This window comes from Musca domestica, unplaced genomic scaffold (genome assembly GCF_030504385.1).
Source record: "Musca domestica strain aabys unplaced genomic scaffold, Musca_domestica.polishedcontigs.V.1.1 14, whole genome shotgun sequence".
Classification (NCBI taxonomy): domain Eukaryota; kingdom Metazoa; phylum Arthropoda; class Insecta; order Diptera; family Muscidae; genus Musca; species Musca domestica.
In genome coordinates this window covers 11,333,274-11,439,969 of record NW_026712192.1, presented here as the reverse complement: position 1 = coordinate 11,439,969, position 106,696 = coordinate 11,333,274, and the positions used below count along the sequence as shown (strand labels likewise).

The following is a 106,696-nucleotide window of genomic DNA, read 5'->3' as shown; positions in this document are numbered from 1 at the left end:
AATAATTCTAAATAAACGAATCATATGGGTTAGAGGAATGAAAGATCAGACTACAAATGCTAAAAATGCAGGTTTTTTAGATTGACAAACTCTGGCCAGATATTAGCCATCATTTTCACAATAAACCTTAAATCGGATTAAGGATATACAGGGTGAGATAAAAAGAAATACAACAAAGTCAAAAGTCATAATTTTTACCTTTTTTCAAATTTTATTTAATGAAAGCAAAAAATGTCGGAAATAGCATCAAATTTTAGAATAAGTTCAGATTTGTTAGAATTGGTCACCTTTGACACGAATTATGGCCTTCAAACGGCCAAAGAAACCGGCACACGCTGCCTGAATGTTCCTCTGCGGTATTTTGGCCCATTCCCGCCGAAGCGCTTGCTTGAGGTGATCAACACTTTGGTATTTTTTAGTGCCAACCTTGCTTTTCAAAATACTACAGACATAATAGTCCAACAGGTTGGTATCCGGAGATTTTGGTGGCCATTGTGCGCTGGAAATGAAGCGAGGAACCTCATTTTGTAACCATTCATGGGTGGCGCGTGGTGAGTACGATGGTGCTGAGTCCTGTTGGAATGTCTTAGGTCTGCGGCCAAAATGTTTGCATGCCCAAGGCTTTAATACACCCTCCAGAATATTTTCGCGATAATATTCGGCATTAATTCTGATGCCACGGTCGATTAATACGAGTGGAGAGCGACCATCGGCTGATATGGCGGCCCACACCATCACCATGGCCCGCCCGAAGGTGCAAATTTTCAGCTGACTTCTTTGACAAGTAAACACGATCACTTTGTTTGTTTACAAACTGCTGGACAACAAATGTTTTCTCTTTGGAGAAAACCAAATTCTGCAGTTCACCACTTTCGGTCAAGCGAAGCAACTCTTTAGATCTTTTGAGTCTATTTTGTTTCTGTTGCGATATAAGTTCTTGCACTTTTTGGAATTTCAATGGCTTTACCCCGAGCTCATTTTTCAATATTTGCCGAATGGAATATTGCGATATGTTCCAAATATAAAGAAATCACATTATCCCGCTTGAATTCCATCACGAATAACTTTTTTCCCGGAAAATTCTCACCAAAATGTTTTTGTACGCTTGTAAACAATATAATGAGCTGTCAATGGATAATTTTAACAGCTGCCGAAGAGTGGCTTAGAAATGACAGCAGTCTGAATTTGGTTGCAGTTTTTTCATCTCACCCTGTATATATGAAACAATAGCTATATTTGAACCGATTTTGAGCTGGAAAAATTTTAACAGCTGTCGGACGAGTGGCTTAGAAATGACAGCAGTCTGAAGTTGGTTGCAGTATTTTCATCTCACACTGTATATGGGAGCTATATTCAAATCTGATCCGATTGCGATAAAACTTAATAGAGGTATTTCTGGGCTGTATCTGATATCTGGTAGCATATATTATTGCTGTGGAGTGGATATTACAAATGTGAGAGACTTAAACCCCCAAATCGAATAAAACATATGTATATGGGAGCTATATCTGAGCCGATTTGCACCAATTTTGTTTCCAATATGAATACACTTGGAAATGCAAAAAATCAGCCAGTTTAGGCTGATATTAGCCATTTAATGCACAATAAACCTGATATTGGATGAAGAGCTATATCCAAATCTGATCCGATCTCGATAAAATTTGACAGAGTTATTTCTGGGCTGCATGTAATATCTTGTAACATAGATTATTGATGTAGAGTGCATGTAACGCATGTGAGGGACTTCAAACTCCAAATCAGATGAGACATACATATGGTAGCTATAGCTATATCTGAACCAATTTTCCGATTTGATGTACATGTTTCTCGACTGAATTTGATGGTATGGGCCAAAATTCAGGTCATTTGGACTGATTTTGGCCATTTGGTGCATAATTAGCTCGAAATCGGTTGAAGCTATATATGGGAGCTATATCTTAATCTGATCCGATTATCAATAGGGTTCGTCCTTGGGCCAAAGAAACATTGTTGGGAAATTTTGATCTCAATCGGATCATAAATGCGACCTGCATTTTGTTCACAAGAATACATAAACGGACTGACATGCATAAATCGACTCAGAAAGTGATTCTATGAATATCCTCAAAAGTAGCTTCTTTCTCCATGTTACAAACAAATTCACAAGGACATAATTACCACGATGTGGTGTAGGGTATAAAAACATTAGGATGTGTGAAATTTGAACGGAATCGGTTTCTATTTCATGAGCGTTTTGTTATTCAACATTTTGACCCCTTTATGGGTGAGGTAACTAGAGGAGGGGGCCGTTTTATCCCATCTTCACACCAGATCTCGTGTTAATAAAAAAATTGGAATATGTGAAATCTAAGAGAATCGGTTGCTTTTTTACGAGCTTCAAAATGTTGACCCTTTATGGGGGAGGAACCAAAAGGGGTGAACCGATATATCCTATATTCATACAAAATCTTCTATTGGTGGAAATATTGGGATGTGACGTATTTGAAAGGAATCGAGAGATCATTTCGCGTTTTATGAGCTTCATGTTTATTCAAAATTTTGACCCGTTGTAGGGGTCAAATAGAAGTTGTGGTCCGATATATTCCATCTTCATCTTCTATTGGTAAAAATGTCGGGATGTGCTAAATTTTAAGGCAATGGGTATTTTGTTTCATATTTTATAATAGTTTTAATTATTTAAAATGTTGACCAATTGTGTGGGACGGGTACTTGATACTGGGGCACTTGATGGAGTTGGCCAATATAACTCAATTTCGCACCTGACCCAGGACTGATAAAAACATTAGGATTTTCAAAAATTCCCACAAAATTGACATTTTACAGACAACCTAAGTCCAGAAATTATTATTCCAACCAAGTTGGTGGTAATTAATAATTCTTTATTTTGTGAGGACATGACAAAGGAACATTTCAATACACTTTAATTGTTACCATGAAAACTAGTCCATATATCAAGCACACATTTAACAAGCATTTCAGAGTCCTTATAACAACATCCATATTTAAAATACGGGTTTCAATAATACAGAGAATAATAAAAATATATAAAATATCTTAAACAAATACAATTTATTAACGAAATCAATCACTTTGTTGATAGCAACAAAACAAGGTTTCTTATTAACAGGATACTTACCGAAAATTAAGCTACAGCCAGCCAGTCAGTCAGTTAGCCCGCAAAAAAACCATTCATTTCATTTTCATTTCAAAGCAAGGGCAAATTTTGAAAAAAAAAACGACAACGGGTATATGATCTTTTTTTAAAACAACCAAAAAAAATGGAACAAAATTTGGAATAGGGATATAAAATATTTAACAAACTGAATTATTCAACACACACACACACACTATTATACTGTGGTACTCTTAATAATAATATTTAGCTATAAAACTATAAATAACAATTAACGTTTTTTTATTTGTATTTAATATTATTAAAAGAAAGAAAAAACAACATACATATATTAACTACCAGGAAATGTAACACCAAAATCTAAAATGATAAAAACATGGAATTAAAAATTATGAAAACAGTGAACTGAAGTACATACATATGAAAACAAAAAATAAAAACAAAATAAATATTCGAAAAAATAATAAAAATTAAAATATTAATTAAAAACAAACATGACAAAATCAATGTTAGTTAAGTGTTTGATGTTAGAGAGTAATTAAGTGATTTTAATCTGGAATGGGCGTATGGCTACAATATCGGTGATTAATTAAATTACATTAACATATTATTAAAAAAAAATATATCATATATTTTTGTATTATTATAAAATATGCATTTTAATAAGTTTTTATTAAAAAATACTATTACTATAATTTTTATGGATTTACAAAGCTCAATATTGTAAACTGGAAACCGAACTAAAATTCGGTCTTATAAAGTATTCTTAAAGTAGCAAAGGATTTATCCCGCTGTTTTTAGTAAAGCTGTTGGGGCTATTCCCCAACTTTTCTAAGGCTGACCACCACGGATACACAATCCCTAATCAACGTTTCTGCCATCGACGAATTCCCTTTGTAACGATTTCAACTTCCATTCTCTGGCAGGAGTAGGCTGATATCTTTGTTTATAATATTTCGCGGCACAACAATACAAGACTTCATTCCCGTTAGGCATTAAATCCGCAGCATCCGTTTACTAATAGGGCAATGGATTTTCTTCAATTTTTTTTTAAAACACAAAGACGCCGTTTGTCGCAGCAACAGAATGATCTGAGTCCAATAATTATTCGCACCTTATCCACGAGTAATAATCCAATTATCAGTAATTATATTCAGCGAGTAAGTTTCAGATCTATTTTACTTATCCAATTAAATTAAAATTGCGGGATTTTTTTTATTAATATAAAAATGTATTTATTTAAATTCCAATGAACTTATCTCTTTTGTTGCAAAAAATGGAATAAAAAATTTACAATTTAGATCTATCAAGCAAACATTACCTATTTTCTTGCACTGATGTTTCTTCTCACTACAATACTGGTTTGCACTCTCAAATTCTATTTAAATTAAAAATTTGAGAGTGTAATTTAAAGTTCACGACTCTTTTTCCATCTGTTATAAGATTGTTGTTATTCTTGCACTATTGATATTTCTGATAATGACAACTGTATTGCTAACCAATAACGACTTTTCTACAATTAGCATAACAAGAGAAAGAGAGTAAAGAAGGGGAAAGAGTAACAAGGAACATTGCTTATGTGGAGTATGTTCAGTAAAAGCTTCAGTGATGCTGCTGTAGCATTTCTCACATAAACTTTAGGTAATTTGCATACGCCAATTTCCAGTGCTAAAACCAGCATTCTGAATCTTAACCAGCTTCAGGTTCACCCTCAACTCCATTACAGGAGGTGGAATTCTCATTGAAAACTCATTTCAAACCTTATTTTGCTTGGGATTTCTGAGAGCCAAAGGAATTCAACTGGAGAAATTAGGAAATCTACCGATTCCTCATTTTGAAGTAGATGATACCTCCAGCCAACCTTTGGCTTTTGAGCAGCTACAATTTGGTTCCAGGGAACGAATATATTTGGGGGCATATCAAATTCTGAATCAATTTTCACTAAATTAGAAAGAGGCATTTTAATCTTTTGTACCAAATAACATTACTATCACTTCGAGAAGGATTATATTAAAAATATTTAATAAATATGAATCGGAGCCGAGTTCCACCAAATGGAAATATACGTCCCGAAATTCACTTCATTTGGACTGATATTAGCCAATTAATGGCTAATAAATAAACCTGAAATCGGATTAAGCTATATCCAAATAAAATATCATTGTTGTCGAATGCATATTACGAGTGTGAGGGACTTAAACGCCAAATCGGATGAAACGATTTCAACAAATCATTCTTGTCGAATGCATATTAGCACTTAAACACCAATTCGGACGAAACATATATATGGGAGATATAGCTATACCTGAACCGATTATATCCGAATTCGATGGACTTAATTCTAGACTGAATTCAGTCGGATGTACCAAAATTCAGGACTTTTGGACTGATATTGGCCATTTGGTGCACAATTCACCCGAAATCGGTTGAAGATATATATGGGAGCTATATCCAAATCTGAGCTGATCTTGATAAATTTGGCAGAGATATTTCTAGCATGTATCTGGCATCTGATACCAAACATCATTCTTTTCGAATGCATATTAAAAGTGTGAGGGACTTAAACACCAAATCGGATGAAACATAAATATGGGAGCTTTAGCTATATCTGAACCGATGTTCGCTACATTTGATCTACTTGCTTCTAAACAGAATTCGCTTCGATATGCCAAAATTCAGGTCATATGGATTGATATTGGCCATTTGGTGCACAATTAACCCGAAATCGGTTGAAAATATATGGGAGCTATATCTAAATCTCCCAATCACCAATTTCAATAGGGTTCGTCCAAACAAATATTGTTTGGAAAATTTCATCTCATTCGGATAATAAATGCGACCTGCATTTTGTTCACGGATAGACGGACGGACGGGCACGCACGCATGAATGGACTCACAAAGTGATTCCATGAAAATCCTCAAAAGTAACTATGGATCCATCTCGCTTCCTTCTCCATGTTACAAACAAATGCACATATTATGTCCTACCTTGACCACTATGTGGTGTAGAGTATAAAAAGGCCGAGAAAAAATTTATTAACAAATTAGGAAATATTTTCGGATTTTTTTTATACCCTCCACCATAGTATGGTGGGTATATTAAGTTTGTCATTCCGTTTGTAACACCTCGAAATATCATTTTAGATCCCACAAAGCATATATATTCTTGATCAGCATAAAATTCTATGTCGATTTAGCGATGTCCTTCCGTCTGTGGAAATCACTCTAGCTTCCGAAAGAATTGAAGTAGACTGATAAAATTTTACTCAAATGTATATTATGTCTGCAGGACTTTTGGTAATAATGGGCCAACTAGGTCCACGTCTTCGTATATCCCCCATATAACGGTACCCCCCGATATTCGGTATTTTGATGATTTTAGAGATATTATTCACCGGAATTGATTCACATTTGGATTCACAATGGATACTACAGCCTATGACAGAAAATTGTCTGTGCAGGTCCACGTCTTCGTATGGCCCCCATATAACGGTACCTCCCGATATTCGGTACTTTGTTGATTTTAGCGACACTATTAACCGGACTTCTTTCAAATTTTGTATTTGAAGTTCAAAATGGATGCTACAGTCTAAGAATAATTTTGTAGAATATTTTGACTTGCTACGATGCCGTTTAAAGGGAGTTTTAACCATATTTTCAAAAGAGGACAAAAAAAACCTCTTTTTTGACTCGTTTGAGGATTAACATTTTCAACAAAAATAATCTTTGTGTTTTTATCTGTAATATTGTCGAAAGCACTGCATGCGGAAGTACGGAGTACGGATACCGGATTTCAAGGTACCTTAATCCTAACATTACAAAAAAATTGGAAGATGGAGGAACTTGCCCTCTAATAATAAAGTTACTTTACGATGTAAACTTTCAAAACACCGACACAAGATTTTTAGCCGTACTTATTTAATCTGCTGGATTTTCTACACTTTTTAAACTCTTTTCAGTGGAATTTCCTACTAAAAACTGTTTTTTTCAAGTCCCGTGAAGCTCTTTCCTTATTAGTCAATATATATTTCACTAAACTTTATTATGAAAAAAGAATTCATAAAAGAAAAATTTTAGTCGAACAAATTCAAATTATGCTTTGTAAATCTATAAAAAGCACAAATGTTCAAAATTGAAATATATATTTGAAAATGAAAAAATTGAATTATTTTTAACTGCGTAAAAGAAACTCCCTGATAACCTGAATATTTTTTTATATCCATGTAATTTTTGTACCTTCTTATAAAAGTGTTAAGTATAAAAATATTATTTCCAAAATAAAACTTAAATATTACTGCATTAAAATTTAATTAAAAAGACATAATTTAAAAAAAAAACCTGAAACAGTTATTCAATAAGTTAACTTTTTATTACTGTAGAATATTTCTATTGAAAACTTAAAATAAAAGAATGAAATTGACACATCACAAAAAAAACAAAAAATATATATTATCAATTAAGAAAAATACAAAAAAAATTGTTAGATTACAAACATAACATAAATGTATATTTCTTACTATAGAAAAAAAAACCAAAACAAAAAAAAACTACAAATTATTGTACAATTTATTTAAATTATATAAAATATATTTGTGTATTAGTGAAACTATAAATGAATCCGCATAAATACCAATAACAAATAATAAAAATTTTAAATTTTTTTTGAATTACAAACAACAAATCAATTATCAAATAAAAACTCAAAAAAAAAAGACAATTGTATCAAAATCTCTACAAAGTAATTTATTTAAAATCAACAGCAACAGCAACAACAATATACAAAATAATAATTGTTTAGCTTTTACGCCGTTACGTATATGAATACAACAAACAATAGCTATACATATTATATCGACTTATAAATTAAAAAATAACAAGAGATTATATTAATAAAAACTGCTATTCTATAAAGTAAACAAAATATGAAAATATCGTTGTTTTTATGGGTAGGGGAACGTAGACTAAAATTTTCAAAGCTCAAAATAGGTAAATAATTTTTTTTAACATAAAATTCATTTCGAATTTTAAAATAAAAATGCAAAAATAATTACAAACCAGTAAGGAATGGTCAATGGCCGGGTGGGACCGACTATATGATACCCTTTATTACCGATTTCAATTGTGTTCGTCCTTGAGTCTATAATTATGATAAATTTCATTTCAACCTGGCATGCATAAAACGATTGAAAATATGGTTCTATGGAGATCATACTCTTTTCCTTCTTTGTGTTACTAAAAATGCACAAAGACATAATACACTATCGGCAGCACCCATATAACACCACCGCCTGATTTTGGGTCTTTTTTTCCAATAGTTTGCACTGGGCTTTCCACTTCAGACTGAACGCGGGCTTCGGTGTGGCACCCCTACTGAAAGACGTAAAGATCATTAACTCTCAGGACGTGGAGGCGGACAACCTTCTTGTCATGATTATTATTGACATTACCACTCGCAAAACGGCGGCTGCCCCGACTACCGAAATCTCCTAAAAAGAGGCGAGACTGCAAATCCGAAATAGGAAGAGGTGATGAAAGTATTCGATAAGCACAATCGTGGCAAGCAGACAACTGGTTGGCAATAAGTGAAAGCGCTTCCACAGAGCGAGGGCAATTTATAAAGTTCCTTGTTGACAAACTTCATGCTGACTAAATCAGAACTGAGGGGGAGGGCTGTACTTTGGGCTGTAGTGACTTCGGTTCCGCATACTGCATGGACAAGACGAGTAGTAAACCTACTCGTCTATTATGATAAAACTTTCTCGTCTTCTATAGGTATTCTATGAGAAGACCGTCGAGTCTTCTAATGGGAGATTCTTCTGATCGTATATAAGCAAACCTTCTTATTGTCTGTGTGAAAATCTTCGTGACTTCTATGAAAAGACTTTGTTCACCTTTTTATACCCTCAGCCATATGGCTGCAGAGGGTATACAGGGTGAGATAAAAAAGTGCAACCAACATCAGACTGCTGTCATTTCTAAGCCACTCGTCCGACAGCTGTTAAAATTATTCCAGTGACAGCTCATTATATTGTTTACAAGCGTTCAAAATCATTTTGGTGAGAATTTTCCAGAAAAATAGTTATTCGTGATGGAATCCAAGCGTGATAGTGTGATTTGTTTATATTTGGCTGGGAAACCACAAGTGGCTATCGTTAGAGCAGGCCAGCATTTATATGTGAATAAATCTTTTGTGTCTCGTACCATCACTGGTAGCGTAGACCGACGTCAAGGAAGGGGACGGAAGAAAGCAGCAACATCAGTAGAAATGGTTTGAAAAGTAAAAAAGCGACTTGATCGAAATCCGAGTCGCTGTGGCCGAAAAATTGCTCGTGAGCTGAACATATCGCAATATTCGATTCGACAAATACTGCAAAATGAGCTCGTGGTAAAGCCATTGAAATTCCAAAAAGTGCAAGAACTTACACCGCAACAGAAAGAAAATAGACTCAAAAGAGCTAAAGAGTTGCTTCGCTTGACCGAAAGTGGTGAAAACAATGAGAAAACATTCATTGTCCAGCAGTTTGTAAACAAACAAAATGATCGTGTTTACTTGCCAAAGAGATCAGCTGAAAATGTGCACCTTCAGTTGGCCACCAGAACTCAAGCGCCAGTCATGACGATGGTGTGGGCAGCCATAACAGGCGATGGTCACTCTCCGCTCGTATTAATCGACCGTGGCATTAGAATAAATACCGAATATTATCGCGAAAATATTCTGCAGGGTGTATTAAAGCCTTGGGCACGCAAACATTTTGGCCGCAGACCTTGGACATTCCAACAGGACTCAACACCATCGCACTCAGACAATTCACAATTCACTCACTGGCCACCAAAATCTCCGAGTATTTTGATTTGTAGTATTTTGGAAAACAAGGTTGGCACTAAAAAATGCAAAGTGTCGATCACCTCAAGTAAGCGCTTTGCCGGGAATGGGCCAAAATACCGCAGAGCAACATTCGGGCAGCGTGTGACGGTTTCATTGGCCGTTTGAATGCCATAATTCGTACCAAAAGTTGACCAATTCGAACAAATCTAAACTTATTCTAAAATTTGATGCTATTTCCGACATTTTTTGCTTTAATTCAATAAAAATGCAGTTTTTCATTTTCAATTTGTTGCAGTTTTTTATCTCACCCTGTCAGCTATATCCGAATCTGAACAGATCTCAATAAAATTTCGCAGAGGTATTTACATATCTGGTATCAAATATCATTGTTACCATATAGCGAATTTTAGGGACCTAAACACCAAATCGGATGAAAAATATATATGGGAGCTATTGCTATATCTGAACCGAATTCTGAATTCTGTTAGTAGAGCCGAAATACATCCTATTTGGACAAATATTACACAATAAAATGGAAATCTGTTGTAGATATATTTGGGTGCTATATCTTAACTTGAACTGATTATCACCAATTTCAATCATTTTCATCCTTGGGCCAACAAATGATTTGTGGAAGATTTAATTGTAATCTGATATGGATATATCGACCCAGAATGTGATTCTATGGGGATCATCAAAATGAACTGTGGGCGTATTTCTTTTCCTTCTGTGTGTTACAGACAAATGTTCAAAGACATAATACCCTGTATCACAGCGTGGTGTCGGGTATAAAAATGGGCCACACAAATCCAGCACCGATATAACAAACCGCCTGGTTTAAGGTCTTTTTGAGGTTTTTGGACATATTTTTCAATCGATTTCATTGCGTTTGTTTATGTTCCCAGTGGACGAAAAGGTATTTTGCAAGGACTCCATATAACGGTCCTCTTTCGATATTCAGCATTTTGATTATTTTAGCCACACTTTTCGAAGCTATGTGTGGAGCTCTCAATAGTTTCCATCTTAACTCTAATAAACTTACATTTCTTATTACAAATAAGAAAGATGCGCGTTTACTCTCGAGACGGAGGAGAATTAGTGCCTATTGAGTACCCAGGATGTACACACGAATGCCTTTCGAAAAAATGCCGGAGGGCCAAACGGTAAAAAATGTAAATACAAAAAGGAGAAAACATTTCTGAATTGTATCCATTTTGGAGAACCGGCCACCAGGACCGCACCCAACACCAGGTCTTCCAACATCTCCAATACGAATTCCTCATCGTCTCGTATACATAGTCCTCCTCGTCTCCTATACGAAGACCTACTCGTCTCCTATACAAAGACCTCCTCGTCTCCTATACGAAGACCTCCTCGTCTCCTACACGAAGACCTCCTCGTCTCCTATACGATGACCTCCTGGTCTTCTATACAAAGACCAGAAGAAGACCTCCTCGTCTTCCATTCGAAGACATACTCCTCTTATTTATTTATTTATTAATTCATTTCATACCATAATACTAAAGCCTCCAACGCCAATGAATAGTATTAATAACGCAATTATGCTCCAAGTAGAAAATAATAACTTAAAACTAATTATAACTAAGTCAATATATTTGGCTCCCCAGCCATAAATACACAAAAATTGAAAAAAAGAGATTAATATTAATAATAAATAAAGGACCTGATAGCAACAAAGCAACAAGCCTTAAATAAGTGTACATACATATCTCAAAAGTAAAAGTACTAAAAACATGTACTGTTTTTAACAAACTAATAATATACATTAGATAATATGAAGATCAGAATTACGAAGTTTTAAGCGGAAAGCATTATTAGACGGTGAAAATATTCTCAGTTCAGTAGGCAAATAATTCCATAAACGGGCAACTCGTATTACAAAAGATCTCTCAAAAGTAGAATTGTATATTCTAGGTATAAATATCTGAGTATTTCTCGAGGACATAGCAAATCTGAACATATTCTTTAATAAAGCAGGTACACCTGTTTTCACAATTTTATAAAAAGAGCATAACATCCTACAATTAACAAACCGTTCAAAGTTAATTCCCAAGAAAATATCCACATAGTCAGATATATGTTGCCCAAGTCTAACTCCAAAGACAAAGCGGGTAATGGAATTAACCACACGTTTTAACTTCAAGGACACACGTTTTATTGTGCCAGACATAACCTCCAAGCCATAATAAATATGAGGCATCAGTAGAGCATAAGCAATTTTCCTTTTGACCCAGATCGGAAGAGAAAGATTCGTAGAATATAACCTGCGGATAATACTATAAACTTTCCTTTAAACAAAGTCAACATGTGTATCAAATAAAAGTTTATCATCAACAAATAAACCTAAAATTTTATGACAATTTAAAATAGCAACTCTATTAAGAAAAATATTGAGCTGAGATGAGAAATTGCCAAAGCATATGGCTCTAGTTTTCACAGGATTGGTTACCCTTCTTCTTCTATTCGAAGATCTTCTGACTTTTATACGAATGTATTCTTGTCTTCTAAACGAAGACCTCCTGGTCCTCTATAAGAAGACTTTCGAGTCTTCTATACGAAGACCCCCTCCTCTTCTATGAGAAAACCTCCTATTCTCTTGTGAGAAGACCTTCGTGTCTTCCATGAGAAGATCTTCTGTTCTTCTATTCGAAGACGCCCTGGGTATATTCCTAAGATCTTCCGGTCTTCAATGCTAAGACTTTCGGTTCGAGAAGACCTTCTGGTATCCTATGCTAAGACCTTCGGGTCTCCTATGAGAAAACTTTCTGGTCTTCTATGAGAAGACCTTCGGGTCTTCTGGGAGAAGACCTCCTGGTCCTCTATAAGAAGACTTTCGTGTCTTCTATACGAAGACCTCCTCCTCCTCAATGAGAAAACCTAATATTCTCCTATAAGAAAACACCCTTGTCTTCTGTGAGAAGATCTTCTTCCCTTCTATTCAAAGAGCATACGAACCCCTCCTGGGGTTTTTACGAAGACCTTCCTCCTTCCTCTCTCTATGAGAAAACCTTCTTCTGGTCTTTTATGAAAAAATCTTCTGATCTTCTATGAGAAGGCCTTCTGGTCTTCTATGAGAAAACCACTGGTCTTCTATGAGAAGACCTTCTGGTCATCTTCTAAAGAGACAAATTTTTAAATTGTTTTTTATCCGAGTGCGATAATTAGCCTCCTAATGCAGCATTGTTAGCTAATAATTATTGAGTGACAGAAAAGTCGGCAGACAATGGCTCGACCTTTAACCTAATTGGACCCATGCCTTGATTGGTTGCTTATTATACCAAAAATTAAATCATATTCACCAACCATTTTTCGCATTAAACTTCGAAATCAGAGATTATATAGGAATACTTTTGCCGTAAAGGTTTTAAAAATTCCGAAATATTTAAAAATTAATTTTCATCTTACATATCTTCAAATTCCTTGAACCAACTGGTAATCCCTTTCTCCGCAGTATTATTCCCCGTTTTGGTTCACCCCTTCATTTTGAAATTAAAGAAACAACTTGCTTTTTTAATTTTTCTAACATATACAGCATTTGCTGTTGTTTTTTATTTGTGAAATTTCTATATAATTAGTATTTAAACGATGCATTTTGTTTTTCACATAGTTCATTGTCGTGTGTTTTTATTTTTTGTTTTGTTTTTAATTTATAAATTTAGTGTATGGAGATAGCTTATAATCTAATTTGTATTTTTTTATTATTTATATTCTATTAGTTATAAATAATTGAATGTTTAAATATTTTTTGTTGTGACTACTTGCGTTGATTCGCCAACAGAATTGAAGAAGTTGTTATTAGTGTTCCAAACAAAAATCCATACTATATGGCAAATTTTGAAAGACGACCAACTTGAATTTGTTCTTTTGAATTAAAGACAAAGCATGATTGAAGAATTTAGTTGAATTGGGGGGAACCAATAATAAATCAAATCCTGAATTTTCAATTTTGATTCGGACTTCATTCGAAATGACCCCCAATAGGGGGTAATACAAAAAAAATTGAAGTAAAAATTCAAGTGTTGTTGTGTTAATGACTACATTATATAACTACATTGTATTAAAATTTATGGAAATTCAAAATGTATAGTAAATAAAATAAATATAAACATAGAAAAAAAACATACATTCTATGGATGTGGGTTAAGAAAGACGAAACATTTTCATGTTAAACATTCTTAAGCGAAAAGTAAAATATTATTTTTGTACAGTTAAACATTACACAAAGTTGAAGGGAAGAAGTGGCGTTTTAGTGTAAAACTTAACAAATAATAGTAAAACAAACAGATACACAAAAAAATAATAATTTTGTCAACATAAAACAACTATGGCAATTCATGTAAATAAATATAAAACGGTCAGAGGTAATTTACAAAAGAACAATACACTTGCATAAATTTTAAATGTATTTAATATCTAAATATTTTCACTTGCAATTGAAGTTTCAGTGGCTCGACAATGTTGTAACTCTGTTGTGCTGCCGGGCGACAACACAATTCTACATCTTAAATTAAAAGTATTTAATTTCTTTAATCAAAACGTTTCAGAGTATTTCTTTTATTGACGAAATTCAATTACATTTTTTTCCTGTTTCCAATTTTCATTTGGAATTTTCTGAAAATTCCATAGGAATTCATTTTGCAAATTTGTGGAATTTTATTTGACAGATGGAATTGGAATTCCCATTTCTTTCCATTTTCCATTTTGCTTTGTGGCACACATTAACAAGTTAATAATTCTAAATATATTCTAAATTTACTTAAATATGTTTGTTGTACGACGACTCGTATGCTCTATGATGAGGAGACGGCCAAAACATCACTACTACTGCTTCGACTCTTGTTCGAGGATGAGGATGATTTGGAGGTCTTAATGCCGGTCAATGTCACCGAACCGGGTCCATTGAGGAAATGCATTTTTACATGTTTCTGCAGTTCGAGCTGGGTGTCGAAATACACTTGGCAGAGATCACAGGAGAAGCGGGATTTAACAACGGCATTGGCCACAACATTGTTGGGTTTACGGTTTTCCGTTGATGAGGCATCATCGTCATCATCGAACTCATCGCTGTCGTTGTCATCGTCATCCTCATCGTCGTCGTCATCATCATCTTCATCAACCTCGGAATAGTTTGCATTGGGCCGTGATTGTGGTTTTGGCTGTTGTGATGACAGTTGGGCGGCTGGGGGAGGGGCAGACTTTTGTCTTAGCGCTGCATGGTCGTCCTCATCCACTTCTTCATCGTCCACATCATCATCATCCTCATCATCATCATCGTCGTCTTCTTCATCATCATCCTCGTCATCATCATCTTCCTCGTCTTCGCCCAAATCGACTTCTTCATCTTCTTCGCCACCCACAGTCTGCTGGGCTCCCACAGCTAAATCATCAAATTCTCCTTCCAATATTTCTTCTTCCAACTCTTCTTCCTCTTCCTCTTCGTCGTCATCGTCATCATCTCCATAGCCCTGGTGTTGTTGATTTTGTCGTGTATTATTGTTTGACTCATGTTGCTGCTCACTGTCACCATCACCATCTTCATCGTTTTCATATTGATCCTTGGCACTGTCCCGGGAGTCATCCTCCATTTGAGCCATTGGTTTTTGTTGCAGACCAGGCAGTTTAATTTTCTTAAATTCATGCATTTCTTGGGCGGATTCTTTATTCTGTTGTTCCTCGGAATTATCGTTGTTGTGTTGCTGTGGCTTCTGCTGTCCGGACTCATTATATTCGACTGGAACTATCACCTGTTCTTTCATGTGATTATGCAAATGATTGATAAGTTTCTCTTTGCGTGACACATAGGCACCACATAGATCACAACCCCATTGGAATGGTCCGAATGGCTTCATTACCCTCGCTTCTCCAACCTTGTGTTCAATCCATTCGGCCTTCGATTCAAATTTAACATTACATTTACGACACATGTTCGGTGGATCACATTCGATTCTCGGTGGTTCGGGTAAGTTGCCAATTTCGTTTTTGTGCAGTTCGAAGAGATGGCGACGTAGATTATTATTGCTTATGAAGGTGGACGGACAGTATTGGCATTTAAGTTCTCGTTTGCGTTTCTGGGATCGGTTCAGGGCATGCGGCGCCGAAGAATTGATCGAATGACGGGGCACCAAACCCACCGCTTGTAATCCCAGTAGATGTGGATGGTTGTTCGATTTCAGTTGGTTCTGTTGTTGGGATTTGCTGTGTGGCAGGCTGTTGTTGTTGTTGTTGTGGACTTGATTCGCTGATAGATGATCGGCATCGTTCTGTGGGTGTGTGTTCGAAATGAAAACAGAGATGGAAGAGAGAGAAAAAGAAAACTAATATATGAAAACAAATCCTTTTTGAAATGGGTGCAACCCTTTTTGTGTTGCATCGAAGATTTCATAATTTTTGTGACTGGTGTGGAGGCAAAACACTTATCCAGAAAAGTATACTTTGTTTTGTTTGTTAGAAAATGTCCATTTGTTGATGCGCAGAATTTTGCTTGCATTGATTGTTTCGGAAGCACAATTTAGACGAATGAAAGATAACAAAAACAATGGTTAAACTTATCATTTAAAAATTAATTTTGAAAAATTTTGACATTATTTTTGAAAAATTTTAGGAGACGGAAAAAAGTTGGATTTAATTTCAACACTTAGACAGAGATCTGAAAGTGAAAATCTTAACATGAAGGTAATTTTTATTGAGAACTTCATTGCACTGTTTTACGAGAAACATTAGAATCCTGCAATCCTCTTAACTTCCTAAATTTTTTTCGGTTTGGCTCCTAAACTAATGATTATCAAACCATGTAAAACCAGTATGGAAAACTCAAAAGGTCGGACGGGCTGACTATATGACAGCCTACACTACTATGCATATTTAGTAGAGCTCCCGTAACAAAAAAAAATAATTTGAAGTTGATCATACCACCTTTAGCTTTGGCTTTAAAGCAGTAACAGTTTAGTTTCAAAGGGAACTGATATCCAGGCATATCCAATTCTGAATCGATTTTCAATAAATTTGACGGAGACATTTTTATCTTTTATACCAAATAAAATTGCTATAGAGCTGAGTTCCACAAAACGGAAACGTACGTCCGAAAATGCACTCCATTTGGGCTTACATTAGCCATTATTTGCACAATAAAACTGAAATCGGATTAAGGATATATATGGGAGCTTTATCCAAATCTTAGCCAATCTCGATAAATTTGGCTATGAATTAGGTCGGATGTACCAAACCAAGGACTTTTGGACAGATATTGGCCATTTGGTGCACAATTAACCCGAAATCGGTTGAAGATATATATGGAAGCTATATCCAAATCTGAACCGATCTTGACAAAATTTGGCAGAGGTATTTCCGAGCTATATAAGATATCTGATACCAAATATCATTGTTGTCGAATGCATGTTACGAATGTGAGGGACCTAAACATCAAATCTATTTCATTAGATATATAATAATATATGGGAGCTATAGCTATATCTGAACCGATTTCCTTCGAATACGATGTACTTGCTTCTAGACTGAATTCGATCAGATGTGCCAAAGTTCAGGTCATTTGGACTGATATTGGCCATTTGGTGCACAATTAATCCGAAATCGGTTGAAGATATATATATGAGAGCTATATCCAAATCTGAGCCGATGTGGATGAAATTAGACAGAGGTATTTCCGAGCTCTATAAGATATCTGGTACCAAACATCATTGTTTTCTAAAGCATGTTACGAATGTGAGGGACTTAAACACCAAATCGGATGAAACGTATATATGGAAGCTATAGCTATATCTGAACCGATTTTCACTAAATTTCATGTACTTGCTTCTACACTGAATTCGGTTGGATGTGCCAAAATTCAGGTCATTTGGACTGATATTAAACATTTGGTGCATAATTAACTCGAAATCGGTGGAAGATATATATGGGAGCCATATCTAAATTTGTACCGATTCTCACCAATTTCAATAGGGTTCGTCCTTGGGCCAAACAAAGATTATTAAACGTGACAAACTAAATCCAACTTTAACCAATAACATTTGTGAGTTCTTTTTTTGAACTTCGCTTTATGCCAGCCTCAAAAAAAAGAGGCACGGCGGCAAATCGATAATTTTGAACAATTTTAATCCAAAACTGTTGCATTCCAAACATTTATTTGCATTTAAAGGACATTTCTCTTACGCGTTGCACTTTCACTATGGTTTTCGTTTTTGTTTCAAAGCCTTCAAAGCCTCACTGCACAAGTCCAAAAGCTCACCTGTTTGTTATCACCTCTGAAATGCCATTTCCTATGTACTTTAAATGCTGTCATTTGTGTAAAGGTCTTTGAACACAAATCACACGCATACTCGCCATTATCGTTAACACGATCCATATAGAATTGATTGGGATCGGCTGGACCTGTATCGAACATGGCCGCAAGCGGATTATCTGTATAGAGTTCTTGTTCATGCATCTGAATGTGCTTGACAAAGAGTTCTTGATCGGTGAAACGGGCACCACAGATTGTACATGCAACCTCTGGTAGTTTGATTTTCATACTGCCAGCGGTGGCTTGTAAATTTGTGGAAATCGCATCAGTGTCGTGAGCATCACGGGAATGGTCATCATCGTCTTCGTCATCGTCGCCAGTTTTGTGTTTGTATATGGCAGCAGCAGAAGATTGTGTTCCAGCGCCACCTGTTTCATTGTTGGCCGAAGTAATGGGCTTGCGATTACATGTCGGTATGTGATGATCCAACATTTGACTGTCGAAGAATACTTTTTTACACAAAACACATTCGGATGGTTCGGGAATTTGGGGATGTTTCTTGTAACGATGTACCTAAAAAATACGGACAGCAATTAAAGATCACATCCAAAAAAAAAACAAGGCACCTACCCAAAGACTTTTGCGTCCGCTATATACATTGCCACAATCCTTGCAGGAATAGTCATTGGAATCGAATTCATCGTGGGAATTAATATGTATGGCCAATTTCTTATTTGTATTGAAATTGGAGGGGCAATATTTACACTGATACCAGTACAGGGGACCAGAACTGCCATCACCTCCGCTGCCGCCCGCTCCTCCTGAAACACTAACAGGTGTAGATATACCCGACAAATCTGCGGCCGTAGCATCTGCACCACCACCACCACCAGTTCCACCAACCGATTCATCCATGTTATAATCATCACCATCATTTGACATTGTACGTTCCGCACCACCCTGTTTCTTGTGAACATTGGCCAAATGATGTTGCAACTCAACATCGGTACGATATACAATTGAGCATATTTCACATTCATATTGTTTGATAATCATGTCGTCTTTCAACAAGGTATTGTGGATCTTAAACATGTGCACCTTGAGACCCTTTTCATAGGCAAATTCAGCATCGCACAGCTTACACTTGATAAACTGAACATTACGTATCTGATGATCATTTAACATATGATAACGATAGGATTTCTTCGAGGAGAAACGACGCTGACAAATGCGACAACGCATTCTACGGAACCGACGATCGGCAGCCTGTTCCAGGGATTTCTTTAAAATGGCCTGGGTTCCTCCTGATGACAACGTTGTGTGCATTAAACTATTACCACCGCCCAATGATTTGGAGTTTGAGCTGAAGCTATTATTGGCTGCACTCTGATGCGAACGCATATGATTCGAGAGACCAATGTTGTTGGCAAATACCGCATTGCAAATGGGACATTCACGGGGACTGGCATTGGTTGGTGTTCCGCCATTTGAGCCGGGGCCATCGAAACGCATTTTCTTTGAGGAATTTTCAAATTCGCCATCGTCATCAGCTGCAAAATGAAAGAAACAAAAAATAAGTTTTAATATGAGATTTTTAATAATTGAAATTCAAACCTTATACCAAACAAAAATTGAAAATAAAAGAAAAAAAAATCAAGCCCACCCTTACCCAGTGTCCCACCATTTGTTATAGACATCAAATCCTTCATAACATAATCATAACGTCCGGTATATTGGCTATGGGAATTGCCTCCCGTCGATGATCCGCCGTCGGTTGCAGCTTTGACAGCATCCGCATTGACAATATACTCAAATCCTGTGTGACGTGCCTTGTCCGCACCATGAGCACTAACCATATGTTCACGAAGATTCGATAATCTTGGATAACCTTGACCACATTTAACACACTTATATGTTTGTGGCAATTGATCAGGATGTTTGGATTCCATGTGCCGTAGTACATTGTTATAGTTATTGTATTGTTGACCACATATCGGACATGCCTGGGGCATACGTGAAAAATATTGAGCTCTCGGTTGGCTTGTATTTACAAGATTTACATTAAAACTGTTGCGGGATTCATCGGTGGATGAGGCACCTGAAAGAAAATGGAATTAAAATTAGTGCGAATTATAAGTGCAATGCAAAAATCAAATGACACGCCACCATGATAACCTAAATGTGAACTATCAGACCTGTTGAAGCCTTACTAACATAATTTGTTTACCGATTTGTCATATATTTGAATAGACTTTAAATGATTTTGAGCAATTGCCAAATAAATCTATATTTAAAGTAGTAAGAAAAAATCGAAAGTCGGGCGGGCCGACTCTATGATACCTTGCACCAATATGCATATTTAGTAGAGCTCTCTTAAAAAAAGAATATATTTGAAGTAGATCATACCACCTATCAACATTTGGCTTTAGAGCAGTTTTAGTTTGGTTTCAAAGGGAGCTAATATATGGGAGGCATATCCAGTTTTGAATCGATTTTCACTAAATTTGACGGAGACATTTCTAATGTCATCTTTTATTCCAAACAATATTGCTATAGAGTGCCTGATATCACTTCATGAAGGAAATATATCGGAGTTACACAAAATGGAAACGTACGTCCGAAATTCACTCCATTTAGGCTGATATTAGCCATTATTTGCACAATAAACTTGAAATCGGATTAAGGATATATATGGGAGCCATATCCAAATCTTAGCCGATCTCTAAAAAATTTGGCAAAAGTATTTCCGAGCTCTATAAGATGTCTGGTACCAAATATTATTGTTGTCGAATGCATATTACGAATGTGAGGGACTTAAACACCAAATCGGATGAAACATATATATGGAAGCTATAGCTATATCTGACCCGATTTACACCATATTTGAAGTACTTGAAGTCGGTTGAAGCTATATCTAAATCTGCTCCGATTATAACCTATTTCAATACGGTTCGTTCTTGGGCCAAACAAATTTTGTTTGCATTTTGTTCACAGAAATACATAGACAGACGGAGAGACGGACTGACATGCATAAATCGATTTAAAAAGTGAATATCCTCAAAAGTGACTATGAGTCTATCTCGCTTCCTTCTTCATGTTACAAACAAATGCACAAAGACATAATACCCTTACCACTATGTGGTGTAGGGTATAAACATAACCTTCTATACTTAAAACCCAAACTTACCACCAACTCCTCCCACATTCGATGATTTCCCCGGTGAGTTGTCCGCATTGCCCAAACCAAATGGCGTTGATTCGCCAAAGTTTGTCATATGCTTATCCTGAACATGTTCCATGAATTTCTGTTGCGTTTCATGTTTAGTATCGCATGTAACGCAGCGTAACGTAACAATACAATCCATATTATTATAATGACGTTTACGTTCGGCCGGATCTTCAATATCAATGCCACAAAAACTACACTGTGTGGTGTTGATATCTTTACGCTGGGCATCGGCATGTTCATCATAGACATGAGTACGAAATTCCAACTTCAAACGGAATGTTTTCGGGCACAAACGGCACTCGTACATTTTGTTCACCAGCAATTCTTTGGCTCGCAATTTTTCCGGGGCCGCTGCAACTGTGGCACTAACGGCCGCTGCAAAATTGGCATTTTTCGACATGAGGCTGTGTAGTACCCTGTGCAGATTTATGCAATTGCGTTTCTTTAAATGCGATATAAACAATGCCTTGGAATCATTCAATTTCAGGCAGTTGAAGCAACAGTTCCGTGGCAATGTAAGGTACTTTTTACGCATGTGAGCCATAAAGTTTTTGTAGGTGGTGTAGAAACGATTGCAGCAACGACAAGTCATTGCATGATATTGGCGTATAAATTCATCATTTTGTTGCAGAAAAACAATCTTTTCATCTGTCAACAAATGCTGATATTTTTCTGGATTGTCATAATCATAGCCAACCTCGCAGGAATTATTGAAAGCGGTAACCACCTCGTGGCGGTATTTTTGTTGTGTTATAACACCACTACTTGTCAATTTACATGCATCAGCCGCGACAGCCGCAGCCACGGCCCTTTGCAGTTCCAATGAGGCATTTAATGCTGCCGTTTGCTTATTCAGTGTAGTGTCATTCTCTTCCAGTGTATCAAACAAATGTGGATGTAAATTCTTCTCGTGCCTCCTGGCATTAGCCCGGGTGGAGAATTTCAAATTGCAAGCACGACAGGCGGCTTCTTTGGTACTCATGCGAATAACAGTACCAGCTGGTAAAGGTGCAATATCAACAGGTGGTCTTATATTATCATAATCATAGGCCGATGAAGAATCCTGTTCAAAGAGAGGATATTATTAAATTGGAACTATGCAATCGGTTTTAGCTTTTGCTCTTTATTTTCATACCATAATGGGTTCTTCACCCTCGTCGGCTGTACGTTCTAAAAACATGGTTGGATCAACCATCTCATCGGATTCATCGTTATGTTTTGCATTATTGTAATCATCTTCTGCATCCATTGGTTCATCCTTGATTTGTACCGCAGGTAGAGGCTGAAACGATAGACAAGAAAAACATATTTCAATATTAAAGCAAATTTTTGAGTAAAAATCATTGATTTTGTTTAAAATATTTATAAAATAGTATTCGGTTCATTTACGCGAGGATTTCTATAATTCAGCGCCAAAAAGTATGCAAAGTTTTTGATTTCAAAGCACATTTCACAAAAGGAGAATAATTTGAAAAATATGATTTTCAGAGTTCAGCAACCAATAATCAAGAAGAATCGTGGAAATAGTAGTTAATGAGGTCGGACTTTTGTAATAAAGGCGATCATTTAGCACATACTACTTCCAAGCCACTAAAAATCTATAATTATTGAGGCCTGGTGATAAAACCGTATGAAAAAAATATGATCCAATAGTGCATATGTACGTGGCTTTTGAAACGCAATCTGCAAACTAATGAACGTTTTCACTTCATTTGTTGATGTTGGGTCACTTTAGCGTTCCAAGAGTGACAACTTTATGAATGATTATACTTGCTTAGTTATTAGCTATTTTTGTACCACCAAATTTTTAGTGCCTCTTCTGAATCCCCATCGGCAGACTTTTGTTGCCTTGGAAAAGTGTTAGAATTGGAAAAGCACCATCCTAGACCAATGACTCTAAAAATAATGGTTGTTCCTGATTGTGTCAAAAAGAAGGCGTTGTGAACCCTTCTGTTGAAATTACAAATCACGAATCGTTGAGATCATGGAATTGGAAAACCCCGTTAATGGTACGGCAAGCTGTACAAATCTTTTGTGAATATGAACTCTAATCTCCCTAACGAAAACTGACTTAAAACATTTAGTAAACGGTCCACTATTACGCGAAGGTCAAGTTGACAAAATGAGGAAAGTCTCTCCAAGAAGGAACGCTTATGGAAGAATACAGGATCCAATATTTTTCCTCCTTCTTTGAGGTGAAATCCACACTTATACTTCAAATAGCAAAATGCTTCTTTGTGATAAACACTCCCCGTCCGTAAGATCATTGGACCCACTCTTATCAATTCTTTCAGCGAACAAGCAATATTGGAAGAAAGTTTACTTTTGCCTTAGGCATGTCAAAAATTTGATAGAGAAGTTTCCACAGAAGAAGTTTGAAGGATCCTCATAGAATCTATTTCTGAGTCGATTTATGCATGTCAGTCCGTCTGTCCATGTATTCTTGTGAACATGCCTCCCATATATTAGCTCCCTCTGAATCCAAACTATAACTGCTCTAAAGTCAAATGTTGATAGGTGGTATGTTCTACTTCAAATAAATTCTTTTGTTACGAGAGCTTTACTAAAAATGCATAGGGGTGTGGGTATCATATAGTCGGCCCCGCCCGACTTTTGACTTTTCCTTACTGGTTAGGTTTGCTAAAAGCACCTCCTGGCAAACCACCCCATTAAAAAACCTCAGAGAAAATTTATTTTTTTTAAATATTTAGTCCCTCTTATCTATCTTTAATTCTTCTTTCTAAGATCAACACAAGGGACCAATGGCCTCTAAATGTAGCAGGTACGATATAACTTGCAAAGAGGGCCGTGAATGTCTCTATTCACCGAGCCCTTCTGTCAAAAACTTTATATAGAATCCTCTGAACTGCCGGTCTAGAACATCACAGAAACGTGTTAAGAAGTCTATAAATGTCAGGGGACATACAAGATCTCTGAACCATAATGGTGCGTCTATTTTCTCATTGTATTTTTACATTTTCAGATTGTGGGAATCTGTACACTATTTTTTGTGGTTACAGAAAGGTCTCCACACCCAAAACCACTAATACATTGCAAAGCCTGCAAAGTAAGACTTCCATAATAAATGTGACTTGTTTTCACAAAAAACTGTGGTCATACTCTAAAAAACTTGGAATTAATTCTTGTATACTGTGTAAAAAACTGACAATGAAATTTCGGATGCGAATACCTTGTATTTCATTTACTATGCAAAGAGATCAGGTGTGATGAAGATTTCCTTCAAAGACAACAAATGGTCTAAGAACAAATTCAATAACAAGGGTCACATAGTCATTATATATTAACTATTTAGATTTACTTTCATATTTTAACAATGGCCGAAAATGAAGAAAAGAGTGGCCTTTTACATCTTGGAGCAGGGAATTACATTTTAAACCAATTGCATTGTGTAGACTTTAAAAGTCCAATGGCGCAAGTTTTCTCTAAGAACAAATTCAACAATAAATATGCAAGCGTATTGATATGGAATTCTAAGCTGGAATATGAATGTAAAAATTTTCCTTTGCCCTTAAGGACTATGTGACAAAGACAATTCTGTTTTCAATTGGGGATGGGTTGCAAATAAGGCCAGAAAATTCTTTATTAATGTTGAAAAACTAAATCTAGTTGCAGGACCTCAAGTCCTTAATCTCTGTTCACCATCACTACGTGGCATAACACTCAGCAATTTTAATTTAATTTTCAATTATATTTTAACTACTTAGATTGATTTTCAGCCTTTGACGAATGCACAAAATGAAGAAAGTATTGGGCGTTGACCTCTTGAAGCAGGGTATGGTACTGTAAAATCATTGCAAGGTGAATGATTTACACTTCAAAATTGAAGGCAGTTGTGTGAAAACATCACGATACAAAATATTATAACTGTTACACAACCTCGGAAAATCACATTTCAATAATGGATGTATAGAATTTTCTACACTCCACTCCCTGAGGATTTTTTTAAATGCAATTTCAAGATATCTCTCGAATGGAAAATGTGCTTTAAAGCAAAACTAAGCAAGGATATCTCAATTTTGGAAACACAATTAGTAATTTTGAATTTCTTCGTCTTTTGGTAAATTAATACCAAATGCTACATCCATCCAAACATATAGCCAAAGTTGATTTTTGACGTTTTTGTAAAATTTCAGTACATTGCATTGCTAGATTTCAGAAAATGGAAACATAATAAAATAATAATTAAATTTATGTTTTTTTGTTTTTGGTTTTTGTACGCCATGATACCCTATGTACGATACTTTTACATTATAGGAGTATCGTCTAAACAAACGTAATTGTTGGACAGCGCTTGAACAAGCAGCAGATGCCGATGCTGACGACGATGTTGCCGCCGATGTCCCCCCAGCAATCAAACAATCAACATCCAAACCAAGACCAACAGTGGACGTTATGGATGTAACGTCACTAGCGATAGAAGCGAGTGGGCTTGTACTGGAACAAGTAGCAGAAGTAGCCGATATATTGGATGCCGAGCATGAAGTGACGGTGGCAGTGACGGCCGTGGCAACAGCAGTAGGTATGGACAATGACGAAGAGGGTGGTGCTGCCGGCATTACAAAGGACTGTTGCTGCTGCTGCTGTTGTTGCCGTCCATGCTTTTTGCTGCCATATTTGGTTTGCTTCATTTTACTACTACCGCCGCTGCTACAATGCGACGAAGCCACTAAAGGACTAGTAGTAGTAGTAGTAGTGGAATGCATTTGTTTCTGCGCGAATTGGGAACGATGCAAATTTGTCGTATCAACTTTTCGCTGAGAAGAATGTTTGTGCCTAGTGTAACGACGTTTTGTTAGCAATGGCTTAACTGTAGCAGCGGCCGCTGTTGCTGCTGTAGCGGTAATAGTAGCAGCAGCAACCTCTGCTGGATGATCTGGATGTTTGATTTTTGGGGACGTAGTGGTTAATAGCGGTAATGGTGATTGAGCATGTAGCGAATGCTTAGCTTGAGAAGTTGGATCTTTTTGTGACACCATTTGTTGGTGTTTTTGACTCACATAGACTGTTAATGATTTGCGTTTTTTCAACGTTGATATTCCCTCCAATATGGAGGAGGCCAGTGATTGTTCATCTTTTTGCTGCTGATCTTCGCTGTGATTATCTGATATTGCTGTTGTTGTGTGTTGTGATTGTTGTTCAGCGTTGGATTTTGTTTTTTGCGGTGACGATGATCCATCTAGCCAGGAACGTTGTTTATTTTGTGCTGATAAACAACGATTTTTGAATGATTGCCAGGAATTTAAGTAACTGATGCAGGCATGACAGATGCGTAACGATAGATTATCCGTTGATGATATCTGGAAAGAAAAAGAGAAGGGGATAATTGATTAGTATTTTCGGAAAGGGTTAGATTTGGAAAAAAAAATCTTAATTGTAAAAAAAATATAAATTTTGGTAGTTGGTTTTTTATACCCTACACCACATAGTGGTAAGGGTGTTATATCTTTATTCATTTGTTTGTAACATGGAGAAGGAGGAAGAGAGATAGTTACTTTTGAGGATATTCATAGAATCACTTTCTCAGTCGATTTATACATGTCTGTCCGTCTATCCGTCCATGTGTTCTTGTGAACAAAATGCAGGTGGGATTTATTATCCGTTTGGGATGAAATTTTGCAAACAGTATTTGTTTGGCCCATGGAGGAACCCTATTGAAATTGGTGATGATCGGATCAGATTTGGATATGGATCTCACATATATTTTCAGCCGACTTCGGGTTAATTGTTCACCAAATGACCAATAACAGTTCAAATGACCTGAATTTTGGCACATCCAATCGTATTCAGTCTATGAGCAAGTACATTAAATTTGGTGAAAATCAGTTCAGATATAACTATAGCTCCCACATACATATATGTTTCATCCGATTTGGTGTTTAAGTCCCTCACATTCGTAATATACAGCAATGATATTTGGTGCCCGATATCTCATAGAGCTCGGAAATGCCTCTGCCAAATATTTTCAAGATCGGTTCAGATTTGGATTTAGCTCCCATATATATCTTCAAATGATTTCGGGTTAATTGTGCACCAAATGGCCAATATCCGTCTAAAAGTCCTGGGTTTTGGTACATCCGACCGGGTTCAGTTTAGAAGCAAGTACATCAAATTTGCAGTAAATTGGTCCAGATATAGCTTTAGCTCCGTTTCATCCGATTTGGAGTTTAAGTCCCTCACATTCGTAATATGCATTCGACAACAATAATATTTGGTATCAGATATCCTATAGAGCTCGGAAATACCTTTGTCAAATTTTATCTTGAACGGCTAAGATTTTTTATAGCTCCCATATATATCTTTAATCCGATTTCAGGTTTATTATGCAAATAATGGCTAATATCAGCCCAAATCGAGTGAATTTTCGGGACATACGTTTACAGTTTGTAGAACTCGGCTCCAATATATATATTTTTAATATCATCCTTCTCGAAAGATTAAAGTGTCTCCGTCAAATTTAGTGAAAAAACGTTTCAGAATTGGATATGCCTCCCATATATTAGTTCCCTCTGAAACCAAACTGTAACTGCTCTAAAGCCAACTGTTGATAGGTGGTATGATCTACTTCAAATAAATTCTTTTGATACGGGAGCTCTACTAAAAATGCATAGTGGTGTAGGGTATCATATAGTCGGCCCCGCCCGACTTTAGACTTTTCCTTACTGGTTGGTAGTTAAATTTCTTGATGAAACATAACTTTAAAAAAATTGTATGCCCCGACATTTAGTTTGTCTTGAATTGTCTTTAAAGACCTGCAATTGAAAATGTTTATGGAATATACTATTAAAGCATTAACAGCTATTCCAACGATATGTCGTGTTTGTATTTGACAATATTTATATGCAAAGCTAATAAGGAAAATATGTAATCTACATCATCAAACAATCAGTACCTCCCACCACACTTTTCTCAATAACAACAGGACTCCCTTTGATTTTATATTGTTTTCTTTGTATCACATTAAAATGCATCGCCTCCTCACACTCTACTCTCCTCTCTATTCCATTCTAGCTTGAGGTTCCCCTTTCCAATCGTAGAACCGTATACGTTTTGAAATGCTATAATGATGTACAAAATTATTCCAAGATAATTTTGCCAGTTACTACTTAAATGTCTTCCAATAATTAGTCAAGCACATACAACATCCAAGTCCTGTTTGTAATTACAAATGAATGCCATTGACCTCTTGCAATGCACAAGTGTGTCTGTATGTGTGTGGTTTCCTTTGATTATTGGTGTGCCTGTATGTGGCAGTGTGTGTGCGTCTGTGTGTGTGTATGGAGAATAATATTAAATAAAATTTGCACATGAGATGTATACACAAAACATGTACCTTTCTGATGTGTTCATATTGGTACATGTGTAGGAAAATCTATGCAACCAGCTGGGTACACAATACAACTTTTGGACAGCAATGCATAAAGGGATGAGTGGAGGCAATTCGAGTGATTTTGAATTGAATTAATAAAAACATATCTCATTCAAACCAAATGTCAAAATTTTGCGGAGAATTGTTCCTTCTTTTTTTAAAAAGGTAGATTGAGAATTTCCTTGCTATGAATAACTTCTTTCAAAGGATACTAAAAATTTCCTACAAGAAACTCGGTCTAATTTCTTGAGCTTTCGGTTATGCCATAGGCCATACTGTGGCACTGGTTTGTGATATGCATAAGGAAACGAGATGGGCTAAACTTTGTATATCTCATATATTTGGCCCAAGAACGAACTTTATTGAAAATGATAGTTTGTTCTGAATCGGATGTAGCTCCCATATATACCTCCGTCCGATTTTACGAAGCCAAAGATCTTCTGGTGTGAGGTAGGTAAATGTGGCAGGGTATTTAAAGAGAGGCAGCGTATTGTACTGGCCTGTATTACACGCCGGGCAGACGTTACGCACATCATCGTGTCCAATACGAGTCTAGACGACTGCACCCTCCTGAACATAATTGCGCTTAAGCTACCCTGTTTTGTCATTCTGTAAATACTGCTATCCGACTGCAGCGGTTACCTACATGATCTAGAGAGGGAGGACCAACGCTTTAAGAGAGAACCTCTAGATCAAGAAGCTTATCAAGCAGGTTTGAGTGGCATTCATACCGATGCCGTCGAAGATGCTATGAGCAATTACAGTATGAATGCCGTACTCGGAGTCCACCCTCCAACCATTGCAGCTGAAGAACGTCAGCTGCCTAGACAAGCCAGGATAGTTTTGGCTCAATTACGATCCGGATGGTGCAGCCGCCTAAATTCCTTATGGGCCGGATTAACAGCCAAGCCTACTCATCTAACTCCAGTCTCGTCATGGATACAACCCATACAGGTTGTATCCTTTTTGAGACTGGACTTAGAAGCAATACCAGATTGAATGGAGTCAGAAAATGGAAATAGAACGAACACAGCTGTATGAGCTGCTACAACAACAACCAGGGAAGTTTTGGCGCAATTACGTTCAGGACCGCCCGTTTGCACCGCCAAACCTACCCAGCTTACTCCAGCCACTTTTATCTCTGGATACAGCCTATTAAGGTAGCCGAATTTTTTAAACCTGGTGCTCGAACCAGATTAGCAGAAACCAAACATCTGCATGTCCTACTGCTACAACAACAACAACAACGACGACGGCGGATCAACCCGAAACAACAACATCCGAGTTTCGGACCGCGGGTAAGATATCTGATACTTTTCATCCATTTTCCCATTGCCATCACTTGCCAGAATCTTTGACACGAGCATCTTGAAATAGCTTACATAGAAGCTTATAGCTGTTTATAGCTGAATAATCCCAACAGTCGATAGGTCAGCCGACTGCCAAGCACTTCAAGCTAAATCTCCAGCTATCATTCCCCATTAGAATAATATGGCCTGGAACCCAACAGACCTTAATGAAGTAACGTAATTGCATTTTAGGATCTTCTGGCTAGTTACATATATGGTCACTGGTCATGTTCTGGTGCCTTCTTCCATCTTGGAGTCGTATGTGTAAATAGCTATTAGGTAGTATTACGTTTGCATAGTGGATGCTGGAAAAAGTGGACATGCAAACACAACCAAGCATTGTTTGGTGCTTTGACAGTTCACGTAAATCCCTTAAGTCTATTCGTAGAGGAACAGGCAGTCAGTAGTAGCACCCTGAGACAACTGCAGCGTATTCTTGGCACAAACAATTAAATATTGAGGTGTACCAAGTCTGAATAGAATCGGATGTTAATTTCGCGTTTTATGAGCTTCATGGGTACTCAACATTTTGACCCTTTGTGGGGGAGGTACCAAAAGGAGTGGACCGATCTCTACCATCTTTATAACCGATTTAGTGTTGATAGAAATATTGAGATTTGCCGAGTCGTAATGGAATCGAATTTTATTTTCGTATGTTCTGAGCCTCATGGATATTCAAAATTTGGACCCTTTGTGGGGGAGGTATCAGAAGGAGTTGACCGATATATTCCATCTTTACAGCAGACCTTGGGCTGGTAAAAGTATTGTGATTTTTGTAATTTGAAGACAATCGGACACTTACATCACATTTTATAAGAGTTATAATTATTCAACAATTTGACCCTTGGTGGGGGCGGTACTTGATGGCGTGGACCAATATTGTCCATTTTCACAACTGACCTAGCACCGATACAAATATTAGGAGCAAAACCGGAGTATGCTTTCTTTTTCTGTGCATATTAAATTGAAAATATTGATATGGAGGATATTGTGTGCGAGGTACCAGAAGGAGTCTACCAATATTGCCCATCTCCGAACTATATCTAAGTTTGATAATAATATTACGATGTGCCAAGTTTGGATCAAATCGGATATTCCCTTATAGAGTTATCGTGCGCACTAGCCAGGCAGACAGAGAGACAGACGGACGGGCATCGCTAGATCTACACCAAATGTTCTGAAACAGATGGTCTACAGAGACCTAGGGTCTAAAACAGTTATTTCGATGAGGCACGTTGTGGCCGTATAAAATGATATATATACCATCTGTAGCCATATTGCTGAGGGCATAAGCACACATATTTTTTGTTGTCGTTTGGCGCCACCTCTGTACAGTGCAATGGCCTCTAACTAAGTTGAGTTACAAAACATTCAGATTGTGTAGAAGGAATTACCTTATCCTTATTTTTAAAAAGAAAAACACGAATATTTTATTTTTTTTTTTCGTTGGGCGCCACCTCTGTGCAGTGCAATGGCCTCTCGATATTATTTGCCAATAATTCAATTCAAATTATTAATTTTTTCAACATGAGTATAGCTAAGCTTTCACTGATTTTTAAGCTAGCAACAGGAAGGGATTCCTTTGCCAATTGGAAATGTACTCCTCAAAATGAAAAATAAACACACAATGAACTTGTAAACAAACCTCTAAAATTGACTAACCATTTTTGTGTACTTAGAGTAAAGGCAGAGAGATTCGGCACATTTAAACAAACCTGCACCGATGGCAACAATACTATTTGGGAATGGCAAATTGCATTTTATTGGTAAAATGCAATTGGGTAATTATAGTTAAAGTTGGTACTTTAAAGTATCAATGTATGCAGCCGTGTGTGTGTGTGTGTCCGCCGCCGTAAGTGTTTACACATTTCTTACACTCACACACGCACATACACTACTTTGGCTGGCTACTGGCATCTCATTATCTTATGGCTGATTGTATTTGTACTTTATATGTGTGTATGTGAATGTGTGTTCTTTATTGTACATATAAAAGGGTTTAATTTATGGGGGCTTTTGCAGGATGGAGTAATATGTACACTACCCGGAACTACCTCCTCCCCACCCCACCTATTTGAATTATCCTTAATTATTATACTTCCTGAAAGAGACATATGTACATTTCGTGTGTGTTTGTGTGCGTATGTGACATTTGTAATATGAGTACACCTAAGGTGAGTTACTTAAAAGAATACATACATATGTGTTTAGACGCTGTATTGGTAAATAATTAATTTTTAAGTAAAATTATTGAAAATTCAGTAATTGTTTATTGTCTAGCAATCGCCAAGTCGATTTGTCTAGAGAAATTGTGGTTTATTTAGTTTATTCCCGCCTTTTTGCTTATTTCCCAGAACTTTTTAAATTTTACTTTCAGACAATGGATGATTAATTTTGAAACAAATTGTTCCATTTTTAATAAAGAAATAATGATGGAAGCAGCTCATTTTAAAATCTGGAAATTTTGTTAATCCCTTCGAGATAATCTAAATGGACAGAACTTGTAAATGCAAATAGAGGTTTGCATAAGTTCTACTCATAAAAATCATTCGTAGTTATCAGGCATTTCATTGTGAATAAAAATTAATAGCTCTGCCTTTTTTCTGATGTTCATAGTTTAAAGTCGTCTATGTTAATAACTTGTATTGAAAGTTTCCATACCTTAGCACTGTAGTGTCATTAAAAATTAATAGCTCTGCCTTTTTTGTACCCTCCACCATCCTATGGAGAGTATATTAGCATTGTCATTCCGTCTGTAACTCATCGAAATATTCATAATAGACCCTACAAGGTACATATATTTTGGATCAGCGTAAAATCCTAAGACTATCTAGGGATGTCCGTTTGTCCGTCTGTCTGGTTGTATATCTGCCGTCTGTCTGTATGTTGTAATCACGCTATCTTTCGAACGAATTCAGATAGAAGGCTAAAATAATAATAATTTAAATAGAAGGCTAAAATAAAATACGTGCATAGTTTACCAGTAGTCAGGTTATGTTCGTAAATGGGCCATGTCGGTCCACGTTTTCGTATAGCCCCCATATAACGGTACCTCCCGATATTCGGTATTTTGATGATTTTAGCGACATTATTCACCGGAATTCTTTTAAATTTGGTATTTGATGTTCGTAATGGATGCTACAGCCTATGACAGGAGATTGTCTGTGCAGGTCCACGTCTTCGTATAGCCCTCTTATAGCGGTACCTCCCGATATTTGATATTTTGATGATTTCGGCAGCATTATTCACCGGAATCGTTTCAAATGTTATATTGGAAGATCTTAATGGATACTACAATTCATGGCAAAAATGTTTGTATGAAGGTCCAGATCTTCGTATAGCCCCCATATAACGGTACCTCCCGATACTCGGTATCATGATTTTTTTCGACATTATTCTCCGGAATTGTAACAAATTTCGTATTTAAGATTCGTAATGGGTACTACAATCTATTGCAAAAATGTTTCTATCAAGGTCCAGATCTTCGTATATCCGCCATATGACGGTACCTCCCGATATTCGGTATTTTCATGATTTTGGCGACATTATCTACCGGAATTGTTTTAAATTTCGTATTTAAAGTTCGTAGTGGGTACTACAGACTATGACAAAAAATGCAGGTCCATGTCTTCGTATAGACCTCATATGACGGTACCTCCCGATACTCGGTATTTTCATGGTTTTTGCGACATTATTCACTGGAACTGTTTCAAATTTCGTATTTGAAGTTCGTAATGGGTACCACAGCCCAATGCAAAAAAATTCGTATGTAGGCCCATGTCTTCGTATAGCCCCCATATAACGGGTGTCATTTAAGTGGAGGTTTTCGGAATGTTTTTGAAAATTTTCTAATTCCTTCCAAATGGTGGAGGGTATTAAAAGTTCGTCCCGAACCAAGCTACTTTTTCCTTTTTTTCATTCACATAGTTCAGAGTTTTTCATGCCTTACAATTATATTCAAATTATTTGCCGTATACGATTATTTTGAAATGAGGTGAGGCAATGGTTGGGTGTCTTTTTCCTCCCCTATGTTGAAACGGCATATATCAGACAGATACCCACCTAAATCTTCACAAAATGTCTGATTTGATACTTTATGAAGGATATATGTGGATCTGGTCATCCTCCGAATCTAACGTTTATACTCGATCGTCCTTAAAAACTATCAAAACTACAACACCGTCAATTATCTTTGAGTGCAACCACAAAAAATGACTACCAAAACGGATACAGCTTTATAAAATCTTCAATAAAGATTCTGATTTGTTGCAAAAAGTGTTCTATTTAAGTGGACATTATGTGCAGCACATCTCTTCCTCTTCCTCTTGCTTTTTTACATTTTTAATTACCTTATGTATCTTAAAACAAATCAAATTCCTCAGTATTCAAAAACAATCAGTTAGCAAATTATCCCCCAAACTTTCAGTTAGTTTTTCTTTCTTCTTATAAGGATTCATACGAAGCCAAAATAGTACATACATAATTAAATCTTCTGAATTGAAAACCTGTAAAATTTTTAAATTGAAACTTAATATTTAATTTATTATATAAGTATTCCCTCCCCTCTGTCCCGTTCCAATGCAAAATTTCTAATTATTTCCTTTTGCTTCGAGAGTAAATGATTATATGCCACTTATGTACACGTTATCCACCATGTACATACATACAATACAATGGTCCTTTGTTGTGCATCTACATACATGAGTGCATATGTACATACAAACATATTCCTCAAAACACACACATGCATACAGTAAACATGGAGGTTGGTACACCTTGAGATGCCTACAAACTTGGGCATTTATTTGTCATTACTCCAAGTGATATAAACATTTCCAAAATAATCCAAGATATGTATATTTGTTTGTGTGTGTGTGTGGACACCAGTTTGCATTGGTTACATGAGATTAAATATGTACTTAGTGTCACCAAACTTTAAGTATTAATTTGGATTTTTTTTTTCTAATTATATGAAGATCTAACCATTTGATCTTCAGAATTGAGTTTTCTCAAAGTTTGAATTTAAATATGTAAAAACTTTGGCAAATTTGTTTGGCTTGGTTTAAGTATGCTCAGCCACACAGGAGTCGGAAAATGCTTCAGTCGGAGACCATTGATCCATTGTATTCATCATATGGAGAAGAATTAGAGGAAGAATAGAGGGAAGATAATGAATAAAAAAGAAACCTTCAGATGAGAATGTTAGAATTTTTAACTCTCAGCAACCGAAAAGCATTCGTGTCCTGTTCGATATTTCGGGACATTTGCATAATACCTTTTCATCTTCTTCATTCTCACATTTTGAGGTCAGGTATGTGCTACTATAGCGGCCAGTCAAAATACCTACCACGATTCTTATATTTGACCTACTAATCGATAGAATTGAACAGGCTGTTATTATCCGGTCAGCATCTGGTTTCCATCTACCATCTCCTGCCAGCCGTCAGGACTAGGAGACAAAATAGTTTATCTGTAGTTTATAAATCTCTTAGATCAGTCGACTGTCGACCTCTCGAGATAATTCATCAGCCATTTCATTTTCTACAATCATGAATGGCTATCGAAAAAAATATTGTGCGCAAGTCATGAGTCTGCTTCACTGAGTCGATAGTGCACGTGAATAACGCTGCGAGATTCCGCAAAATCCTTTCAAAGAATACAAAATCCTTTCAAAGGAAAGAAAGGAAGGAAATCCATAGGAAATATAAAGCTAAACGATGGCAAGTGGACTGATTCCGATCTAGAGACTCTTAATCACAGAAGCGATAATCGATCGCAGTTTGATCAAAGACCAGATGGTTTTCTCTTCATAGAAGAATAAAAGGCCTCCTTCTCATTGAAGAGGGTCTTTCTCTCATAGAGGACCCGTACGTCTTCTTCTCATAAAAGACAGCAAAGTCTTCTTCTCATTGATGACTTGAAGGACTTTTAATAGAATGCTGAAAAGTCGATCATCGAAGATCGGAAGGTCTTCCTAGAAAGTTTTCTCATAGAAGACTGAAAGGTCTTTTCATAGATGACTGAAAATTCTTCTCATAATAGACTGGAAAGTCTCCTCATAGAAAACTGGAAGGTCATCTCGTAAAAGATTGTAAAGGTCTTCTTCTGGCCATATAAGAGCAGAAGGTCTTCTTCTAGCCATAGAAGAGCAGAAGGTCTTCCTCTGGCCACAGAAGAGCAGAAGGTCTTCTTCGCGAAGAAGGTCCTTTTCTCGTTATAGAAGACTAGAGAGTATTCTCCTTTTAATGGAAGACTACAAAAGTATTCCCAAAATCAAATGGGCAATAAGAACTTTCAACCCCTTGAAATCACCTAGACCAATGCCCGCCATGCTACATGTTTCGACGACAATAGCTCCGATTCTGGGTATGATTTGTATGTCCTGTCTGCGTCTATCGCACATTCCGCTCTCCCAAAGCTGGTCATTAACTTCCAAAGGACTATAGATCTATTAGTCTCTCCTCTTTTCTATTTAAGCCCTAGAAGCTCAAATTCTGTTGGGTTCCAGGCAATTGCAATATTTCCGAAAATGAGGAAGCAGATGAATTGTCAAGACGGGGATCCGAATCAATTGAAACATTGAAGTCGAGAACTCGGCTAGATCACCTTTGTGCCACATTTTTCGTGCGATACGCTCGCACTACTCCGGAAGATTTCAACAAAAATGGTTAGATGATAGGGGATGTAAAGTGAATAAGAATATTTAACACACAATCTCCGAAAGGAGAACAAGGTCAAGCATCTCCATCACAGATCACTGTAGCGTGAGAGCCATGACTTCTAAATGAAGTAGCAATTATACCGATTACTCCGCCAAGGTAGTCGAACATGCACTCTGTCACTATCCAACTCTTATCAATGTGAGAAACAGATCTTCCTTCTTTCTCTAAAACAGAAACAGGAGTAATTCTTCAGTTAGCCAGAAGATTAAAGTGGCTTAGCAAATTGAGGATGAACAAATTGGACTAGCTATATCCAAGTGGAACGGTTGCCTTAAGGCGTCCTTAAAAATAACCTAACCTACACTCAGATATTACCACTTATTAGAATATACAGGATCCGGACATGTCCAAAACTTAAAAAATGTCATCTTCCCATTCCCGTAGCCTCAGCGCACTTCTTTCTACTTGAAGCTGAACCAGAATATCCAGCAAAATCGCACTACTGGATTCAATCGCATCGAACCAGATAAGTTGAGCCCCTCCTTTTCCCTATGGTCTAAGCCCAAGCTTTTCCCTATGGCATTCTTTAATGAATAGACCGCAATGCGACTTTTTAGTCACTCCCGATGTCCCTGATCCAGTTTAAACGCCGTTCCACGATCGTACCAAGATGTTTGGAGCTCAAAAACATATCCAGTGGCTCCAGTATTGGATTTATGTGTTTCTCACGAACAATACTCGATCAAGCTTAGTCGAGTTTACTTCCAGATCATTGCATGGGCCTAACTTGACAGCTGCACTTGTATATTTTACATCAGATTTGACATAGTTGGAAGGAATCTACCCTGGGACAGAGGTGAGAGAACTCCTAACTACAGTGTACCTCTGCTGACAATTATGAAACTCTATTTGTTGAGGTTCATGCTGTAGCCAGCAGCAATAATTCAGTCAGTTTTGTTCACAAGTTTTAACAAAAAATATTTCAAACAACCATTTGAGATTAAATTCACTAAACAGGCTGTATAGCAAAGGTCCTTGAAAATGCAAGAAGTATTTAGGTAAATTACTTTAATTCCCTGCACTGCAAAACAAAATGTTATAATTTCCCAAATTAACCATAAGATAATCAGGCAAATGGACTAGCCATGTTATGACCACCACCAACGACCAAATTTCCTCATAAAATGTTTAACTCCAACTCTTTAAGGATATGTAGTCTTTGAAAATAAAATAATAATTATAATGACAGGCTATGCAAGCGATAGAGGTGATGGGGCGGGGAGGGGAGATTGGCGATGGAGAGGCAAATATACAACACATTGAAATGCATTGAGGCATTCAGACAGAGAAGTGGTGTTGTTATTGTGGTACATGTTGGTCATGTATTAAACGAGGCATTATTGATGTATGTTTGATTGTACACAAGAGGCTATATGAGGATGGTGTACACACACTTACAGGATAAGACAGGATATACATAAACATGAACATATACTGTACACCTAAAACCAACAACAACAAGAGCAGCAGCAATACATGTTGTGTATATACGACGGGTTTGCCTAAATGTTTGTATGTACGCCTGTGTGTCCAAAAATATGCGTATATACTTTGGGTGTTGTTGTTCTTCTTGTTGTTGGAGTTCGTGTTGTTGTTGCTACTGTTCAATTTTGATGGCTACCGCCAACAACACAAATGGTTTATTCACCTTACCCCAAACCCCAATCCAGCATCTTCTCATCATTGGCCAAAAAGAGGAAGATATTTCATAATGATACCCTGTTGTCGTCGGCGGGTTGCCTTTGTCCACAGGGAAAATTATTCTTAAGAAAGTGCTGATTTTGCTTGCCTGCTTGCTGCCGCTGCTGCTGACATTAATGTGACTGCAGTTGATGCCATTTAAATTTTAGCTCAAAGATGCAACAAGAAACGGTGTGAGGAAATTTCACAAAAGATGTCTCTATTGTTTTTAAACTTTCAAAACCTATAATTGTTTTACAACGATTGTGCTTGCAGCATTCCTATGTGTGTGTGGCAGGCGGGTGGGTGGCTGGGTGATTGGTGTACTGGATTCAGAAGGAGTCAATAACTTAAGCGGTTTTATTATAATTGATTTTACTGCCTTTGATGCAAAAACACAAAAACAAAATTTAATTATTTGAAAATGTACACAAAACAATTATGGCTGTTTGGAAATGTGTGTTAGGCGCGACTTTATAATTGAGTTGTAATATTATTTTAATTAAATCATTATAGGCTGTTTCAGTTATCGTGGCTACTTTATAATTATTTAAGTGAAGGATCGCTGGATGTGGGTACTTAAGGTGAGAGAATTTGGTAGCATCGACAATTAAATATTTTATAAAAGCCCCATAGACGGCATCACTTTGTAAATACTTTTAAGTACGACTTGTTTGAACTTTGACATACTCAATGGCATTACCACAGTGTTAAATTTTCAATATCAGGGAGTTGTTCAGAGTCTTGTATGGATGCATGCCGATTTTCTAAAAGTCAAATTCTGGGGCGGGTTGAAGTTGAGTTTATTTCGGAAACATCATCATATGCCTTGTGAGTCATATGATTGGAGGGGAATTTCAAGAGTTTCGTTTTATGACGTAAATATCATTTGATAAATACACTGAGTCATGATTTGTGTCATAGCCAAGGTAAGATTTTGACCACATAGACACTCAAAAAATCTTTTTGATGATAATACTACCCAATCCTCAATACGAGAGGCTCTATGACCTTATCCTCTGCCTGTTAATCTATAAAAAATCAACCCCATCCACTAACCTTTTCTAACGGAAAAGTCTCCCTTAGAGGCCAACCAAAGACTTAGTTATCTTAAGTAAGGTAAGAAATCAAAGTACGGGTTGGGACGAGTATGGAACAGTCTTAAATAGATACAACAGTGAGTCAATTAAAGAGGCTTTCTATATTTCCTGATTTTGACGTGTTCTTTTAAAGGATCCATAGTTCATTGAAGTATCGAGCGTGAAGATAGTAGGAGAACTGATTTCGACTTCAAGGTTTAGTTTGCATAGATGTAGAACCTCGTCTTTTTACGGAAACAAGTGTTTTCAACAAAATTAGAGGAATCTTCAAAATTGCATCAAATTGTGCCTACCATACATACCACCAGGTTCGGATGATTTGGAGGTAAAACTAATCGACAATTTAATTTTGAAGGCTTGACGGTATCTATCTTACTTTCCGACTCCTTGGGGAGAAAGTACTTTTTCAGACATTCTCCTGACTGGGGAATCGAGTAACTTAGAAATTTTTTAGTACTAAATTCAAAAGTATGCATCACTACTTCTAATTGTACTGCACAACAGGCTCAACAAAACCAAAACGCGTTGAAATAATCTATACTCGGCATAGGCGGTGGGGGGAGGCTTTTAAAAAATGTTAATCTTCTTTAAAACCATGCTATTTTTTCTATCCTGATCAGCAGTATGAGCAAGGCCTCGAATGCTCTGGCATCTGCTAATAAACGAAACATTAAATTAATAAAGATTCTGACTATTAGTGGAAATTTTAGATCATTTGGGAAGTAATGCAATGCAGGCTCTTGTTAAACTATCAAAGGTAGACACAAAACCTTGTCCCGTTTTTTCCAAGAAATAACCACAACTTTAGTTGCCGGTACTATATTTTAATCCTACAGGAGGACATCTTAAGAAGCCATTTTATCGCGCTGTTAATCACTCGTTCATGCTGAGATCCTCAGGAATGTTTACTCTGTATTAGACCAGAACAAGTAAAAAACATTAAGTTTTTCCGGACCGTGCTTTTAATACTCTCCACCTTTTCGTTAAAAAAAAAACGTTTTTAATAAAATATATGAATTCAAACGTGTTCCACTTTAAACTACAAATACCAGCAAGACCGTTTGGATAATGCTGTTAATCTTTTAAGAAAATCATGAAGTGGGTGAGGATTTACATGGAGGCCATACCAAAACGGGATCCGCGATAGACAATTTTATACTTTAAGGCTTAGTAGATGGCAATTCTTCTTAAATACGAAATTTGAAACAATTTCGTGGGTAAATGTGACAAGCGTTATTAAAATACCGAATGACGCTGGGTTTCGTTACATGTGCGCATTAGGAAAACGTATACCCCAATGTTCTACAACCCGAGCTAGAACTCATTATGAACTACAAATACTAATGTCCTACCACCGGAACTAGAACTCATTATGAACTACAAATACCAATTTTTAAACAAATCCGTGGGAAAATGTGACAAAAATCACCAAAAAAATGAATATCCGAAGTTGGGGCCAATACGAAAATGTGGACCTATATATTATATGTTCGCCACCATTGCGAACTACAAATACTAATTTTTAGACAAATCCGTGGGAAAATGTGGCAAAAATCATCAAAGTACGGAATATCGGGAGGTACGTTATATGGGGGGCTATACAAAAACGTGGACCTATACACACAATGTGGCGCTACCGGAGCTAGTGGCCATTATGACCTACAAATACCATTTTTAAGGCAAATCCTGAAAAAATGTGGCAAAAATCGTCAAAATACCGAATATCGGGAGGTAACGTTATATGGTGGCTGTATCAAAACGGGGACGGATGTGGACCATTTTTAAGACCAAAGAAACAATACAAATTGTTCTGCCAAATTTTGAAGCTATATGTCAAATAATGTGAGCTGTATCGTGATATCAACAAAGAGACAGATGGACTTCGTTAAATCGACTTAGATTTTTATGCTGATTATGAATATATTTACTTTTTGGGGTCTATGACGAATATTTAGGGATGTAACAAACGGAATGACAAAGTTAATATACCCTCCTTTTCATGGTGGAAGGTATAAAAAAACCAGTGAATACACGTTGCAGACAGGAATGCCTAGACATCCAGAATTTAGACGGCTCAAGCCATCATAGCATGTCCTTCCTTTTGAACATATATCAAAATATGCGAAATTGGCGTATTCCCCTAGACAAACCATTCTACTAATTATACTTTTCTTTGACCGATTTCTTGTCTTTGTCGCTTAAACATATTTCCTTTCCTGGACCTTTGGTCCATGGTGTTCTAGAGTATTTTCCTCGAACACCATGGACCAAAGGTCGCTCCGTAAAGCAGCTGTCGATAAGCTCTCAGTGGAAAACTTCATTCAGTTGGGGTGTATATATGGTATATGTGTTCCTTTATAGAAGACAAAACCGATTAAATTTTTCAAAAATTTAAAATTTCTAGTCTAACAATTTCATCATGATAATGGGTATCTTGAAAATAAAATAATAACCAACCAATAACATGGCTATCTATAAATACTGCCGATCACCTGAAAATTGTTGCCCAATCCATCAAGTGATCCCGAAACCAAGCGAAGTTGATAAGTGGTAAACCAAACAATTTTTTTTTTGGAATCCAATAACCCAAAAACTTAACAGAGAACATCTGACAAATACAAAACATGACACGAGAAAGTATATGTAGGAAGAGACCAAATTACGGACAGAAACTGGTGAAAGAAAGTGGCAAGACAAAGGCAAAAATGCTCACCAACACATAGGCAGAGATTATGGCCTTACAATGAACATTGTAGAGCAATGTTCAGTGGCCAATAAGGGCGAAATGAAACATCTGTTATGCAAGGTGCAAAACATCGTTTAAAGCCGGTTAAAGTAGAATTTAAAATGGATTTAGTTGTTATATACAACATGGTTAGGTCTTTACTTGTTTTAGGGCACTGATGTGTTATCCCAATAAAAACATTGATGGAACATTTCCTAGGGATTGGTCATGTAAATTATTTATCATCATTAACCAAAAATCTCCTTCTATGCCCAATTCTTTTTCGGATATATATTTTGCCATGAAAATTTGTAGCCATGATTTCAGTACTTGTGGCGAAGTTATTTTCAAACTTCTCTTGGTTTTACTTCAACTCCAGGTGAAATCATGGTGTACGACTTTGGGAGAGCCATGATTCCAGTTCTTTTGGAGAAATTATTTTCAAACTTCTCTTGGCTTTACTTCAATTCCAGGTGAAATTATGGTATACGACTTTGGGAGACTTCTTCGAATTGTCACTAAAAACTAGCAAAAAGTGATTCCTGTAAAGAGCAACAAAAACTTTTTAATTAACTTAGATTTTGAAATATTCTACCTACTAAAACTCAGCATCAAGTTCATATGGTGGTAGGAACATAACCTCAAAAGGAATACGCTCCACATGGAAGACATAGCGCACAGCAATTAAATCTCTTCTTTCTGATTTATTATCCTCAATGCCTTGTCACACAAAAAAAGGTATCTGCCACTAAGCCAATCTTTTGGTCTCAAAACTCCCCAGGATTTGAGGTTATGATATGGAAAATTCCAAAAACCGAATTGGCGACTCTCTTATGGAATTGACACATTTTGGCCAGATTGGTTGAGTGTCACCACAATAGTTTTACAGTTGTTGTGTGGTAATATGTCATCAGCATCACATTGCCTCTTCAACGAATGAAAATACCAAAACAAAAAACGATAATTAAGAGCAAAAAATAAAATCGAAGATATACAAAACATCAGGCATGGCGGAGTACGAAAACAAACAAACGACGAACAACCAAGCAACCAGCTAGCTATATGGCAAGAATAGTAATATCTACATTGAGGTTCACCATGAGATAACATGGACGTGGAATACTAGCAGCCAAGCTGCTCGAAACAGCAACAACAACAACACAAAATCTAGCAACAAAAAATCCCATACAAAACGTAAACGTGCTTAGGTAAGAAGCAGTTCGTCACTCGTTTCCGAGCTGTTTTGGTGTGCTTGTGCTAACTAACAACCACAGCCACCACCACTACAACGAAGAAACACAACCACTTCGCAATTGAAGCTACAGCTAGCTACTGCGTATATATTCTTCTCCACTGCTCTTGCATGACATTTGGGTGATTTGGTAAAGGCAAAGCTACCATTGTGACTAAGGTGATGTCGACAAACAATGATGACAGCGGCGACCACACCACTTTGGTAAACGCATGGATTCCAGGCCCAGCGGAGTATATATATGGCGAACGTGTGTGTGCCTATGGAATGAGAGATAGCGAGGCAAACACACAAACACAAGCTACTGTGGAATCGATTCTTTCCATAGCAATACACAACCGAGACACAGAGTTGCTTTTGTCCAAGCATACAAATGAGTTCACAACAACGACTGGTGGACCATGAACCCCGAGTCCATATAAACGATTGTGTAATCAAAATAGGTATATTGTTCTTTTAAGGATTTCCAAACGATTCCACTAGGCCACCAAAATAAATGTATTTATCGGGCCAGAAAAAAAGGTTAATTCAAACACTGGATGTTTCTCCTCGTGTGTGTGCCATGTCAATCTGTTACCTAGCCACCAGTCATATGAACGACAATGGACTGGTTATTTGCTTGGCTCGAGAGTTGTGGTGGTGACGACTCAGTGCCTGCCGACTACTATTGATTACCACTACACAGGCACCACCGTTCAATGGCGATGGCAATGAGACAAATGTGGCGAATGATGCACACGTCAAACGATGGCTAAATAATGTGGGTCTGGCAATTATATGCGCCAACAACGACGACAACAACGGAGGCAGATGATGATGACTACATGCAAAATCCAACCTAACCTCACTTTGTTCGCCATCACCTCATCATGGAGTATAATTATCATAAACGTTTGCCCAGTCACTCGGCACACTCGTGTTTGGCTTTGGTATTCGGCAGCAGTGGCGGCAGCAGAAATGTACCCAGTCCACGTGAAAATGGACGGGTGTGGTCGTGTATTCCAACTTACCTTGATGGATACACAGCTATGGATTTTGCTAGCCAAGGGCTCCTTGTCGGCTGCATAACTGTTTAAAATCGATATACATTCGTTGTCTGGAGCTAAACACAGGCGGCAGCAGTTGTGTCTCCTCTGTTGGTTCTGCTGCTGCAGACGTTCATCCGACATTTTGAATTTGTCCTATGTCGATCCACACTTCCACACACAAGAAAACTGACTCTTTTCTGAATCTTAGTGCTTGTGGAGGTGGCAGAACTGCTCTTTCCACTCAGACAAATAAAAAATGATGATTGTTCCTTATTCCAAGTATTATGTATTCGCCGTCGTTTGCCTGTTTGATATTTAATCTTTTTTATTTTGTTTTCACTTTCTCTTTCAATTATTATTGCAAATTGTTTTTGTTTTTTCCGTCTGTTATTTTTTGCAAGCACAGTTTTTTTCGCATTTGAATTCACTTATTTTGTGCGTTTATAAATTTTGACAATTTTTCCTTGCAAATTTTTTGTGAATTTTTCTTCTTCTACATTTTTGGTGTGTATTCCACTTGTCCTCGATAGCTACGGAGGAATAATCCACGACTGCTCGCAACGGGATTTCAAGAAACTGTGCGTCTGGTTTTGGGTTTTGCCGGAATGGATTGTGCATTTTCTCTGTTTCCATGCTCTTTCGCGAATATGCCCGTTAAGTGCGAATGAAGCCGTTGCGCCGCCACTCACTCACCGTTGAATATCGGCGTTCACAATTGTTCTCATCGACTCTAGTTTTATGGCAAGAAATGCTCAATGCTAAAATTATCTTCCATTACAAAGATATGTATTTTTTGGTCTTAAAAATAATAATAAATAAAAAAGAAAATATATAATATTTAAATACATTGATTTAACTGAGTTTATGTTTACAATTGACAATAACATATGATTGATAGCATTATACAAAGGTCGCTGGCCACACACAGAATTTGTGTCATGAAAAAATCTAAACTATGAGCAGCAGTAAATGGCAATTAGGTGTGTCTGGTTACTTTTCCAGCAGGAATTGTCCAGCAACTTCTTTTTGAGAGAATAAGGTAGTTTTATTCACTTTTGCAAGGAAAATACGAAAAGTAAACAGACGCTATTCCTGCAGAAGCTTGCAACTAATCAGCTGATTTGTCAAAACAAACCAATTTGTCCCCCATAAGGAGAATTAAAACAAAGGAAGCAATACTAATTTTACAAGTATTTTAAATAAAAATGTTGGAAATAGTCGTTTATTTTCTTATTGCATATTAACATTTACGTTTTTCACATTTTGTAAAGTTGTTCTCCAATTCCAAAAAAATATTTTCAAATTGAAAGCACAAAAAGAAATAAACAAACAATAGAAAACATCTGATTGAATGTCGATTAATTAGAAGAAGAAGAGTTGCAAGTGATTGCAAGAAGAAATTTTTCCAGCAAGAATTTGCAAACTCTCACTGAAAGAACTGTCAAAATTTCTCTCTCCAACCGCTCTCTTTTGCAGAACTTTTGGGTTAACAGACGACTTCCAGTAACAATTTGTAACAATTGTTACAAACTTTAGGGTAACCAGACACACCTATTGTTATGTTCCAGAATCTACTATTTTTGCAATTTTTTTGATATCATAAATGGAATATCGGTTATAGCAGTAAAAAATGTTTACATTCCTGCAGTTCTGGAACAGACCAAATGTCTCCCAATCGATGCTAAAGAACCTTGTATGATTGAACATTTTATGCAAAACAACCGATTAACTTGAAAATATATAACAGACACATTACGCTTTAGTTCATCCAATCAGCTGATTTTCTAACAACACACAGCGTCCGGTAATATTGCGGATATGGCAAGAACTAACATTTTTTTTTTTTGGCTTAATTTAGTTTCTTTTTTCTGACTTTAAATTTTAGCAATGAAAAGCTTTGTTTGTTTTTTATTGTTTGAAGGTAATAATCTGTGAATAGAGTTAGATCCCTATCTTTAAAAAATATAAAACTTCAAAATTTCTTTGAAAATAATAGATACAATTATTTATGGAATTATCCTTATGTAAAAAGCTCTATCAAATCGAGCTCTTTTGCCAAGTACATTTTTCGACCTTTCCAATTATTCAATTAATTAGAAATAATTTGTTGTAACAGTTTGTCATAGCTAATTTCATCTTAAATATCGGCTTTATATGGTTTCCTCACCTTTTTCCCAATCATTAATCATTTTACAATCCTTCAAATATCGCGTTTGATTATATGCATTTTGAATTTATTGAAAAAAAAATCGTTTTATTTATATGAAATTTTAAAAATATGTAGAATCTCAAGACGTTATGTTTACAGAAAATAAGGGTTAGTTCCTATTCCAATTTAGTCATGTTATAAAAATGCCAATAAACCAATAATATCCTCTTTTTCAATAAAAAAAATTATGTTTAGTTTGATTCATTATCAGGTATACAAAGAAGTTATTTTATAATTTCAACTAAATGTCAATCCGCAAAAGTTCGAGTGATAAAATCTCCCCTTGAAAAAGTCAGATACACTTCCCTCAGAGTTGAGTTTACAAGTGCATCGTCATAAAGGCAACGAATGTGCCACCAAGTGAAGAATTTTATCTACAATCACAACTTTGTCCAAACAGATGGTCTATTGGTGGGGATTAACTAGACAATGGGTTCAGCTGTGTCCAAGCGAGTAGTGTTGTGTAGCTTAATTCGAAGCTCTTCAAGCTAGATTTTGCATCTCACTTTTGGATGTTACAAAGTGGTTACAACACTACCCATCTACAATGCTTGGACACTTTACCGTGCTCATCCGCCACCAGGTATATTACAATCCATTGAATTAGTTATCCGACCTATGCGACGATTGGGACGTAGACCCCCGTTACCACCGGAGCCACCACCACTGCCGCCGCCTCCTCCACCTCCGCCATATCCACTACCAGAACCCCAACTGCTACCACCACCACGTCGATTTCCGTTACTTCCGCGGTTCTCAACGTTGAATGGTGCTATCAGAGTTCGGAAACTGAAATGGAGTGTGTTAACTTAATGCATTTCTATAGAATTTATTCATAATACGTACAATTGAATGACTATGAGCCATAGACCCGTGAAGATCTCCATTACACGAGCCATGTCCCAAGGTCGTTTTTCCAAAACCCGACCATCTGCAATGTAGAATTTATTGATTATTGCTGTGAATGAAAATGATGCTAGGGGTTTAATTTTCTTACTGCGATCTATGTACACCATTTTGGGATGGTGACAAAAATATCTGGGTAAATTTTAATGCTTTTCGCAGATGTTTTTGTTTCTACTAAAAACAAGCACAATGACGATGTTTTTTCTACTGATAAACTGACGTGGCTGTCAAACTATAAATGAGCACAACGGCAGCGTTTAACGGCAGTGCTGTTTTATTTAATGGTGTAACTTGAAAAGTGACGTATGACAGAATTAATAAATATAAAAGCATGCATGGCACAATAACAATAATTATAATTTAGCCATGCTCTGGCGTTTTCTGGAGAAACCAGAATTTCAGAATTTGGATGTTGTCAATAAATGTATGGGAAAATTGTATATATTTTACCATGAAGTTGCCTTTTATAATTTTGCCATGATAACAATTCTTAGTTTTTTTAAATACGCAAGTGACTATTGACATAAATACATTAAATAATTGTTGTTATCACCTTATATATATGTTCTATTACCGAACACATTTCATGTTGTGCGTGCATTTCGAACGTAAAATTATCAGTTTTAATTTTGAAAGTCGAGGGTCGAGAAAGTCGAGGGAAATTTGTGAAGAAATTGTTGTGGTTATCAAATAGACCTAATTACGCTGTTCCAAAACCTGCAAGAATGTAAAAATATTACGCTAACCTATTTGTCCTTTATGATATCAAAACAAATTGCAAATCTAGTAGATTTTTGCAGGGTCTGTGACAGAGCATTTGCCACGGATTCAGGGTTTCAGGGGTCTCAAAATTATTTAAGGCAATCTTGTGTAAATATAAAGTATATACAATTTTACAATTTTTATAAAGTATATACAATAAGTTAGATTTACTAAACTACTACTGCTTAAATAAAACATAGGCACATTGTAATACGTTTTATTAACAACTTTATTTTAAATTCGAAAAAAATTATGGTGTTGACATTTATTTATTTTTGGAGTAAACGTTTCATTTTGGCATTTTAAACGAAGTTTTGAATATGTATGTTGATTCTAAAAATATTTTGAAAATATATATTTTAACACATTGTATTAGTTATTATTATTATTAGTAACGGGTAAATTTTAATATTAGATATATATTTTGATGGTCTCTAAATATATTTATATATATAATTTTGTTTTTAATTTGGTATATAATTTAAAGTATATAATATTTGGTTGGGTATATGTGTAAGTTGTATTATCGACAGGAAGTTATTGTTATTTTTGTTGTTTTTCGGAAACCTAGCCTACAAAAAATATGTATGTACGTACGTATGTTAATAAATAAGATTGATTATTGCTGACAAATACCTCCTCCAAAATTCTTACTCACTTCGTGTCATTGTAAAGCTGGATACGTTTTACATACCTTATTGTAAAATAAATATCATTATTCTCATTTTATTATTGTTCAATCACCTTCACTCTTAACAGTGCTAACACTGGCCCTCGGCCGATTCGAAAATACGAGCAAATACCGACGGTATTTCGCCAATCATATCGGTAGCCAGCATGCCACGTCCATGCTTCTGAAATGCCGCGGCATTACAATGCTTTAGAAAATAACTGGCTGCAAAGGCGGCCAGAAACCCGGGATTAGCCTGATTGGCTTCCAAGGACCAATGGAAAAACACCGATAAGACGCCACACAGCAAATCGCCCTGACCGCCGCAACGTCGACCGGAACCACCAGCGGGCATTACATAAATCTCCGAGGTGTTTGGTATGTGAATGCGGTCGCGTGCACCTTTTTCCAGTACAATAACCCCCTCACCCAGTGAGGCCATACGCTCTTTGCAAAATTTGTCACTTTCACTGGCCGGGGAGGCAACTGAACCAAATAAGCGACGAAACTCAATGGCATTTGGTGTTAGAATTATATTGCGTTGTCCCTCGATTAAATCCAAATGATCGTTGAGTATGGCCAGACCATCGGCATCAATGACCATAGGCTTTTCAATTTGTAAACAAACTTTGATAAGTTCGATGACAGTCTTTTGTATTTCTGGATCCCGACCCAAACCGGGTCCAATTATCTAAATAAGTTTTAATTTGGAAATGGAAAACAAACAAAATGGAAAAAGAAAAAGTGCAAGAAAAAAACATAACCTCAACATGATGTTTTCATCAATAATGTAGGCTTGTCTATACTGTATGCTACATCAGTACAGGCTACTACTTACAATTACATGTAACCTTTCCAACCATGGTGCTATTATTTCGATGGCATTTTCATCGTCTAAATTCGGATGTACTATCAACTCGGGACTGTATGACTTAATGACAACGGCAGCCTCCTTCCGACAAAAGACATGAGCCAAATCGGCACCTACCTTCAGCGATGAAATTGCTGCAAAATATGGAGCTCCCGTATATTCAAGTGAACCTCCCACCACACCAATCCTGCCGTATTGCCCCTTATGCTTGCTATCGGTTAATCGAGGCACTACTGTCCTTGAAAGCTTGAGTAATTTTTGTGTTTGAATTGGTATTTCCATGCCGACGACGTTCAATTGCTGTGATGTTGTTTTGTTAATTTGCTGTTGGTGTTGTTGTGTTTGCGTATAAAAACTACAGGCATTATCTGTCGTTGGACTTGGCAAACACCTGAACTGACTAATTAAAAATACAGTTGTACGCGGCTTGGTTCGCAGTATTGAAGTTTGCATTGCAAACGAGCTTTAATTTAAAGCGTAAATTAAATTAATTCTGTAATTTTTTGACTACGTTCGAAGTAGACAAAAAATCTATTCAAACGCACTTTGCTTTTGGAAGAATCGATGAATGTGGTGGTTACATTTCAAATGCGAATATTGCAAATTCCAATGTTTTTTATGTTGATTCTGCAAAAAACAACGAACGCAATAACAGCTGATGAAGAGAAAATGGAGAGAATAAACAAAAGGCAAAAGGAGCAGGGTTGTATAAATAGTAGTGCGACGACTATTGCAATTGTTGCCAGATGAATTGGAAAGATTTTTCGTTTGTAGTTCCATGGCTCCATTCCATGCTGGATGTTTGACTTAAAGTGATGATCATATAGTTAGGAATAGGTAAAGCCATTTTAAATAAGCTTTTCATTATCTGGATTTTTTGTAATTGAGTATGATTGCATATGATATGTCACAACAAATACATGAATTGTTTGTTTACATTAACTCAGGTACTCTCTAAATTGTTATAAAAAACCTGACCTTTGCATGGAAATTTTGGAATAACCCGTTCGCCCAACTTTTTTTTTGCATCCCATTTAAGTTCCACCGCCAAGCCTGTGCGTATTATGTTCAACTAACCAAATGATTATAGATGATTTATGGCTGCAGCCTATATTCTGTCTATTACTTACTGCCAGACCTTACATATACTTGGTATTAATATTACTGATAGTACATAGTGCTGGCCTTTACTTTGAGAGTACTATTAGCGTTGAATTACTGTGTACAACGTCAAAAAAAAAAAAAAACAATGTTAGAAAAGTGGCCTACTCGGAGAAGTACCGGGTCCTAGTCTGGGTTTGTGATGTCCTCAAACAAATTAGAACTGTCTTGGAAAAGAATTTGTTTAAAACCTTCAAATGGAGACAGAATCCACTCCACTCGTCCGACAGCTGTTAAAATTATTCCAGTGACAGCTCATTATATTGTTTACAAGCGTACAAAAGCATTTTGGTGTGATTTCTTTATATTTGGCTGGAAAACCACAAGTGGCTATCGTTAGAGGACTCCAGCATTTAAATATAAATAAATCTTTTGTGTCTCGTACCATCGCTCGTTACCGTGATACTGGTAGCGTAGCCCGACGTCAAGGAAATGGACGGAAGAAAACAGCAACATCAGCAGAAATGGTTCGAAGAGAAGTGACTTGATCGAAACCCGCAGTGGCCTAAATATGGCTCGTGAGCTGAACATATCGCAATTTTCCATTCGGCAAATATTGAAAAATTAGCTCGGGGTAGAGCCATTGAAATTCCAAAAAGTGCAAGAACTTCACCACTTTGCTTGGCCGAAAGTGCTGAACTACCGAATTTGGTTTTCTCCGATGAGAAAACATTCCTTGTGCAGCAGTTTGTAAACAAACAAAATTGTCGTATTTACTTGCCAAAGAGGTCAGCTGGAAATGTACACCTTCGGTTGGCCACCAGAATTCAAGCACCGACCATGGTGATGGTGTGGGCCGCCATAACAGCCGATGGTCGCTCTCTGCAATGCCGAATATTATCTCGAAAATGTTCTGGAGGGTGTATTAAAGCCTTGGGCACGCAAACATTTTGGCCGCAGACCTTGGACATTCCAATAGGACTCAGCACCGTCGCACTCAACACAAAATGAGATTCCCCACTTCATTTCCAGCCCACAATGGCTACCAACATCTCCGTTGGACTATTGTGTCTGGAGTATTTTGGAAAGCAAGATTGACACAAGCGCTTCGCCGGGAATGGGCCAAAAAACAGCAGAGTAACATTCAGCGTGTGACCGTTTCATTGGCCGTTTGAAGGCCATTATTCGTTCTAAAGGCGCCCAATTCGAACAAATCTAAACTTATTCTAAAATTCGATGCTATTTCCGACATTTTTTGCTTTCATTCAATAATATTAAAAAAATATATAAAATGATGGCGTTTGACTTTGTTGCATTTTTTATCTCACCCTGTACTATATGGAGTCATCGAGAACTTTTTGAGAATGACTAATTTAATATACCCTACATCTTACTCTTTTCCTTTTTCGAAATATACGCATAAATATGGCAAAAAACCAAAACTGGTTATTGTTTGAAGTTCTTGGCTTCTATACACTATAAGAACAAATTGTAACATATATCCAGAGAACAATGTCGATCGTAAAATAGAGAGAATTATCATTTTATTTTTACCAAAAAAGAGGCATGATTAGATCTTTCAATTTTTTAAAAAATTGTTTCTTTTGAATCACGGAAAAAAATTAACACGCCCTTTACAAAGAATATGCATCTCGTCTATGGAATTAAATTATAAAATATTTTGTTTTTATAGTAAACTGGTCTCATTCATCTCACCTTCTTTCCTTTATTTTTCCTTAATTGCAATTCTTTAGCAAATTACAACTATTCCCATGTCTGGCTTTGAAACAATTTGCTCGTTATTTTTCCCAACTGTCATATTCATATTTAATTTTGTTTTGTTTTGCGAATTGTTGTCATTTGCAAATATTTGTGCCACTACTAGTTTTTGCATTGCTGATATTTTCTTTGTGTTCAGTACCAATTTTCTCAGCAGTTTGTGTTAATTTGTGTGAAGTAAGGTGCGCTTAGCTTTTCCTAAGTTTTCCTTGATTTTTTTCATTACAACAATTTATAGAATTTTTAATTTATGTAGAATAATTGTTGGCATAACGTATAAATTTATGCTTGTGGCGAAGGTAAGTGGAGATTTGAGGGTTCTAGGCGAACAAGAAAATCAAATTCCTGTGGTCATCTCCAGCTTGTAGCAAAGTTTTCCAACGAGAGTTCTTAGCCGCAATTTGATTTCCCAGGAACGGCGATAACTGGAAAAGCCAACAACAGTAGCAGCAGTGAAATAGTGACGGTGATTTGTTGGCTGAAGCCATCTTCAAGGTTCAACTATTATAATATGGTGGTGGTGATGGTGTATGTTCGTCGTCGTCGTGTGTAATGTGCATATGCAATCAATGGAATTGTCAAGTTATTACATAGCAGGAGAAAAGTGTGTGTGAGTGAGTCCAAGTGAAAACGAAAACGTACAAATCAAGCCAATAATAATCGTTGTAAGGACCAACGACCCATAGAAGAATCCTTAGTGAAGAGTGAGAGTGACACTTATGACTTGTCAAGAACTATTTACACACCACATATGGCTGGCAGGCCAGTAGCAAACAAGTCGCATACATAACTTGTATATAGAAAGCACTGGCTGGTTGCTGACTGAATGACTGGACGACAGACAGGAAAATAAAGCTGATTTTTTCCTCCAACGTATAGTATATGATCCAGAAATTCATATCTTCAGTGTCCAACAAATGCCAAATACATATATATCAGTGGATCTTGAAACGGTGTATAAACATAGTGTTGAAAAAAAGTTTTATTCAAAAGGACCACTAACTTCCTGAAACATTCGAGCAGAACAAACGAACGAACAAACGAATAAAGAAGGGAAAAACAATAACAAAAATCAGGTCACGGTACAAATTCAATGTCACACGTCATGTCAGGAAAAATTCTTCAACAGTTTTACTACTGTCACAAGATGTAATTTTATTTTGCACAAAAAAAGTAAAAGTGTAAGTGAAAATAAGTGAAAAAAATATCCCTTCTATGAAAAAGTAAAGGGCTTTAAACTTAAATGCACTGGCAAAACAGTGTTGAAGAACATCAATTGCAGTGTCTTAAATGCCATACACATATATTTATATCCTTAAACCTGGATCGATTTTGTACTGTGATACATATTGAAAAAAAAAATATTTTTTTTATAAAATATGGAATTGTACAGGAAAGAGTATTTTAAAACTTGTGAAGTTAGTAGATATTTGTTTTGGAAGCAAGGTATTTCGTAGGTTTGTGAAATTATCGATTCTCCAAGTTGATTTTATGACCTGCAAATTTGTATATGCTATATATTTAGTGAAGAATTAGAATTCCAAACCACAATGTTCTTTGGGAAACAAAATTTATTTCTAATAATTCCTAAAGTTGTAGGTTATTAATTTGGTTATAATCATTACGGTCATATCTTCGTATTCTAGGAATTTTCCAAATATTTTTCTCAGATATTAGAAATGATATGAGCTATGTATTTCGCTGGATTTTTGGTTAAATTTCATTGTTTTTTGATTAATGCATTTTAGAAAGTTTTGAAAGCAACAGGACAGCTAAACGCAATTTAAATGTGAATTCTAAAACTGGCAAGCAAGAACTTCCGTTTTCAAGATTCTAAGAGAATATAAAAAGTTCCCGAAGAAATTGTGCAAGTAATGAACCTATACTTGGTTTATCTATCACCCATATTGTATTCCAGATTTGCAAAGATTTTTAAACTTTAATAGTTAGAACACATTTTTACAAAGTTGCTCATGGCTGTTGAAATTGTCCCAAACCACAATATAACCTAACTATTGGTATTTTGAAGGCCCATACAAAATTATTGTTTAAAATTTTTTCAGTGACAACGAGTGCCTATTGTTCGACTGCGAAAAGTCCACTTTAAAATTTTAGATTCGTTCCATCAGTTCGTGTTAGGTCTTTTTAGTACTCAAAATGCACATTTTATCAGTTTGACATTTTTTTTTTTGATCAAAACTTCAGATATCATCCCAAATTGCCAGAATTTCAGGTTAAATACATACATAAAGCGCTTATCTGGCTGGCTTAAGTCATCGGCTGACTTCTTCGTAGATGAACAAAGGAGTTTTAGGTTTACTTAGTTCGATTTTGGGCCTAGGCTCCTTTGTTCATTTCCGAAGAAGCCAGCCGTTGACTTAAGACAGCCAGATAAGCGCTTTATGTATTCCCACCTTAACTGCTCTAAATCCAATTGTTGATAGGTGGTATGATCTACTTCAAATTCTACCATTTTAGAACTTTTCATAAACTTAAAATTCGAATTTAAGAAATCAAACCAAGAACAGGATGAGATAAAAAAACTGGAACAAAGTCAAACGCCATAATTTTTACATTTTTTTTTAATTTAATTGAATGAAAGCAAAAATTGTCGGAAATAACATCAAATTTTAGAATAAGTTTAGATTTGTTTGAATTGGTCACCCTTGGCAGGAAATCTGGCCTTCAAACTGCCAATGAAACCGTCACACGATGCCCGAATGTTGTTCTGCGGTATTTTGGTCCATCAACACTTTGGTGCCAACCTTGCTTTCCAAAATACTCCAGACACAATAGTCCAACGGATTGGTATCCGGTGATTTTGGTGGCCATTGTGCGCTGGAAATAAAGCGAGGAACCTCATTTTGAAACCATTCTTGGGTGGCGGGTGCTGAGTGCGATGGTGCTGAGTCCTGTTTGCGTGACCAAGGCTTTACCTACACCCTTCAGAATATTTTCGCGATAATATTCGTAATTTTTCTAATGCCACGGTCGATTAATACAAACGGAGAGCGACCAACGGCTGTTATGGCGGCCCACACCATCCGGCCATGGCCGGCGCGTGTATTCTGGTGGCCAACCGAAGGTGCACATTTTCAGCTGACCTCTTTTTTGCAAGTAAACACGGACATTTTGTTTGTTTCAAACTGCTGAGTCTATGTTCTTTCTGTTGCTGCGAAGTTCTTGCACTTATTGGAATTTCAATGGCTTTACACCGAGTTCATTTTTCAATATTTGCCGAATGAAATATTTCGATATGTTCACCTCATGAGCCATTTTTCGGTCACTTCTTTACTTTTCGAACCATTTCTGCTGATGTTGCTGTTTCCTTCCGTCCACATTCTTGACGTCGGCCTACGCTACCAGTATCACGGTAACGAGCGATGGTACGAGACACAAAAGATTTATTCACATTTAAATGCTGGACTGCTCCAACGATAGCCACTTGTGGTTTTCCACCCAAATATAAAGAAATCACACTATCACGCTTGAACTCCATCACGAATAACTTTTTTTCTGGAAAATTCTTACCAAAATGTTGTAAACAGTATTATGATTTGTCACTGGAATTATTTTAACAGTTGTCGGACTAGTGGCTTAGAAATGACAGGAGTCTGAAGTTGGCTGCAGTTTTTTCATCTCACCCTGTATATATAAAATAAAAATATTTTGGCAATGCCGTTACTTGGGCGAACCTGAATCCATTTACATATTTGTGACCTCTCTAACGAAAACTGACATTAATCTTGTTGGAAGCATAATTACGAATCATTACAACATATGGGTCATTCCCTCCAAATGGGAGAAATTATGATATGGACAATTAGGATCCGTGAAGATAGTAAAGTAACAGAAACGTTTAAACATTTGATGTGCCAATGCACGATGCTATCTAAGAATATGCTTAGATTAATTGGAGGGAAAGGTTCAAGCGGAATCAACATTAATTTTATGCTGACAACTGCTCTTGAGCAATTAAACTCATGAGATCGTTCCCGATCCCCTTTTCTGCCTTCTTCCACTACAAAAGCGATTACTATATAAGAACTAATATAAACTATATAAGAACCTAATGAAAACCTTCAAATCTCCAATTACCACAAACATCAAACAATTTTTTTTTTGATGTTTCAAAATAATATTTCCCTTTGTCCTTTTGCTAATTTCAGGTGGTTAAGTGTTTAGTGTGGTGTAAAGTGCGACAGTGGAGATACATTTGTGTTAGAACGCGCGTGTGCGACACTCACTAACTAACCGGAAACACAGAACATACAAAAATCGAAGAAGAAGGTTTTAGCATATGCTTTAATGCCGATCAACATTTACTGCTGAAATACCAAGGATTGTGAAACTCTCTCTGCTGCTGTTGAACGGAATCCATTATCTGACTAAGGAGACAATCGTAACTGTTACGGAAATACTAGGTGTTTTATTTTAAACGAAGGCGAAAACAACAAAATAAAAAACATGTCAGATATTGGAAGCGGCGATGGTGATCTTGGGGGACCAAGTATGTGTAGTTGTATATTTTAATACAACAAAATTGTAAAGCAATGGTAATGATTTTATATTAATTAGAATACAATGCCGCAGGTAGCAGCATGGAGGGAGCTGGAAGATGTGATTTTGATCCGTCGGTAAAAACTCCTCAGGGTCAAACCGAACAGGAGTTGGCCACTAAGATGTTGCAAATACAATCGAAACGTTTCTATTTAGACGTGAAACAAAATCGTCGTGGACGTTTCATTAAAGTGGCTGAGGTGAGAGAAAATAGTAAATCATTTGAACGATGTTTTCATTAATGTTTCATTTGTTATAGATTGGAGCTGACGGTAGACGTAGTCAAGTCTATTTAGCTTTATCTACAGCCGCCGAATTTCGTGATCATCTATCGACATTTAGCGACTATTATGCTTCTTTGGGTAAGGGTTCCTGCTATCATTTTTTGTTATGTTAATTTTAATTGAAATGCAAAAATATTTGTAGGACCACCGAATCCCGATAATTTACCCGAAGATGGTAAACTTAAATCGGAAATGATGACCAAGGATAATAGACGTTATTATTTGGATTTAAAAGAGAACGCCAGAGGACGTTTTCTAAGGGTAAGTGGGAGAACAGTTAATGTGAGATGGTTACAAGATAGACAAGGAAAAAAGGCAAATGAAACAGAAACAGAAAAAAAACAAGTGAAACATAATATAAAAAACGAATTCACATAATTCTTTAAAATGTAGACAGTCTTTAGAATGTGTACTTTGAATTAACTGATTTAAATTTACCAAATATATTTTTGGACATTAGATCTATTCTTGTATGTCCGCTCATCTCTCTTCTGCAGTGCGGCTGGGGCATACTTAAGAATCGGAGGTCTGTACATCACAATACACGGACTATATCCACCATTATCTCAAATATCGTTCGATGGTCCTAAGCTGCTTGTTTTTTATTTTCAATTGCTATGCATATGATTTAGTACTTTATCCTTAATGCATTTATTGTTTTCCCATAGGTTTCTCAAACAATTACACGGGGTGGTCCCCGTTCTCAAATTGCTATACCAGCCCAGGGTATGATCGAATTTCGCGATGCTCTCACCGATCTTTTGGAAGAATTTGGTACCAATGATGGCGGGTATGTCTCCATTTGAAATTTAATTTTAAAGATATTTTATTAAATGCCACCTATATTTCCAGATTTAAGGGAGATCTGCCTGAAGAACGTCACATGAAAGTAGATAATAAGAATTTCTACTTTGATATTGGTCAGAATAACAGAGGCGTTTACATGCGTATAAGTGAGGTAAGTTTTTTAAATTAGTGTTAATTGAATAGAATACTTTGTATTCGAGTTATGAAATATTTTTATCCATAGGCAATCGTCAAAGTCTTCTTAGAGAACAAGAGAATTTAGTTTAGAAAATCCGATTTTGAGTAACAAATTGGAACCGTATTTAAGCACTAAACAATTATAGTTTTATATATTTTATAGGTTTTAATTAAATGAAAATGTGAGTGTAATTTAAGAATGTGCAAATTCCTTAGAGGAGACTTACCAAAAAGGTGATAGTTGGCCTATCCCCAGACTACTTATCCTGTTTACCTTCGTGTAGAAACACAAGACTACATTATGTGGAACTTAACTTATGGATCAGCATCTTTAAATCATATTGATCCTAAAATGTCGGTCGCATTACTCGCTACAACTTTCAATAAGTCAGGCAAATTAGTAATCTTATATAAGGACTGGTTTGATTTAAAAATGCGCAGCTACGCGGGATTCGGCAACTGCTTCAGTCGGAGACCTTTGGTCAATTGTGTTCATCCTAGGAAGAACAAAGTTGTTGGGGATAGGGGAGAAATAAAAAATAGCATTTATTAAAAGAAGCGTGGAAAGTCAGAGAACGCCTTTGTCAAACTTGTAAAACAAGTCTAAAAAGAAGTTCGAGATTACATCACCCATCTGCCAAATAGCCTATGCCACCTGTTGGATAATATGGGACATTTGCATAGTAAATGTTCAATCCCCTCTAACTCTACTTTATCTTCATATTCATATTCAGTCAGGAACACTGTTGTCCCATATTGAGGTCAGGAGGCATCGACCCAGGATACGGCCACGGACTTGATTTCAAATGCGGGTGGGGACTCAACCCTATTAACGTACCGGGCGTTGTATGTGAGAACATACGGAGACAGAGCGGACAGCTGTCCGGCCTTCTTGAAAAAAACAGGATTCTGAGGCTTAGCCAAGAGGGCGTCCCATCTGGCTTCGGTAATTATTCACCTCTCTCAGATGAGGAGCTCGACGTCACTGTCATACCCTCATCTCAGAAAGATGAATCAATTCAAAAAGCTACGGAGAACTCCCACACCGGGCCCAGGTGATGTTGACTCAAGAAGTAGATCTATGGGCATGTACTGATACGGTCAACGCTGGGATGCAGGAAGTCATTGTGCGAGGTGATTGGAAGGTACTTCACCCACCAATAACCCAAGCAACCACCATGACTCCAACTCGAAGGAGGGTAGAGCAAGGAGGGGGTACAAGCGGACAGCTCTCAATAGGAAGGGGAAAGGTGTCCGAGTATGGTAGTCACTCTATATACCTCCATGATTTTGGTTACCTCGTCTACAATTGATTGATACAATTGATATGTCTGTTGATCTAGACGTCGGAGGTTCCCTATCCACCAGATGGTGATTTATATGGCTCTGTTTATAGCATTCATGCAGGTACTGCTTGACAGCATTTTATATATTTTTCCACTGTATAGTTGCATAGTTTACCCCAGACCGGCCTATTGCCTCCTCATGTAGCTGGTCGACAGGTGTTATGCGGAGGATCCCTGTTATTTCGTGGTGAACATTATATATTTTTCATATTCCTCGCATTAAAAAAGGGGTTTCGATTATTTAAGTAATTGATCGCAGATGCCGAATTGTGGAATAAAAGATATTTAGGTAGCGCTTTAGCTTTAGTCATGTGTTGCATCGAATTACCCACTTACTATCTTATTCAACTAAGAGGTTATATCAATAATGGTTTTTGGTACCGACATTAATGACATTTTATTTCTAAATATTTCAGGTGAAATCAAATTTCCGTACAGCTATAACTGTACCCGAAAAGTGCTGGACACGTTTTCGTGATATATTCAATGATTATTGTGAAAAAATGAAAAAATCGTCCGAATCGCCATCGTCAATCACTGCCGATAATAACACCATACAACAGCAACAACAGCAGCAGCAGCAGCCACAAGCCAAATAAATGTGCAATGGTGGCGCATTAAATTAAACACAGCAAAATAACAAAATGCATAAAAACAAATAATTGGAAGACCGGATTAGTGACAATTTAGAGCAAAGAAGAAACAAAACAAAAAATAAAGGAAAAGGATTGAAACGTAATCAGAAGTAGTAGTGGGAAACAATTGACAATGTCATTATTACTGTTATAATCTATTACATTAGACACACTATACACACCCACAACCACACACACACACACACACCAACATTCAATGCAAAACGACACACACATACACAAGTTAACCAAAAAATAAATAATAATGAAATCTTGTGTTATAACTACAGATGGATCCATGAAACAGTAACAGCTTCATTTGTTAATAATTATTAACAATTGACTATTTTTAATAATAATTATATAGAAACAGAAAACCGATAAATGATTTTAACCACTCTGTTAACAATTATCTTTTTAATTTTACCACATATTATATGAAAAAAAATATGAATCTAAATAATAATGATGATAAAGATGTTAAATAACATGATGTACTACTGTTAAGCTTAACACTTCGATAGATATGTGTCGTGCGTGAATTTAGGAATACATCGTAAAATGCAACCTGTAATTAAACAAAGAAAAACAAAAAGAAACAAAAAACAAACAAACAAAAAAACCTAATGTTCAAATCTTAAAACGAGGCGAAACGATGAGTAAAAAAATACTAAAAAAACAACAAAAAGAAATAAAGCTGATTGGCTATAGATAAATTACCTTTAGGAATCAGACCATTTTTAGACCGACAAACACCCCCCTCCCACTTATAACAAATAGGAATACAAACACCACATACATACATACTATAAAAGAAATAAAAATAGCAAACCAAATTTCACTTACCCACCTTGTATCAAATATGTGTTATTGCTCGCTATCCTTTCAAGGCCAGCAGTACACATTTGAGAGAAAACGAACGAAAGCAAACAAAAAAACAATAAACAGACATAGTTACTGCAATTTAAACACAAATACACACAAACACACACATATACACACAATCATGGTGAAAGTGCATTTTAGAAATGGGATTTGCTGCAAATGTCATGGACGGTCAAACATAAGGTTCAAGGCTTAATGCTGATGATAATGATGAGATCGTAATAAGTATATAAAAATATATATTTTTTTCATTTGAAATTTTATTTTTATTTAGGACTCAAAATTTTTATTTTAATATTTCATTGGAAAAATTGTATTCACCAGATTTTTAATCCCTTATCTAAAATGCAGTTTAGCTCTCACACCACACTTGATAGACATTGAAATGCGATTTTGAAATAATATGTTGAATACATACGTTCCTTTGCAAACAGGAAATATAACTAAATTAAATATCATAAAATGATAATAAAACAGGGGATTTTTTGTTTTGTTACATCCCTCAATTCTCAATTCTTGTTAAATAAATTAAAACAAACACACCAATCTTTCCACTATTATTTTATCTTTTATGATTTTTACTGTTAGAATTGTTTTATTTACACCACACACATTTTAATCATCTTTGATTATGCCAAACCAGGGATAGGATTGCTTTGAGCGACAGTCCCCAATATATTGCTTTCTGGTTTCGCCGAAATCGAAGCTGATCGAAAATGTTTGTTAAATATATATTATGTTTTGGAATTTCTCTATTTTCTTAGAAAACTATTTATTTAAAATAAAAAAAAATCTTACGTTTTTTTTTCTCTACTTAGTTTTATATACATACATATTATAACTGTAACATATTGTGTAATTGTTTTTTCGTGTTTATTTTTTTATTAATTAATAATTATCTTATTTATATATACATACAAAATACATACATGAACACTTGTTTCAGTCTGCTGTGATGGATGAATGCTTTCATTTGCAAAACAAAACAAAAAAAAATTAAGAAAAATTCAAGTTATTTAAAAAAATGTGATTATGTGGAAATCTATAATATAAATGAAAATGTTATTATATAATAATAATAAACAAATTAGTTTTATCTTAAATCAATTGCAAATGCAAAATCAAAATGAATGTTTGTTTTTATTTTATTACGTATATTTTTTTTCTTTATAAACTAAGGCAATGAGATATAATTTTTTTATATTTGCAAGGAGGACAAAATTGGGTTATAATTTATGTTAATTTTTTTCAGCTACTTCACTCGGAAACAGACTTTTCATTGTGCAGTAAGAAAACGTAAAAAAAATAAGTGAAGGGCGGAATAGTTTAAAAAAACGCTGAATGCGAGTAATATTAGAAATAAGAACATGAAATTAACCCATTCCAATACTACTTGACCGAGGTTAGAAGTTCCATAGAGAAGAGATTGAAACTTGCAATCCCTTTCCCTCCCAAAAGTCAACGAACAATGCTCTGTTGTTCTATTCCTTTGTCATCTTCAAAGGGTCTTCAATACTCAATATTACTCCCCTTCTCATTCAGTTACTTCAACAACATTTTATGTTGCATGCCTTTTATTTCTTATTGGTTGGACCGATTTCGGATTTAAGGTAAAAGATCTGTGCGCCTTAAGTGTCATGAATTACTACTATGCTAGGCAAACACAGGGACGCGTGCCTTCAATGAGCGCAATTTCCTCCACACTTTCAATCTGAAGCAAAGAAAAGCCATTTAATTGGAAAATTAGAAGAACATAAAAGTGTATCTCTCCGCCTGGCCCAATTATAAGGTTTTTCTGCAAGAGAATTTGTCTTAAAAAAGCTGTTATTTTATCAGATAAAATGCCAATTTGCATGCTCTAGGGGAAAATAAAAATGTTCGCCTTGACCATTGCCCAATGATGTTTTGACGTTTGTTTTGGATGTATATATTTGTTTAATTTTATTTGATAGATTGTTTGGTAATAAGCTGCGCTTCAACCTTATACGAACTTATACTTGGATCATGACCAGACCTTTAACTTGAGGGTCCTCTGTGAGTTCATATGTTCGCTCATTCGGTTCTACTTATTCTACGTCATGATTAAACCATCATTAAATAGACATAAACGGATAACTTTCAACAAATGATTCTATAAATTAATTTTTGATCTAGTTTACTAGCCCTTTTCATTTTGTGGCGGGAAAATGGGTTTGTTTTGACAAATTGCCTTCGGGTTTTTACAGCGATGTTGTCTGTTTACTTTTTAGAGTTTTCTTACAAAAGAGAATACGACTACCTTACTCTCTGAGAAGGAAATCACTTTACAATTCATGCAGGAAAACTAATCAGACATATCTCCTATTCTGGCATGTCATGTTATTTTTTCTGTAGGCGCAGACCATTTATATAATTAATTTCGTGATTTTTCAATTAAATGAGATATATGTATTTAATGTCCTCAAATCATTGCTTGTTTAACAAACTTTATTACATGACAACATATTAAAACATTTTTCTAAACATTAAATATTTAAATTTAATAATAAAAATTACATTTTATTTTTATATTAGCTTATTCTAAATACAATTATTTATAGGAAATAAAAATTATTTAGTAACTCAAAATATAAATCTAAAAATACTTTAGTAGTAATGACAACAATGCCTACAAACAAACACTTCAATTATAAACAAAAAACAACAACAAAACGTAAAACAAGGTTTCTGGTTTATTTTATCGTCTTTCTTTCGAAAACTTCATTCTATTATTGTTTTTGGCGGGGAAGTCCAAGGCACGATTATTACCAATACAATGATGGTTAAAATCTACAGCAAGGTGACATCCAAAAACCTGCATTGGACTTCTACTTTATTTTCACAAAAAAATTAAAGCTTTAATCTTAAATACGGTCCATAATAAAAACAAAACAAAGAAAATACAGAAAACAAGGTCTAAGCATGGATGTAATTCTTGATAACTAAGTAATTTGTCTTAAGAGAGGATTGAGAGTTCGAGTAGATGTATATATGATTATAACAGTTAATTTAATAAAACAAACAAAACAAAACAAAAACTATCAAAATTACCTAGTTGTGTTAACAAAGAACAAACAAAAAAGAAAGAAAAGAACAAAACAACAGCAACAACAAATGAAAATCTAAACAAATGATAATGCAAATAACAAATCCTTATAAGTGTTAGACAATTAAAAGTAATGTGAATGAAAGTAAAACAAAACAAACAAACAAAAGAAAACAAAACATACAAAGAGAAAACAAAAATCATAAGAAATCGACCTGAAAATAATTATATTATTATACTCTCCATCAAAGGAGAGCGAACGATAGCGAATAGAAAGAGGAAATATGCTTCTATTTGTTTAACAAATAAAAAAATAGGATAAAGGACAATGTCTGGATGGAAAAATTGAACATACACACTAAAATGCAAGTATGCATCAGCAAGCTTAAAAGCCGGAAATGTCTGTTGTCAGTCTGTGTGTGTGTGTATTGGAGTATCCATAATATCTCCGGAAAAATGTTTTGAACGCTGTATGTGTATGACAGACACCACATAACAAAGCCTAGCTTTGTAAGTTAACAAAATATAACAATAATAACAAATTTCATTTTAAGATTGGGATTTTTTCCGACCCAAGGCTTAATTTCTAGTTAGATAAATTGTAAATAAGATTATATACTGAACTTGATTATACACAATTGACATTTTAAAATATATGAATAGCAGATCGTTTGCAATTTTTCCACATGGATATAGAAAACCCATGGCTGAAGAAGAATACTAGTTTCAGTTACGAAATAAACAAGTACATCCATGGCCAATTTATAAGGTACCCCTTCGAAGCTAGCTGACTACCACATTTAATGACAAAGTGTACTATTGTGATTGAAGTGGCAGAACAAAAGATAAAGAAATAGCCAACAAAATGTAAAACAGATTTTGATATTAAATCAACCGTAAATCGTGATTACAACCGATTTTTTATCGTACAGGGCCTTTAAATTAAAAAAAAAACTTATCTAAAATATTTGTGTCTGGCGAGTAGCATATTTTTTTTAAATAGATGTGTGCGATTATTTTGAGCAAAGTGTTATTCGATGACCCAAAAGTCCAACAAAGAGAGAATGAAGAGAGCAATTTTCATAGTTGAGTCACTTGCAAAATCTGACAGGAAAATATTCTTAGTGAGAACCATGGTAGAAAAATACATGTAGATGCATCAACGCTTGGCAACATTGATATGCCAACAATTTTAAAACGTTTTGACAAAAATAAGTAGATTTTTGTATGTTTTCTTATAGGACATAAATCTTATAGTACGTTTATATATATGAGGGTTAACCCACTGGATTTGGATATAAATTGTCATATCCATTACTTTTACTTCAAATAAATCCCCTCAAAATAGGTTAACCGTACAAAAACTTCTAACGTAAACATGGCATTAGATTGTTATGATATGAATTTTTCAAAAATTTTTACAAATATCCATAATTTTTCATTAAAAATGTTCAATTCTAAAATTGCTTTGTAAATTCATTGTCCCAGCAGCGGTGTCGATGCGATTACCTGTATTCTTCTATCATGGCAAGGGTGTTAAGTTGCAAGTACATAAGAAGCTTGAAGTCATGGCTATGCATATTTTGTAACATTTCATAAAGGGAGTACAGAGCCGCACTAAAATCCTGCCGTCATTATCCATTATAACTTGACTATAATATGCCCAGCCTTGACTTCAAGCCTTTTATGTACTTGCACCCTAAGTACACAAGAAGCTTGAAGTCATGGCTAGGCATATTTTGGGGTATTTCATAAAGGGATTACATAGCCGCACTAAAATTCTGCAGTCGTTTTCCTTAAAATTTGACATTAATATGCCTAGCCATGACTTCAAGCTTTTTACGTACTTGCACCTTTAGAACTATTGGTAACATTAGGTTCGTTCGTTTACTTTCCCAGTAACATTAAAAATGGCCAATATCGGTCCAAACGACCTGAATTTTAGCACATCCGACCGAATTCAGTCCAGAAGTAAGTACATCAAATTTGAATATCGATTCAGATATAGCTATAGCTCCCATATATATGTTTCATCCGTACTTCACAAGAATGATGTTTGCTACCAGATTTCAGATGTAGCCCACAAATACCTCTGTCAAATTTTATCAAGATCGGATTAGATTTGGGTATAGCTCCCATACATATCTTTATCCAATATATGTTTTATTATGAACCAAATGGCTAATATCAGTCCAAATGAACTAAATCTTGTCAACAACAATGATCTTTGGTACCAAACATTAGATAAAGCTCAGAAAGAAGTGCCTAACCTTTTATCAAGATCGGTTTAGATTTGGATATAGCTCCCATATATATTTTTATCCGATTTCAGGTTTTTTCTGCACAAAAAGGCTAATGGCAGTCTAAATGACTTCAAATTTGGTAAAAATTGGTTCGGATATAGATATAGCTCCCATATATATTTTTCATCCGATTTCGTGTCCCTCACATGCGTAATATGCATTCCACAACAATGATATTTGTTACCGGGCATCAGATACTGCTCGAAAATACGGGAGCTCTACTAAATACGCATAGTGGCGTAGGGTATTATATAGTCGGCCCCGCCCGACTTTTGACCTTTCCGTACTGGTTTTAGCTGCATTTGACATAATTTCGCTCTCACTTACTGAACTTTTCGGTATACGAACAGCTTCCAGTAAAAATTTTTACAAACTATCGAGTAAACGAACACACCTAATATGTCTGCTTGCTTTTTGCAAATTTTACTCGTGAGAGAGAACTGTTAGTTAATTGAAAATGGACACCTCACAATTAATGAACGTTTTTTCAATGGCATAGCATGACTGCAATATAATATAAAATATTAAAAAATAAGTCAACAGTCGCGTTTGTGGAAGTCGCTACAGCTCTCCAAGCTTTTTCCTTAGCAATCTTGTTGCGATATGTTTTTTTTTTGTCAAAAAGGCAAGAGTGAATTCTAGTAAGATAAGAGAGAGAGAGGGAGAAGATATTCGCTCTGAGAGAACTGTTTTGCCCAGAAATAACGGGAACTAGTAAATATGTCTAGACTTGATGGAAATCCATCAAAATCAACATTTCAGTAAAAAAGTGGTTAACGAGAACACCATATTTGAGCGTGTTCCCTTCGTTTTGCTTGTAAATTTGACTAGATTTTCAAATGGGTTGAGTAAAAAAAATTAAAACTAGTACAATATGCAATTATGATTTCGAATATTTTAAAATGTTTAATTGTGTTAATTGAAGGAAAGTACCCCAATTTTAGCAATAAAAAATCATAATTCAAAATAAGGGGACTATGGGGAAAACTCAGCAATAATTTGGCCGAATAGAAAATTACCCAAACAGAATGAACTATTGACGGCTTAGCTTTGCAATCCAGGGGCTTAATTACGGTTCTAAAAAATGTGATATGAGAACAAATTTTACCAAAAATAAATAAATAAAACATTTCTCATTACAAATTTTTATAGAAAAAGAATCCTGGGGTCAGGCAAGGGAGCACAAAAAGCAAACGTAAAACTCATGCAGCAAAAGATCATTCTGTTTCGGTCTAATTGGCTTTTGATTAATCGATTCGGAAAACAAATTTGGTCGTTAATGGCATTTGAATTGATTAGCCGAAATAATATTTTAATTTCGTCTCCACTACATGGTGTGATATTTTTTGTTTCTTGGGAAATATTAAAGCCGCTGTGAATTAAGCCCGCCCATTTCCTTCTTGTACATAAAGGTATGAAGACATTTTTAAAATGTCCTCGTTACAAACTAGAAAGATATTCAAAATAATATGTTGGAGGGTATAAATAATTCGGCTTAGTCGAATATGCATAGCACTCTTAATTGTTTTTAGTAAAAATTACTAATAAAATAAATTTAGAATCTAATGATATATAAATATATATTTAATTATAGAAGAAACAAAATAAAAACAACAAGAAGAGCAACAAAATGTCCTAAAGTAACTGAAAAGAAAAAAAGATAAAACAAATTCACATACAAAACAAAAGACAAAAGAAAGAAACATGTAAAAGTCCTTCTAATCTGTGTTTGTATTCTATGTTAAATAAATTGTAATGATGATTATGAAGAAAATAAATAGAAAAAAACATAGCTGAAATGTAAAAAACAAAACAAAACAAGATGTAAGAAATCCCCAAAATAGGTAAACAACACGGTCCATTGAGGTACATGTATTGGGTGTTTGTCAAACTCCTAGCCGCGTTGTTTTGGTAGGTTCGAAAAAGAAACATAGAGCAAACGAACAATATTGAGAAGATTAAACAGAGACATTCGGAACAGAAGTGAAATGAAGCCAAGTTGCAGGTGGATTTTCTATATTTTATCTTTTGTAAAAAATAAAAAATGTTTTTATATGGATTATATTCATGGATGGCGCCCAAATGCATTTTAAAACGTTGGCCGTTTGGGATATCCGTCACCTGTTTTTGAAAAATATGCTCACTTCTTAAAGTTTGTCTAGAATATGAATAGAATAGCTAAAAACACTTTTAAAAGTAATTAATACGGTTCCTTAGGTGATCCTCCTGGTCTACTGAGAATGAAGTCGAGGGGGTTTAACATGATTCTCGCCTAAATGGCTCTAAACATGATACACTATTGCACCGGGGTTGCGATACAAGCAGCCCTTAAAAATTAACCAGTGTTCTCTTAGATAGTGGAAACCCACACACAGCGTTCTAGTTCTATTTCGCAGGTACTTATTACAAGATCAGCTACATGGATTTCATTTCCCTCTTGGTTAGGGGTTGAGAACTATCTTACACATCTGCCGCACGTGGCTGAGAATGCAACTCTACATTAAGCCGAAACTCTTCCCGCGATTTGGATATAAACCACAACCTCCACGTTGAATCCAAAACATAAGACTCTCCGTAGTCAGGCTAGATCAGCATATCTAGGGGTTTTAGACTTCGCGGTGTCAGAAAAGTGTGTGGTCGAAACTACTACCAGTTATTGTTTCATACAACCCGGGACTACACGGGCACGATCCGTAGTGGCATTCTCTAACCCGTTTTCGAGTTACCGACAAAAATTGTTAACTTTGAAACTCAAAATTTTGATATAAAAAAAGAAGTTAAACATTGGTATCTATCGGTACTTTTTAGAGACTACTTTCATTTCGTCGCTATCTTCAAATTTCGTTAATTACCGAAATAATAAACATTTTAATTTTACCGAATTTTGTTGGTAACTAAATAAAATGGGTTAGAGAATTACACTACAGGGAATAGGATGAATGAAACACAAAAGTGTCACACTGATAGATATGTGTAATCACTACGTTTACATGGACGTAGCAAGATCACTGCGAAGAGCGATGCCTTTTCACTTCTTCCTCTCCGCAAAACCTATTTGGTTTGAAAGTGCACCCGATAAAGATCGTGAAGATCTGTTACTATGAGACTGAGGTTTGCAATTTCCTGGAATTCCTCACGACCTGCGTACCAGAAAAGACCTTCTGTGGCAAACATACGCGCCTAGGAGTGTACAACCCCACAAAACAACATAAAAAAGGCGCGTATGTTTGGCTAACTGTAAACTGTCTACGACTGTAAAGCCCAACATAAAAATATGACGACCTGCATTAAACTAGCGATCTTCAACAAGTTGACGCCATACCTGCAAATTTCCCAAGATTAGCACGATGAGAGCTAGTGGATAGTGCACGACATACATCCCATTGGACATTCGAGAATACATGAACACAACACATGCAGCCAATCCTCGACTGGAGCGCCACACCTAGGGTTCTCCTATGTAAAAATGCATTGAGAGGCCCATGCCTGGTCAACAAATATCCCATATGAAGGCCAAATCCAAAATAGGGGTTAGTCGTGAAAGTTCACGTGCATTTTCGCTCTCGTTTCATCTAGATTGCCATCTACAGTGTTCGAATTCACGCAGCTGCGCCTTGCTATCAATGGCACTGTCCAGAATTTCTATCGCCCAATCTGTAGTGATGATCCCAATCAGACCTCAGTATTCGACGGACATCCCAACTATACTGCACATCTTCTCTTTGACCAAATGACGAAATACATTACTTCTGTTTGGGAGAGTGGAGGGTGCATTGAACTAGTACAATCCCTCCTATTTCGAATTTTCATAAGAATAAGGTATTTGTTTCGGAAAAGATGCTCTTGAAGACGATGCTCTCTCAATCAGACATCCATAAGATACGTCTATTTTGTGCTGTAAGCTCATAGTTAATGTAGATGTAGCTATTTGTATGAGAATTAACTATCCCATGGACTTGGTGTCTAGTCAGGTTTTCGGAAAAGATGATCTTGAAGGCAATGCTCCCTCAGTCAGACATCCATAAGATTCGTCTATCTTGTGCTGTAAGCTCATAGTTAATGTAGATGGATCCATGGTACAATGATATCAAGGTAGGGCTATGATACCATATGATTTTAATTTTTTTATTTTCTTGGCTTAATATGTCATCTTTATTTGTTTATGTAGTGTTTTCTTTTCAATAACAAAAAAATTGTTCAGAAAATATTCAAATTCGGATGTTTTCAAAATGTTTATTTCAACGTATGCATCGACAAAATCTAGAGTTTTTGTAGCGAAATAATCCTTTAGAGATATATAGTACATGATTTTGAAAAGAAGTGCTGACCTTTCATTCAGTTATCGCGTTTTTCAATTATTTAATTAAAAATAAATGCAACAAGTTGTTTGATTTTTTATTGTTTTGATACTAATTTTGACATTACAAGCCAAACAGGTAGACCTCTATACTTGCAATTTTTTCAAAGTTGACCTACCTTCTCTTCATTGTACCATGGATGGATCTATTTGTTGGACAATTATTGTTCCCATCAGGTATACACTTATCGACTCGGTGTTTCATATAGTTTTTTCATCATCTCTTTTTTCTTAGGCACTGAAGAGAATTCTGTAGTTTTCATGTTCTCCGATTTAATTTATGAGTTCTCAATGTGAGAATTGTTTACTTCGACACCCAGAGAAGCTGTAATCTTTTTAACAACTCTCTCTCTCTCTGTCCCCATTTCAATAGCATTTGCGTTGTTGATTTCTGTGTTGCGTTTAAGCTTCTTTTTCTCCAACTTTTTAACTCTCATTTCCATTTCAATTATCTGTCAGCTCTTCTCTTTATCTTTATTTTGGACGTTTACGACCTGAGTAGAAATATCAGTTAATTAATAAAATTAATAAAATTGAGCTCGAGGTCTTTGTTGTTTTTTTTTATACTATTTTTTTATTATTTTCGATATTTCGATTTGTCAGAGAGGACAGCAACACAGGGTCGACGTCGTTACTTGGCGAAATGTTGAAAATTTTTGTTATATGTTAAATATTGTTCCTGATGATGTCTTCCTTCGGAGGACGAAATTTCGAAAATAATAAATAAATAATATTTAAAAAGCAACAAAGACCTCGAGCTCAATTTTATTAAACTTACATTGGAATAATTTAAAATAAAGGTCGAATAAAATAACTAAAAATCAGAAAAATATTAGTTAATGTTTCATTTATTTATTTTAGACTCTAAGTCAAGTTCTACAGTTTTTCTCTTGATCGATTTAATTCGATATGAGTTCTCAATGTGAGAATCGTTTACTTTGACACCCATATACGTTGGAATCTTTTAACAACCGTATCTGCCTTCATTTGGATAGCATTTGCGTTGTTGATTTCTATGTTGTGTTTAATTAACTTTTGCTCCAACTTTTAACCTTCATTTCCATTTCAATGTGAGAGTAATTTACTTTGATGCCTATAGAAGCTGCAATCTCTTATAAATCAGTCTCTGCCTCCATTTCGACAGGATTCGCGTTGTTTATTTTTGTTGCATTCAATCATCTTTTGCTCTCAGTTCTTCTCTTTATCTTTACTTTGGATGTCAAGGACATCAGTAGAAAAATTAGTTAATGTTTCATCTATTTTGTTATGATGCTGTTGAAATTGCATTCATGTTAATGATCTTTTGCTGCATTTCTGTTTTCAGTTCGCCTATGTCCGATCTGAGCTCTTCGTTTTTATTCATACGGTTAGTTTGAGACTCAGGCAATGCATTATTGTTGTTGGAGATAATGAATTTTGATCTCGTATGTTGTCGTTGAGATTACTACCACCATTACCAACATCATCCTCTCTCGATTTCTTCTGTTGCTGTTTATGGACATATGTCTCCACCGGAATTTGTTCTTCACTCGGAATTTTATGTGTCGTAAGGTGCTGCAGATTTATTTTGATGCGTATTTTGATGAGTATGTCCAGTGTAAATGAATGTTTCGTATATATTGTTAGGTGATTTTTGCTTAGCTTGCAAATTTCACATTTCCACTCCAATTTTTTCATCGTGCTCATAGTTTTAAGTGGTCTCAGAGAGTACCGTGCATGTTGAGAAGTAGAATTTTTTGTCGCAGTTACGATCTTTTCCTTATAATATCAATGAAGTTAAACAAAAACTTCATTGCTGGAAGAACTTTTGAAATATTTTGCAACAGTCCGCGACAATTTAAGACACTTCTGTTCACTTTGAAAGTCACAGCTGAACTGTGACATTTACATTTGTACGTTTACATACAAATTCTCTACCCGGATTAAGGCTGATAACTGACCAATCACATGAAATAAATATATATTTAGTATAGTCAGATTTATTCGGGTTCCTCAATTATTAGAGTTAACCCGGGTAGATGAAACAAAAAAAAAAAATACAAACTCCATGCAGAACTTGGCTTCATTTCACTTAGATAAGACGTCTGTTGTAAAATAAAAAAAAATAATAAAAACCAAAATAATTATAAAAATAGAGTAATAATATAAAATAAATTAAAACAAAATATATAACTAAAATTGAAAAACCAAAATCACACACAAGAAGAAAAAGAAGAAAAACAACAAAACAAAACAAAAACTGTTATAAAAAGTAAATAATTGTTTTTATTATTATTATGATTATTTTTTCTAAACAAAAATATAGTTACGTATTTACTTGAAAATAAAAAGAAATATCCTCTAAATAAATTCAATAAATTCTACTTTAGCCAAATTAGCTAAATACTGTTGATGTAACTTAAAACAAAAAAAGAAAGAAAAAAAACTAAAAGAAAAAACACAAAACAAACAAAACTAAAATTTTGTATCTAATTATTTTTTTACTGATTTTCTTCTGGGATGATGATGGCATGCATGTTGCAGAATGTGTAGAAGCACTGTGTTAATGCTTATAATGATGATTATATAATGGAAAATTATCTTTCAAGAACGGGGAGGGAGTATATTTTTAGCAATCAGTGTTATATTTTTGTTCTAGCATCTTAACATCTAACTTAATATGTATTAAGGGATTTGTTAATGCCCGAAATGAAACTGAATTTAAAAGGCATTAAAAAAATTTCATGTGGCAATGCTGCCGAAAATCAATGAGCTGTTGACAAATTGTTTACGTCTGTGAAAATCAAAATAGATAACAACAAACTACAAAACAAAAATTTTAAGAATTTTCAAAATGAAACATTAATATTTTTATTTCCAGATGTCAAAGGAATAGAAGTGTCTGGTGTCAGTGAGACACTGAGATTTTATTGGATATGTTGGCGGCACGAAATGTAAATCCAAATACTGCCGTCTGTCAGGGAAAAAATTTAATTAAGATCCTTTTAATGTAAATTAACTCTGTCTAGGCCATTACCTTCCCGGCTGGATCTGCATAGATAATTTTCTGTCCCAGACGGTAGTACCTATTAGGAATTTCAAATACGAAATTTGAAACAATTCCACTAAAGAATATCGCTTCAAAGCTTAAAATACCGAATATGGGGAGGTAACATTATATTGACAGTTCTATGCAAGGATGTTTCTTACATAATGGGAACATATGCTGCAAATTTACAACAAAGTTGGTTAAAATTGTGACTAAGCCAGTTAAAAACCCTTTAATCTATCGGTATAGGGGATATACCAAAACGTGGACCTATATAGCTCATTTTCAATACCAAAAGTCCTGCAGAGCAAACACACATCTGAATAAAAATTCATCGACCTACTTTATTTCGTTCGAAAGCTAGAGTGATTTCCCCAGACGGACAGACATCTCTAAATTGACATTGAATTTTATGCTGATCAAGAATATATATACTTTGTGGGGTCTAAAATGCATACTAGGTGTTACAAATTTAATATACCCTCCATACTATGGTGGAGGGTATAACAAAAGAATGAGCAGAATTGCTTAAATAAAAATCAATCACCAAATAATTAAAAACAACTCTTAAATTGTCTCATAAAGATAACGAATTACAAAAAGAATTTGGTTCGGCAAAAATTTTCAAACTCTCAGTAAAAGAACTGTAAACATTTGTCGCTCGAATCGCTCTCTTTTGCAACACTTTTCAATAAAAAGATTTAATACTTTTTTTAGGTTAACCAGACATACCCATATTTTTATCGGTAGTTTCTAGCGACCATTATTGTCTTTAAAAAGAAAATATTTTTCATTTCATATTTTCATAGAACAAGAATCCAGTCCAATCAATCAATTATTTTAAACAGGCAATGTGTCGCCCTGTATTTCTAACTGATTGATAATACAACGTTCAGCGCCGTTCATTTGTTTGCTTCATCGGCGTCATAAAGTTTCATTTTAAGTGATCGACTCTGATTTCAACTTAATTAAAGGTGAGTGCGAGATAATACGAGATAAGGTGTACCATTTTAATCTTTGGTTTTGTTCTCTTGTTTTATTTGTTGATATCATTTTTTTAATTCCTTGTCTCTTGTGCATAATATTTAAAGGTAAGTCGGCGAAATAGCTAAAAAAAAATCATAATTAAATTTGTGGTCAAAACATAACAAGCGTATTGCGGTATTCTGCACGCAAACATGTTGCACATTAAGCGGTTATTATTATATAGTAAATATATAGTATATTTGAGTAGTATATGCTATTTCACATTAGAAGACGGAAAAAGTTATTGATACTTATTTTTCATTTCGAGCAGCCCATTCTGGGGTTTCTGGGTTAGTTTCTAGATTTTTGATAACATAAGAATATTAGATAAAGAAAAAGTGAGGAAAAATACTAATGAAGGATTGAGTATTTAAACTATTAAAGGGCAACGTATTGGGTTAATTTTACTAATACCTTTCAGAAGAAACAAATGCAACTGAAAGAAATATCCAAAAAATATGTTTGGATGAGTGGTTTTTGGGGACAATTGATAATGTGATAATATAACGAAACATTAAGGGAGTCATGGATTTAGAAAAATATACTGTTAATATAATTGGTAGATATCAAAACATATTGTCTAGAATCAGATCTGTACTACTACACACATCAAATACAATTTTTTGACATTACAAACAAATTGTGAAGAAAAACAATGGGGATTTGCATAAAAACGAGAGAAAGGGACAATCATGATAAAATTAAGAAGGTAAAGTCATCGTACTATTGACGTTTGTTAAGTTGCTACCATGTTAGCAACAATTAAAAATTTCCTAGGGTTATTTTTGAGATTCAGTTTTGTCCAGTGATTATAATATTTTTTAGCGTTTTTGGTCGACAACCTGTTAGATTATGTGACGTGTTATTTCATTGCATATATGTTGACACTGACATCAGCTGTTTCTTTTCATCCCATGCTTCAGCTGATTACTTATCACCTGATACCATATGTGCGCGTTAACAGGGCAATTCATAAAACACTAATTAAGTGTCCGTTATATTTAAACGATTTAAAACAGCAAACGTCTGTTTTATGTATTTTATTAAAATTTAAGCTGTCACATGACATACATATATCATTCTGGCTGGCTATACGATCGATAACTCTCGAAAGGAGCATTTGATTTATTTCAAATCATGGCTAAATTAAGAAGGTAAGGTATCTCGCGGATTTCAAAAATTTGCAAAAAAGTAATATATTGAGCAAAGGGAATAATTAATACAGGCCAAATTCGGCCTCCATAACAAAGGATCCATATTTTAGGGAAATCTATGTCGATTTTCTGTAATTTTTTTTCACATCTTTAAATTTTTGTCTTTGTAATGTGAAGTGTGAAAATAAAATAGATCCGTCCAGTCTTGTTGGTACGCCGGGCAGGCCGTCTTTATGATACCCTACACCGCTATATACATTACGTAGAGCTAACCGAAACAAATAAACGTTTATATAGGGAACTAGGAAGTGTCGCCTACTTCGTCAGCGAAAATTCCACATTCAAAATTTAGATCCGTTCACAATTTGTTCAGCTTGAAAAAAAAAATTTATCAAAACTTTATACATAGTACTAAATTTTCAGATTCTCTAGGTTTTATACGTTATTCAAGTTTTTGCTTTTTCGAAAAAATAACAGGAAAATGTTTACCTCTTACACCAAAAAGTTTTCAAAAACTTTCATTTTGAATTTTTCCGAGGAGGACATTATAAAAACCATTGCACAATGGACCCACATCCAATTTTTCTGTCCAAAATTATTTCAACGTCTGCATTTGTCAACCCTAGATACGAAAAGTGACCTCAATATCAAATTTCAGTTCTATCCCTTCACCCAATAGCAAATTGAAAAATATACAAACCAATCAACATCTCTTCATCCTAGAAACCAACTGTGATTCAAATTTAGTACATATTTTCAAAACTACCTCCATATCTCAATCCCAGATACCAAGAGAATTTAAGGATTTCGGCTCTATTCCTTCACCCAATACCAAAATTTATAACCACTTAGTACTTTTCGAACTAACAACAGACACCAAAAGTTATCTAAATATCAAATCTCCGAATTTATCTATATCCCTTCACCCAATACAAATATATATACAATACTCAAATAGAGTACCAAACAGTACTCTTCGTACAATTATACAATACATTTTCGAAACCAAATTCACGAACAGCGACCCTAATACCAAATTTCCGATTTCAAGCAGTATCCGTTCACCCCATACCAAATTGTACAAAATATAGTACTATTTGATACTTTTCGTGCTCTTGTAGTACACATTTCCAAAACCGCCTCCTTATTACAAACCAACCACCAACAGGGACCACAATAAAAAAAATCAAAATTCCAGCTTTACTCGTTCACTTTTAGCCAAACAGATCCAAATTTAGTACCATTTAGTACAGTTCGCACAATTAGTCCTCATTTTTAAAACCACCTTCATGTATCAAATTTTTAGCTGTATTCATTTACATAATACCAAATGGTACCGTTTCAGAAGTTTAGTACCATTTTAGAACTATTCGTAACCTTAAAGTTCGAATTTCAGAATGTTAGCTCTTTCCGTTTATCGAATACAAAGTATTCAATTTTAGTACATGTAAGTAATTTCCTTATTATTTTAGTACAACTTCCGAAAACCCAGCCTCACCACAAACCTAAGCACCAAGACTGACACTCATGCTAAATTTCAAGACTCTAGCTTCAGCCGTTTCATCATGGCGTTGATTCTCAGCACATATAATTTGATATCGAATGGAACTGATATATGGGAGGTATATTCTTCTCTGAATCGATTTCCACTAAATTTGATGGGGGCACTTGTGTCTGAACCGACTTTCACCAAAATACATCCTATTTGGGCTGATATTACCCTTTTGGTGAACAGTAATCGTGAAATCAGATGAAGATATATATGAGAGCTATATCAAAAAGTATTTCTATGCGATATTCGATTGCTGGTACCAAAGTGACCTTAATACAAAATCGTGTACTTGCTTCTAGACTGAATTCGGTCGGATGTACCAAAATTCAGGACATTTGGACTGATATTGGCAATTTGATATGCATGGCAGCTATATTTGATACACTTATTTCAGAGTTGTATCTGATGTCCGGTACCGGGCTTGAAACGCCAAATCGGATGAAACATATATATTTATATATATGTACATATATATATGAAGCTATAGCTATATCTGAACCGATTTTCTCAAATTTGATGTACTTGCTTTCAGACGGAATTCGGTGGAATGTATTTATTTGGTTATATATTAGCTATTTGGTGCACAATTAACCCGCATCGGTTGAAGATATATGGGAGCTATATCTAAATCTGACCCGATTACCACCAAATATTGTTTGGAAAATTTCATCTCAATCGGACAATAAATGCGACCTGCATTTTGTTTACAAGAATGCATGGACGGACCGACAGACGTACTGACCTGCATAAATCGACTCAGAAAGTGATTCTATGAAGATCCTCAAACGTAACTATGGGTCTATCTCGTTTCCTTCTCCATGTTACAAACAAATTCACAAATAAATAATACCCTTACCACTATGCGGTGTAGGGTATAAAAACTACACATTATTTTGCTGATAACGTAACAATAAATGTGAAAATAGCATTAATTCAAAATTTTGATAAAGAATGCATATAAATCACGAAAATTAGACAATTGTAATAAATCATTATTTGAAGCACGTTTTTGAAACGGAATCATCCTAAAGGGTCTTTGTCACATCAAATCATTTCGTATGCTCCTCTAATAAGCCTATAATCATAATTGTATGCCATAATAATTAACCAAAGACAAGAAATAAAAATGATAAGCCTCCTGTTGTTGTTGTTGTCTATTTGGGCAGTTTATTTTTGTCAAAAATATTGATATTTTAATAATTAAATTTAATTATGTTTTTGATCTCGAAAAAAATGTGACTCTGCACGAGTTGCCAGAAACCAGCCAATGGATGGATTATTTGGTTTTATTATCAGCAGCTTTTGGAATGAAGGTCAAACTTTCATTCTGTCTGTCTGTCTGTCTGTCTGCCTGTCTGGATATTGGACTATAAAATATGCACGCATCTACTTATTTATTTGCAGGCAGACTCAATATATGTGTGGGTGTGTTTATGTGCATATTTTGTTTTTGCATTGCATTAATTAAATGATTATGGCAAAATACTGAACACAAGCATCCTTTCTTCATCCCATAATATTGGATAACGTTTCAAAAATAGCGCCCTGTACTAGTATTGTAGTCGATAACAATTATAACCAGTAAAGAAAATCTTAAAGTCGGGCGGGCCCGATTTTGTGATACCCTACACCACTTTGCTAATTTAGTAGAGCTCCACGTAACAATTAAAAGTTTTTTATGGGAGAATTCAATCATACACCCTATGATTATAATTATAATTTAAAGTTCAAAGGAAGCATTTGTATCTTTTAAATTCGGACTTGTATTGCCCATTTGGTGCACAATTAATTAGAAATCGGATAAAAATATATATGGTAGCTATATCCAAATCGGAACCGATCTTGATAAAATTTGGCAGAAATATTTCTGAGCTGTATTTCATATATTTCCCTGGATATCGTTGTTACGGAGAGCATATTACGGCTGTGGGTAACAAATCGGATGAATAATATATATGGAAGCTATAGCTATATCTGAACCGATCTGAACCAAATTTGAAATACTAGCTTCTAGACTCAATTCGGTCGTAAGTGCCGAATTCCATCCCATTTGGGCAAATATTACACGTTTGGTGTAAAACCAAAGGTAAATTAACGAAGTTATATATGGGAGCTATGTCCAAATCCGAACCGATCTCGATAAAATTTAGCCAGGGCATTTCTGAGCTGTATTTGATTTATTTCCCCAAATATTGTTGTTACAGAGTGCATATTGCGGCTGCGGAGGACAAAAATAACAAATCGGATGAACAAAATATATTGGAGCTAAAGCTATATCTGAACCGATTTGGATCAAATTTGGCATACTTATTTAATTATTTGGTTGTATGTGCAAAATTCCATACTATTCGGGCTGATATTACACATTTGGCGAACAATAAAAGGCAAATCGGACGAAAATATATGTGGGAGCTATATCTAAATTTTTACCGATTATCTCCAATTTCAACAGGGTTCGTCCTTGGGACAAACAAATGATTTGTGCCAAATTTCATCTGGATCGGGTAATAAATGCGAACTGTACTTTGTTCACAAAAAATATATGGACAGACGGACTGACATGCATAAATCGACTCAGAAAATGATACTATGGAGATCCTCAAAAGTAACTATGGGTCTATCTCGCTTCCTTCTTCATGTTACAAACAAATGCACAAAGACATAATACCCTGACCACCTAGTGGTGTAGGGTAATAAAAAGTGAAGAGAACTGAATGTTCCTATGAGGACACCCTGCACAAAGAAATACGGGCTGCCGTTTTAAAATTTTTAGGTGAAGGTCATTATTTTTACCAAAATTAAAAGCCTCCAATTATAGTGCTAAATATTATATATGAAAAAATATTGGATCCATATACAATTTTTATACCCTCCATGATTTGTTCGTCAATCAGTTTGTAACTAATCAAAATAATAATTTTAGACCCAAACGAGCTAGGAAGATCCATATATACTTTCCTATATGGGAAACCAATATTTCGAGGTGTTACATAAATTCTGGCCCAATCAAACTTATAATACTCCCAACACATAGTGTTGTAGGGTATAAAAAGTATATATGGGGTGAGATGAAAAAACTGCAACCTACTTCAGACTGCTGTCATTTCTAAGCCATACGTCCGACAGCTGTTAAATTTATTCCAGTGACAGCTCGTTATATTGTTTACAAGCGTACAAAAACATTTTGGTGAGAATTTCCAGAAAAAAAGTTATTCGTGATGGAATTTAAGCACGATAGTGTGATTTCTTTATATTTGGCTGGAAAACCACAAGTGGCTATCGTTAGAGCACTCCAGCTTTTAAATGTGAATAAATCTTTTGTGTCTCGTACAATCGCTCGTTACCGTGATACTGGTAGCATAGCCCGACGTCAAGGAAGTGGATGAAAGAAAACATCAGCATCAGCAGAAATGGTTCGAAAAGTAAAGAAGCGATTTGATCGAAACCCGCGTCGCAGTGGCCGAAAAATGGTTCGTTAATATTTCAATATTTTATTTTAAAGACATTATTCGAGAGTCTATTATCAATAAATACTTGAATAGTGTTTGCATGCACAAGTTTTGTGCACAAGTTTTGTGTTTGAGACGTTTCTCTCCGTTGCTTCTTATCGTTAAAAGGCGGCTACTGGCGAATATTATCAAGTTGATTTAAGTTTTTTTCAATGAACTTGCAAATTTTATTATGTCCACGACATTTAGAATAAAAAATGTTTCGATACTTTATTATTGGTTTGAATAATTGACTAATTTCTACTACATTTCCCATACAAGTGTAGACGTTTATTTTTTAAGCAAAAGTAGTTTCATTAGGCCGAATTGTAGACTTATGTGTAGGATTTGTGGCGAATCAGGTACTCTCCTTTTTATACCCTACACCACAAGGTGGTCAGGGTATTATGTCTTTGTGCATTTGTTTGTAACAGGCAAAAGAAAACGAGATAGACCCATAGTTCCTTTTGATGATCTGCATAGAATCACATTCTGAGTCGATTTATGCATGTCAGTCCGTCTGTCCGTCCGTCCGTCCGTCTGTCCATGTATTGTTGTGAACAAAATGCAGGTCGCATTTATTATCCGATTGAGATAAAATTTTGCAAACAACATTTGTTTGGCCCAAGGACGAACCCTATTGAAATTGGAAATATTCGGTAAAAATTTAGATATAGCTCCCATATATATCTTCGTCCGATTTGCCTTTTATTGTGCACCAAACGTGTAATATCTGCCCGAATAGTATGGAATTTTGCACATACAACCAAATTAGGCCTGAAAATAAGTATGCCAAATTTGATCGAAATCGGTTCAGATATAGCTATAGCTACCATATATATTGTTCATCCGATTTGTTATTTTTGTCCTCCGCAGCCGTAATATGCACTCTGTAACAACAATATTTGGGGAAATATATCAAATGCAGCTCAGAAATACCTTTGCTAAATTTTATCGAGATCGGTTCAGATTTGGATATAGCTCCCATATATAACTTCGTCCGATTTACCATTTATTGTGCAACAAACGTCTAATTTTTTTCCAAATGGGATGGAATTTGGCACATATGACCGAATTTAGTCTAGAAGGTAGTATGCCAAATTTGGTGAAGATCGGTTCAGATATAGTTATAGCTCCCATATATATTGTTCATCCGATTTATTGTATTTGTTACCCACAGCCGTAATATGAACTCCGTAACAACGATATTCAGGGAAATATATCAAATACAGCTCAGAAATATCTTTGCCAAATTTTATCGAGATATAGCTCCCATACATATCTTTATCCGATTTCAAATTAATTTCGCACCAAGTGGGCAATACAAGTCCGAATTTAAAAGATACAAATGCTTCGGCATATTTAGTCCTTTGAATTTTAAATTATAATTATAATCATAGCGTGTATGATTAAGTTCTCCCATAAAAACTTTTACTTGTTATGTGGAGCTCAACTAAATTAGCAAAGTGGTGTAGGGTATCATAAAATCGGCCCCGCCCGACTTTAGGACTTTGTTTACTGGTTTATCTCAAATTCATATGCGGGGGAGGATGCTTATTTCGCATTTTTCATACCCTCCACCATACTATGGAGGGTATATTAACTTTGTCATTTCGTTTGTAACTCCTCGAAATACCCATGTCAGATCCAACAAAGTATATATATTCTTGATGAGCGTAAAATTCCAAGTCGTTTTAGCCATGTCCGTCTCTCTGTCTGCCTGTTGTAATCAAGCTGTTTTTCGAACGAATTGAGATAGAAGGCTAAAATTTTACACACGTGTTTATTTTTCCAGTAGGCAGGTTAAGTTCGGGCCACGTAGGTCCACGCCTTCGTATAGCTCCCATATAACGGTACCTCCCGATATTCGGTATTTTGATGATTTTAGCGACATTATTCACCGGAATTGTTTCAAATTTGGTATTTGAGATTCGTAATGGGATCTACAGTCTGTGACAGAAAATTGTCTATGCAGGCCCAGGTCTTCATATAGGCCCCATATATCAGTACCTCCCTATATTCGGTATTTTGACGAGTTAAGGTACAATACCCACCGAAATTGTTTGAGATGTCGTATTTCACTTTCGTAATGGATGCTATAGCCTGTGACATTGTCCATGCTGGTCCAGGTCTTCGTACAGCTCCGATATAACGATACCTCCCTATATACGATATTTTGATGATTTTAGCTACATTATTCACCGTTTATTTCAAGTTTCGAATTTGAATATGGTAATGGCTTATGACTTACAAGGCCTATGTAGGTCCATGTCGTATAGACCCCAACATAACGGCTATATTCGGTGTTTTTAAAATTTTAACAGAATTTTTTAAAGATTCTATTTTTTGAAAATTTCCAAATTCGTTCCAAATGGTGGAGGGTATTGAAAGTTCGGCCCAGCCCAGAACTTACTGCTTTTTAACTTGTTATACTCTACAACACTATGTGTTGGGGTATTATAAGTTTGATTGGGCCAAAAATTATGTAACACCTCGAAATATTGGTTTCCCACATAGGAAAGTATATATGGGTCTTCCTATCTCGCCGAGCTGAGTCGATCTAGCTATGTATGTCCGTCCGTTCGTCTGTCCATGTTAATTTGTAATCACTCTACAGGTCGCAATTATGGCCCGATTCTCACGAAATTGAAAATGTAGGTGGGACTGGGGTCAGATTAGATCGCATAATATTTAGGGGTTGAAATGGATGGAAATCACTCTAGATATTCGGTATTTTGATGATTTTAGCGATATTTTTTATTTTTTAATATTTCCAAATCCGTTCCAAATGGTGGAGGGTATTCAAACTTCGGCCCGGCCGAACTTACTGTTTTTTAACTGTTTAGAATTATAGTTGCTAACAATTTTTACCCTTTGTGGGGGAGGTTCATGATGGAGTTGGTCGATATTGTCCATTTCACACCTAACACAGCACTGATACAAAGATTGGGATTAGCAAAGTTTGCATAACATTGGATGATCCTATTTTGTTCTATGACGAAAACTATTTTCTGTGAAAATGTTGAACTTTTGTGGGGGAGGAACCAGAAGGAGTGGACCGCTATGGCCCATCTCTGAACCTGATCTAAGTTTGTCAATAATATTAAAATGTGTCGAGATTGGATCAAATCGGATACTCCCTTCGAGAGTTATCGTGCGTACCAGCCAGATAGACGGACTGACGGACGGACACCTCTAGATTGACCCACAATATCCTAAAACGATTTTGGTCCAAAGAGACTGACTGAGAATCAAAGCCCACACGTAACGGCTCAAGTTGGAATTTTGAAATTTTACACGAAGGCCGGTTTAGTGCGTAGGCTGGGCTTTTGGAAATTCGTAGTAAAAGGGTACGGTGAGAACTAAAATGTACTAAAAATTTAATACTTGGTATTGGACAAACGGAATGAGATATAAATTAAATTTGGGAAGAGAGTAACTGATGGATGCCAGGTACATCTATATGAAAGGGTTTTTGGAAATTCGAACTTTAAGGTTACGAAAAGTTCTAAAATGGTACTAAACTTCTAAAATGGTACCAGAATTGTGGTATAGAATTATGTGATCGGATAGAGCTAAAATTTAAATTTGCTATGACAATCAAGGTTGGAGAGTAAGTTTGATATATGAAGGTGGTTTTGCAAATATGTACTAAGTGTTCGAACTCTACTAAATCGTACTAAAATTGAATCGTACTAAAAGCGAACTAATGGCAGGTTTGTGATAAACAGGTGGTTTTTGAAATGTGTACCACAAGTGAACGAACAGTACTAAATAGTACTATATTTGGTACAATTTGGTATTGGGTGAACAGATAGTGCTTGATATCAAAAATTTGGTATTAGGGTCGTAGGGTAGTAGGGTAGGGTAGTAGGGTTCATGTGTAACCTGGACATATGGAGATTGTTTCGGAAATGTGTACTATGTTTGCTATTGGGTGAAGGGATAGAGGTAAAATTCTGAAATTTGATATTTAGATTTGGCGGTGGTTTGGAAATGCGAAGAGTACTAACTGGTACCAAAGAACTAAATACTACTCCATTTGGTATTGTGTGGAGGAATAGAGCTGGAATCCTGAAATTTCATATAAATGACATTGTTTGTGTCTGGGTTCAAAATATGGAGGTGGTTTTGATTATAGTATTGGGTGAATGTATAGCGCTGGAATCGCGAAATTTGATATTGAGGTCTCTGTTGTTGAGATGTGTATTAAATGGAACTAATTGTGCTAATTTTGGATCACTGTTGCTGTTTGGAATGGAGAGATGTAAATTGGTTTGTTACCAAATGTTGTATTGGGTGCAGGAATAGAGCTTAAATTCTGAAATTTGATATTGAGGTCACTGTTGGTTTCTAGGGTTTACATATGAATACGTTGAAATAGAATTGGACAGAAAAAATGGCTGTGGGTCCTTTGTGCAATGGTTTTACTAATATCAATTGTTCTCGATTCAGGCGATCTGAAATTCGCAGTTGAATGAAAATGTTTGTGCAAAATTCTATCCCGTTGGAGCTATATCCTAATCCGAACCGATTTCAATACCATATGGCAAATTATTTTTGTACCGAATTCCGTAACACGTTGCAAGTTTCATTGAAATGGGAGATACATAGAGTGTATGGTGTATCAAATACATGAAATCGGAAGAAAATATATATATGGGAGCTAAATCCAAATCTGTACCGATTTCAATATAATTTGACAAACAAATTGTTAGACTAAATACCATCACACATTTCAAATTTCATTAAAATTTGACGTAGTATTTCATAGAATGCACAGGGTGAGATAAAAGACTGCAACATAGCCAAATGCAAAAATGTTGATTTTTTTTTTAATTTTATTGAATGAAGTAGCATCAAATTTTAGTATAAGTTTAGATTTGTTCAAATTGGTCACCTATGACACAAATTATGACCTTCAAACGGCCAATGAAACCGTCACACGCTGCCCAAATGTTACTCTGCGGTATTTGGCCCATTCCCGGTGAAGCGCTTGCTTGACCATTTTGGTATTTTTAAATGCCAACCTTGCTTTCCAAAATATTCCAGACACAATAGTCCAACGGATTGGTATCTGAAGATTTTGGTGGCCATTTTTCACTAGAAATGAAGCGAGGAAGCTCATTTTGTAACCATTCTTGGGTGGCGCGTGTTGAGTCCTTTTGGAATGTCCATGGTGTGCGGCCAAAATGTTTGTGTGCCCAAGGCTTTAATACACCTTCCAGAATATTTTCGCGATAATATTCGGCATTTATTCTGATGCCACAGTCGATTAATACGAGCGGACAGTGGCCATCGACTGTTATGGCGGCCCACACCATTTCCATGGTCGGCGCTTGAGTTCTGGTGGCCAACCGAAGGTGCACACTTTCAGTTGACCTCTTTGACAAGTAAACACGATCATTTTGTGTGCTTACAAACTGCTGGACAACGAATGTTTTCTATTTGTCCAGTTTTGATGAATTTCAAATATTTTGAATATCCATTTTCAAACCAATTAATCAATATTTCAATGTTACTCTTCTTGAGTTGAGTCTCTAATGACCGTTGTTATTATCGGTCAAATTTGTAGCCTATCTCTCCCATATTTTGCAAAATTAAAATAAAAATAAATCTCTCCCATATTTTGCAAAATTAAAATAAAAAATTTCAATTCCTTTCATTGCGATGACATCTTTCCAAACCTAACTTTCATCTCACATTAAATTTTCAAATTTTTATTTATAATGATTTATTTGTTTAATTGGCTTATCAATATATATATACTTTTTGCTAATATTTCAAGTTGTGCATCAAATTGTTGTTGCTGCCCATGAATTGTATTATCTCACTGTATGTATGTACATTTGTATATGGACTACAACTCTTTAAATATGTACTTATTATGAATGAACTGATATCAGAGTACTGGCCATAATTCATCATTTCCCCTATAAAAGATCTTTCGAATTGTTTTACAAACATCAGTGGACATTCTCGTCTCGAAGTGGTCGTGCAGTACAATTTTGCCTACGAATTATCCTCGCTTGAAAAATCCCAATTTCATTTAAAAAGGTATGGAAATTAAAAGAAATATGCATTTGCAATTAAAGGAACAATGTGTAAAGGATATAGTAAAAAGTGTGTGGAATTATAAGTTAAGTGAATATTTGAGTTCAAAAATTGTGTGAGAGTAAACTTTTGATCATATGTAAATGGATCAAAGAGTGTCTTAACTTTGAAAACAATTTTTTAGAAAGCAATGCAGTATCGTCCTTACTTCATATTGTGTCAACATTTCTAAAACTCTTGTCTTGGGCGCCATTTCAATTGAGAAAAATGAGTAAAATATTTTAAGCTGTTGATACCCCTGAGTCAATGTAAGCCCCCGAGAAGATGTAAGCCATTTTTTAAGTAATTATTTTCAAGGACATCCTGACCAAAAATCGTGAATTTTAGAATATTTTTTAAGAAGTACCTCAGCAAAAAAGTGGGATTTATAAGAATACCTTTTAAAGTTCTTCCTACAAAAAAGGTTTTCCAAAGAAGCATAGTTCAATCTGTAAGAATTTTTTAAGAACCTTCTGACCAAACCTCGTTGCTTTTTTTTAAGAAAACGCTTTCAAGGACTTCCTGTCTACCTAAAAATGATTTGGTTTTTTGAGAAAATATTTTCAAAGATTTCTTCCAGATTGAAAATCACGGATTATTATAAATATTTTAACAACATTTTACATCCAAATCGTAGGCTTTTAGTCTTTATTTCAAAGCAGCGATTTTTAAGAAAAATTTTCAAGGAGATTCCAGCTTTTGGACAAAAATCGTGTTTTTTTAAACAAATTTTTTTATAACTTTTTGATAAAATATTGTGGATTTTAGGAATCTCATTTTCAAGGGTCTTTTAACCAAACAACCTCATTTTTTAAGAATTTTCTATCAGATTTTTTCAAGGATTTCTTGACCAAATATCGTAGATTTCTTACGAAAACTTTAAAGGGACCTCAAGACAAAAAATCAATTTTAAAAAATACTCTTAACAAATAAAATCATGAGTTTGTTTAAAGGATATTTTTTAACTTCTTTCTGAATGAATATCATGGTTTTTCTAAGAAACTTCGTCTATTTTTATGAACAAAAATTTTAAAAATCTTATGACCGGAAATCATAACTTTTTTTAAGAAAATGTTGTTAAGCATCTCCTGACCTGGAATTATGAATTATTTCAGAATATTTTTACAAATTCTTTCTGAGTAAAAAACAATGATTTTTACAAATTATTCTAAGATAAAAATTTGAGGATTAAGAAACTAAATTTCAAGGACCCTCTTATAATTTATATAATAGTATTTTTTAAGAACTTTTTTTGTCAAGGGCCTTTAATGTTCATTTTATCAATGATTGCGAATTTTAAGAAACAAAAAATAAAAAAAAAAAAAAAAAAAAAAACTGAAATTAAACAAAAAATGCAGAAAAAAATTGTTTCCCACAATTTTTTTTAAGAACATTTCTTAAATATTCTCTTTAAATCAAAAAATATTAAAAATTCTGAAATTCTGTTGTTGCCAAATGGTCAGGCTTAATCCCTTTATTGTTGTTTTTATAAAAACAACGTTTGTTTATTAGTGAAGAACGATGGTAATTTTTATTTTTAGGCAGGGAATACCTAGGTTTCGGAAAGAGCCACCAATCCTCATCAGTTCCCTTGTTTTTTGTCTGGAATATTCTCCCCAGAAGTTATTTTAAAAATAACTTCTATGACAAAAAAACTTTTTTCACCCAAGTGACGAGATCGTAAGCTCTATAGAACAATAAAGAGATTAAGCCTGACCATTTCGCAATAACAAAATACTATGGTATCCCGAACAAACAAGCTAACACTGTTCAATCCTGAAATTCTTTAAAAAAAATCAGAAAAAATGTTTTCCCACAAAAAAACTTCTTAAAGATCCTTTTTTAAATGATTTGCTCCAAGGACCTAGCTCCTGTGCTCCTGGATGTTTAAAAACTTTTTATACCAGCAGCCATATGTCTAGAGGGTATATATCATTTGATACGGTGCCTCATTGAAATTATGGATCTAGACCCTAGGTCAATTTGGACCAAATCCGTTTGAAGTCGATCAAGGCATGTCCCTCTGCGCACTAGTGCACGATAACTCTCGAAGGGAGTATCCGATTTGGTCCAAACTTGTTACATCGTAATATTATTATCAAACTTACAACGAGGTCGGAAATGGACAATATCGGTTCCCCCTTCTGGTTTCTTCGCCACCAAAGGTTTAACATTTTCAAAGAAGATAGTTTACCTTAAAGACCAAGAAAAGATTTTTGCAAATCCCAATATTTTTATCAGTGCTAGGTCAAGTGTGAAAATGGACAATATCGCCCGCTACAAAACTCTAAAATATGAAATAAGATTCCCATTGTCTTCAAATTTCGCATCTCAATATTTCTACCAACACAAGATCTGGCATGTAGAACAGATAGAACGGAAGGGTCCATATTTTGAATCATAAAACACGAAATGAGCATCCGATTCCTTTCAGATTCAGCATATACAAATATTTTTACTAACACAAAATCTTGTATGAAGTTGAAATATACCGGACCATTCCTTCTGGTAACTTTTTACACAACGGGTCAAAATTTGGGAAAATTATAATTCTCGTAAAATTCGGAAAAAGCATCAGATTCTCTGTAAATTTCACACATCTCAATATTTCTACCAAGATCTGGCGTGAAGATGGGATACATCGGTTCACAACTTTTGGTGTACCCCGGTACAATGATAGTACACGTTTCCTAGATACCAACAGAGACTGCAATATCAAATTTGAGAAACTCAGCTCTATTCCTTCACCCAATATCAAATTATGTACCAATACACATTTCCAAAACCACTTCCATATTTTATCCACAAACACCAACAGTGACATCTAAATCAAATTTCCGGATTTCATGCCTATTCCCTCATCCAATACCAATCTATATCTATCTTTCAGTACTTTCCGTAAAATTTTAGTACGCATTTCTGAAACTACGACCGTATATTCAGGCTTCACATGAACAGGGACCTTAATAATAAATTTCAGATTTCAAGAACTATCTGTTCATCAAATACCAAATGGTACCAAATCTCAACACCATCCGTTCACACTAAATCAGTTGGTTCCATTTTTTCGTTTACATAATATCAAATGGTACCATATTAGAAGTTTAGTACCACTTTAGAACTTTTCGTAACATTAAAGTTCGAATTTCCAAAAAGCCTTCGATACATCAATCCTACACTCCTTTCAATTTCACACTCATTTCAAATTTCAGAATTCAAGCTCATTCCGTTTGAATACTTTCAATTTTTAGTACGCATTAGTACTTTTGGTAACCTTTCAGTACGAATTTCCAAAAACACTTCCTTGTCACACTTTTCGTCTAGGCCTTAATTCTCAGTCAGTCAGTTAGTTATTTCACTATTTTTTTGTTGTATCATTGGCTGAGGATATAAATCGGTCGGCAAAACCGACTGATTCTTTTTAACTTGACTTAACTTTTAACTTAACAAAATCGCGGATTTTTAAGATATTGTATTTCAAAACCAGTTTTTAAGAAAAAAAAAACCAAGAATATTTTAAGCAACAATTTACAATGACTTCTGACCAGAAATCCAAAATCGTCGATCCATCAAAATTTCAGGTTTTTTTTCAAGGACCATTTGAAAAAATATCTTGGTATCATAAAAATTCCCAACTTTTTTTGAAGGACCTTCTGATAAAAATCGTGATTTTTTAATTTTTTTTCAAAAGGCGTTCTTCTTGTTTTCAGGGTGTATAAATCTGAAATCAAAGTCCTTTTGAGTAAAATCACGGATTTTTGAGAAACAAATTTTCAGAACCTTAACATTTAAGGAAAAATAGTGTTTTTTTTTCAATGACTTATGACCAGAAATCCTTGATCCTGGAAAACTTGTTCTTAAGGTCTTTCTAATCAAAATCGTCAAATTTTTTTAGGAACCTCCTGACAAAAAATCTTGCATTTTTCAAGGACCTTTCGACAAAAATAGTGGATTTTTAATACATTCTTGTCAGGAACCTCCTGACAAAAAATCCTAATTTTTTTGTATTTTTTTTTTCAAAAGTCGTTCTTGTCATTTTCTGGGGGTATAAATTTGAAATCAAAGTCCTTTTGAGTGATCGCGAATTTTTAAGAAACTGTTTTTCAGAACCTGTTCTTTTTAAGGAAAAAAACCTAGGATTTTCTGACAAGAAATCCTGTTTTTTGTTTAAGAAACAATTTTCAATCATTCCTGACCAGAAATCCTTGATCCTGTAAAACTTGTTCCCAAGGTCCTTCTAACCAAAATCGTTAAAATTTTTTTTCAAGAATTTTCAGACTAAAAATCCCAGACCTTTTGACAAAAATCGTGGATTTTTAATATATACTTATCAAGAATAATTCTGAAAGAAATATCCTGAATTTTATTCAAGGCCTTCCGACGAAAATCGTGATCTTTAATTTTTTTTCAATGACCTCCAGATAAAAATCTTGACATTTATCTGAGCCGTTAATCGGTAAAAAATCGTACGTTCTTGAAAAAAAAAAACAAGCAAAAAAGCTGTAAGTTCGGCCGGTCCGAACTTTGAATACCCTTCATCTTTTGGAACGAATTTGGAAAATTTCAAAAAACAAAATCCTTAAAAAAATCTGTTCAAATTTTAAAAATACCGAATATAGCCGTTATATTGGGGTCTATACGACGTGGACCTACATAGGCATTGTTTGTCATAAGCCATTACCATTTTCAAATTCGAAGACCTGAAATAAACGGTGAATAATGTAGCTAAAATCATCAAAATATCGTATATAGGGAGGTACCTTTATATCGGAGCTGTGTGAAGGCCTGGACCAGCATAGATAATATCCTGTCAAAATCATCGAAATACCGCATATCGGGAGGTACCGTTATATGGGGGCTATACGAAGACGTGGACCTACATGGCCCGTTTTCAATACCAAAATTCCTGCAGACAAATATACATTTCAGTAAAATTTTATCAACCTACTTCATCTCGTTCGGAAGCTAGAGTGATTTCCACAGACGGACGGATATGGCTAAATCGACATAGAACTTTATGCTGATCAAGAATATTTATACCTTGTGGGGTTTAAAATGTATAATTCGAGGTGTTACAAACAGAATGATAAAATTAATATACCCTCCATACTATGGTGGAGGGTATAAAAATAAGTTTCCGGGACAAAATCGAACAAAAGTCGTGCCTGTCCTGGACTGAGGAAATAAAATTGTCTATAAACATACTGATGTTTTCTAATCTATTAAGGATTCCATTTAATGTTCCGCCTCAACTAAGATATGTTGAGTTTGTGTTTGTAACACATTTTATTAGCTACAGTTTTAGGGAGAATAATATTATTTATATTATATCATTCGAAAACTTACTTCCGATTTTCTTAAAATATCTCAGCGTTTGCTCTCACTAAGATGCAATTCGCCAATAAAATAAATTATTGACAAACCCTTTACATCTCTTGATGAGTATGGCTTTACTTCTTGCTTTTTTTAATGTCGAGAGTGCAACTTATTTATAAAAAGCTTCGTTTTTACCTCTTGCGTCGATCAGTAAACAAATAAAGCTCATCAACATCTGATATTAAAAGTTAGTTGCTTGTTTTGGACGCTGTGATCAAGTTGACTTTCTTTGCGAACGGGTTTTTATTCTCTTCAAAAAAATCACAGTCGCGTACGAATTGCACGAATCGTGTCTGAGCCCATCAAATAGAAGTGAATTAAGTTTTGTTTACGAGATTTTTATTTTGGATATTTTCGATTGTTTAATTGTTTAGAAAAAATCTAAAATAGTTTTTTTGGTGTGTTTGCATTGAATTGTGTGATTTTTTTTGGTTTGTTGGGCCTTGATTTTGTTGTGGAAGTTATCAGATACCAAAAAAAAAAAGAAAAATCAGAGACTCAAAATGTTAAGGCTTCCAAGTGGTAAACCAATTTTGGTGTTGTATTTTGTCTGCTGCTTGTGGTTCGCCAGACAAATTGTGGCTGAAAACAATGTGGATGAGCCGCTGGTGGAAAAAGTTGTAGTGTCCCTGGAAGTCCATGTTAATTCGGAAAATTTCTCGGTAAATAAAAAAAAAACAAACAAAAAATGAATAAATAATAAAAAATTTTGAGTTCTTTTGCCTCAAACAATTTGAAAATTTAAAGATGCTGTGAAATATTTGTTGTTTGTGTTTCCAACAATTTCTTCATAGCCGTATCTGAGCATGGGCGCGTCCATATATTTTTCAATGACAGACACTGACTGCGGTATTCCCACATATGGAAATAAAACTAGTTAAGACCATTGCACAAGATATGACGACGACAACAACAAGAAAAAGCAGTAGTTTTTTTTTTGTTGTTTTTAATATGCAAAATGCCAAAGCAGTACACCGGATTGTCGTATGCGATTATAACTTCACAGATTGTTTTTTAAGTTGGAACTTATTTTTTGACTATTTTGATTTCCTTCGTTTATTTTAGGGATTTCAGAGGCCTAATTAAAAAAAAAAAAAATAAAAAAATATGAAACATTCATATCGCTAATTTAATAAAAGCGTGTCATGTCTCGAAAAAGTTAATTTAAAAAAAAAAACAGTCAGTTTAATGCTTTGGTGGAAATATGACATCGCGTATTGAAATATTTCATATTCTGCATAAAGGAAAGACGGGCTTTTTTCAATACTTTTTCAAAGATTGAAAATTCAAAAATGTTTATAACTGTCATAAAATACAATAGAATTTACAGATGTTTCTTAAGTTTCGATCAACTCAATAGACCTTGTGTGAATATGAGACTTAACGTACCTCCCCCAATGGATCAAAATTTTGAATAATTACAGGACTTAAACCAGTAAAGAAAGTCTTAAAGTCGGGCGGGGCCGACTTTATGATACCCTACACCACTTTGCTAATTTAGTAGAGCTCCACATAACAATTAAAAGTTTTTATGGGAGAATTCAATCATACACGCTATGATTATAATTATAATTTAAAGTTCAAAGGACTAAATATGCCGAAGCATTTGTATTTTTTAAATTCGGACTTGTATTGCCCATTTGGTGCACAATTAATTTGAAATCGGATAAAGATATATATGGGAGCTATATCCAAATCTGAACCGATCTCGATAAAATTTGGCAAAGATATTTCTGATCTGTTTTTGATATATTTCCCTGAATATCGTTCTTACGGAGTGCATACTACGGTTGTGGGTAACAAATGTAACAAATCGGATGAATTATATATATGGAAGCTACAGCTATATCTGAACCGATCTTCACCAAATTTGACATACTAGCTTCTAGACTCAATTAGGTGGCATGTGCCGAATTCCATCCCATTTGGACAAATATTAGACGTTTGGTGCTCAATAAAAGGTAAATCGGACGAAGTTATATATGGGAGCTATATCCAAATCTGAACCGATCTCGATAAAATTTAGCAAATGTATTTCTGAGCTGTATTTGATATATTTCCCCAAATACTGTTGTTGCATAGTGCATATTACGGCGGCGGTGGACAAAAATAACAAATCGGATGAACAATATATATGGGAGCTATAGCTATATCTGAACCGATTTCGATCAAATTTGGCATACTTATTTTCAGGCCTAATTTGGTTGTATGTGCAAAATTCCATACTATTCGGGCTGATATTACACGTTTGGTGCACAATGGAAGGCAAATCGGAAGAAGATATATATGGGAGCTATATCTAAATTTTGACCGATTATCTCCAATTTCAATAGGGTTCGTCCTTGGGCCAAACAAAAGATCTTTGCAAAATTTCATCTGGATCGGGCAATAAATGCGACCTGTACTTTGTTTACAAAAATACATGGACAGACGGACAGACGGACGGACGGACGGACAGACGGACGGACGGACGGACATGCATAAATCGACTCAGAATGTGATTCTATGCAGATCATCAAAAGGAACTATGGTTCTATCTCGTTTCCTTCTGCCTGTTACAAACAAATGCACAAAGACATAATACCCTGACCACCTTGTGGTGTAGGGTATAAAAAATGCGTTACTATTCCTCAGTTGTTATACCCTCAGCCATATGGATAGAGAAGCTATATGCCATTTGATACGGCAAAAACGTGCCTCATCAAAATAAAGATTTTAGACCCCAGGTCCCTTTGGAACAAATCAGTTTCATATGTTTGGACATTTGGAGTCGATCTACGGGTATCCGCTGGCCATCCGTCTGTCTGTCTGTCCGACTGGGAAGGGAGTATCCGATTTGATCCGAACTTGGTATATCGTAATATTATTGTTAAACTTAGATCGAGTTCGGGGATGCACAACATCGGTCCACTCCTTCTGGTACATCCCCCCACATAGAGAGAAAGAATATTTTAACTTTGTGCAAACTTTGCTAATCCCAATATTTGTAGCAGTGCTAGGTCAGATGCGAAAATGGATAATATCCATCAAGTACCTCCCCCACAAAGGGTCGAAATTTAGAATAATTTTAACTCTTATAAAATGTGAAATAATGGTCCGATCGTCTTCTAATTTCACGTATCCTAATATTTTTATGAACACAAGATCTGATGTGAAGATGGGATGTATGGGTCCACTCCTTTTGGTACATCTCCCATAAAGGGTCAAAATTTTAAATAATCATGAATCTCATGAAGCGCAAAATTAGCGTTCGATTCCTTTCAAACTCGGGACATCGTAATGTTTCTATCAACACAAGATCTGGTGTGTTGATCGGATATATTGGCTCACTCTTTCTGGCACCGTCGCCACACAGGGTCAAAATTTTGAGTAATTATATCTCATAAAATGCGAAATAAGCATCCGATTGCCTTAAAATTTCAAACATCCCAATATTTTTATCAACACAAGATCTGGTATGACGTTCTGATATATCGGTCCACTCCTTTTGGTACCTCCCCCCTCAAGGGGTCAAAATTTAGAATAGATGCTCGGAAAGCGCGATATGAGCTTGCTATTCCTTTAAAACCCGACACATATCAATATTTCTAGCAACACAAGATCCGTTGTGAAGGTTATAGATATCGTCCCAAATTCAAAATTTTTGAATAACCAAAACGACAATAATGTGCCTTTTGAGGATTTAATTTTCTTAAAAGTTCACGTATCCCAATATTTTTATGAACAAAATACCTGGTGTGAAGATCGGATATATCGGTCCACTCCTTCTGCTACTTCCCCAAAACGAGTCAAAACTTTGAATAGCCAAGAAGCTAGTAAAGCGCGAAATGAGCATCGGATTCAGCACGTCTTAATATTTCTATCAACACAAGATCTGGTGTGAAGATGGAATATATCGTTCCACTCGTGCCTGTACCTCCCAAACAAAGGGGTCAAAACTTTCGATAATTATGTCTCATAAAATGCGAAATAAGCATCAGATTCCTTCTAAACTTCGCCTGTTCCAATATTAATACAAGATCTGGTGTGAAAATGACAGTTATCGGTCCACCTCTTCTGGTTCCTCCACCACAAAAGGACGTCATTAAATTATATCTTAAATTACGAAACAAGTCAAAGATTATTTTCAAGCTTAGTATGTCTAAATATTTTTCTCAACCAGCAGTTTTTTGTCATAGGCTGCAGTGCCCTTTAAGATCTTCAAATACGAATCTTAAAACAATTCTGGTTTATAATAACCCTAAAATCATAAAATACCGAATATTTGAAGCTACCGTTATATGGGAGCTATACAAAGACAAAAATCCGCATAAGTAATTTTTTGTCATAAGCTGTAGTATCCATTACGAACTTAATATACGAAATTTGAGACCAACCTGGAACTGGTGGCAAATGGTCCCGAGCTCGTTGCTTGTCCTCATCCTCAAACCACCTTATCATACCCTCAGCGATGATATTATCTATGAACTGACATGTGTCTAAAAATACCATTTCAGTCTTTGTCACAAAGACGTATTTCCTATCAATTTGCACCCTATCGTAGATCGACTTACAGAAATAGGCTCTATAGGAGTCGTCTGCTCTTGAAGAGGCGAAAGACCAGACAAGATTTCTTTCAAGATATTTTTTTCTTTCCCACAACCTTAGCCTTTCCATCTGATGAGACGAAATGTCATATCAGACAGGGATCGACTTACAAGAATTGGCTCTATAGGAGCCGTCTGCTCTGGAAGAGGCGAAAGACCAGACAAGATTTCTTTCAGATAGGTCTGATCACCTGCCGATAATAACCGGCACAAAATTTTTCTACAATCAACCAATCACGAAGTATCTATGGAGGGCATCGAGGCACTTGTTAGCTCGCCTTTTAACCGACCTCTCACTAGTTCAATATAGGGTTAATGGTAACTCCTAATTTTAAAGATTTCGAATGTTTTATGCATTTTTAACCAATTAGCTGTAATTAGGTCGCTCAAATAATAATTTTTTTTCTGGTGTTGAAAATTTCCAAAATTGGACATAATTTCAATTTTTTTGTTGAATTCCCAACCTTGTGTAGGTTTTGTTGTTGATTTAAATCGAAGAAACCCCTTAACTTTCCACAGTTTCTAAATCCTAAATATAATTTAAAATTTGGGTGTGTGTTAATATACTATATTTCTAATAATAAACTTAAAGCAGGAGGTAATAATCAGAAACTTATATTATTTATTCGAAGGAATTTCTTACCCAACATAGGTTTAGATATAAAATTATGATGAAGGTTAGGTCTGACTCAAAATTCCAGTGATTTTGTTCCATATAATTGCTCAAATAATGAGAAATGGCGCCCAAATGTATAATTGTTTGTTAATATTTTAATATTATAAAAAACAGCTTTGAAATTTTTTGTTGGGATTTCCCCAGTTAGATTGTCTTGCAAAATCGTCAGGCTTAATTCCATTATTGTTGTTTATATAAAACCTGCTTTTATTTAAGAGTGGATAAAATATTAATTTTTAGCTTTTGTATCCCCTCTATTGAGCTGACGATTGTCATTTGTCAACTCCAATGACATCTCACCAGGAGAATAAGAAACAATCCCATTGTTGCTGTCTTTTTTAAACATTTCAACACTGAAAATATTCATAATTTTTATTAAAATGCAATTCTAAACGTTCGAATGTAATTCTAATATTAACAATTTAAAACATCTTTTTAATAACGGAAATCAATTTAACAAACCGTCATCCGAAAATGTCGTGACGTGCAAAAAATAAATTAAAATTCCCGTTCTATAAAAATACCATTATACAAACCACTGTTACTGCTGCTCCATTTTTTTTTGTTTTCATTTTAAACCAAGTCACTGGGTCTGGGTAAATGTTGGCGGGCTATAAATCTCATTCTGAGAAAACAAAGACAACAGGTGTTTTGGAATTGAGTGAATTAACAGAAAATCGTAACGTGAAGGAAAATAAAAGTACACTTAAATACAAAGTTATTTTCGGTTTACATAAACACTTTAAGAATATGTGGTTCTGGTTTTAAATGACATTTTAAATGTCATTACTAACATTTCGCAATTAATTGACTTTGAAGTGGAATTGCTTAATGTGGCGAGCAAGATTTGAAAGAATTTAAAGTTTAATATGCCACATGGTGCGGGGAATTAAAAAGTTCAGGCCTCTCGTTTAATCATTCAGTCCAATCATGAAAAACAATTCCGTGCGGATTTTTTCCCCTTTTTTACTATAATAAAGAAACATTTCTCTTGGAAAATAATTCCGAGGGTGACAAAGGAGGCATTTCAACATTCAACAAAATATATATTCGAATTTCAAAATTTAAAAATTAGTCTGTTTAAGCTGTTCAATTAAAAAAAAATGAAAACAAACAAACGTTTCAAATTGCACAACAAATAGGATACACTAGGTACGAAAAAGACCAATTCGCGTTGCCATCTTCACCCATTTTGCTATCATAAAGAAACATTTCTCTTGGAAAATAATTTCGAGAGTGGAAAAGGGAGACATTTCAACATTCGACAAAATATATTCGAATTTTAAAATTTAAAATTAGTCTGTTTAAGTTGTTCAATTTTGAGAAAAAATGAAAACAAACAAACATTTAAAATTGCACAACAATTAGGTTACACTAGGTACGAAAAAGACACTTTTGCGATGCCATCTTCACCTTTTTTACTATCATAAAGAAGCATTTCTCTTGGAAAATAATTTCGACAGTGGAAAAGGGAGGCATTTCAATCTTCGACAAAATATATTCAGATTCAAATATAAATAGTTGTATAAAGTTTCTTAATTTTAGAAAAAAAAAAAAAATAAAACAAAACAAAACAAAAGCATTTCGTATTGGCCAATTAATAGGATACACTAGTTAAAAAAAGCCCATTCGCGTTGCCATCTTCTCAAATTATATCTCCTCAATTATTCATTATTTCTCTCATTATTATCTCTCAAGAATTTTTTTTTGCGCATTTCAAATTGCACAACAATTAGGATGCACTTGGTACAAAAAAGATTCATTCGCCTTGCCATCTTCACAAATTATTCCTTCTCAATTATTCATTATTTCTCTTATTATTATCTCTCAAAATATCAAAACGTATAAAAACGTTTTCCATGGGAATAGAATTCCGCTCGGATATTCAAAATTAGACTTATTATTTTCTCTTGTTGGGGACTAGCCGCAAACTCTAAACCCCCAAGAGATTTTCGTAAAGATTTCAGTCTTATGATGTGGTTGATGTAACGTTATCAGAATTTAAACTATTTTAAAAAAGACCGCTTCAAAAGATTTCTAACATCTGGTATGCTACTAATCAGTATTTGTTGTAAATATTCAAACTGATAACCTTTGCCTTTTCCGTAAGAAAAAATGCAATATAAATAGTTGGTTAACGTTTCTTAATTAAAAACAAGTTAAAAAGCAGTAAGTTCGGCCGGGCCGAACTTTTAATACCCTCCACCATTTGCAACGAATTTGGAAATTTTTAAAAAATAAAATCCTTAAAAAATGCTGTTAACATTTTAAAAATACCGAATATAGCCGTTATTTTGGGGTCTATACGACGTGGACATACTTAGGCATTGTTTGTCATAAGCCATTACCACATTCAAATTCGAAACTTGAAATAAACGGTGAATAATGTAGCTTAAATCATCAAAATATCGTATATAAGGAGGTGCCGTTAAATTGGAGCTGTGCGAAGACCTGGACCAGCATAGACAATTTTCTGTCACAGGCTGTAGCATCCATTATGAACTTCAAATTACCACATCTCAAACAATTTCGGTGGGTATTGTACCTAAAATCGTCAAAATACCGAATATCGGGGTGTACCGTTATATGGGGGCTATACGAAGATGTGCACCTGCACAGACAATTTACTGTAATAGGCTGTAGTATTCATTACGAACTTCAAATGCGAAATTTTAAACAATTCCGGTAAATAGGTTCGCTAAAATCATGAAAATACCGAAGATCGGGGGTACCGTTATATGGGGACTATACGAAGACGTGGTCCTACATTGCCCATTTTCTGTTTTATGCTGTAGTATCCATTACGAACTTCAAATACCAAAATTGAAGCAATTCCGGTAAATAATGTAGCTAATATCATCAAAATACCGATTATCTGGAGGTACAGTTATATGGGAGCTATCCGAAGACGTGGACCTATATGGCCCATTTTCAATACCAAAAGTCCTGCAGACATAGTACACATTTGAGTAAAATTTTATCAACCTACTTCATTTCGTTCCGAAGCTAGAGTGATTTCCACAGACGGACAGACGGATAGACGGACAGACGGACGGACATTTATAAATCGACATAGAATTTTATGCTGATCAAGAATATATATACTTTGTGGGGTCTAAAATGTATATTTCGAGGTGTTACAAACGGAATGACAAACTTAATATACCCTCCATACTATGGTGGAGGGTATAAAAAAGCATTTCGCATTGCACAATTAATAGGATGCACTAGATACGAAAAATACCCATTCGCGTTGCCATCTTCACAAATTATTCCTTCTCAATTATACATTATTTCTCTCATTATTATCTTTTGAGAAAAAATGTTTTGCGCATTTTAAATTGCGCAACAAATAGGATACACCAGATACGAAAACGACACATTAGCGTTGCCATCTTCTCAAATAATTTCTCCTCAGTTAATCATTTCTCTGATTATTATCTCTCGACAAAAATGTTTTCCATGGGAATATAATTTCGTGGGGGTATTCATTATTTGAGCTGATTTTATTCTAGGCGTAAACTCTTAAACCCCCAACAGATTTTCTTAAAGATTCCAGAGTTATAAATTGATTGATATAACGTTATCAGCATCTAAAACCTTATGAAAAGAACATTTCATAAGATTTTTAAACATCTGGCATGATGATAACCAGTAAGTCTTTACAATTACCTAAGTATTTGTTTTAAATATTCAAAGTGATAACATTTACCTTTTCTGTAACAAAAAAAATTAATTAATTAATTAATAAAGAAAATAAAAGTAATGCGCCGATGGAGGGGAAAGTTCAGTCAGTGATAGCGTTCTTTAACACCGATAGGAGAAAGAAAACATATGTCAATCTTTGTATGGCCTCTAGTTCAAGGAAAATTTTACAACCATTATCTTACAGATGTAACGTGTTTTCTTGTCGGCTGATTGGTATGTTAGCGAATTGCCTTCAGAGATTTCAATTTATACCTGTTCAGGTGCTCCGCAATTCAATGTTTACGAATATCGGAAATGCTAGTGTTGAGATTCAGTTTCTTGACGATTAGCAAATAATCGGAAACTCTTCTGAATGGACGTTGAGTTCCGGGTATTGCGATGATGATGTTCGAGTAGTAGACGATTTGAAAATAATCAGGGACTCTGATGGTGCACGTCGAATGTCCGGGTATTGCAATAAAGGTTCTCGTCGGCTGATAGGTATGTTAGCGAATTGCCTTCAGAGGTACTTGGGAATTCAATTTAAAGCTGTTCAGGTGCTCGGGAATTCAATGTTTGCGAATATCGGAAATTCTAGTCTTGAGATTCAGTTTCTTGACGATTAGGAGATAATCGGGAACTCTAATGAATGGACGTTGAGTTCCGGTGATTGCGATGATGATGTTCGAGTAGTAGACAATTTGAAAATAATCAGGGACTCAGATGGTACACGTCGAATGTATTGCAATGAAGGTTGTAGGTTAATAGAAGATTTGAAGTTAATCGGACACTCTGATGATAGACGTCGGATGTCCGGTTATTGCAATGAAGTTGTAGGTTTGTAGAAGATTTGAAGATAATCGGGAACTCTGATGAATGAACGTCAGGTGTCCGGGGATTGCGAAAAAGATTTGATCGGAAACTCTTACGTAGACAATTGAAAGATATTTGGAGACTCTAGGGAATGTAATTTGAGTGTTCGGTCCATAGGATACTGGAGACTTGGTGCATCGGCGTTTGGTTTGGAGGTTTTCGCGTCGTGTATGAGAAGTAGATGATCGGGAACTCGTTGTTTCGGTGATCGCAAATTAGTTAGTCGGGTTATGCTATGGCTAAATCCTTCCACATCACCACTCTAGATTTCGGTTGGAACATTGAGTTGAAGCTCATGTGGAACAGTGAGCCGAAACTCCTTCGGAACAATGAACCCAAGCTACTGCGGAACAGAGTAACGACCCAAAAACCCTTCGTATACTCGCGGGGCCAAGAATCTGTCACAGAAATTTATAAAGCGACTGCAGGACTTTTGGTATTGAAAATTGGCCATATAGGTCCAGGTTTTGGCATAGTTCCCATAATGGTACCTCTCTAACGGTACCTCCAGATATTCGGTATTTTGATGATTTTAGCCACATTATTCACCGGAATTGTTTCAAATTTGGTATTTGAAGTATGTAATAGATATTACAGCCAATGATAGATATTACAGAAAATAATTGTACCTCCCTATATTCGGAATTTTTATGATTTTAGCTACATTATTCACCGAAATTGCTTCAAATTTGGCATTTGAAGTTCGTAATGGATACTGCAGCCTTAGACAGAAAATTGTCTGTGCAGGTCCACGTCTTCGTATAGACCCCATACAATGGCACCTCCCTATTTTCGGTACTTTGATGATTTACGCTATATTATTCACCAGAATTATTTCAAATTTAATATTTGAAGTTCGTAATGGATACTACAGCCTAAGACAGAAAATTGTCTGCGCAGGTCCACGTCTACGTTAAGCCCCCATATAATGGTACCTCCCTTTATTCGAAATTTTTATGATTTTAGCTACATTATTCACCGGAATTGCTTCAAATTTTGTATTTGACGTTCGTAATGAATACTACAGCCTATGACAGAAAATTGCCTGTGCAGGTCCACGACTTCGTAAAGCCCCCATATAATGATACCTCCCTATTTTCGGTATTTTGGTGATTTTAGCGACATTATTCACCGGAATTGTTTTAAATTTGATATTTGAAGTTCCAAAGGGATACCACAGCATATGACAGAAAATTGACTGTGCTGGTCACGTCTTTGTAAAACCCCCATATAACTGTACCTCCCCATATTCGGTATTTTGAAGATTTAAGCGACATTATTCACCGCAATTGTTTCAAATTTAGTATTTGAAGTTCGTAATGGATACTACAGACTATGACAGAAAATTGTCTGTGCAGGTCGACGTTTTGGTATAGCCCTCATATAATGGTATCTCCCTATATTCGGAATTTTGATGATTTTTGCTACATTATTTACCGATTTTTTTCCAATTTCGCATTTAAATATTGTAAAGGCTTATGATAAAAGTTGCATATGCAGGTCCACGTCATCGTATAGACCCAAATATAACGGCTACATTCGGTATTTTTAAGATTTTACCAAAATTGTTAACGGATTTTATTTTTTTGAAAATTGTCAAATTCTTTTCAAATGGTGTATGGGTATAAAAAGTTCGGCATGGCCTTATAGCTTTCTTACTTGTTCGTTTTAACTTACTCGTAGGTTGTCAAAAGTTGTTAGTATTTAATATCACTTAAGAATGTATCTCTGATTTATAACAATTTTGCCTTTGTGTAAACTCTAGGTTCGACTAGGCTTACTAGGAGTTTTCTGAAAATTACCTCTCAATATTAAATTAGAAGGTTTTGTCTGAGTTATTATTTTCCTGGTTTGTTAAATGCAGCTGACATGTTCATGCTTTACTTACAACTGCTGTACAGTACTTTTAATCAATTCGCACTAAGCCTAAAAGTATGCCACAATTTCTCATTTCATCTGTATACTGGTACTGGAATCACAACACACATGAAATTAATATTTGTTCTCTCTTCTTCATTCTTTCAGATGTCATACAAAGTCGAACCATTGCCAGAATCTCACGCTGAATTGGGCGAAGGTCCCCACTGGGATGTGGAGCGTCAATGTTTGTACTATGTCGATATTCATGTTGGCAAAATCTATCGCTACGATTACAACGAGGACAAGGTGTACAAGGCACAAATTGAAAATGAAACATTGGCCGGTTTCATTATTCCCATTGAGGGCACCACCAATGAATTTGCCGTAGGTGCGGGACGTCGTGTTATTGTCGTCACCTGGGATGGTGTATCGCCGGTGGCTAAAGTTAAGAAAACTCTGTTCGAAGTTCAGCAGGGCGATCAACGTTTCAACGATAATCGTTTCAATGATGGCAAATGTGATCCCCAGGGTCGTTTGTTTGCCGGTACCATGAAATATGTGGGCGATGAATTCGAACATCGTTACGGGGAGTTGTACAAATACGAGAAGGGTGGCAAAGTGGAGGTGGTCAAGAGCGATGTGGGAATTTCCAATGGCTTGGCTTGGAATGAAAAGACCAAGAAATTCTATTACATTGATACCACGGATTATGAGGTTAAGGAATATGATTATGATTTCGCTACCGGAAAAGCTAGTGAGTTGCGGAATTTAGCAATCCCCTTTAAAAAATATATTAACATTTTTTCCATTTTTCTCTTTCTAGCCAATCCCAAGGTGGTCTTTAATTTACGCAAAAACAGCCCCAAGGATCATTTGTTGCCCGATGGCATGACCATTGACACTGATGGCAACATTTATGTGGCCACTTTTAATGGTCACACCATTTTCAAGGTGGATCCCAAGTAAGTTTTATAAAATTATTTTCAAATTTTTAGATCAAAACAAATCTCAATTCTTATTCTTTCCTAGAACCGGCAACGTTTTATTGGAAATCAAGTTCCCATGCAAGCAGATCACCTCGGCCGCCTTTGGTGGTCCCAATTTGGATATCTTGTATGTAACCACTTCATCACGTTTTGGCGAACCAGATCCAGCTGGTACCACCTATAAGGTTACTGGTTTGGGTGCCAAGGGTTTGCCCATGACCAAAATGCAAGTTTGAAGAAAGAAAAGCAGTGTTCCAAAAAATATAAATTTAGATGTAAATTTTTACATAGACACACATACACATACAAATATTACGAACATTTAAATATATATTTGTGTAAATAGGATTTAAACAATATTGTTTTTATATATTGACAATAAATTATGAATGACTTATAAAATGGTATGGCTTTCGCAATTTGTTGAGTAGCTGTTCCAATGCTCCATGTAGTACATCCGTATAGTAAAACAGATCTGACGCAGCTATTGAATATTTTTATAGCATCCACACATACCTAGTATGGAGTTCGTCATTCCCTGTGTAACTCATCGAAATAATTATTTTAGACCTAGCAAAGTATATACAGGGTGAGATGAGAAAAATGCAACAAACTTCATACTGCTGTCATTTCTAAGCCACTCGTCCGACAGCTGTTAAAATTATTCCAGTGACAACTCATTATATTGTTTACAAGCGTACCAAAGCATTTTGGAGTCAGCCCTTTGGACACTCCGCCATTGTCAAGTATGTGGGAAGCATAGTAAATCAGGCTATAGCTAGCGATTATATATGGAGGGCTCACTGCTATACCGAACCAAGTCATGAAAAACAAAAAATGCCGAAATTAGTGCCAATGTCCCCGTATATGGAAACTCTGTTTACCCTGTAAAGCACAATGTCAAAAA

General features: G+C 35.4%; 5 protein-coding genes across 13 annotated transcripts; 2 read left to right on the top strand and 3 right to left on the bottom strand.

The window, feature by feature from the left end:
* Window positions 1-13,514: 13,514 nt before the first annotated feature.
* Window positions 13,515-45,370, bottom strand: LOC101891999 (zinc finger protein hangover). The gene is made up of 8 exons (XM_020037644.2): window positions 44,671-45,370; window positions 26,464-26,763; window positions 22,581-22,727; window positions 21,404-22,508; window positions 19,886-20,314; window positions 18,847-19,766; window positions 18,223-18,789; window positions 13,515-16,240 (listed from the first exon to the last, which is right to left on the bottom strand). Exons 1-8 carry the CDS (start codon window positions 44,827-44,829, stop codon window positions 14,771-14,773), a joined length of 5,097 nt encoding a protein of 1,698 aa, XP_019893203.2. The 5' UTR covers window positions 44,830-45,370; the 3' UTR covers window positions 13,515-14,770.
* A 1,560-nt stretch (window positions 45,371-46,930) lies between these two features.
* LOC101891825 (glycine-rich selenoprotein) lies at window positions 46,931-48,054 on the bottom strand. Its single transcript, XM_005185992.4, has 3 exons — window positions 47,895-48,054; window positions 47,744-47,828; window positions 46,931-47,686 (listed from the first exon to the last, which is right to left on the bottom strand). Exons 1-3 carry the CDS (start codon window positions 47,911-47,913, stop codon window positions 47,467-47,469), a joined length of 324 nt encoding a protein of 107 aa, XP_005186049.1. The 5' UTR covers window positions 47,914-48,054; the 3' UTR covers window positions 46,931-47,466.
* Window positions 48,055-48,776: 722 nt separating this feature from the next.
* Window positions 48,777-50,766, bottom strand: LOC101891655 (ATP-dependent (S)-NAD(P)H-hydrate dehydratase). Its single transcript, XM_005185991.4, has 2 exons — window positions 50,074-50,766; window positions 48,777-49,926 (listed from the first exon to the last, which is right to left on the bottom strand). Exons 1-2 carry the CDS (start codon window positions 50,557-50,559, stop codon window positions 49,327-49,329), a joined length of 1,086 nt encoding a protein of 361 aa, XP_005186048.1. The 5' UTR covers window positions 50,560-50,766; the 3' UTR covers window positions 48,777-49,326.
* A 2,300-nt stretch (window positions 50,767-53,066) lies between these two features.
* LOC101890893 (transcriptional activator protein Pur-alpha) lies at window positions 53,067-73,447 on the top strand. 7 transcript variants are annotated; one of them, XM_005185990.4, is made up of 8 exons: window positions 53,067-53,168; window positions 57,156-57,496; window positions 57,580-57,746; window positions 57,806-57,908; window positions 57,973-58,091; window positions 58,499-58,620; window positions 58,683-58,788; window positions 60,577-73,447. In XM_005185990.4, exons 2-8 carry the CDS (start codon window positions 57,454-57,456, stop codon window positions 60,757-60,759), a joined length of 843 nt encoding a protein of 280 aa, XP_005186047.2. In that variant the 5' UTR covers window positions 53,067-53,168; window positions 57,156-57,453; the 3' UTR covers window positions 60,760-73,447. The 7 variants fall into 7 exon arrangements, with proteins under 7 accessions (XP_005186047.2, XP_005186042.2, XP_011293571.2 ...); XM_005185985.4 differs by having other exon boundaries at window positions 57,565-57,746; XM_011295269.3 differs by having other exon boundaries at window positions 53,081-53,163; window positions 57,565-57,746.
* A 1,967-nt stretch (window positions 73,448-75,414) lies between these two features.
* On the top strand, window positions 75,415-106,191 carry LOC101890498 (regucalcin). 3 transcript variants are annotated; one of them, XM_005185984.4, is made up of 4 exons: window positions 75,415-75,523; window positions 104,969-105,557; window positions 105,627-105,765; window positions 105,833-106,191. In XM_005185984.4, the coding sequence occupies exons 2-4, from the start codon at window positions 104,969-104,971 to the stop codon at window positions 106,023-106,025; spliced, it is 921 nt and encodes a 306-aa protein (XP_005186041.1). In that variant the 5' UTR covers window positions 75,415-75,523; the 3' UTR covers window positions 106,026-106,191. The 3 variants fall into 3 exon arrangements, with proteins under 3 accessions (XP_005186041.1, XP_005186040.1, XP_005186039.1); XM_005185983.4 differs by lacking the exon at window positions 75,415-75,523 and adding an exon at window positions 87,574-87,709; XM_005185982.4 differs by lacking the exon at window positions 75,415-75,523 and adding an exon at window positions 93,530-93,783.
* Window positions 106,192-106,696: the final 505 nt, after the last annotated feature.

Bases quoted from the DNA above. Each gene is read 5' to 3' on its own strand.
- LOC101891655 (XM_005185991.4), bottom strand. From the start codon at position 50,559: ATGCAAACTTCAATACTGCGAACCAAGCCGCGTACAACTGTATTTTTA. The intron at 49,927-50,073 runs GTAAGTAGTAGC...AAACTTATTTAG, and splicing joins TGGAAAGGTTACATGTAATT to ATAATTGGACCCGGTTTGGG.
- LOC101891825 (XM_005185992.4), bottom strand. The intron at 47,687-47,743 runs GTACGTATTATG...ACTCCATTTCAG, and splicing joins TGGCTCATAGTCATTCAATT to TTTCCGAACTCTGATAGCAC.
- LOC101890893 (XM_005185985.4), top strand. From the start codon at position 57,454: ATGTCAGATATTGGAAGCGGCGATGGTGATCTTGGGGGACCAA. The intron at 57,909-57,972 runs GTAAGGGTTCCT...AAATATTTGTAG, and splicing joins CGACTATTATGCTTCTTTGG to GACCACCGAATCCCGATAAT. The intron at 58,621-58,682 runs GTATGTCTCCAT...CTATATTTCCAG, and splicing joins TTTGGTACCAATGATGGCGG to ATTTAAGGGAGATCTGCCTG.
- LOC101890498 (XM_005185982.4), top strand. From the start codon at position 93,625: ATGTTAAGGCTTCCAAGTGGTAAACCAATTTTGGTGTTGTATTTTGTC. The intron at 105,558-105,626 runs GTGAGTTGCGGA...TTCTCTTTCTAG, and splicing joins TTTCGCTACCGGAAAAGCTA to CCAATCCCAAGGTGGTCTTT. The intron at 105,766-105,832 runs GTAAGTTTTATA...ATTCTTTCCTAG, and splicing joins ATTTTCAAGGTGGATCCCAA to AACCGGCAACGTTTTATTGG.
- LOC101891999 (XM_020037644.2), bottom strand. From the start codon at position 44,829: ATGTCGGATGAACGTCTGCAGCAGCAGAACCAACAGAGGAGACACAAC. The intron at 20,315-21,403 runs GTAAGTTTGGGT...ATTTTCTTTCAG, and splicing joins GAATGTGGGAGGAGTTGGTG to GTGCCTCATCCACCGATGAA. The intron at 18,790-18,846 runs GTAGGTGCCTTG...CGTATTTTTTAG, and splicing joins GCGGACGCAAAAGTCTTTGG to GTACATCGTTACAAGAAACA.